The sequence below is a fragment of the Dendrobates tinctorius genome, unplaced genomic scaffold (assembly GCF_039654945.1).
Source record: "Dendrobates tinctorius isolate UK_male_01 unplaced genomic scaffold, ASM3965494v1 ptg000358l, whole genome shotgun sequence".
NCBI lineage: Eukaryota > Metazoa > Chordata > Amphibia > Anura > Dendrobatidae > Dendrobates > Dendrobates tinctorius.
In genome coordinates this window covers 393578-537756 of record NW_027362024.1, presented here as the reverse complement: position 1 = coordinate 537756, position 144179 = coordinate 393578, and the positions used below count along the sequence as shown (strand labels likewise).

The following is a 144179-nucleotide window of genomic DNA, read 5'->3' as shown; positions in this document are numbered from 1 at the left end:
CCTTCTCCCAACCGTAAAACATGGCGGAGGTTCTGTGATGATCTGGGGTGCTATTTCATGGAGATCCGCCGGGCCAATGATATCCCTTCATGGAAGAATTAACAGCCGTGATTATTTAGGCATTTTGGGCGACCAAGTGCATCCTATGGTTCAAGCACTGTTCCCGGAGGGGAACGTCATCTTTCAGGATGATAATGCACCAATTCATACAGCTAGAATCGTTAAAGCATGGGACGATGAAACATTGTAATGAAGTTGAGCATCTCATCTGGCCCCCACAATCCCCAGACCTCAACATTATTGAGCATTTATAGGCGATTTTAGAGATTCAAGTTAGACGTCGATTTCCGCCGCCATCGTCGCTCAAAGAACCAGAGTGTGTTTTAACTGAAGAATGGGCGACAATTCCTTTGGAAACAATTCACACCTTGTATGAATCCATACCTCGGAGAATTGAGGCTGTAATCGCCGCAAAAGGTGGACCAACACCATATTAAACTAACTTTTTTTGGAGGTTTCCATTATTTTGTCCAACCCCTGTATATACACACAGGGTCAGACTGGCCTGGCGGGGTATCGGGGGAATCCCCAGTGGGCCCTTGGCTGTGGGAAGGAGGAGGAGAAGTAGAAAAAAATAAAAAAAGTCTGGTTTTCAGGGGCGCAGGCCCTTTAAAGGCGCAGGCAGAGTATGTGCAGGGGTGCGCGCATGTAGCAGTCATTAACTGAAAAACTGCGGCATACGTCCCGATCAAAAATGGCCGGCCTGTGCTATGTCGGCGGCCATTTTATTATATGCACTCCGGGACCTGCAGAGGAGGACTGCGCCGCACGATGTTGGAAGCGCAGGAAGGTAAGAGGATTTTTTTTGTCTTCTCTCTCTCTGTACATGAAGCCAGGACACGGGGCCAGGATGGATATACATGGGGTGCCAGGATGGATACACATGGCGGGCCAGGATGGATACACATAGGGTGCCAGGATGGCTACACATGGGGGTCATGATGGCTACACATGGGGGTCATGATGGCTACACATGGGGGGCCAGGATGGATACACATGGGGAAGCCAGGATGGATACACATGGGGAAGCCAGGATGGATACACATGAGGGGGGGCAGGATACACAGATACACATGGGGGCCATGATGGATACACATGGGGGGAGTCTGGATGGATACACATGGGGGGGCAGAATGGATACACATAGGGGACCAGGATGAATACACTAGGGGGACCAGGATGGATACATATGGGGGGGCCAGTATGGATACACATTAAGGGACTAGGATGGATACACATGGGGGGGCCAGGATGGATACACATGGGGGGCCAGGATGGATACACATGGGGGGGCCAGGATGGATACACATGGGGGGGCCAGGATGGATACACATGGGGGGGCCAGGATGGATACACATAGGGGAGTCAGGATGGATACACATAGGGGAGTCAGGATGGATACACATAGGGGAGTCAGGATGGATACACATAGGGGAGTCAGGATGGATAAACATAGGAGAGTCAGGATGGATACACATAGGGGAGTCAGGATGGATACACATAGGGGAGTCAGGATGGATACACATAGGGGAGTCAGGATGGCTACACATAGGGGAGTCAGGATGGATACACATAGGGGAGTCAGGATGGATACACATGGGGAGAGTCTGGATGGATACACATGGGGGACCAGGATGAATACACTAGGGGGACCAGGATGGATACATATGGGGGGGCCAGTATGGATACACATTAAGGGACTAGGATGGATACACATGGGGGGCCAGGATGGATACACATGGGGGGCCAGGATGGATACACATGGGGGGGCCAGGATGGATACACATTAAGGGACTAGGATGGATACACATAGGGGAGTCAGGATGGATACACATAGGGGAGTCAGGATGGATACACATGGGGAGAGTCTGGATGGATACACATGGGGGACCAGGATGAATACACTAGGGGGACCAGGATGGATACATATGGGGGGGCCAGTATGGATACACATTAAGGGACTAGGATGGATACACATGGGGGGCCAGGATGGATACACATGGGGGGCCAGGATGGATACACATGGGGGGGCCAGGATGGATACACATGGGGGGGCCAGGATGGATACACATAGGGGAGTCAGGATGGATACACATAGGGGAGTCAGGATGGATACACATAGGGGAGTCAGGATGGATACACATAGGGGAGTCAGGATGGATAAACATAGGAGAGTCAGGATGGATACACATAGGGGAGTCAGGATGGATACACATAGGGGAGTCAAGATGGATACACATAGGGGAGTCAGGATGGCTACACATAGGGGAGTCAGGATGGATACACATAGGGAAGTCAGGATGGATACACATAGGGGAGTCAGGATGGATACACATGGGGGGCCAAGATGGATACACATAGGGGGAAAGGATGGATACACATGGGGGCCAGGATGGATATACATGGGGGGCCAGGATGGAGACACATGGGGGGCCAGGATGGATACACATAGGGGGAAAGGATGGATACATATGGAGGGCCAGGATAGAGACACATGGGGGGCCAGGACAGATACATATGCAGGTCCAGGATAGACACACATGGGGGATAGGATGGATATATATGGGGAAGGGCCAGGATGGATATATATGGGGGGGCCTGATTGCATATACAGGGAGCAGGACAAGAGACCATGAAGCATATATATATATGGGGGGCCAGGATGGAAATATGGGGGAGCCAGGGCAAGGGACCAGGAAAGATATGTGGGGGTCCAGGAAAGATATATGGAGGTCAGGATTAGAGACATATGAGGGCCAGTATGTATAGCTGGGGGTGTGGGATGGATATCTGGGGCCAGGCTGGACAAGGGACATAGGGGACCAGACTGGGGCATATTACAAAAAAAGGGGGCCAGGCTGGTGTGATGATGGTGTGATTGATGCCACCAATATGTGACGAACAATAAGAAAGAAAAAATGCCAGCTTACCCGGTTGGTTCAAAAGATAAGCTGCTATACTGTATAGGCTCTCAGCAACGGATAAATGACAGGAGCTCTTGCCAACAATAAATGCGAAAAGGAGATGAATCCAGCGAGCCAAGTTTGAAGTACTTAAAAAATCTTGTTCTTTATTTCAAACGTAGATTAAAAATATTTATCCATAGCAGCATATTATAGATGTAGGCAGAGATGGGAAAAATTACTGCTGTAAAGCGCACGGCAAGACGCGTTTCGGCTAAACCTTTATCATTGCCATAATACACATTGCTATTTTTCTGGGCTATAAGAAGGATAAGATCCTTGGATAGGTGGTGCTATAGTTGATTAAGCGTTAATAGATCACACTTGTGAGCATCCACCTATAAGATTAACTATTTAAAAACAAGTGTTAACCCTAACAAAAGCTAATACGCTAGCAGTAATTTTTCCATATATTTTACAAATATTTTACAATACATGATATAACAGAACATATATACAGAGATTTTATTCTCATGTTGTCCTCCACAATATTTCTATAATATAATTTTTGCTCAAAAAAGTATATTTACAAACTTAGGACAGAGTGGGTTGTAATTATTAACATAAGAATCATAATTTTAGGATTTTTAATAAATTCTAATTAGATCTTGTCTATTGTTTAAGCCAATTGGCATCCTAGTTTCCAAAGTAAAAATCCAAGCAGATTCTCTGTTAAGTAGTTTACGTCTTCTATCGCCCCCTCTGGTAGACCGTGTTACTAACTCTATTGCTTTAAACCTGAAACTATCAAAATTACCAGAATGATATTGTGAAAAATGTCTGGAGACCGCTGATTGATTGAAGCTGGAGGGGTTAATGGCATCAGAAATGTGTCTTCTGATTCTTTTCCTCAGTTTTCCCGTTGTACAACCTATATACTGTTTACAACATGATGTACAGTCAAATATACTACACTAGATTATGGCCCGATGCTATCGCATCGGGAGGATTCGATAGCATCACACCTCTTGCCATGTTAACCCTCAACACACACACACTCCTCAACACACACTCCTCTCACCTTTCACCATCTCCACTCACGTCCACTCACTCCTTCACTCCACATACGACCCCTTCTCTCACTCCGTCTCTCATACTCACGCCGTCATCGCCGCTGCTCCACGATCCCCGACATCTTCTTCCGCCGGCGCCATCCTGGATCCAGACGTCCTTCCACGCCGGCGACATGTTCTTGCGGCGACGCCATCTTGAGTATCGTGAAATCCCGCGATACTCAAGATGGCGTCGCCGGAAAAACATGTCGCCGGCGTGGACAACGTCGGGATCCAAAATGGCATCGGCGAAATCTCGCGAGTTTTTGCTGACGCCATTTTGGATCCCGACGTCGTCCTCGCCGGCGACATGTTCTTGCGGCAACGCCATCTTGAGTATCGCGGGATTTCGCCGATCCAAAATGGCATCGCCGCAAGAACATGTCGCCGGCGTGGATGCCGTCGGGATCCAAAATGGCGTCGGCGAAATCTCGCGAGATTTCGCCGACGCCATTTTGGATCCCGAAGGCATCCACGCTGGCGACATGCTCTTGCGGCGATGCCATCTTGAGTATCGCGGGATTTCACGATACTCAAGATGGCGTCGCCGCAAGAACATGTCGCCGGCGTGGAGGACGTCTGGATCCAGGATGGCACCGGCGGAAGAAGATGTCGGGGATCGTGGAGCAGCGATGATGACGGTGTGAGTATGAAAGACGGAGTGAGAGAAGGGGTCGTATGTGGAGTGAAAGAGTGAGTGGACGTGAGTGGAGATGGTGAAAGGTGAGAGGAGTGTGTGTTGAGGAGTGTGTGTGTTGAGGAGTGGTGTGTTGAGGGTTAACATGGAAAGAGGTGTGCGGTGACGTCACCGGTTACAACTGGACGGAAGTTGTTACAACCGGAAGCTGCTTAGCGCATTTATTATTATAGATAGGTGGAATTACAGTTCAGAAAGCTGTTAATAGGATATTCTTTGTTACTATGGAATGAGGAGAATTTGTTGATTTTATGTGCATATTGACAACAAGTACATCTCTTATTTCCACATTTATAAACCCCTTTAATTTCAGCCAGGTGTCCCTGGTCTCCAGCCAGGAATTCAGATACAGACTGGGCGATAGTTTATCCTGCAGAGTAGGAGCTTTTTTTGCTACATAAGTGATTTGGTTTTCTGCAATAATTTGTTTTAGTTTTGGATCCTGGCTTAACACTGGTATATATTTCTTTATGATAGAGACTAAGTTGTTATACTGAAGACTATATGGAGTAGAGAAAAAAATTTTGGACTTAATAATAAATAAAAAAACAACAAAAAAACCACAATTTCCAAATAATAAAAAAATGTTTTTCTCTACTCCATATAGTCTTCAGTATAGCAACATAGTCTCTATTATAAAGAAATATATTCCAGTGTTAAGCCAGGATCTAAAACTAAAACAAATTATTGCAGAAAGGGTTAACACTTGTTTTTAAATAGTTAATCTTATAGGTGGATGCTCACAAGTGTGATCTATTAACGCTTAATCAACTATAGCACCACCTTCTTAGGATCTTTTCCTTCTTATAGCCCAGAAAAATAGCAATGTGTATTATGGCAATGATAAAGGTTTAGCCGAAACGCGTCTTGCCGTGCGCTTTACAGCAGTAATTTTTCCTATTTCTGCCTACATCTATAATATGCTGCTATGGATAAATATTTTTAATCTATGTTTGAAATAAAGAAAAAGATTTTTTAAGTACTTCAAACTTGGCTCGCTGGATTCATCTCCTTTTCGCAATTATTGTTGGCAAGAGCTCCTGTCATTTATCCGCTGCGGCGAGCCTATACAGTACAGCAGCTTATCTTTTGAACCAACCGGGTAAGCTGGCATTTTTTCTTTTTTATTGTTCCATGAGAGTTTTTTTTGCCGTGCCTACCCTTATTAGGCAGAAGATCTTAATGATTGAACTTTAACATGAATACAGAACAGATACTTTTGGATGTGGATGATTATGCCAATAGACTAGACAGATCTGCACAGATCTTTAGAGCCAGTAATGTGAACAGGGTGCAACTTCCTGATGAACTGTCCACCATTATTAAAAATCTGGAACATAAAATGAGCAAGGAAATAAAAACTTGGTGGAATCATAACTCTCTAAATGTATATCTTGAAAAGGAGATGCTTCCCCGCGGACTAAGATTACGGAAAAAAGCTACAGCTCATTTCAGTGAGGAATTCCAGAGAAAATGGGAGAACATTCTCAGCACATGTTCCTTGAAGCTTATTCAACTGATTATCCAGGAGGAGGAAGCTCACCTAGCTTCCATACAGACAGATATCAAAGATCTTAAAAATGATCTGGCTAAATTTTCACAACATGTGGACTTTCAAAAATTGCAAGACAGAATGAAATCAAACTTGGTTAAATTGGAAAATTCTATTACAGATATTAAGAAAAGAAAGTTTGAAAGAGATCTGAAAGACTACAAAGAAAATAAAGTCTATAATTGGCAATCCTATCCACGCCCTACACTAAAGAAAAATCTGTGTACACAGAATAGAAACAAAGTGACTTTCTCAGATGGGAATAAAAGTTCAGATTCCGCTTCATACAATTCTACAGAGGACACTCTGGATTCTTCATCTTTATTCACTTCTATTGAAGATAATGACGGCGTATACAACCCTGGAATACAACAAAGGACTTTTTATTCTAGAAAGGTTTCAAAAAACGGAGGAAAAGAGGCGGGCGGAAACACCATAGTGCCAGCAAGAAGAAATCCGCAAAGGAACAAAAATCGGAGGTATTAGAGGTTCTTATATGGAACCTCTCTAGTTATATACTAACGGAAGATCAAATTTCCTTATTATCTAGAGGACTAGGCTACTGTCCGACGTATAACTTTGATTTATATAAAACCTTGTTAGATGTTAACAAATTGGCACGCAATTTTACCATTAAATGTCATTTTTCTGATGATAATGTTACAAAGTTATATGATGATATTCCTATTATAGATGAAGATATCATGTTATCCTATGAAGAACAAAAAACACTTTTGTCTGCAAAAAAACTACAATGCGAAAGCACAGATAGCTATATAGATGTGAACTCAACCTTTCATACAAAAAATCCTCAATTTTATCCCCTGAAGTCACGTCCACCAGTCCTCGATTCCTTCCAGGAGCTGGTGGAAAGTGAACTTATAGAGCTGGATAAGGAAATTAGAAATAATCCTATAAATAGAAATAATTTATCTACAAAAGAAAGAATGGCTTTAAAGGATTTAATACGTAATAAAGATCTGTTAGTACGTGAGGCTGACAAAGGGGGAGGAGTAGTTATTCTTAATGCAGGATTGTATGAAAGGTTGAATTTATTAGACCTCGAGAACTCTAAAGCTTATCAAGAAATATTCTATGATCCTACTATTGAATTTAATGGGGAGCTCAAAGCACTGCTAGAGGAGGGCTTATTCCATGGGGCTCTAACACAGGTTATGTGACTATTTACATGTCACCTGTCCAATTGTTCCTATTTACCATTTTTACTTTAGAAACTAGGATGCCAATTGGCTTAAACAATAGAGAAGATCTAATTAGAATTTATTAAAAATCCTAAAATTAAGATTCTTATGTTAATAATTACAACCTGCTTTGTTCTAAGTTTATAAATATACTTTTTTGAGCAAAAATTATATTATAGAAATATTGTGGAGGACAACAGGAGAATAAAATCTCTGTAAATATATTCTGTTATATCATGTATTGTAAAATATTTGTAAAATATATGGAAAAATTACTGCTAGCGTATTAGCTTTTGTTAGGGTTAACACTTGTTTTTAAATAGTTAACCTTATAGGTTGATGCCCACAAGTGTGATCTATTAACGCTTAATCAACTATAGCACCACCTTCTTAGGATCTTTTCCTTCTTACTGTATATCCCAGAAAAATAGCAATGTGTATTATGGCAATGATAAAGGTCTAGCCGAAACGCGTCTTGCCGTGCGCTTTACAGCAGTAATTTTTCCTATTTCTGCCTATATCTATAATATGCTGCTATGGATAAATATTTTTAATCTATGTTTGAAATAAAGAAGATTTTTTAAGTACTTCAAACTTGGCTCGCTGGATTCATCTCCTTTTCGCATCTTTAAAGATAACCCCTTTGGTTACAAATTTGTTTTTATTCTTTTTTTAATGCCAATAGCATGTCATCCACATATAAGAGCATCTGGCTCCTTCTGGTGACTCACATTGAGCTAGGTTAGCCGATTTTACCTGGAAACAATAGTAGGTGATTCACAGTTCCCTTGTGGGATTCTGGTGACTGTATACCTGCTCCCCTTATATGTGAGTACAAACCAAACCTGGCTATCTGGATGTACCAGGATGCTGAAGGAGACATTACTGACATCACTGTAAAGACCTTATGTCCCGGCCTCCAGTCATTCAGCAGAGTATGGGGGTCCGGCACTGTGGGGGCTCTTGTTATCACCGCCTCGCTTACAGATGGGGGCGCCCTCCCTACTGGAAACAAGGCTGTGTTACAAGGTAAGCTGGACAGGGTATAATCACCCTTATTATCGATCCCACATCTGCAGGTCCTGAGGACCACAAAGATTCTGGGTATGTGGTCAATTCTTCCTCTAATTCTAGGAGAGGATCAGCATTTCTCACTCGTTCCCCTGCCTCGCTGCAGGTGGACACTGGGTTTAGAAATGGTGTTCCACTTTAGTACTTGTGAATATACCTGCAGTCTGGCATTGTAAAATGAGCCATCACCCAAATCCTCCCATCGTTACTTTCCTTACACCCCAACAAAATCACCAAGGAATTTCCATGATCTACTTTACATCTGGAGAGGGAAACATGTGGCTCGGGGCCTCTAAAAAGCAAAAACAACAATTTAATTTGTTCTGACAGATTACAACTGGCGACACAGTTCCCTTATGATCCCAGTATAGAGTGTCCAAGAACACTCCACAGGCAGAGACACAGCGTCGGACTGGAGCACCTCGGGCCCACCAGAGAAAATCATTCTTGGGGCCCACTATGTAGCTACATAGAAATAAATACAAGACCACCAATTGTGCGGTAAAACACGCTAATATCAGGGTATAATATAAGGTAGTACACGTCTTAATTATGTAGCAGGGGTTGGGGTAGAATCATAGAGGGGTAGCCCTAGAATATAATGTAGCCTCCCTTATAAAATATAATGCAACCCCCTCATAAGGTATAACACAGTCCCCACCATAGGGCATAATGCAGCACCCTCATAGGGCATAATGCAGCCCCCCATATAGTATAATACAGCACCAACACAGAATATAATGCAGCCTCCCCATAGAGAATACTGTAGCCCCCTAAAAGGGCATAATGCTGCCCCCTCATATAGTATGATGTAGCCCCCCAGAATATAATGTAGTCCCCTGAGAGAATAATGCCGCCCCACCACAGAATATAATGCAGCCCCCCATAGAGTATACTGTAGCCCCCTCATATAGTATGATGTAGCCCCCCCAGAATATAATGTCCCCTGAGGATAATGCAATCCCCATCAGAATATAATGCAGCCCCCCCATAGAGTATAATGCAGGCCCTCTCCACCCCCATCATTGTCCTCATCACCACCTCAATCATTGCCTCCTCCCCACCATCATTGTCCATTTTATCACCTCCATGATTGCCTCCCCCACCGCCATCATTGCCCATCACCATCATTATTGCCTCTCCCCACCACCATCATTGTCCATCACCTCCATTATTGCCTCCCCACCTCAATCATTGCATCCCCACCTCCATCATTGCCCATCACCTCCATCATTGCCTCCCCACCAATCATTGTCCATCACCTCCATCATTGTCTCCCCCCACCATCATTGCCCATCACCTCCATCATTGCCTCCCCCACCACCATCATTGCCCATTACCGCCATCATTGTCCATCACCTCCATCATTACCCATCACCTCCATCATTGCCCATCACCTCCATCATTGCCTCCCCCACCGCCATCATTGTCTATCACCTCCATTATTACCTCCCCCACCACCATCATTAACCATCACCTCCATTATTGCCTCCCCCACCAATATCATTGCCCATCACCTCTATCATTGTCTCCCCCACTGCCATCATTGCCTCCCCCACCAATATCATTGCCCATCACCTCCATCATTGTCTCCCCCACTGCCATCATTGCCCATTACCTCCATCATTGCCCATCACCTCCATCATTACCCATCACCTCCATCATTACCCTTCACCTCCATCATTGGCCATTGCCTCCTCACCGCCATCATTGCCCATCACCTCCATTATTGCTTCCCCATCAATACCATTGGCCATCACCTCCATCATTGTCTCCCCCACTGCCATCATTGCCCATTACCTCCATCATTGTCCATCACCTCCATAATTGCCCATCACCTCCATTATTGCCTCCCCCCACCACCACCATTGCCCATCACCTCCATTATTGCCTCCCCAAACAATATCATTGCCCATCGCCTCCAGCATTGTCTCCCCCACTGCCATCATTGCCTCCCCCCACCAATATCACTGTCCATCACCTCCATCATTGCTTCCCCCACCAATATCATTGCCCAACACCTCCATAATTGTCTCCCCCACTGCCATCATTGCCCATCACCTCCATCATTGTCTCCCCCACTGCCATCATTGACCATCACCTCCATCATTGCTTCCCCCACCAATATCATTGCCCATCACCACCATCATTGCCTCCCACCACCCCTCACACACACACACATACACACAGCACTGGTCCGCATCACTCACTCACATAGCAACTCATCACACACACACACACAGCACCGCATCACTCTCACACACACAGCACCACATACACACACAGGCACACAGCACAACTCACCTCCCTGCAGCAGCAGCAGCACATCCCGGAAGCCTCTTTCTCTCCGGCAGCTTTCCCTCTGATACAGAACGCTGGATGATGATGTCATCCCGCTGGGCTGTCACAGACAGGAAACGCCCAGAAAGCAGGAAGCCGGGAAGTGCTGCGGCTGCGGGGAGGTGTGATGTGCTGTGTGCCTGCGTGTGTGTGTGGTGCTGTGTGTGAGAGTGATACGGTGCTGTGTGTGTGGTGCTGTGTGTGAGAGTGATACGGTGCAGTGTGTGTGGTGCTGTGTGAGAGTGATACGGTGATGTGTGTGTGGTGCTGTGTGTGAGAGTGATACGGTGCTGTGTATGTGGTGCTGTGTGTGAGAGTGATACGGTGCAGTGTGTGTGGTGCTGTGTGTGAGAGTGATACGGTGCAGTGTATGTGGTGCTGTGTGTGAGAGTGATACGGTGCTGTGTGTGTGGTGCTGTGTGTGAGAGTGATACGGTGCAGTGTGTGTGGTGCTGTGTGTGAGAGTGATACGGTGCTGTGTGTGTGGTGCTGTGTGTGAGAGTGATACGGTGCAGTGTGTGTGGTGCTGTGTGTGAGAGTGATACGGTGCAGTGTGTGTGGTGCTGTGTGTGAGAGTGATACGGTGCAGTGTGTGTGGTGCTGTGTGTGAGAGTGATACGGTGCAGTGTGTGTGGTGCTGTGTGTGAGAGTGATACGGTGCAGTGTGTGTGGTGCTGTGTGTGAGAGTGATACGGTGCAGTGTATGTGGTGCTGTGTGTGAGAGTGATACGGTGCTGTGTGTGTGGTGCTGTGTGTGAGAGTGATACGGTGCAGTGTGTGTGGTGCTGTGTGTGAGAGTGATACGGTGCAGTGTATGTGGTGCTGTGTGTGAGAGTGATACGGTGCAGTGTGTGTGGTGCTGTGTGTGAGAGTGATACGGTGCAGTGTGTGTGGTGCTGTGTGTGAGAGTGATACGGTGCTGTGTGTGTGGTGCTGTGTGTGTGAGAGTGATACGGTGCTGTGTTTGTGGTGCGGTGCTGGGGATGGGCTGCCCACTATTAAAGAGGAATGGTATTCACGCCTCTCTACGCCCATAGGGGCGTGGAGAAGCGTGAATATTCATTTCGTTTTAGCAGCGGGGACAGGAACTTGTCTCCTGCTGCTGCTAGCTGGCACAGGGTGGGCCCCCTTGACTCAGGGGCCCTATACCCACTGACTTGGGGGCCCTCGAGCAGTGGGGGCCCTTGGAGCAGTGGGGCCCTAGGCACTTGCTGGCCAGTAAGCCAGCAGGTGTCAGTGCCTGGGCCCACCGGAGAATCCTCCGGTTCTCCGGTGGGCCAGTCCGAGCCTGCGTAGACAATGGTCCTCTGTGGCTTACCACTTGCTCCTTTTACCACTATGCAGGCAGCAGACAGTCCAATAGTCGGTATCTCTTCTGGATGTACTAAGGTTCTAGTGCTGCTGCTGAATCAACAAGAGAAGTGACCTCATGGCTTCCCACAAGGACGGTTACATCTGGAAATACAGTGTTTTATAAATGTATTTCTACTTTAGCCAAATTAAATATTTCCTCTCATTACACATTTCTTGTACCAAATTTTCACATTTTATCAAAGTAGTTTACCATCAAATACAACCCATCTGTCAGGGGACACCCTCAGCTCTTCTAGTGGCCCCTTCTTATCTCAAAACCACAACCACATTCCACAACAATCCTCAGGCTCACAGCTTATCTCCCACCTCAGGACTGTTTGCTCTGGGTGGTGCCGGCTCCTAGTTTTTCAAGATTAAAAAGACATTGTCAGGGATCTACAATGTTTACTCTCTATTTGTTATAATATGTAAGAGTTGGGCCTATAAGTTACCAATAAGGACACATTGCACATCTGATCTGAAGACTGTTCTCTCTGGGTACCTGATGAGAAAGGACCATATCCGGTCTCATTCCAGGGATACCCTCTTGGTACAATCTTAATAACTTTCCAGCCATCAGATGAAATGGTCAATAACAATTCTGCCTTAAGGGCCTGTCACACTAAGCGATATCGCTAGCAATATCGCTATAACGTCCCTGGTTTTTATGACATTATAGCAATATTGCTAGCGATATCCCTGTCTGATACTTACCTCCGACCGCTCCCCCGCTGGTTATCGCTGATCGCGCGAGAACGTCCTGGACCGTTTCTCGTCGTCAGCTTCCTGCTGGGCTTCCTGCTGGCGCCGACGAGCAACGCGTGGACGCGGGCGGGAGGACATCAGGATCGCCTCGTCTGACAGGTAAGTAACGACCCCCGACCCCTGCGATGTTGCTGGTGAGATCTGCCTGTGTGGCAGCTCACTAGCGACCACTTAGCGATGCACCAGCGATCCCGACCAGCGATATGACGCGGTCAGGATCGCTGGTGCATCACTAAGTGTGACAATACCTTTACAATGAGCTAATACTTTCTCTACTCTTCTGGTCAGGACTCACAGTGGCTCCAATGATCCACCATAAATGAGGGCAACCCTGTTTTAGTGATGGAGTTCTCCCTTCATATTTACGTTGTTGTTGGGGATGTTACATAGAGTAATAAATTATGTCTTTTTTACCTGTTCATTCTGTATGATGACAGAGGTATAGTATTGAGGCGCACACAGTCTAATAGGGGAGGTGCTGGTGTAAGGACTGAGAAGTCCCAAATAAAAGAGAGTCAAGGGTTCACCGCTCACTCATTTATAATGCAGATTTTCATTTATTACAGTCCAAAAAAAGCTGCTCTTACAAATGAGCGGGTCTTACCTTTTATGTTACTTATTCTTTTGTACGTACTTACAGTTTTGTCTGTTTCGTTGTATTTACATTTTATTCTTTTCTGTTAGTGATTCAGTGAGTAAGACCCGGGAGGGGCGAAATGTCTGATGTAGCTGTTGTCCCTTTTTACATTCTTGGTTGCTATGTTTATGACTACTGCTCATTTGTAAGACCAGTATTTTGGACTGTAATAAATGAAGTTCTGCCTTATACATCTTATGAGTGTGCACTGAACCCTTGACTCTCTATTCTGTATGATATTTTGTGGCGGGATCGGCCGGCCTCACTTATGTGAGTCTGTAACTCCCTGATAGTCTTGAAAAAAATCTCTCCATTGCCACTTCCAAATGTCTGAGATCTAAATTTAAGGTGAACCTGTCAGCAGGATTGTGCTCAGTAACCTACAGACACTGTCAGGTCAGCGCCGTTATACTGATTACAGTGATACCTGGTGATGAAATCTGTCTTGTGGTTGTTGTGTAATCTGTATTTGTAACTAGCTGAAGACCCCGGTGCTGCCCGGGCACAGTAACTAACTGTGGTTAGTTATAGCAAATTATAATTATCCTCCATCCCATAGTCCCGTGCCCATATACCCATCATACATATCCACGATCCCATAGGCCCGTGCCCATATACCCATCATACATATCCTCCATCCCATAGTCGAGTGCCCATATACCCATCACACATCTTCCATCCCATAGTCCCATGCCCATATAACCATCATACATATTCTTCATCCCATAGTCCCATGCCCATATACCCATCATACATATTCGCCATCCCATAGTCGAGTGCCCATATACCCATCACACATCCTTCATCTCATAGTCCCATGCCCATATATCCATCATACATATCCTCCATCCCATAGTCCCGTGTCCATATACCCATCATACATATCCTCCATCCCATAGTCCCGTGCCCATATACATATCCACCATCCCATAGTCCCATGCCCATATACCCATCACACATCCTCCATCCCATAGTTCCGTGCCCATATACCCATCATACATATCCTCCATCCCATAGTCAAGTGCCCATATACCCATCACACATCCTCCATCCCATAGTCCCATGCCCATATACCCATCACACATCCTCCATCCCATAGTCCCATGCCCATATACCCATCATACATATTCGCCATCCCATAGTCGAGTGCCCGTATACCCATCATACATATCTGCCATCCCATAGGCCCGTGCCCATATACCCATCATACATATCCTCCATCCCATAGTCGAGTGCCCATATACCCATCACACATCCTCCATCCCATAGTCCCATGCCCATATACCCATCATACATATCCTCCATCCCATAGTCCCATGCCCATATACCCATCATACATATCCGCCATCTCATAGTCCCGTGCCCATATATCCATCATACATATCCTCCATCCCATAGTCCAGTGCCCATATACCCATCATACATCCTCCATCCCATAGTCCTGTGCCTTTATACCCATCATACATATCCTCCATCCCATAGTCCCTTGCCCATATACCCGTCATACATATCCTCCATCCCATAGTCCAGTGCCCATATACCCATCACACATCCTCCATCCCATAGTCCCTTGCCCATATACCCATCATACATATCCTCCATCCCATAGTCCAGTGCCCATATACCCATCACACATCCTCCATCCCATAGTCCCTTGCCCATATATCCATCATACATATCCTCCATCCCATAGTCCAGTGCCCATATACCCATCATAGATATCCTCCATCCCATAGTCCAGTGCCCATATACCCATCACACATCCTCCATCCCATAGTCCCTTGCCCATATATCCATCATACATATCCTCCATCCCATAGTCCCTTGCCCATATACCCGTCATACATATCCTCCATCCCATAGTCCAGTGCCCATATACCCATCACACATCCTCCATCCCATAGTCCCGTGCCCATATATCCATCATACATATCCTCCATCCCATAGTCCCTTGCCCATATACCCGTCATACATATCCTCCATCCCATAGTCCAGTGCCCATATACCCATCACACATCCTCCATCCCATAGTCCCTTGCCCATATACCGGTCATACATATCCTCCATCCCATAGTCCAGTGCCCATATACCCATCATACATATCCACCATCCCATAGTCCCGTGCCCATATACCCATCATACATATCCTCCATCCCACAGTCCAGTGCCCATATACCCATCATACATATCCTCCATCCCATAGTCCAGTGCCCATATACCCATCACACATCCTCCATCCCATAGTCAACTATTATGACATCATAATGAGCGGCGGCGGGGCTTGCAACCTATGATGACATCAGCGTCGCCATGGCAACCATTGTGACATTATAATGAGGGGCGGGGCTTGATACGCACACACTGCTTCCCCAGTATGCAAATAGGGGCATTATGACATCATAATGAGGGGCGGGGCTTGACGCACACACACTTTTTCCCCCAGTATGTAGATAGGGGCAAAATTGTTTGGTGAATTGGAACGTGCGGGGTTAAAATTTCCCCTCACAACATAGCTTAGGACGCTCTTGGGGTCCAGAAATGTGACTGTGCCAAATTTTGTGGCTGTAGCTGCGACGGTGCGGATGCCTATCCCGGACATACACACATATACACACACACATACATACACACATACATACACACTTTGAGCTTTATACATTAGATTAACAGTGAACGAGATTCTCGTGCTCTGGGGCGGGACTGTGGGCGGGGCTTTATGTGGTCTGATTACATATTCATCTGTATTGGCTTATGACAGGTCGCTGACCCCTCACTGACCTGCCCCCCATTATTACATAATGCATATAATAGCATTGATATTATTGGTGATAATGCCTATAATATTGTGGCTATTGTGAGGCTTAGAAAAAAATTACATCCAGCAAAATGACACCAGCGGTGCTTGTCCAGTAGCATCTATCTCTTACTTATTATAGGTGCTACTGCGCAGGCGCCGCCACCACTGGTGACGTTTTGCTGGCTCTAATCTTTTTCTAACCCTCACAATAGTCATCTATAGATTATCAAAAATAAGGAAGCGAGAGCGAAACGTGCGTCGGGGCCTTGGCGTGGCGCACAGGCATCTTTGAACATGGGTAAGAGGGTTTGGTTCAATCTCATGTGAGCAGTGGCTTTCATATTTTGCTACTGTTTTTTTTCTCTCCGCAATACATGTGTCTATGGTAATATAATACGGAACGATACTCTCACTTTGGCAATATGTGGTGTGCATACGTATTCCTATATTTGCCAGTGTTTATTTGCTGAATGTACATTTGCGGTTTGATTGTCTTTCTAAACGCCTCTTTTCATGTTCATGTGTGATTAAGGCATCTTTTACACATCCGGTTTTACATAACATTTGCCGGATCCGGCGCTCCGGCACGACGCCGGATTGCGCCTGACGGCGAAAAACTGATGTGTGAAAGTAGCCTAAGGGAGCTTCGCACATGTAATACTCCTCTTAGGTTACTATCACATCGTGTTGCTCTCTGTCTTAATTACCTCATGCCTGTGTGGCCGCACCATGGTTGTGTTGCTGTCCGCCTGATTTTATTAGTTTTTGTACATAAGGTGTGGAGCATTTTATATGTATATTTATATGCCCTGTTTTGGTGGATTTAAATAAAGGCTTTGTCATACTTTTTTTGATAAACAGGGATAAGATGGAATTTGTGACTTTTCTTATACACACACCTTCTTTTGACTCTATTCTAGGGATCTAAGCTCCCAAAGGTTCTTTATTGCTTTTCATGATTCATGGACAGTATCTCTAATCAAGAAATATGATTGTTATATCTACCTTTGATTCTAGCTATGTTTTCATCACTATTATATGCATTACATAAAAATGGGGGGCAGGTCAGTGAGGGATCAGCGACCTGTCATAGGCCAATACAGAGGAATATGTAATCAGAGCACCACATAAAGCCCCGCCCACAGCCCCGCCCCAGAGCACGAGAATCTCATTACTGAAAACTACAAATACAGATTAAATAACAACCACAAGACGGATTTCATCACCAGGTATCATTGTAATCAGTATAACGGCGCTGACCTGACAGTGTCTGTAGGTTACTGAGCACAATCCGGCTGACAGGTTCCCTTTAAGACATCTCAGCTCTGCACTATTATACACAGTTCTCTATAAATGTGTAATATTTCTTCTTGAATCTCATCTGACAGAAAATATTGGCCCTTACGATAGTTTAGATTGTGAGGTCACCGAGCCCCATACTCTAATTACCCCAGAGAGGTTTCACCACTAGCTGCTCATTTATTACTGATGGAGACTGTGGAGTTTGATCATTTCAGTAGATGTTATTGTCTATAGTCACAGTGTTTGATTACAGTAGTGTCCAAAATCCTCTGATTTAACCTCTTCCTGCAGCCAGTTTTGTGTTCTTAATCAGGCCCCATTATTAATATCTGACGTGTGTCACTTTATGTGGTGATAAATTATTCACAAAGGATAATAGAAAACAAATGGATCTTACAAATTATTCTCCAGCTTCGCACTATACCCTATATACGGTTGTACACTACTGTCTGGGCACATGGCAGTGTTCAGAAGGGAAGGAGCGCCATTTAGCTATTTGAATGCAGATCTAGCTGGAATAGTTTGCAGATACAATGTATTGGGAGCACTGTTCATGGTCACCTGGCAGCTCAAAGGATGTCCACCATGAACATGCTTGGCTCTATCTTCTCTGCTTTCCATATCCCAAGGATTGCCTTGCTCATCGCCCTTTAACACCCTTACATGGAATCTGGACTTACACAGGGACCCCTAGGCTTGGCCCATGGTGTTACCTGCTATTCTGTGGTGTTAGATGGCAAGAAGAATAGTCAGGTAGCTGGGTCAGAACCAGAAGGACAGAATACAGAATCAGAAGACACAAGAGTAGTCAGTAAACGGGCCACGGTCACAGCAGGAAACAAATACACAAGCCGCAAGCTGAGCACAGAGGACTGAACCAGAGGAGAACAGCGCTGTATCTGGCAGATTTCGGCCATGTGCTTTGCACTTTAGTAGGGTGTGGTACTTTCCAATTGGCTGAAGTAGGGAGCAGATTACTCCAGCTGGACAGCAGGAACAGATCCCAGATGAGATTGGACACACCATATGCAGAAGCCCTAATATAACTAAATGACAGAAAACCAGAATAGTAGAAATCCCCATAAAGTGATTCCATTTCATAAATTAATTCACTGAGGGTTATAATCCTTAGGAGGAGTGAATATTTTGACTCCACAGCCACTTTCTGGAAATTAACACGCAGTGGATGTTGGAGAGTGAAAATTACACATTTGCCATTTTCTTACCCAGCACATAGTGCCCAGATTGTGCTCCAGGAGACACCGCAAATTAAGTGGATTCTTCTCACTATAATATTGCTAAATACTGGGATCCTAAATGTTGTTTGCGCACACTGCAAGACTCCAAAGTGAGAGCGGATTTTGCCGGTTTGGGTTATAGAAAACCTGTTGCTTTTCAACAGCCTTTGAGCCACTAATAGTGCGGGAACCTCTGTTTTTCTATTGACAGATGATGGACCTGAGTGGGGACTTGTTTTTGTGAGATGAGAATTGGTATTATTTTCGCCTACATAACATTGATTGGTTTCTTTTTATTCAATATTTGGGAGGCAGAATGAACAAACAGTTGAACACCGCACACTACTGGCTCATCCAACAAGGTTTTCTATTAGGCTGTGAACTGTCATTGTCTTGGTAAATAAAGATTTTTACATAGCTTGCCATTTTTATTTACAGTTTAAGTAGAAACATTCAAAAATATAAAACTCAAGGATATTTTATTAAAATAGTTGTTTTTTATCTTAGCAGAGGACTGTATCAGGAGATCAGAGGGACAGATGACATCTTCAACTTTTAAATCTGATGATCTTGAGATCCTACAAGATACAACTGAAGTGAATGCCATTACTCCAGATATACCATCATCCATTCACAGCCAAGATCTGTCATTTGATCCTATGAAACAGGTCACATCTTCTGATTCATTACTGACTACTAAGGAAAATCAAAGTCACAAAAGAGGCAATAAAAAAAAAACTGCTCCTAAAGCAAAGAAGTCATTTTCAAGTTCAGAATGTGGGAAATATTTTACACGGAAATCATATTTTGTTAACCACCGGAGAATTCACACAGGGGAGAAGCGTTTTTCATGTTCAGAATGTGGGAAATGTTTTAATCTTAACTCAAAATTGGTTAGGCACCAGAGGAGTCACACTGGGGAGAAGCCTTTTTCCTGTTCAGAATGTGAGAAATGTTTTAATCAGAAATCAGACCTTGTTATACACCAGAGAATTCACACAGGGGAGAAGCCTTTTTCCTGTTCAGAATGTGGGAAATGTTTTAATATTAACAAACATTTGATAAGGCACTGGAGAATTCACACAGGGGAGAAGCCTTTTTCCTGTTCAGAATGTGGGAAATGTTTTAAACAAAAATCACATTTTATTACTCACCAGAGAACTCACACAGGGGAGAAGCCTTTTTCCTGTTCAGAATGTAGGAAATGTTTTAGCAAAAAATCAAATTGTGTTATGCACCAGAGAACTCACATAGGGGAGAAACCTTTTTCTTGTTCAGAATGTGGGAAATGTTTTAATCTTAACTCAAATTTGGTTAGGCACGAGAGAACTCACACAGGGGAAAAGCCTTTTTCCTGTTCAGAATGTGGGAAATGTTTTAATCTTAACTCAAGTTTGGTTAGGCACCAGAGAACTCACACAGGGGAGAAACCTTTTTCCTGTTCTGAATGTGGGAAATGTTTTAATCTTAACTCAAATTTGGTTAGGCACCAGAGAACCCACACAGAGAAGAAGCCTTTTTCTGTTCAGAATGTGGGAAATAGGGAAATATTTTATCCGGAAAGAGCATCTTGTTAGACATCAGAGCAGTCACACAGAGGAGAAGCCTTTTTCATTTTCTTAATGTGGGAAATATTTTACTTGGAAATCAACTGTTAATAAACATCAGAGACGACACATAGGGGAGAAGCCTTTTTTGCTCAGAATGTTGGAATCATTTTAACCAAAATTGGATCTTCTTAAAGGGGTTGTCTCTTGTCATTCCTCATGTTTGCTGACAAAAGGATAAAACTAAAGTTTATTACTTCCAAATGTAAATCTATACCCATAATTCACCCCCTGAAGGTTAGTCAGAAGGTGACTAATAGAAAAAACATATATCCCACATCTCAGAATATAGGGTGAGGTGACGTATACACACTCACTCTCCAAGCCTCTAATTTCTATGTGTTTCATCATCCTCACCAATGACGACTCATCAGGAGACCATTTAATATTGACTTATATTCAAGCGAGACTAGACAAAAAAAACTAAAATCATGTATCATGTTATCCGAAACAGTCAGAAAACTAGCCACATATTGGCAGATCCCAGACCTCAGACTATATACTGTGTAAGTTTATAAGCCCCTCCAGTGTCAGGAATAGATAGTATGTGAAAATACAGTTTTATTCTTGTGATTTTTCTCCTATAGGGACTGCCCTAGTTTGGTATTGTAACAGCTGTTAATTAATAGTGCAGACAAATTGGAAATTATCTCTGAAAGTTAAGTGTTCCCTGAGCAGTATATACTGTATTTTCACATACTATCTATGTGATAGATACCTGGCCGACCTCTTCGTGAGGTCTAAGGTCCATTACCATTCTATAGGCCTGCTCAAATTTTACCAAAAAAGAGAATGGATCATCGGAAATATTTGTTTGTAAATTCCCTAAAATATCAACTGTAGGCATTTCTTTGGGTCGCCCTCGCACACCCAGGGCAGCGGGGTACTCGGTACCGGGCCGGTGTCAGGCGGGAATGTGTCACAGCAGCGGTGACCTGGTCCGTGGCCCTGGGCGCCCAATATCAGTGGCGGTGATGTAGTTAATGGTAGAATAGTTTGTGACGCCACCCGTGGTGTTTGGCAAGTAAGGTGTTGAGCCAACGCTGCATACAGATCTGCTGGGACTGATGGTGTGGTGCAGCAGAGATGGTATAGCTCCCCACAGGTGGAGCTGTAGTCCCAGGGCAGTGTAGGTGCAATGGATGAGGAGAGGCGCAGAATGATATTGAGGCTGGTGCCCAGGTGTAGTGGTGCTGGAATAACTGGAGGACACCAGAGTATGCGGTTCCAAAGCTTTACTCACTGTTTGCAGTTCACACAACTGCCTGCCTCCGTACTGTGTTCTCCAGGTCAGGACTCCAGCCAACCTCCAGGCAGGATAGGATTCTCCCTTCCACACTCCGCCAATATGTACCTTCACTGAACGACTACTCCAATGCGCCTTTAGGTGCGAAGCACTCCAGTACTTAATTACCCTGGAATACCTCTCTCTAGGTGTTCCTAGTCTTTACTTGTATGACAGACAGCTGTAGCCTGCTTCGGGGACTCCTCACTGCGTCCTGGCTCTATTCAGTTGCTGTTGTGTCCCAAGTCTATGATGGGAGCAAGGCGTTAGCGGCTCACTACTCCTCCGGTGTCTGTTGCTGGACATAAAGATCCAATCAACCTTGGGGACTGGGCCCCGGCCTTTGCGTTCTCTGGACTGGAAGGGTTCTCTGTCTTTCTTCAACCAGCTTCCCACCATCCTTCTATTCTCCTTCGTTCCGATCTGTTCTATCTCTCTTATGGAAGGTTAGGTTATCAATCTTATCAGTCTCTTTCTCTGGTCTTTCTCATGCCAGCAGCCCAGATCACTGGGACCTGCTGCAGCACGTCCCTCAGACACCTATCTTCTCTCTCCTCTAACCAACTGCTCACTAACTCTCACTCTTCCCACTCTTTTGCATCATCTCACTCCACCCGCCTCCCAGCACATCTCGTGTTACGAAGCAGGGTTCCACGAGGGGTGCTCTGCTAACCCCCAGCCTGAAGCTGTTAGGTGGCCCCACTGAACTATCCTGTGTGTGGAATGCAGGTGTGGAGTGTGGTCAGGAGCTCCCACCTTACCTGGATGGTGGGGAACTACACCTTAGGAGAAGGTGCAGTACCTCTGTGGCAACTGAAGCCTCAGGGGCGCCACATACCCCCCCGTTAAGCACAGCATGTCCGCGGGCTGCAAGACAACAAAAGGTACAATACAGGAACACACAAAAATTTGTAAATGCTGTTTAACAATACTTATCTAATCTTCCTAATGTAGGAGGCACATTTCTTAAACGTTACAAACAGGCTAACTTCCTATCTTAGTATCAAAAATTTACTTAAGTGCAATTCTTAATTCAAAGTGCTATACTCAACACAATTTCTTTATTACATTTGCTATCAATTATTCTCTTTTTCTCTTTCTCTACTGGACGCAAGACACTGACCATCTACTCTTGGCCTGTCACCTGTCACTTTCAATTCTTCAGTCTTTATTCAATTCTCACATTCTATCTCAAAACTTTTCTAACTCTATAAAAGACATTTACTTTTCATAAGACACAACATTATCAAATACGTTATCATAAAACATTCAAAATTCTTGCAAAGTGCTGAACACTGCTCCCAGCCGGGATTTCTTTCAGTGTCCCTTGAGGTAGACATCATTCTTCGAAAAGTGTCCATTCAAAAACATCATCTTCGCAAAGTCTTTATATGTAAAACCAAGAGAGAGCACCCAAAGGGGTGCAAACTATTTACAAGAAAGTTTTGGATCACACAGCGTTCATGATCTCCACAGTTCCATTTGTAGAAAAACACTGCCAATCAAAAGCAGGCAACAAAAGTGCTACCGTAAAAATATGATAGCAAACAAGGCACAACTGGTGCAAAGAAAACCCTCCTGGGTAACGAGATTTTGTAAATTATTTTAACGGCTACCAGATTCCAAGTAGTCATTAGCAATCCGCAGGTACTCCTCTTCCCACGGTGTCAAGCCAAAGATCTTTGGTTTGGGCCGCCAAACTGGAGGTGATGCAATAGCAGCCTTGTTCTTGGAAACAGGTACCTGAGCAGTCTGTGGGGTACCGGTGGATGGAGCATTGACTGGTCTTGATGGCAGGTACCTCTCGATGAACTCTGCAGGGATATGTCGTACATTCAGGGTGTACCATCCCCTGAGTCATGAGGCAGGGTAAACGTCACATATTCCCCAGGCTGCAGGTCTCCATCTGGATGCCCTCTCCTCAGATGGGGCTCCACATCCCGCCGGTTGAAGAACAGGTCACCAATGCTTTGGGGTCTGTGATGAATCCAAAACCTCTCTCCTTATTCACATTAAGCACCTGCCCCTAACCAGCTGCATCCTGGGAACCATAATGCCCAGCACGGGTCCTCACTTTTCTCTTCAGATCCGGGCCCAGTACAGCCAATCTCCTCTGCTCCCTCTCCCGGTACTCATCTGCCAGCTTTTTAATGGTGGCTCGACAATAGGCCTCATTCTGCTCCTCCCGGGGCCTGCTTTGGCCTACTGTGGCATGCAGTGCCACCGTTGGGGGTTCCGGTATCTCCTCCCGGGGACTGGCTTCCCGGTCCCAGACCAGGTCTAACACAACCTGGCCGGCCGTTGCAACGGTGGGGCAACCCCGGGTCTTCTCAGGGGAAGGAACATCAGACATACCTGAGGTCTCCCGGCAGTGCGGCCTCGGCTCCGGTGCAGATGATGAAGGAGCAGTTGCGGGCTCTGGATCCGCAGGGGTCTCTGTGGGGACCGGCACAGCCGCGCCAGGTCCAGGCGGGAGCTCTGCTTCCACTCCCGGGTCCTCCGGTAACTTCTTCGGGCCGGTGGTGCTCAACCGCACGGTCAAAGTAGATGTGTAGGTCAGCACCGCCCGGGGACAGTCCAGTGCGGTAGCCACGGGTACCGATGGAGAGGGTGGTACCGCTGGTGTAGGCCCCGCCGGGGCGCGCTCCCGTCTCAGCTTCTCCAGCGCTTCTCTTCGTAGCTGCAGACGGGTAGTCAGTTCAGCGATTTCATCTTCTAATTGCTGGCGGTTCATTCCGGAGTTCGGGTTGGAGCCGTCAGCCATGGCGCCAAGGGTTTGCACTTGCCCGCGCCCCGCAGGCCTCTTTCCCTCACTCTCCAAAATGGCGTTCTGGCGTTCTTCTCCTTGCTCCACCCTTCTGCTCGCCACTGGCTTCCTCTGCCCCTCCTTCCGGGGCGGCGTCTTCTTCCAGCGCCTCCATACCAAGCCAGTATACGAACCCCTCGGGGGTGGGCCATGCATCTGTCACATAGTAATTCAGGCAGGGACGGCCCAATACTCTTCGCGGTCTTTTCTTAGGACCTCCCATCTCTTCACGCCCTTCTTCTCTGCACCAGCGGCCATTTCTAATGTCCATTTTAGAGTCTATTAAATTTGGTCTTCTGCACATTTTCAGAAGTTGTAAATCCAAGGCACACAGAACCCGATGGCATCGGGTCTCGTCATCCTGTTCGTGACACCAAAATTGGGTCGCCCTCGCACACCCAGGGCAGCGGGGTACTCGGTACCGGGCCGGTGTCAGGCAGGAATGTGTCACAGCAGCGGTGACCCGGTCCGTGGCCCTGGGCGCCCAATATCAATGGCGGTGATGTAGTTAATGGTAGAATAGTTTGTGACGCCACCCGTGGTGTTTGGCAAGTAAGGTGTTGAGCCACTGCTGCATGCAGATCCACTGGGACTGATGGTGTGGTGCAGCAGAGATGGTATAGCTCTCCACAGGTGGAGCTGTAGTCCCAGGGCAGTGTAGGTGCAATGGATGAGGAGAGGCGAAGAATGGTATAGATGTTGTTACTCAGGTGTAGCGGTGCTGGAATAACTGGAGGACACCAGAGTATGCAGTTCCAAAGCTTTACTCACTGTTTGCAGTTCACACAACTGCCTGCCTCCGTACTGTGTTCTCCAGGTCAGGACTCCAGCCAACCTCCAGGCAGGATAGGATTCTCCTTTCCACACTCCGCCAATATGTACCTTCACTGAACGACTCCTCCAATGCGCCTTTAGGTGCGAAGCACTCCAGTACTTAGTTACCCTGGAATGCCTCTCCCTAGGTGTTCCTAGTCTTTACTTGCATGACAGACAGCTGTAGCTTGCTTTGGGGACTCCTCACTGCATCCCAGCTCTCTATTCAGTTGCTGTTGTGTCCCAAGTCTATGATGGGAGCAAGGCGTTAGCGGCTCACTACTCCTCCGGTGTCTGTTGCCGGACATAAAGATCCAATCAACCTCGGGGACTGGGCCCCGGCCTTTGCGCTCTCTGGACTGGAAGGTGTTGTGAGTTCATTTTCCCCTTCATTACTGAGGCCCGAGGAACTCCCTCTTCTGGTAAAGAAAGGTAGTGAGCCTGATTATCAAACACCTGAGGCTGATGATGATGACTGGCTGAGTGGAGTTACTGACTGGATATAAGGCTGCCGACGCCCTTCTGCCCTGCGGGTGATTTCTCTGTGGGATCCTTGGAGACCAGTCTGAATTCCTGCTCTAAAGCTAAGTTTGCTGCTCAGCCTTTTGCTTTTGTGCTTAGACTTTGTTTTGCTTTGTTTTTCTGGATTTCTGCCATTCCCTGCTGGGGTGTGCTGAATTCATTTAGCTCTGTCTTCTGAAAATACCTGAGTGCTGATTTAGTTTTTGAAGCCTAGCTGCTTCAGGGCCTTTTTCATATCAGCTTGTTGGCTTATGTCTTTGATAGGGTTTTGGCAGATTGCAGACAGCAGCCTTCCTGTCCTTTCCTATCTAGGTAGTTTTGGGCCCCGTCTTTGCTCAGTCTATCTTTCTGTCTGTGTTAGTATTTTCATCTTGCTTCACTGTCATTATATGTTGGGGGCTGCCTATTGCTTTGGGGTCTGCTCTGGGGCAGTTTAGATTTCCCCTTTCTTTCTTTAGGCCTATGTATTTCTCCGGCTGTGATCGAGGGGTCTAGGGCATTGTAGGAACCCCCCACGGCTACTGCTAGTTGTGTTGATAGGTTCAGGGGTCTGCAATCTGATAGTTGCCAACTTCTCTGGTTTTCTGGACTTAGCTTGTATTTCTGCTTTTGCCTCCTACGGTGACTCATTCATAACAGAATCACCCGCCATACCGCAGATTCTAGGGAACTCAATAGCAGGAAAGAATTGTTAAAAAAAAAAAAAAAAAAGTGTATATTTTTTCCTCTATATCTCTGAGGCCGTAGGGGGAATTTTTTTTTTTTCTCTCAATGGAGATAAATCAATTGTCTGATCGTGTGGAGCAGCTCGCTGCGGAAGTGCGGGGAATTTCCGCCTACCTTGCTCATTCACATGCTGCTGAACCAAAGTTTCCTACACCTGATGTATTTTTTGGGGATCGGTCTAAATTTTTGAATTTCAAAAATAATTGTAAATTATTTTTTGCCTTGAAGCCTAACTCGTCAGGGAGCTCCATGCAGCAGGTTAAAATTGTCATCTCTTTGCTGCGTGGCGATCCCCAGGATTGGGCGTTTTCTTTGAAACCAGATGATCCTATTCTGACTAATGTGAACGCATTCTTTCAAGCTTTGAGGTTGTTGTATGACGAACCTAATGCCATTGATCAGGCTGAAAAGACCCTGCTGGCATTGAGCCAGGGTCGTGATTCTGCAGAATTGTACTGTCAAAAATTCCGAAAGTGGGCAGTACTTACTACCTGGAATGATAATGCCTTGGCTGCTCTCTTTCGGAAGGGGTTGTCAGAAGCCGTAAAAGATACTATGGTGGGATTTCCTGTTCCCTCTGGTCTTGACGATTCTATGTCATTAGCCATTCAGGTTGATCGGCGTTTGCGCGAACGCAAAGCTGCACGAGAGGTGTTGACACCTGTTGAACAAATGTCTGAACCTATGCAATGTGATAGAGTTTTTTCCAGAGAGCAGCGTCAGGAGTTCAGAAGGCGTAATAAGTTGTGTTTTTTCTGTGGAGATGCCTCGCATATTATTTCTGTCTGTCCTAAACGAGAGAAACGCTTTGCACACACGTTTTCTGTTGGGGGTGTTCAACCTAAGTTTCTTCTGGCTATTACTCTGATCTGCTCCCTGTCCACATTTTCCGCCAAGGCTTTTGTGGATTCGGGAGCAGCCCTAAACCTAATGGACTTGGATTTTGCTAAACGTTGTGGATTTCCGATGACACCTCTGCAGACGCCTATCCCTTTGAGGGGGATTGATGCTACTCCTTTGGCTAAAAATAAACCCCAGTTTTGGACCCAGGTGGTAATGCGGGTCGCCCCAGACCATCAAGAAAATTGCAGATTTTTGGTGTTGCATAATCTGCATGATACTATTGTTCTGGGGTTTCCCTGGTTACAGATTCATAATCCAGTTTTGGATTGGAAATCTGTGTCTGTGGTGAGTTGGGGTTGTCGGTGTGCCTTTAGTGAGGCTCCGGTGTTTTCCACCTCTCCTCAGTCGCATGATGTTCCTGATTATTTGGCGGACTTTTATGATGTATTTAGTGAAAATGAGTCTGCGTCTCTGCCTCCTCATAGGAGTTATGACTGTGCAATTGAACTGAGCCCGGGGTGTAAATTTCCCAAGGGTCGGCTCTTCAATTTATCTGTACCCGAGCACGAGGCTATGCGATCCTATATTAAGGAGGCGTTGGAGAAGGGTCATATTAGACCATCCTCGTCACCCTTAGGTGCCGGGTTTTTTTTTGTAGCCAAAAAGGATGGATCATTAAGACCTTGTATTGATTATCGTGCCCTCAACAAAATTACTGTTAAATATCAGTATCCGTTACCTCTGATTTCTGATCTATTCTCCAGAGTTAAAGGTGCTTGCTGGTTTACCGAGCTTGACCTCAGGGGGGCGTATAATCTTATTCGCATTAAGCATGGGGATGAATGGAAGACGGCGTTTAATACTCCGGAGGGACATTTTGAGTACCTGGTGATGCCTTTTGGGCTCACTAATGCCCCTTCTGTCTTCCAGTGCTTCATGAACGATATTTTCCGAGGTTTTGTCGATAAATTTTTGATTATCTATCTGGATGATATTTTGATCTTCTCCAAGGATTGGGATTCTCATGTGGAACATATTCGGACTGTGTTCCGGATCTTGAGGGAGAATTCCCTGTATGTCAAAGGATCTAAATGCCTTTTTGGAGTACAGAGGATTTCTTTTTTGGGATTTATTTTGTCCCCGTCAACTATTGAAATGGACCCAGCCAAGGTACATGCCATTCACGATTGGGTTCAGCCCACTTCTTTGAAGGCCCTCCAGAAGTTTTTGGGTTTTGCTAATTTTTATCGGAAATTTATAGCTAAATTTTCTAGTATTGCCAAGCCATTGACTGATTTGACTAAAAAGGGTGCTGATGTGTTGAAATGGTCTCCGGAAGCTGTTTCTTCCTTTCAGGAGCTGAAGCGAAGATTCACCTCCGCCCCGGTTTTGCGGCAACCTGATGTCTCACTTCCATTCCAGGTAGAGGTGGATGCTTCTGAGATTGGTGCAGGAGCTGTTTTGTCCCAAAAGGATCCTGTAACATCTAAAATGAATCCCTGTGCTTTCTTTTCCCGAAAGTTTTCTCCACCTGAACGTAACTATGATGTGGGGAATAGGGAACTGTTGGTCATGAAATGGGCATTTGAGGAGTGGAGACATTGGTTGGAGGGAGCTAAGCATCAAGTTGTGGTCCTCACTGACCACAATAATTTGATTTACCTAGAGTCGGCTAAGCGCTTGAACCCTAGACAGGCTAGGTGGGCCTTGTTTTTTACACGTTTTGATTTTGTGGTTTCTTTTCTTCCTGGAACAAAGAATGTCAAGGCAGACGCCCTCTCTAGGAGCTTCTTTGCTGATTCTCCTGTGGTGACCAAGCCTGCTACCATCTTAGGCGTAGGGGTAGTTCTTTCTGCCATCTCGCCCGATTTGAGACGTGCTCTGGAAGAGTTCCAGGAGGACAAACCTGAGCGTTGTCCCAGTGGAAAGTTGTATGTTCCTGACCAGTGGAAGAAGAGAGTGATGTCTGAAGTTCATTGCTCTGCTTTGGCTGGTCATCCAGGTATTTTTGGTACTAGAGATCTGGTGAGTCGGTCTTTTTGGTGGCCCTCCTTGTCTCGTGATGTCAGGAATTTTGTGCAGTCCTGTGGGACGTGCTCCCGGTCCAAATCGTGTTCTCGCTCTAGTGGGTTGTTGATGCCTTTGCCTGTCCCCAAGAGGCCATGGACCCATATTTCAATGGATTTCATCTCTGATATGCCTGTCTCTCAAAGCATGACTGTTATTTGGGTGATTTGTGATAGGTTCTCTAAGATGGTTCATCTTGTACCACTCCCTAAGTTGCCGTCTTCCTCTGAGTTGGTGCCCCTGTTTTTACAACAGGTCGTTCGCTTGCACGGGATTCCTGAGAACATTGTATCTGACAGAAGAGTTCAGTTTGTGTCTAGATTTTGGAGGACTTTCTGTTCCAAGCTGGGAATTCAGTTGTCCTTCTCCTCTGCTTTTCACCCTCAGACCAATGGGCAGACAGAGAGAACAAACCAGACCTTGGAGTCGTATTTGAGATGTTTTATTTCCGCTGATCAGGATGATTGGGTTTCATTTTTGCCCTTGGCCGAATTTGCTTTAAATAATAGAGCTAGTTCTGCCACTTTGATGTCACCTTTTTTTTGTAACTTTGGGTTTCATCCTCGATTTTCTTCAGGGCAGGTGGAGCCCTCTGCCTGCCCAGGTGTTGACACTGTGGTGGAGAGAATGCACCAGATCTGGGACCAAGTGGTGGATAAGTTATCTCTCTCCCAGGAAAAGGCCCAGCGGTTTTCCAACCGACATAGGACCATTGGTCCCCAGTTTAAGGTTGGTGATATGGTGTAGTTATCATCAAAAAATATTGCTATGAAGGTGGCTTCTCCTAAGTTTAAGCCTAGATTTATTGGACCTTACAAGATTGTGGAGATTATTAATCCGGTCTCTTTTCGTTTGGCTCTTCCTGTCACATTTAAAATCCATAATGTGTTCCATAAATCTTTGTTGAAGAGGTTTGTTGAACCTGTTGTTCCGGGGGTGGCACCTCCAGACCCTGTATTGGTTGAAGGTAACATGGAATATGAGGTAGAGAAAGTACTGGATTCCCGTCTGGCTAGACGGAGACTCCAGTATTTGGTTAAGTGGAAGGGTTATGGTCAGGAGGATAATTCCTGGGTCTCTGCCTCTGATATTCATGCCAAAAGATTGGTGCGTGCCTTTCATCGGGCTCACCCTGATCGCCCTGGTGGCGTAATTGAGGGTTCGGTGACCCCTCCTCAAGGGCGAGGTACTGTTGTGAGTTCATTTTCCCCTTCATTACTGAGGCCCGAGGAACTCCCTCTTCTGGTAAAGAAAGGTAGTGAGCCTGATTATCAAACACATCAGGCTGCTGATGACTGGCTGAGTGGAGTTACTGACTGGATATAAGGCTGCCGACGCCCTTCTGCCCTGCGGGTGTTTTCTCTGTGGGATCCTTGGAGACCAGTCTGAATTCCTGCTCCTCTAAAGCTAAGTTTGCTGCTCGGCCTTTTGCTTTTGTGCTTAGACTTTGTTTTGCTTTGTTTTTCTGGATTTCTGCCATTCCCTGCTGGGGTGTGCTGAATTCATTTAGCTCTGTCTTCTGAAAATACCTGAGTGCTGATTTAGTTTTTGAAGCCTAGCTGCTTCAGGGCCTTTTTCATATCAGCTTGTTGGCTTATGTCTTTGATAGGGTTTTGGCAGATTGCAGACAGCAGCCTTCCTGTCCTTTCCTATCTAGGTAGTTTTGGGCTCCGTCTTTGCTCAGTCTATCTTTCTGTCTGTGTTAGTATTTTCATCTTGCTTCACCGTCATTATATGTTGGGGGCTGCCTATTGCTTTGGGGTCTGCTCTGGGGCAGTTTAGATTTCCCCTTTCTTTCTTTAGGCCTATGTATTTCTCCGGCTGTGATTGAGGGGTCTAGGGCATTGTAGGAACCCCCCACGGCTACTGCTAGTTGTGTTGATAGGTTCAGGGGTCTGCAATCTGATAGTTGCCAACTTCTCTGGTTTTCTGGACTTAGCTTGTATTTCTGCTTTTGCCTCCTACGGTGACTCATTCATAACAGGAAGGGTTCTCTGTCTTTCTTCAACCAGCTTCCCACCGTCCTTCTATTCTCCTTCGTTCCGATCTGTTCTATCTCTCTTATGGAAGGTTAGGTTATCAATCTTATTAGTCTCTTTCTCTGGTCTTTCTCGTGCCAGCAGCCCAGATCACTGGAACCTGCTGCAGCACGTCCCTCAGACACCTATTTTCTCTCTCCTCTAACCAACTGCTCACTAACTCTCACTCTTCCCACTCTTTTGCATCATCTCACTCCACCCGCCTCCCAGCACATCTCGTGTTACGAAGCAGGGTTCCACGAGGGGTGCTCTGCTAACCCCCAGCCTGAAGCTGTTAGGTGGCCCCACTGAACTATCCTGTGTGTGGAATGCAGGTGTGGAGTGTGGTTGTGGAATGCAGGTGTGGAGTGTGGTCAGGAGCTCCCACCTTACCTGGATGGTGGGGCACTACACCTTAGGAGAAGGTGCAGTACCTCTGTGGCGACTGAAGCCCCACGGGCGCCACATCTTCTCCGGTTGTAAACAATACCAATTGTCTAAGTCTGTCTTCTTTTGTACTATGTGTCATTTCATGATCATCATTTAATCTGGGTGTGGTCAGTAATCTTTTTCCCATATGTGAAGGTAGCCATACTTTGAATATCTTATTTTTTTGTTCATCATTAAGATTGAATTTGTGTTTGATTCAAAAATGTCCGCATTATAAAAGGCGTCCATCTTATCGTTGTAATTTGGAATGTCTTTTACAATTTTCATTAACTGATCGTGTATTTTCAGATTAATGCGTGCTTCTCTGTCATGTAATTTTTTTCCATTGTATGTCATCTGCCCATAAATCCTCTACTGTGACATCTGGATCTTGTGTGTCTGGTACAAATGATGAGGCAGCAGCACTGTCCTCCTGTTTACCTGTTGATCTTGTATTAGCAGAAACCTTTTTTATATCTTGTCGCAATTTGGACAATAACTCTGTCCGAGTATCAATCTGATCTTCCAATTATTGTTCAATATGCTCTGACAATATCAAACAATTTGGATCATCAAAGTAATCCCCGTCAGACTCCTGTGTGTCACCGTGTTTGTCAGTGTGATCAGTTTCCTGTGTGACAGTACAAGTTTTATATGTTTCAGTTTTCTTAAAGACTAAATTATTGTACACTCGGACCATGTGCATGACATTTTGAAGCTTTCTTTGTAACTTTTTTACTGAGAAAAACCTCCTATCAATTTTAACATTTTCTGCTTCACATTGATTATACAAACTAGACCATAATTGTGCATCTGTATGGCTATGAACATACTTAAACTCTATGTTACTTTTCTTAGAATAATTATGTATAAAATCCATTTTCTCACCTATGGAGTGTCTTTTCCTCTGCTGGGTTGATCCAACCGTCTATGGATGGTCCTTTGTCTTTACTGAAATCCTTAGACCTCCGTCTGGATGGGACGCATGCAGCTCTTTATGGTTGGAGATCCTTACACGTAGTCTGTAGATTCAGTCTGATCTTTCTGACGTGAAATGGTGGAATTCCTGAGGAGACTTTGTACAAGTGTGTTTTTAGCAGAGTTTTCCCCCCCGTGTACAAACAATGAAGGAATGCCAGCCAAAATTAGCACAAAAGGTCAACCTGGCCTGAGCTCGCCAAAATGAAAAAATCTCTTTCTTACTATTCAAGTAAGAGCACGGTGAGGATAAAAAGGAAAAGCGATGCTGAATTGTGGATAAAATAAATCTTGTTTAATTGTTCATTCAAAAAATGATTACAAAAATGAAGAAAAGTGAGTACATGACAGGCAATAAAAATTGAAGGAAAAAACAAACATTCAACTGTTCTTATATATGGCCTTGAGTTGAGCAGCTGGTCCGTGTGTTCGAGAGTCTCCAGCTTATGGGAGATCTCCTGAACAAGAGTAAGGTTGGCTTTTATACTATTTTGACCCATAGACTTGCATTAGTGTCTGTCCTATAATCACATATGGTGATTTGCCGCTATATTCGTAGCCTCTTCCATATTAGAAGAACTTTAGTTATTTTAACACTTTGCATATAGTTATTATCTTAGCCTAAGAAACTTAAACCTATGGAGAACCATTCACTATCTAAATAGTCACATATTGACAGTTCTGACAAGTGACCTATAGGTTTGACAAGCAGGGAACAGATGTATCAGCCAAAATCCTCAGAATAGCTCTCTCATCCACTGACCAGAGTTTCTGCTAGCTAGTTAGACTCTGCATATGTGAATTAATCTATATTTTTTATTATAGAAATACTGATATTTTACAACATAACATTGATTGGTTTCTTTTTATTCGATATTTGGGAGGCAGAATGAACAAACAGTTGAACACCGCACACTACTGGTTCATCCAACAAGGTTTTCTATTAGACTGTGAACTGTCATTGTCTTGGTAAATTAAGTTTTTTTACATAGCTTGCCATTTTTATGCACAGTTTAAATAGAAATGTTCAAAAATATAAAACTCAAGGATATTTTATTAAAAAATAATTGTTTTTTTATCTTAGCAGATGACTGTAACAGGAGATCAGAGGGACAGCTGACATCTTCAATTGTTAAATCTGATGATCTTGAGATCCTACAAGATACAACAGAAGTGATTGCTATTACTCCAGATATACCATCATCTATTCACAGCCAAGATCTGTCATCTGATCCTATGAAACAGGTCCCATCTTCTGATTCATTACCGACTACTAAGGAAAATCAAAGTCACAAAAGAGGCATTAAAAAAACAAACTGCTCCTAAAGCAAAGAAGTCATTCTCATGTTCAGAATGTGGGAAGTATTTTACATGGAAATCACATTTTGCAAAGAACTCACACAGGGGAGAAGCCGTTTTCATGCTCAGAATGTGGGAAATGTTTAAAAAAAAAATCAGATAGGGTTAGGCACCAGAGAACTCACACAGGAGAGAAGCCTTTTTCATGTTTAGAATGTGGGAAATGTTTTAACAATAAATCAGTTTGTGTTAAGCACCAGAGAACTCACACAGGGGAGAAACCTTTTTCATGTTTAGAATGTGGGAAATGTTTTCCACAGAAATCAAATTTTGTTACCCACCAGAGAATTCACACAGGGGACAAGCCTTTTTCATGTTCGGAATGTGGGAAATATTTTAACAATAAGTTTGTGTTAAGCACCAGAGAATCCACACAGGGAAGAAACCTTTTTCCTGCTCAGAATGTGGGAAATGTTTTAACACTAAATCAGATTGTGTTAAGCACCAGAGAACTCACACAGGGGAGAAGCCTTTTTCCTGTTAATGTGGGAAATATTTTAACCAGAAAGTGCTTCTTGATCTCCATCAGAGCTGTCACACACATTTTCATTTTCTTAATGTGGGAAATTTTTTACTTGGAAATCAACTGTTAATACACATCAGAGACGTCACATAGGGGAGAATCCTTTTATATGTTCATAATGTTGAAATAGTTTTAACCAAAATTGAACCTTCTTAAATGGGTTGTCTCTTGTCATTCCTCATGTTTGCTGACGAAAGGATAAAACTAAACCTTACTAATTGCAAATATAAATCTATATCCATAATTCACCCCCTGAAGGTTAGTCGGAAAGTGACTAATAGAAAAAAACATATACCCCACGTCTCAGTATATAGGGTGAGGTGACGTATACACACTCACTCTCCAAGCCTCTCATTTCTACTGGTTTCGTGGTTGTCACCAAAGACGACTCATCAAGAGACTATATAATATTGGCATATACTCAAGCGAGACTAAACAAAAAAAAAACTAAAATCATGTATTGTTATCAGAAACAGTCAGAAAACTAGCCACATATTGGCAGATGCCAGACCTCAATCTATATACTTCGGAAGTTTATAAGCCCCTCCAGTGTCAGGAATAGATAGTATGAATTTGAATTTACCAAGTGGCTGCAATGAAACAATTTAAAAATTTAAAGGAGTCTGAATACTTTCCATACCCACTGTATCAGTAAAAATAACTCCTCTTTATTAGGTAAAGTATAAAAGAATTGCGCCATTTTCCGATACCCGTAGCGTCTCTATTTTTCATGATCTCGGGTTGGGTGAGGGCTTATTTTTTGTGTGCCGAGCTGACGTTATTAATGGAGACCATTTTGGTGCAGATACGATCTTTTGATCATCCTTTATTGCATTTTAATGCAATGTTGCGGCGACCAAAAAAAGTAATTCTGACGTTGACATTTTTTCTCGTTACGCCATTTAGTGATCGGGTTAATTCTTTTTTATATTGATTTGGCGATTCTGAACGCGGCTATAACAAATATGTGTATGTTTGTTTTTTTATTGTTTTATTGTGAAGGGGGGTGATTAGAACTTTCATTTTTTTTATATTTTTAAAAACTTTTTTTTCTACCCATGGCATTGTGAAGACTTCTAGTTGGTCATGAAAACAGACTTTTGTTTGTGTAAGTCGGTAATATTGACTTTTATTGTGTGCATATCCTTGATCACTAGTTTGCTGATATGCTAATTATGCCTTGTGTTACTGAGCCAGTTTGTTGAATTCTAAAGCTCCCATCACACTTAGTGATGCACCAGAGATCCCAACAATGATATGACCTTGTCAGGATCGCTGTTGTGTCGCTACATGATCGCTGGTGAACTGCCAAACAGGCAGATCTCACCAGCGATCAGGACCAGTGACGACGCGGGTAACAAGCACGCGCGTCGCTTAGTTACCCGCTGTCTACCTTGGATACCAGCGTGCTGGCGCTGGGAGCTGGTATCCAAAGTAAACAGCAGGTTTCTAAGCGCCGCTTAGTTACCCGCTGTTTACCTTGGATACTAGCTCAAGCTCACTGATCGATGGTCTCCTGCTGCCACACACAGCGATGCATGCTGGCCAGCAGGAGACCAACGATCGAAAAAATGTCCAGGGCATTCGAGCATGATCAGCGATACCCGGAGGGGGGGGCGGTCGCTGATACATGTCACACACAGCGAGATCGAAAACTTGTGACTCAACAGCGATCTCGCTAGCGGTCTCACTGTGTGTGACGGGGGCTTACAGTAGAAAGGGATAAACTATGCAAATAGTTTAAATAATCAATATTGCTATAATGCTATAATAATCTCATCTCCATTCTTACCCTTTTTGTAAATACTGAATGAGAGACACTTGTTAAGTCTAAAAATAGGTTAAATGCCTCTGTATAAAGAGACTGAGAGAGAAACAGCCAGAGAGATTCTGCCAAGACATCTATACATCCAAAGTAAAAGAGACAGGACAGCAGCCACAACATCATCACAAGGGACACGGATCTATCATTCTATAGGAAACAACCTAGGGGTTTTCAGCCTCGGTTGGAAGAATACAGATGTGCTCCATTGGCCATCACTGAACCATGGATATGTTTGGAGAAGTCAGGTTGTGATTACATCTTCTCTGTGTTCATGCCACAGGTGGAGTAGTCGACCCTGGAAGATGAAGCCAGGCTGTGATCCTCAGATCAACTGGCCTCGTATGGACTGTCATCTTCCAACACTTGTCATTACCTCCTCTCTGTATGTGTTCCACAGCTGGGGTAGTGACCCTGGAATGTCTGATGTCACAGCAGCTATTATCCCGGCGGGTCAGTAGAAGGGTGAGTCTGTAATGTGTGCCATCTTGGGTACTGTGCTGGGACTGTTCTATGTGTTATCTGCCTGTTTTGTAGTTCAATAAAGCATTGATCACACTGTTTAACCCTCACCCTGTGTTGTCTGAGTAGCGTTTTGAACATGTTAAAAGGAGAGGGGCAGTTTGGCAGGACGATCCCTGGTCCATGTGGTTTTGTCTAGCGGGCAGTGCTTATAGCATTCCGGCAGTGACAAGCATAGAGGTCTGCTGGAGACCTCTGGTTGTCATGCCAACCCATCGGTGACCCAAGATTATGTGACGAGTCACCGATGGGCGGGATTTCCGTCAATCTTGCTGGAAGTGCGCATTAAATGCCGCTGTCAGAGGCTGTTAGGGGCAAATGGCAGCTGTTCAAAAGAGCTGACATGTGCCGGAAAATATGTGGGCTCACCGCCGGAGCCCACATCAAAGGGAGGAAGTACATTTATGCTTGATGTCGTAAAGGGGATTGTTTTTACAGAGACAGAATTAGTAATCAATCATGTATATGTACAAAAACTTACAAAAATACACAGCTTCTGATGTTAAATAGTATAGAGGTAAGACAAGTCCTGCGATAGCACTGCTCCTACTCCAACCTCAGAGGCATCAATCTCTACAACAAAGGGGCAGTCTAGATCAGGCTGAATCAATAGCGGGTTAGAAGCAAAACATTCTTTTAAAACAGAAAATGCCTGAAGTGCCTCAGGCTTCCAATTAACCACATCCGCCCCTTTTCGGGTCAAATCCGTGAGTTGTTTAGTGATCTCCGAAAAACCTTTAATAAATTTGTGATAATAGTTGGTGAACACTAAGAATCACTGCAGCGATTTAAGAGACATGGGTTGTACCCATTCCTTAATGAGTTGGATCTTGTCAGGATCCATGCGAACCCTTTAGCTGAGACAATATACCCCAGAAACTGTACCTCCTCAGCCATAAAAACGCATTACTCTAGTTTGGCGAATAGAGAATGTTCTTTAAGTCTCTGGAGAACAGAATAGACATGTTGGACGTGCATCATAAGGTCAGCAGAGTAGATCAGGATGTCATCCAAACAAATGACTACATATACTCCACAGATGTCTCTGAAGATATCGTTCACAAAATTCTGAAACACAGCAGGTGCGTTACTGAGCCCGAACGGCATTACGAGGTACTCAAAGTGGCCAAGGGGTGTGTTAAATGCGGTCTTCCACTCATCTCCCTTTCTTATACGGACAAGATTATATGCTCTACAGAGATCAAGCTTCATAAACCAACGGGCTCCCAACAGCTGATTAAAAAGATCAGGGATGAGTGGAAGCGGATGCTGTTTTTTTACAGTGATTGCGTTTAACTCACGGTAATCAATGCAAGGTCTGAGACCACCATCTTTCTTTTCCACAAAAAAGAACCCAGCTCCAACAGGTGAGGTGGACGGTCTAATAAACCCTTTATGTAAACTGTCTGCTATGTAGTCTTTCATGGCCTGACGCTCTGGACCAGAGAGATTAAATATTCTCCCCTTTGGGAGCCGAGAATCTGGTATCAAGTTTATGGGGCAATCATACTCTCTGTGAGGGGGTAATTTCTCTGATTCCACTATGGAAAAAACATCCCCATAATCTCTAAATGCATACGGTACAAAGAGAGGTTTGATTTCAACTTGGTTCACCGATAGCGATATACAGTTGTCCTGACACTGTGGGCTCCAACGCACAATATCACCCAGGTGCCAGTCTATGACCGGATTATGTGTACGCAACCATGGCATACCCAAAATAACTGCGGCTGATAAATTATCAATCACAAAAAATGACACATGTTCAGTATGTAGTGTCCCCACTGACATTGCAATTTCTGCAGCAACAAACTATACTCCACCCTGGACAATAGATGTGCCATTAATCGCAGTGGTTTTAATAGGGGCATTAAGCCTTAGCAGTGGTACACCAAGATTCTTTACCACTAAGAAATCCACAAAGTTTCCCTCAGAACCACTATCCACATAAGCCTCCAAACACAGAGAGACTTTTTAAGGTATGACAGAGAGATGGGTAAAAAAAATTTTAGCAGCATCTGCCAGCAGTACCTGGGCCCCTGGGCAGGCATGACCAGAGCTGCCCAGGGGCTGACGTCCCGGGAGTGAAGACTTCTGACATCCAGCGTTTTCCCTGAAGTCTCCAGACTGCAGCATGCTTGTGTAGGAGAATGGGAGTGTTCCTCCAGGCTGTGGAATGAAGCAGGTAACAGGTGCTTTTAGCCAAAGAATCAGCTCAGCCAGCGAGGCAGGAGAGGGAAAAAAAAAGTTCAGGGATAATGCTTTTATATATACGCTGGATATATAAAAACGATTTTGGGCCAGATATAATGTGACAACCGTCTGGTGCGAGTCTGGACTGCAACTGAGACAGCACCCCGAGCAAACCCGAGACCCTTTACCCCTATACAGGGATCTGGAATTACAGCAGAGTCCAGGAAGTAGCTGTCTCTATAAGAGCAGTGGACCAGAGCAGGACGGTCACCAGAAAGGGATAAATTAATGGAACCGAAGTAGTAGTCAGGAGTCCAGGTCTAAACCAGGCGGGCGGCAGAGGTATAAAATCTGCAGACAGTAGCAGAGTCAAAATCCAGGCCAAGGTCAGAGTTTTAAACCAGGAGGGCAACAGAGGTACAAAATCAGCAGGCAGTATCAGAGTCAAAATCCAGGCTAAGGTCAGAGTCAGCAATAGCAAATAACACACTAGTACACTGGGGAAACCAAGACTATATCTGGCGGCCTGCAAGACAGGCCCCAAGGTATTTGAAAGATCAGGCTATCCCTTACAGGCTCACAGTCTGATGACGTCATTTGGATCGCCCCCAGGACCAGGCCAGATGGAGATGCACCAATCCTTTCATGACTGACAGGAGCAGAGCCTCCGCCCACCAGATGCCTGCGTAGGAGCCCCTTCTCTGTCACCACCACCCACGGGCGAACCACGGTGCCTCCTAGTGGCCGAGACCGGAACAGCAGTCCTCGAGTCTGACGGCAACGTGACAGTCCGGTGCCTCCCAGTGGCTGAAGCAGGAACAGCAGTCCCTGTGTCTGATGCCGACATGACAGTCCAGCGCCTCCCAGTGGCCGAGACCGGAACAGCAGTCCTCGAGTCTGACGGCAACGTGACAGTCCGGTGCCTCCCAGTGGCCGAGGCAGGAACAGCAGTCCCTATGTCTGACGGCGATGTGACACAGCCATTGGATTCCTCCAATTCTCTTTCGGAATCCCTTAAAATCTGCCTTTCTGAAATCTAACCTTGACATCTGAGTCTTCACAGGTCTTCCTCCTCTAGTTATCCAAAATTCTAAAATAGCATGGTCGCTACTTCTTAGGGTTCCAGCCACTTTTACCTCCTCAACCATTTCCTCCCTGTTTATAAGGATTAGATCCAAGGTAGCAGTTCCCCTTGTTTTCTCCCTTACCTTTTGGAAGATAAAGTTGTCAGCAAGAGAGGATAAGAATTTCCTTGACCTGTTAGTTTTGCCTGAGAGAGATTCCCAACAAATGTCAGGATAGTTGAAATCTCCCATGACAACTATGTCATATGTTTTGGAGAACTTGACCATTTGATGCATAAAGAGTTCATCCATATCTTCAGCTTGCACAGGCGGCCTGTAGTAAATGCCTACAATGGTGTCCTTTCCATTGTTCTGTCCTTGTATTCTTACCCAAACAGTTTCCACAGAACTCCCAGTCTCTGAAGCTTCAATCTCTGTGCAGATATACGCGTTTCTAACATACCATGCGACACCCCCTCCTCATTTATCAAGTCTGTTTATTGCAAATAAGTTATATCCTTCTAGCCATGTATTCCATTCCATATTCCATATGTCTTGGAGATCGCAGTCATACAGCTGAAGAGTTGTGGACAGTTCTCCAGGCTCAGTTTGATCAATGGCTGTCTCCGCTGAACCTGCATGCAGGGAAGGCCAAGCCCGATAACGGTGCAAACCTGGTGGCAGCCCTACGGCAAGGCAAGCCCACACACGTGCCTTTCATGGCTCATGTCCTCATCCGGGTGGTAAAGTGTTCTCTCAGCCACTATTTTGGCCTGGATGAGCTGCTCCAGAAAGCACGTAAGCTGTGTGCTCATTTCTGCCATTCGTATCCCTCTCCTCATCGACTTGCATTGATAAACGGTGGAATTCCACTCTGTACATGTTGCAGTGACTGTGGCAGCAGCAACAAGCCCTGATGCAGTATGTCATGTCGTATAGCCTGGGCCAGCGCAGTACGGACATGGCGCATGTCACATTTACAGGGTGCACACAGATTAAGGACCTCTGCACCCTTCTGCACTGTTTTGAAATATCTACTGAGATGGTTACCACTGATGCTGCCATCATCAGCATCACTAGTCCGGTCATCTATATGCTGGAGAAGACTTTGAATAGCCTGCGGGAAGAGGTGGTGGTCCTAGATGAAGAGGAGAAAAGGAGGAAGCAGAGGATGTAGAAGGGATAATATTGTCTCTAAGTTCAAGACTGTTGCCACACAGGTGGGTGCCAAGGGAGGGTGGATTACTGTGATCGAGGGGGGTTGGTGATAACAGACAAGCTGTTATCTAAAGTGCAAGATCTGAGGAACAAATGGAGGAGGAAGAGGTGATGGGCGAGCAACTGTCAGATGAAGAGGATAATCCTCCCCTCTCTGTTATTCGTGGTTGGTGGGATGGGACGGAGGAAACGAGCCTCATTGTTACCCAGTCACCAACACAGCATGGGCTTGGACCTCATGGTAGAGCCCGACATATGAGCGCCTTCTTGCAGTACTATCTGCAACATGATCCCCGTATAGTTATGATTAGGAATAATGCTGACTGCTGGGTTGCCACTTTATTAGATCCACGTTATAAAACCAAATTTTGCCAGATGATTCCTGCCCTAGAAAGGGAACAGTGAATGCTGGAGTATCAAAACACGCTTTTACACAACCTTAAGAGAGCTTTTCCCCAAGACACCAGTGAAGCACACCGTTCACATCGCAGCTGTAAACTTCCAACCTCCGGACCGTCAATTCTTCAACGCCAAAACATTAGCAGCAGCAGCAGTGGTGAAGTAGAAAAAGCAATTTCTGTGAGTCCTTTGACACTTTTTTAGGCCAACGCATGACGTGGGTTACTTGCTTACGTTATTTGGCCAAAATATTTACTAATACCTCTCATATTTTTTATATGTGTTGTTTGCACTTTATTTTTCAGGGTGCAGTTGGGCCCATTCGGTCTTGTAAACTGTGGTGTCTGTTCACATTGGATGCATTTGGATAGCGCTAGACAGCCCACCTGATCTAATAGTATGGGCGTAACTAATAGGCTGTTAGCCTGGATGCTGTGCATTCCCATTGTGTGAACAGCGGAGCATACAAGTCATCATTGTGCATTAATATACCAAGCAACCGCCCCTCCACACATTGGTAGGTTGTGAGCGGTTGTCTCATCGGTATTCTTGTACCTGTGTTGCCCCCATCCTAACTATATGGGCCCACTCACCCTGACAGTGCATTTGCTTGGAGGCCTGGGCAGGTAAGCATCTCTGCCTCTTTGCTGTGTTTTTGAACATTTGACATTTGCCTGAATTTTTATATCTACTAGTGTTGAGCGATACCGTTCGTTACCCAAAAATATCGTATCGGATGGTATCGCCCGATACGAAAAAAATATCGGGTATCGCCGATTCCGATACCGGAAGTCCCATTCAAGTCAATGGGACTTCCGGTATCGGAATTAAAAAAAGCCCTTTATTTCCTTGTTGGCTAATTCTACATAATTGAAAACAAATAAGAATCATGTAGAATGTATTGTGGGAGGTGGAGGAGACATTAAAAGCATAGTGGTTTATTCAAATCACATGGCATAGCATTAATTCCAATTTTTTTTTTCAAGACGTTCGGAGTTAAAAAGATATTGACTATGTTAACTTATTTATATTTTGTCAGATATGTATGTTTCATAACTTCCATGCTCTTCACCTTCTTTTGTACTTCTCCCACACTTTCTCCTTCATGATCCGCAGCAGTAGCATTTTTTTTATCAACTTTTTCTTCACCTTATTCATCTTCTTCTTCTTCACCTTCTTCCCATTATTTTTTTTTCCATTCTTCATATTCTTCTTATTCAGCTATTATTAATTTTCATATGCTATTTCTTCATCTTCTTCCTATTCTTCTTTTTCTTCATTTTCTTATGGTGACAGGCATTCCTGTAGAACTTATCTATAAAAGTTATAAGATTACACCTTACGTTCTGCCTGTCACAAAAGATTTACAACAGGATTTGTCCGCGTTCAGTTTGGCCTGCAGCAGCAGGCATTTTCCAGGGGCACCACGAGGAGGAACGGACTCACCCCCATTTACTGCTTAGTCTTCTTCTGCTTATAATTTTGATATCTTCTATGCTGATTTTTAGTCTTATGCTTAATGTTCTTCTGCTTTCTGTTCTTCTGCTTTTGCTTCTTCTGCTTCTTGTTCTTCTGTCTTTTGTTCTGTATCTTGGTGGTTGTCTTCATGTTCTTTGTCCTCTTGGTCATATTATTTAGGGTCATATTTCTGGTCTTCTTTGGTGTGGTCTTCAGGGTCGTCGTCATCAGGGTCGTCGTCATGGAGATCAATAAGGATTACCAAAGACAATTTCAAAAAGCTTGATCTTGGAAATGTAGCAGAAGGTACAAGAAGGCTGAGAAACTGGCGAGAACCAGCTGACAGTACTGGAACCCGTAGTGGCAGCAGAAGGAACAAGAGCCAGTGGCACTACCGAGAACCAACTGACGGTGCTGGACCATGGTTACTAAGCAGAAGGTACCTGTGCTAAAAAGCACTACCAAGGACCAGCTGACGGTGCTGTACCTCGGATACCGAGATGGAGGCACCTAGGCCAAAGGCTGTGGCGAGAACCAGCAGACAGTGCTGGCACCCGGATGGGTAGCAGAAGGAACAAGAGCCAATGGCACTACCGAGGACCAACTGACGGTGCTGGACCACGGTTACTAAGCAGAAGGTACCTGTGCTAAAAAGCACTACCAAGGACCAGCTGACGGTGCTGGACCTCGGATACCGAGATGGAGGCACCTAGGCCAAAGGCTGTGGCGAGAACCAGCAGACAGTGCTGGCACCCGGATGGGTAGCAGAAGGAACAAGAGCCAATGGCACTACCGAGGACCAAGTGATGGTGCTGGACCACAGTTACTAAGCAGAAAGTACCTGTGCTAAAAAGCACTACCAAGGACCAGCAGACTGTGCTGGACCTCAGATACCGAGATGGAGGCACCTAGGCCAAAGGCTCTGGCGAGAACCAGCAGACAGTGCTGGAACCCGGGTGGGTAGCAGAAGGTACCCATTCAAAGCAAAGTAGCCAGGCCGCAAGCCGGCCGCAGTTACCGAAACCCACAGTCCTACAGGGGGTCCATGTCCCATTGGCACTACGGATCCAGCCTTCAGTGGCAGTTCCCGCAGCCCACATAGGAGTCACCTAAACTGCAGGCACCGTAGAGTCGGCTAACCCGGCCGCAAGACGACAGGACAACGGATTGGTGGCATAGTGACCTTGACACTGCCCGGAAACAGCAGGCGTGCTGAAAACAGGCTGGGCAACAGGGAGTACCCGTGCCAAAAACACTGCCGAGAACCAGCTGACAGTGCTGGAACCCAGATGTGTAGCAAAAGCTACAAGAGCAAATGGCACTACCGAGGAACAGCTGACGGTGCTGGACCACGGTTACTAGGCAGGAGGTACCTGTGCTAGAAAGCACTACCAAGGACCAGCTGACGGTGCTGGACTTCGGATACCAAGATGGAGGCACCTAGGCCAAAGGCTGTGGCGAGAACCAGCAGACAGTGCTGGCACCCGGATGGGTAGCAGAAGGAACAAGAGCCAATGGCACTACCGAGGACCAACTGACAGTGCTGGACCACGGTTACTAGGCAGGAGGTACCTGTGCTAAAAAGCACTACCAAGGACCAGCTGACGGTGCTGTACCTCGGATACCGAGATGGAGGCACCTAGGCCAAAGGCTGTGGCGAGAACCAGCAGACAGTGCTGGCACCCGGATGGGTAGCAGAAGGAACAAGAGCCAATGGCACTACCGAGGACCAACTGACGGTGCTGGACCACGGTTACTAAGCAGAAGGTACCTGTGCTAAAAAGCACTACCAAGGACCAGCTGACGGTGCTGGACCTCGGATACCGAGATGGAGGCACCTAGGCCAAAGGCTGTGGCGAGAACCAGCAGACAGTGCTGGCACCCGGATGGGTAGCAGAAGGAACAAGAGCCAATGGCACTACCGAGGACCAAGTGATGGTGCTGGACCACGGTTACTAAGCAGAAAGTACCTGTGCTAAAAAGCACTACCAAGGACCAGCAGACTGTGCTGGACCTCAGATACCGAGATGGAGGCACCTAGGCCAAAGGCTCTGGCGAGAACCAGCAGACAGTGCTGGAACCCGGGTGGGTAGCAGAAGGTACCCATTCAAAGCAAAGTAGCCAGGCCGCAAGCCGGCCGCAGTTACCGAAACCCACAGTCCTACAGGGGGTCCATGTCCCATTGGCACTACGGATCCAGCCTTCAGTGCCAGTTCCCGCAGCCCACATAGGAGTCACCTAAACTGCAGGCACCGTAGAGTCGGCTAACCCGGCCGCAAGACGACAGGACAACGGATTGGTGGCATAGTGACCTTGACACTGCCCGGAAACAGCAGGCGTGCTGAAAACAGGCTGGGCAACAGGGAGTACCCGTGCCAAAAACACTGCCGAGAACCAGCTGACAGTGCTGGAACCCAGATGTGTAGCAAAAGCTACAAGAGCAAATGGCACTACCGAGGAACAGCTGACGGTGCTGGACCACGGTTACTAGGCAGGAGGTACCTGTGCTAGAAAGCACTACCAAGGACCAGCTGACGGTGCTGGACTTCGGATACCGAGATGGAGGCACCTAGGCCAAAGGCTGTGGCGAGAACCAGCAGACAGTGCTGGCACCCGGATGGGTAGCAGAAGGAACAAGAGCCAATGGCACTACCGAGGACCAACTGACAGTGCTGGACCACGGTTACTAGGCAGGAGGTACCTGTGCTAAAAAGCACTACCAAGGACCAGCTGACGGTGCTGGACTTTGGATACCGAGATGGAGGCACCTAGGCCAAAGGCTCTGGCGAGAACCAGCAGACAGTGCTGGAACCCGGGTGGGTAGCAGAAGGTACCCATTCAAAGCAAAGTAGCCAGGCCGCAAGCCGGCCGCAGTTACCAAAACCCACAGTCCTACAGGGGGTCCATGTCCCATTGGCACTACGGATCCAGCCTTCAGTGCCAGTTCCCGCAGCCCACATAGGCGTCACCTAAACTGCAGGCACTGTAGAGTCGGCTAACCCGGCCGCAAGGCGACAGGACAACGGATTGGTGGCATAGTGACCTTGACACTACTCGGAAACAGCAGGCGTGCTGAAAACAGGCTGGGCAACAGGGAGCACCCGTGCCAAAGACACTGCCGAGCACCAACTGGCGTTGTTGGAGCCCAGGGACAATCATGGTGTAGGCCGAGGCCTACTTGGTGGCAGTTTTAGCTTGTTTGTAGGCTACAACAGACTGTCAACGTGCTCCAATTAGGCATCTGTCTCCACTCTGTTTCCAGGATTTCACGTGACCACCAACACCACCAGTTTATGCGTACAGTAGCCGTCTGCCCAATCCACACGTGTTCCTGGGTTACTGGGGTTCTGTAATGTCAGCAGATCCCCTGATGAGTGTCTGCCACTGTCTCCTGCTCTGTCCACATTCCCACCGCTTGCAGTGGGAAGGTGGACAGCGCAGGAGACAGTGGCGGACACATATTGGGGGATCTGCTGACGTTACAGAACCCCAGTAACACAGGAACACGTGTGGAATGCGTGGACGGCAACTGTGAGCAGGAACTGGCGGTGTTGGAGGTCAGGGGAAATACTAGAGACAGAGTGGAGACAGAGGCCAAATCAGAGAGTGTTTAAATCTGAAGTAGTTACAATTTGGAGGCAGCAGCACTTTGCCCTCCACACAGCAGGGGATCAGCTGACGTTACTGACCCCCACTTTCACATGAACGAGTGTTTATTTCTGTGTGGACAGCACTTCCGAGCAACAACTGACGATGTTGGAGCCCAGGGATAGTCATTTTGTAGGCTGAGGCCTACTTGGAGGCAGTTTAAGATAAGACGTTGTTTAAATTTGGAGGAAGCAGCAGTTTGCCCTCCACACAGCAGGGGATCAGCTGACGTTACCGAACCCCACTTTCACATGAACGAGTGTTTATTTCTGTGTGGACAGCACTTCCGAGCAACAACTGACGATGTTGGAGCCCAGGGATAGTCATTTTGTAGGCTGAGGCCTACTTGGAGGCAGTTTAAGATAAGACGTTGTTTGAATTTGGAGGAAGCAGCAGTTTGCCCTCCACACAGCAGGGGATCAGCTGACGTTACCGAACCCCACTTTCACATGAACGAGTGTTTTTTTCTGTGTGGACATCACTTCCGAGCACCAACTGGCGTTGTTGGAGCCCAGGGACAATCATGGTGTAGGCCAAGGCCTACTTGGTGGCAGTTTTAGCTTGTTTGTAGGCTACAACAGACTGTCAACGTGCTCCAATTAGGCATCTGTCTCCACTCTGTTTCCAGGATTTCACGTGACCACCAACACCGCCAGTTTATGCGTACAGTAGCCGTCTGCCCAATCCACACGTGTTCCTGGGTTACTGGGGTTCTGTAATGTCAGCAGATCCCCTGATGAGTGCCTGCCACTGTCTCCTCCTCTGTCCACATTCCCACCGCTTGCAGTGGGAAGGTGGACAGCGCAGGAGACAGTGGCGGACACATATTGGGGGATCTGCTGACGTTACAGAACCCCAGTAACACAGGAACACGTGTGGAATGCGTGGACGGCAACTGTGAGCAGGAACTGGTGGTGTTGGAGGTCAGGGGAAATACTAGAGACAGAGTGGAGACAGAGGCCAAATCAGAGAGTGTTTAAATCTGAAGTAGTTACAATTTGGAGGCAGCAGCACTTTGCCCTCCACACAGCAGGGGATCAGCTGACGTTACTGACCCCCACTTTCACATGAACGAGTGTTTATTTCTGTGTGGACAGCACTTCCGAGCAACAACTGACGATGTTGGAGCCCAGGGATAGTCATTTTGTAGGCTGAGGCCTACTTGGAGGCAGTTTAAGATAAGACGTTGTTTGAATTTGGAGGAAGCAGCAGTTTGCCCTCCACACAGCAGGGGATCAGCTGACGTTACCGAACCCCACTTTCACATGAACAAGTGTGTTTTTCTGTGTGGACAGCACTTCCGAGCACCAACTAGCGTTGTTGGAGCCCAGGGACAATCAGGGTGCAGGCCGAGGCCTACTAGGAGCCAGGTGTAAAGCTGAGGTATTTTGACTTTGGAGGGAGCAGGACACTTTGCCCTCCACACAGCAGGGGATCAGCTGACGTTACTGACCCCCACTTTCACATGAACAAGTGTGTTTTTCTGTGTGGACAGCACTTCCGAGCACCAACTAGCGTTGTTGGAAGCCAGGGACAATCAGGGTGCAGGCCGAGGCCTACTAGGAGCCAGGTGTAAAGCTGAGGTATTTTGACTTTGGAGGGAGCAGGACACTTTGCCCTCCACACAGCAGGGGATCAACTGACGTTACTGACCCCCACTTTCACATGAACAAGTGTGTTTTTCTGTGTGGACAGCACTTCCGAGCACCAACTAGCGTTGTTGGAAGCCAGGGACAATCAGGGTGCAAGCCGAGGCCTACTTGGAGCCAGGTGTAAATCTGAGGTTGTTTGACTGTGGAGGGAGCAGGACACTTTGCCGTACACACAGCAGGGGATCAGCTGACGTTACCGAACCCCACTTACACATGAGCGAGTGTTTTGTCTGTGCGGACAGCACTTCTGAGCACCAACTGGCGGTGTCGGAGCCCAGGGAAAATCAGGTAGTAGGCCGAGGCCTACTTGGAGCCAGGTGTAAATCTGAGGTTGTTTGACTGTGGAGGGAGCAGGACACTTTGCCATACACACAGCAGGGGATCAGCTGACGTTACTGACCCCCACTTACACATGAGCGAGTGTTTTGTCTGTGCGGACAGCACTTCTGAGCACCAACTGGCGGTGTTGGAGCCGAGGGAAAATCAGGTAGTAGGCCGAGGCCTACTTGGAGCCAGGTGTAAATCTGAGGTTGTTAGACTGTGGAGGGAGCAGGACACTTTGCCATACACACAGCAGGGGATCAGCTGACGTTACCGAACCCCACTTACACATGAGCGAGTGTTTTGTCTGTGCGGACAGCACTTCTGAGCACTAACTGGCGGTGTCGGAGCCCAGGGAAAATCAGGTAGTAGGCCGAGGCCTACTTGGAGCCAGGTGTAAATCTGAGGTTGTTAGACTGTGGAGGGAGCAGGAGAGTTTGCCGAACACACAGCAGGGGATCAGCTGACGTTACCGAACCCCACTTACACATGAGCGAGTGTTTTGTCTGTGCGGACAGCACTTCTGAGCACCAACTGGCGGTGTCGAGCCCAGGGAAAATCAGGTAGTAGGCCGAGGCCTACTTGGTGGCAGTTTGCGATTGTTTCTAGACTACTACTAACTGTCAACGTACTCCAATTAGGCCTCTGTCTTCATTCTGTTTCGAGTATTTCCTCTGGCTTCCAACCACGCCAGTTGCTGCTCTGAAATGCCGTCTGCACAACCCACACTTGTTCCTGTGTTACTGGGGTTCTGTAACAGCAGCTTCTCCCTAGAGGTGAGTCAAGCAATGTCTCCTGCTCTGTCCACATTTCCACTACAAGTAGTGGGAATGTAGACAAAGCAGGAGACATTGCCGTGCTCACCTCTGGAGATGAGCAGATGTTACAGGACCCAGGTAACACAGGAACAAGTGTGGATTGTGCAGACGGCACTTGAGAGCAGAAACAGGCGGTGTTGTAGGCCGGAGGAAATACTCAAAACAGAGTGGAGACAGAGGGCAAATCAGAGAACATATTAAATCAGAGGTAGTCAGAAGTTGTAGGCAGCAGGAGAGTTTGCCGTACACACAGCAGGGGATCAGCTGACATTACCGAACCCCACTTACACATGAGCGAGTGTTTTGTCTGTGCGGACAGCACTTCTGAGCACCAACTGGTGGTGTCGGAGCCCAGGGAAAATCAGGTAGTAGGCCAAGGCCTACTTGGAGCCAGGTGTAAATCTGAGGTTGTTTGACTGTGGAGGGAGCAGGACACTTTGCCGTACACACAGCAGGGGATCAGCTGACATTACCGAACCCCACTTACACATGAGCGAGTGTTTTGTCTGTGTGGACAGCACTTCTGAGCAACAACGGGCGTTGCTGTAGCCCAGGAAATAAAGTTCAGGTCATAGAAACATGAACACAACAGGAGACCTGGATCCTGTTGCCAGCCAATTATTTATTCTGGAAGAGGACTGGCAAATTCAGGTGAGATCCAGGCCTTGTTCATTTTCAGGAAAGTAAGCCGGTCAACATTATCGGCGGATAGTCGCGTGCGACGGTCTGTTACCACACCACCTGCAGCACTAAAGACAGGTTCCGATAATACACTGGCAGCAGGGCAAGCCAGCACCTCCAATGCATACTGGCTAAGCTCTGGCCATGTATCCAGCTTAGAGACCCAATACTTGAATGGGGAAGAGCCGTCTGGGAGAACACTAACAGGGCAAGACAAGTAGTCTGTCACCATCTGACGGAAACGTTGCCTCCTGCTGACTGGAGCCGTCTGTGATGGTGTAGCCGTTTGTGGCGGTCCCACAAAACTTTTCCACATTTGGGCCATACTGGCCTTGCCTTGTCCTGCGGCACTGCCTCTGCTACCTCTTTGTGCAGAGCTTCCTCCACTGCCTCTACCCACATGGCTGCTTTGAAAAGCACTACCAGCAACACTTGCGGGGGGAATGGAGAACATGATGGCCTGCACAAGTGTTTCTTGGTACTCCCGCATTTTTCGCTCCCGGTTCAACTGTGGTATGAGGCTTTGTAAGTTGCCCCGGTAGCGAGGATCTAGGAGGGTGTACACCCAATAATCAGCCGTGTGGAGAATGTTGGCGATGCGGCGGTCATTTAACAAGCACTGCAGCATGAAATCAACCATGTGCTGCAGACTGCCAACTGGACCGGAAACGCTGTCCCCAGCTTGAGGCAGCATCTCTGCCTGCTCAGCATCACCCCACCCTCGCTGTACACACTGACTACTAGAGCCTTGTGTACCTCCCTCCTCTGGAGAGATGTGTTCCTCCTCCTCCATTGACTCCTCGTCATCCTCCTCACTAAGTGTCCCCTGCCTCGGCCTTTGTGTGGAAGCACGTTGCGCAGACTTGCCAGAAGCAGATGGCATTTCTGACTGCTCATCCTCGACCTCTTCAAAAACCTCCTCACTTAGTGCTTGTAAGGTTTTTTGAAGCAGACAGATGAGGGGGACAGTCATGCTGATTAGTGCTTCATCTGCACTGGCCATCCGCGTGGAGTCATCGAAGGCACGCAAAACTTGGCAGATGTCCCTCATAGTGGCCCACTCAGTGGTGGTGAAGTGTGTCCGGCGCACAGTGCGACTTGTTTGCGCCTGATGCAGCTGGTACTCCATTACTGCTGCCTGCTGCTCACACAACCGCTCCAACATATGTAACATTGAATTCCACCTGGTGGGGAGGTCACATATGATGCGATGTTCTGGCAGGCGGAATCGGCGTTGCAGAGATGCAATGCGCGATCTTGCCATGCTGGAACGCCGCAAGTGAGCACACTCTAGGCGAACCTTGTGCAGCAGTGCATCAAGATCCGGATAGTCCCTCAGAAAGCTCTGCACGACCAAATTGAGCACGTGTGCCAGACATGGTATGTGAGTGAGGTTGCCTAGGCCCAGAGCTGCCACTAGATTTTGGCCATTGTCACTCACTACCAAACCTGGCTGGAGATTCGCTGGCACAAACCACACATCGCTCTTGATGGCATTCCAGAGCTCCTGTGCTGTGTGGCTCCGATTCCCCAAAGAAATGAATTTAAGGACGGCCTGTTGACGTTTGGCCACACCTGTGCTCATATCTAGCCTAACAGGCTCACGCAGTGCTGAGTAGGAGGAGGACTCAATATGTACAGACTGCATTCCTGCAATCCTTGGAGTTGGCAGAATACGTACAGAGCCACTCTCCAGATCTGTACCCGGCTCCACAACATTGACCCAATGGGCAGTGAGGGAAAGGTATCGTCCCTGTCCATGGCTACTGGTCCACGCATTGGTGGTCAGGTGGACCTTGCTACTGACGGCATTTAGTAGCGCATTTTTAATTTTTCCCTCCACATGCTTTTGCAGGGCAGGGACGGCTTGCCTGCTGAAATAAAAGCGGCTGGGCACATTGTATTGTGGAACTGCCAATGTCATAAAGTTCCGGAAGGTGTCAGTCTCCACCAGCCTGAATGACAGCATCTCAAGGGCCAGTAGTTTGGCAATGCCGGCATTCAGAGCCAGTGCTCGGGGATGGTTTGCCGAGTATGGCCGCTTTTTCTCCCATGCCTGTGCTACCGATTGCTGGTGAGTGGCCTGGGAGTGTGATGATGACTGCGAACGTGGTTCAGTGGGTGGAATTTCACTGGGTCTCTGGACAACAGTGGCAGTGGTTCTTCCATGGCGTTCCAGTGAGGAAGCCGAACCAGCTGTGTGTGAGCTGGAGGAAGAGGCCCCAACACGAGCTGAAGAGGTGGTAGGTGCTGCTGAAGGTTGGCCTACATCTTCAGTGTGTGTGTGTAACTCCACCTCGTGCTTGGTACGCACATGTTTCCACATATTTGTGGTATTGAGGTTGCTCACATTTTTCCCTCGTTTCACTTTCTGATGACACAGCTTGCATTTGACAAAGCAAATGTCATCTGCAACTGTGTCAAAAAAAGACCACGCACTGCAAGTCCTGGGAGCGCCCGTTTTGTGTTTTGGAAGAGGATTGCTCCTCACGGGTGCCAAAGTGGAGGCTACAGGCAACCAAGTCTGCCCCCGCCCTCTCCCTCCTCTTTTGGCCGTTCGGGGAATCTCTTCCTCAGAGCTGCTCCCACCACCTTCCTGTGGCTGACGCCATGATGGGTCAAGGACCTCATCATCTCCACTCCCCTCTTCAAGCAGCGGCTGGTCCTGAGTTGTCTCGCCAGCACCGTACGCACCAGAAATTGGCAACTGAGTCTCATCATCATCAGATGAGCACTGAGGTGTGCTGACAATAGGCACTGGCCCACCCGCCTCTTCAGATTCAGAGGGACAAAGCAGTTGCGCATCACTGCATACTCCCTCTTCTTCACGCTCTAGAATGCTGCTTGCTGGCCACCTCTTTCCAAGCCAACAGATTCTGAGAACAGAAGTAAAGATTGAGATGGCTCCTGTCCAGGGCTCTCAGACTGCCTGGGCAATTTGGCAGGTGGTGAAGAGACAGATGGTTGCTCTTCAGTGCTCTGGCCTTGGGAGGATGCGGAAGTCATTGAAGTGGATGCGTTAGCTGCCATCCATCCGACAACGGCTTCAATTTGTTCGTCACGCAGCAGTGGGGTACGGCGAGGTCCTACAAAGCTGCGCATGAAGGACTGTTGCCTGGTAAAAGTGGGGGATGCCGGGTCACTGGTGGCCGCAGGAGACACCGAATCCCCACGTCCTCTCCCTGCTGAATCCCCCCGTCCTCTCCCTGCTGAAACTACATGGCCACGACCACGTGCCTTACTCCCTGCCTTCTTCATCTTGGTAGACTGATAGATAGGCAGAAAAGTAAAAAAGGGGTGGCTTAGTGTTCTTATTCCTGAACACCTGCTAACCAGTATAAGAAACACTAATTTGGCTAAGAGTGTGTGTACTACACTTTAATATGATCTAATGTGGCCTAGACAACTGTAAAGTGGAGTGTTTGGTGAACTTTATTTCCTTTTTTTGGGGGGGGGCGAAAGAAAAGGATGTGACCAAAGTTTGAAAGCTATAGTATCACAAAATAGGGTGATACTAGTCTGTCTGGCTGGCCCTGAAGGGCACAAGCCAGCAAAAAGGCTCCTCTATCTAATCCTATATAGTGTTTGCAACCAACCAATGACAATGGATGCGGTTGGAAGCACACTAATATAGGAGAAAAAATCTGGCTAAATTAGCTGCAAAAAAAGGACTATGTATGAGGCAGTGACGCACGCTGAGCGGACTACAGCTAGCGATGGCTGTAGAACACACTGCAACGTGAGCTGCACTCACACACAGAGAGACCTATCAACCAAAAACAGTGCAGAGAAATGGGCTATAGCACTGAAAGGCTGCTGAAAGGCTCCGCTGTCCACTCCTTTAGTGTTTGCAGCCAATGTATATGGATACGTATGGAAGCACACTATACAGGAGAAAAAAAAGCAGCAATAAAAGAAAAATGTGTATGAGGCAGAGACACACGCTGGCCGGCCTACAAGCAGACGTGCCTGCAGGACACACTACACAGCGTGGGTCTGCACTCACACAGCCCTTGCAGACAGCTATTAAAACAGCGCTGCTGGGCTACAAAAATGCTACAGTGGTGGATTATGTAGCCTGGGTAGAGCAATAGATATTTTGGATGATCGCTATTTCTAACTGTCCCTCACAGTCTTCAACAGCAGCCTGTCCCTAACTGAATTCACAGCAGAGTGACCAGAAATGGCGGCTGCAACGGTTTTTATAGTGCATCATGACATCATTTCAGCAGCCAATCACAGCCATGCCAGTAGTTAACATGCCTACATGCCTAACAGGATGTGCCCACACTTTTGAGGATCCCCATTGGCTGAATCAAATCGAGCGGGCTCCTAGCATTATGGGAACTTCCGATTCCGGTATTCGATATGAAAAAAGTATCGGAAGTCAGTATCGGAATTCCGATACAGCTAATATCGGCCGATACCCGATACTTGTGGTATCGGAATGCTCAACACTAATATCTACACTTGATTTACACAAATTATATTTTCTTGTGGTAACTCTATACTATTTAACATTAGAATGTGTGTATTTTTGTAATTATTTGTATGTACACATGATTAATTACCACTTCTGTCTCTGTATAAACAATCCCCTTTAACCCATTTCTGACATCAGGTGTAAATGTACGCTGATATCGGACTCCCTCCTTTTGATGTGGGCCCCGGCGCTGAGCCTACATCTTTTCTCACACATGATGGGCCAGAAGTCCCGCACATTGGTGACCCTGTCATGTGAGCGCGGGTCACTGATGGGTTGGCATGACAACCAGAGGTCTCCAGCAGACCTGTATGGCTGTCACTGCCGGATCCTATGAGCACTGCCCAGTGGTCGGCGCTCATAGCAAGTGAGCAACTCTGCTACATGCAGGTGAAGTGATCATTGCCTGTATGTAGCAGAGCTGATCGGGTTATAGCAGCTTCTAGCCTCCCGTTGAGACTATTGAAGCATGCCTGTGGAAACATGGGGTGGTCAGCGGGCGCCCCGGTTCTGTGGCCGAAAACACATGGAACAGGAATTGTCCCACCAAATGCCGGCTGTCCCTTTAATATGGGCATAACGCTACTCAGACAACACACAGTGAGGGTAAAACAGTGTGGCAATGCTTTATTGAACCACAAAACAGGCAGATAACACATAGAACAGTCCCAGCAAAATACCCAACAGAGTGCACATTACAGAGTCTCACCCTTCCACTGATTCGCTCCCAGGATCGCTACCCCACCTGTGGCACGCACAGAGAGGAGGTAACGACAAGTGTAGGAAGATGACAATCCATTCAGTCCATACAAGGTAAAAGGCCAGTTGATCCGAGGATCATAACCTGGCTTCTCCAAACATATCCATGGTTCAGCGATGGTCAATGGAGCAGATCTATATTCTTCCAACCGAGGCTGAAAACCCCTAGGTTGTTTCCTGTAGAATGATAGATCCGTGTCCCTCGTGATGTAAAAACTATATGAAGTATATAGTTTGAAGTCTGGGATCTGCCTATATGGGGCTAGTTTTCTGTTTTGGATAACATGATACATGAGTTTAAGTTTTTTTTGTCTAGTCTCGCTTGAATATAGATCAATATTAAATAGTCACCTGATGACGCCTTTGGTGATCACAATGAAACACGTAGAAATAAGAGGCTTGGAGAGTGAGTGTATATGTCACCTCACCCTATATACTGAGATGCGAGGTATATGTTTTTTTCTATTAGCCACCTACTGACTAACATTCAGGGGGTGAATTATGGGTATAGATTTACATTTGGAATTAATAAAGTTTAGTTTTATCCTTTTGTCAGCAAACATGAGGAATGACAAGAGACAACCCATTTAAGAAGATTCAATTTTGGTTAAAACTATTCCAACACTATGAAAATAGAAAAAGGCTTCTCCCCTATGTGACGTTTCTGATGTTTATTAACAGCTGATTTCCAAGTAAAATATTTCCCACATTAAGAAAATGAAAAAGGCTTCTTTCATGTTTGACTGCTCTGATGTCTAACAAGAAGCGCTTTCCGGTTAAAATATTTCACACATTCTAAACAGCAAAAAGGCTTCTCCCCTGTGTGAGTTCTATGATGAGATGGCTCAGTGGTTAGCACTGCAGCCTTGCAGCGCTGTAGTCCTGGGTTCAACTCCCACCAAGGACAACATCTGCAAGGAGTTTGTATGTTCTCCTCATGTTTACGTGGGTTTCCTCACACATTCCAAAGACTAGATAGGTAATTTACATTGTAAGCCCTATTGGGAACAGTGATGATAATGTGTGCAAACTGTAAAGGGCTGTGGTATATGTTAGCCCTATATAAAAATAAATATTATTAGTTAGATTCCATTTCTGGTTAAAATATTTCCCATATTATGAACAGCAAAAAGGCTTCTCCCCTGTGTGGGATCTCTGATGGTGATCAAGATTTATTTAACATTTAAGAGGTTTCTCCCCTCTGTGAGTTATTTGGTGTGGAACAAGACTCCCTTTGTGGTTAAAACACTTTCCACATTCTGAACATGAAAAAGGCTTCTCCCCTGTGTGGGTTCTCTGGTGGATTACACAATCTGATTTATATGCAAAACGTTTCCCACATTCTGAACAGGAAAAAGGCTTCTCCCCTGTGTGAGTTCTCTGGTGCCTAACACAATCTGATTTATATGCAAAACATTTCCCACATTCTGAACAGGAAAAAGGCTTCTCCCCTGTGTGAGTTCTCTGGTGGGTAACAACATTTTTTTTCAGTGCAAAACATTTCCCACATTCTGAACATGAAAAAGGCTTGTCCCCTGTGTGTGTTCTCTGGTGAGTAAGAAGCACTGATTTCTGTTTAAAACATTTCCCACATTCTGAACAGGAAAAAGGCTTCTCCCCTGTGTGAGTTCTCTGGTGATTAACAATATATGATTTCTGTGTAAAACATTTCCCACATGCTGAACAGGAAAAAGGCTTCTCCCCTGTGTGAGTTCTCTTGTGGGTAACAAAATGTGATTTATGTGCAAAACATTTCCCACATGCTGAACAGGAAAAAGGCTTTTCCCCTGTGTGAGTTCTCTTGTGGGTAACAAAATGTGATTTATGTGCAAAACATTTCCCACATTCTGAACAGGAAAAAGGCTTCTCCCCTGTGTGAGTTCTATTATGTTTAACCAAATATGATTTCTCGCTAAAACATTTCCCACATTCTGAACAAGAAAAAGGCTTCTCTCCTGTGTGAGTTCTATGGTGAGTAACAAAATGTGATTTCTGGTTAAAGCATTTCCCACATTCTGAACAGGAAAAAGGCTTCTCCCCTGTGTGAGTTCTTTGGTGGGTAACAAAATGTGATTTATGTGCAAAACATTTCCCACATTCTGAACAGGAAAAAGGCTTCTCCCCTGTGTGAGTTCTCTGATGCTTAACACAATCTGATTTATTGTTAAAACATTTTCCACATTCTGAACATGAAAAAGGCTTCTCGCCTGTGTGGATTCTCTGGTGCTTAACACAATCTGATTTATTGTTAAAACATTTCCCACATTCTGAACAGGAAAAAGGCTTCTCCCCTGTGTGAGTTCTCTGGTGAGTAGCAAATTCTGATTTCCAGTTAAAACATTTCCCACATTCTGAACAGGAAAAGGGCTTCTCACTTGTGTGAGCTCTTTGGTGTCTAACAAAATATGATTTCTCATTAAAACATTTCCCACATTCTGAACATGAAAATGACTTCTTTACTTTAGGAGCAGTTTGTTTTTTAATGCCTCTTTTGTGACATTGATTTCCACTATTAGTCAGTAATGAATCAGAAGATGGGACCTGTTTCATAGGATCAGATGACAGATCTTTGCTGTGAATGGATGATGATATATCTGGAGTAATAACAATCACTTCAGTTGTATCTTGTAGGATCTCAAGATCATCAGATTTAAAAATTGAAGATGTCAGCTGTCCCTCTGATCTCCTGGTACAGTCATCTGCTAAGATAGAAAACAATTATTATTTATTAATAAAATATCCTTGAGTTTTATATTTTTGAACATTTCTATTTAAACTGTCCATAAAAATGGCAAGCTATGTAAAAAAACTTTAATTTTTACCAAGACAATGACAGTTCACAGTCTAATAGAAAACCTTGTTGGATGAACCAGTAGTGTGCGGTGTTCAACTGTTGGTTCATTCTGCCTCCCAAATATCAAATAAAAAGAAACCAATCAATGTTATGTAGGCGAAAATAATACCAATTCTCATCTCACAAAAAACAAGTCCCCACTCAGGTCCATCATCTGTCAGTGGAAAAACAGAGGTTCCCACACTATTAGTGGCTCAAAGGCTGTTGAAAAGCAACAAGGTTTCTATAAACCAATCCAGCAAAATCCGCTCTCACTTCGGAGTCTTGCAGTGTGCGCAAACAACATTTAGGATCCCTGTATTTAGCAATATTATAGTGAGAAGAACCCACTTAATTTGTGGTGTCTCCTGGAGCACAATCTGGGCACTATGTGCTGGGTAAGAAAATGGCAAATGTGTAATTTTCACTCTCCAACATCCACTGTGTGTTAATTTCTGGAAAGTGGCTGTGGAGTCAAAACATTCACTCCTCCTACACACGTGGTCTAAATTGATGTTACCCTTCATTTGATGACAGAAAAACCCACAATGGTCACAGAAATAACTTGAATCTGACAAAAGTAACAATAAATAAAAAATCTATGAAAATTAATAAATGAAAGTCAGACATTGCTTTCAACCAGGCTTCCACACATTAAATAGGCCTGGACAGAAATGATGATACCCTGAAAATAATGTGACAAAAGGGACATGTTAAATCGCGATGTGTCCACTAATACAGCGTTGTTCTCCTCTGGTTCAGTCCTCTGTGCTCAGCTTGCGGCTTGTGTATTTATCCCCTGAAGTGACTGTGGCCCGATTACTGACTACTCTTGTGTCTTCTGATTCTGTATTCTGTCCTTCTGGTTCTGACCCAGCTACCTGACTATTCTTCTTGCCATCTAACTCCACAGAATAGCAGGTAACACCATGGTCCAAGCCTAGGGGTCCCAGTGCAAGTCCAGATCCATGTAAGGGTGTTATAGGGCGATGAGCAAGGCAATCCTTGGGATATGGAAAGCAGAGTAGAGCCAAGCATGTTCATGGTGGACATCTTTTGAGCTGCCAGGTGACCATGAACAGTGCTCCCAATACATTGTGTCTGCAAACTATTCCAGCTCGATCTGCATTCAAATAGCTAAATGGCGCTCCTTCCCTTCTGAACACTGCCGTGTGCCCAGACAGTAGTGTACAATTGTATGTAGGGTATAGTGTGAAGCTGGAAAATAATTTGTAAGATCCATTTGTTTTCTATTATCCTTTGTGAATAATTTATCACCACATAAAGTGACACACGTCAGATATTAATAATGGGGTCTGATTAAGAACACAAAACTGGCTGCAGGAAGAGGTTAAATCAGAGGATTTTGGACACTACTGTAATCAAACACTGTGACTATAGACAATAACATCTACTGAAATGATCAAACTCCACAGTCTCCATCAGTAATAAATGAGCAGCTAGTGGTGAAACCTCTCTGGGGTAATTAGAGTATGGGGCTCGGTGACGTCACAATCTAAACTATCGTGAGGGCCAATATTTTCTGTCAGATGAGTTTCATGAAGAAATATTACACATTTATAGAGAACTGTGTATAATAGTGCAGAGCTGAGATGTCTTAAAGAGAACCTGTCAGCAGGATTGTGCTCAGTAACCTACAGACACTGTCAGGTCGGCGCCGTTATACTGATTACAGTGATACCTGGTGATGAAATCCGTCTTGTGGTTGTTGTGTAATCTGTATTTGTAGTTTTCAGTTAATGAGATTCTCGTGCTCTGGGGCGGGGCTGTGGGTGGGGCTGTGGGCGGTGCTTTATGTGGTGCTCTGATTACATGTTCATCTGTATTGGCTTATGACAGGTCGCTGATCCCTCACTGACCTGCCCCCCATTATTACATAATGCATATAATAGCATTGATATTATTGTTGATAATGCCTATAATATTGTGGCTATTGTGAGGCTTAGAAAAAAATTACATCCAGCAAAATGTCACCGGCGATGGCGGCGCCTGCGCAGGAGCATCTATAAGTAAGAGATAGAGGCTACTGGACAGGGGCCGCTGGTGACATTTTGCTGGATGTAATTTTTTTTCTAACCTCACAATAGCCACAATATTATATGCCCCCCCGAGGAAGCGGTATTTTCACCGCGAAACACGTGTTGGGGTGCACAGATCAGCGCTCTCTTTGCACCAGGACATGATGGGTATGTCCATACAATGATATTTCTCTTCCCCTTCGTTTGGGCATCTGTGCAATAGATATAATACACAGTGCTGGTCGTTTTCTGCCTGGATTGTACTGCACTCGCTACTGCGGGGACGCTGGTCCGCTGGTGATGTCTTACTGCCCCCCTTATGATATGCTGCATTTTCAGATTATATTGTCCACAGCGAATTAGATATCAGTGGGGGTCATACTCATTGCCACAGCACTAGAGATTCATACTGCCAGGGTCTAGTGCCATAGACTTCTGTGGATTAACTCTTTTCAGTGCAGACTCCCCAGCACTTTTTACCTGCACTAATCCATTTCCCTTACAAAGGGCCTGAGTGCTTTTCACATGATAACAAATTTATTTGTTGCTGATTTGTCTGTCTCAGTGGGCTCCGGGCAGTCATTTATTGCCTCTTTATTATCCTATCATGATTGTTCTGTTACTCTATATGTGCCTGTTTTTTGTCAATAAAATTTTGCACTGCTTTAGATCTGGACTCCAGCATGCTCTTGTTTCTTTCCAATTTAGTGGGAGCCGTCTCTGTTGATTGAGACTACATGAGGGAAGTTTGGCCAGAAAGACTGGACCTGGTCTTGTAGGGACCATGAGACATTCAGTAGCACAGAAGGGAGAGAAGATTCATCCAATAAGATCTCAGGGATCTAGGAAGCCAACAGCATCATTACCCTCCGCTTTCTCTTACAGGCCCAGCATAATACCTTTCTTCGAGTGATTTTCTATATTCTCAGCACATTCTACGTACGCTGTCATTTGGCTTTATAGTTACAGATCTCGGCAGGTAAGGGTCAGCATCTTCTAATACCAAGTGGAACCTCCACGTTGTAAGTTCAATAGAAAAGGGCTTTCAATGCCCAAAGTAAGCTAGTAACATAGTTTTGAAGGCTGAAGGAAGACCTTATGTCCATCTAGTTCAGCCTATTTTTAGTGCAGCTGTTCTGCATTGTTGATCCTGGGGAAGGCAAAAAACCCACAGAGTAGAAGCCAATTTTCTCCATAGGGAAAAAAATTCCTTCCCCTAAGCTGGGTCAACCATCTATCTATAATATTATGTTATTCGTAACCTTCTATACTGTTACTCACAAGAAAAGCATCCAGGAAAGAGATATTCAGAAAGCCTATTTCTCCATAAGAAAGATTGTTTTGTATGGAGCGTAAGGAGAAGAGAACTAAGGACTAGGGTTAGAGCAGAGCCCTTCCTCAAGTTCTAAGCGCAAGGCCGGGGTAAGGTCCCCGAGGTTGTATGAATACTAATGGTCCTGCAGCAGACACCGGAGGAATAGAAGTTGTCACCACTTTATTCCCACACAAGACTTGGGGGCACAACAGCAACTTGAGTGAGCTGGGACTTAGTAGCAAGGAGTCCCCGGAGCAGGCTACAGCTGTCTGCCGTACAAGTTGAGTTCAAAGAACATCGAAAAGGAGGAACTCCAGTGTAACTGAGTACTGTGAGTACTTCAAATAGGTGCTAGAAGGGAGACGTTCAGGAAAGGCATATGTTGGCGGAGTGTTGGAACGGAGTGCTTCATCTTGCCTGGAAGTTGGCTGAGCTCCTGACCTGGAGGAAATGGCACGGATGCGGGCACCTGTACGCACAACAGACTGTGAATAAAGCTTTGGAACTACATGCCCTGGTGTCCTCCGCTTATTCCTGCGCCAACACACTCAGCACTGCTACATCTCTGTGCTTAACACTGCACCATCTACGTCTCTTCCCTATTTCTTCATCTACTGTGCCCTGGGACTACAGCCCTACCTGTGGAGGGCCACAACATCATTGCTGCACCACACCATCTGTCCCAGAGGATCTGTCTGCAGCGTCGGCTTAACATCTCCATTGCTGAGCACCACAGGTGGCGTCACGAATCATCCACTCATAAACTTTAAACATTATCCGAACGCACTTGCAATCTTCCATTTACAATGGACGCCCAGGGCCATGGACCGGGTCACAGCTGCCGTGACAACTCCCATTGAGATCAACGGGCCCGGTACCGAGTACCCTACGGCCCTGCCCTGCCAACAACAGGGGGCGATCCAAACAGACCTAATTTTGATAACCTTTCTGGGTATTGTAATGAACCAACTCCATTTATCATTTTAGTAGCCGCCTTTGAACCCTTTCAAGTTCAGTAATGTCTTTCTTGAGCACCGGCATCCAAAATTGCACACAATACTCCAAGTGTGGTCTGACGAGTGATTTGTACAGAGGGAGAATTACGTTTTCATCTCGTGTCCCCAGACCTCTTCTTTTTTTTTTTTAATCAGATAGTTTTTATTAAAAGTTTTAGAAATGACAGGCATGTACAACTTACAACATGTTGTCAAACATTCCCTTCCCCCATAACACCCCCCTCCCTTTGTCCGATGGCATATATACTGGTGCATAGCGAATAAACCCAATTCCATCATACAACCATATCATAGGAGAGATGACGATTAGCAACCGACAGGAGACCACCTCCAGGGCCCACCCATTAATCTAGGAGATTTGAGGCAGCCAGGCCGGGAACCTTCAACCATCCCTCCCAAATTTTCCCAAAAATATGCGGCACACCCCTCCTGAGGTACACAAATTTTTCCCTATGTAATATTTGGTTCAACCTATTAATGTATTCTTTTCTTGAGGGGATTTTGGCAGAGATCCAGTGATAAGCTATCAGCTTTCGGGCCACAAATAGCATTCTGGCCACAGCAATTTTAAGGTATTGATCCCCTCCCACCTCATCAACATAGCCCAAAACACAAACCGTGGGGTCCCTGGGAATATCCTGTCCCGTGACCAAGTGTATAAGGCTAAGGACCACGATCCAGAATATTTGCAGGCAAGAGCATGTCCACATCGTATGTAAAATGTCCGCATTATCCATCGTGCACCTGGGGCACCTCGAATCCAACCATAACCCTCTACTGAACAACCATTCGGGAGACCTGTATGTCCTATAGAGGATATATAGCTGAGACAGGCGGCCAGGCTCATTAAGAGATAATCTGGGAATCATCTGTAGAATCGAGTCCCACTGTTCCGCTGATATCGTACCCAGCTGTTGTTCCCACTTTGTCAGTGCACCAATAGGATGCCTTGACAGGACCTGTCCAAGTAAGCCACCATACACCATCGAAATCAGTCCCCTGGTGGACCCCTGCATACCAAGCCTATGGACAATGACGTCACGGTGTACGGTTAGGTCAACTTTTTTGCTCTGCACCATATACGCGTGACGCAGCTGCAAATATTGATAAAACATAGAGCGTTGGAGGGGAAATTCCCGTCCCAATTGCTCAAAAGTTTTAAAGACCCCTCCCTCCACCAGCTGCGACACCCACCATATGCCAATCCGCCTCCAGTGAGCAAAGCCTCTGAGCATTTTCATGCATGGCAAATGCTGATTGTCCCATATGGGGGAGTACTTTGTAAGACCGCGTATTCCTCTCAGCTGCCTCAGCTTATCCCATACCCTAACCATTAGAAGCACCATAGGGAACCTGAGTGCAAGGGATCGAAATCTACCCGACTCCAGACTCGACACCAGTGATCCCCGCCCCACTAGAAATTGAAGGATCTTCTGACCTCCCACCAGATCCACCAACTCGCCCTCCATTCCTCCCGCTACATGCTGGCATTGGGAAGACAGAAAATAAAGCCATGGGTTGGGCAACGCAAGTCCCCCCTCTTCTTTAGGTTTTTGCAAGTGTTCAAGTTTAATTCTCGCGCCTTGTTTCAGCCAGATGAGCTCTCTAAAAATCATATTAATTTTATGAAACCTGTTCTGGGGAAGCCAGACAGGGGAGTTATGAAGGACATATAATAGTTGCGGCATAACTACCATCTTCAACAGATTCACTCTTCCCACAACAGAGAGGTGTAACTTTGCCCAGGCCTTAACCTTCTGTTTGATCCTGTCCAACAGCGGAACAAGATTTAGGCTCTCATAGTCTGTCAGCTTATTGGATATTCTTATGCCCAAATATTGGAGGGACGTTGCAACCGGCACACCTACCACACTGCAGGAGCATGAGTCCAGTGGGAGGAGCGCAGACTTCTCCCAGTTAATAACCAGACCCGAGACCTCCCCAAACGCCCCAAGAAGTGTCATCGTGTTTTGTAATGATCTGTCCGCGTCCGCTAAAAATAACAACAGGTCATCCGCATATAATGCTACCTTCTCCTCATGCTCCCCATACCGGAATCCCTCTATGCCAGCATCCGATCTTATCCTCGAGGCCAATGGCTCCACCGCGAGAGCAAACAGCAGCGGGGATAAAGGGCATCCCTGCCTTGTTCCTCTATGAAGTGAAAAAGGGTCAGACAACTGACCATTAGCCCTCAGCCGAGCACTCGGCTCCGAGTACAAGAGCTTGACCCAGCCAATAAAGCCCGGGCCAAAGCCCATACAGTGAAGCGTCGCCCATAAATAGTCCCACTCCACACTATCAAATGCCTTAGCGGCGTCTAGGGACAGAACCACCCTCTTCCCGGCATTATCAGCCCTCACCTGCATATTCAGGTATAATCTCCTAATATTCATAGCCGTCGATTTGTTGGGCATAAACCCCGTCTGATCGGGGTGTATCAACACAGCTACTACTTTTGAGAGTCGAATGGCCAGGACCTTCGCTAAAAGTTTAATGTCTAGCGTCAAGAGGGAGATGGGCCTATACGACGCGGGCAGAGTTGGATCCTTATCCTTCTTCAACAGCACGGCAATGACAGCTTCTCGCATAGACGGTGGGAGAACACCCCGTTCCAAACTATCATTAAACACTGTCAATAGAGCAGGGAGCAACACCGTTCTATACCGTTTGTACACCTCAGCTGGCAACCCATCTACCCCAGGTGCCTTACCATTGGACATGGTTCCCAGAGCCTCCTCCAACTCGTCCAGACTTAGAGGTCTATCTAGAAAGTGTCTATCCTCAGGAGTCAGCCTTGGGAGATTGGCAGCCTCCAAAAAGGCAACAACATCCTCTGTCGGGGCTCTAGCATGTGAGGAATATAAGTCAGCATAAAAAGTCTCCAGAATTTTTAAAATCCCCGGTGCGTCAGTGAGTAGTCGCCCATTCACATCCTGAAGACCCGCTATAGTCGCAGACCCTCTCTGTGCCGATGTCACGACAGAAAGCAAATGCCCCACACTTTCCCCACTCTCAAAATATTGAGTAGACTGAAACAGCCGTTTTTGCGCCGCCGCCTCTAATGTCTGTTTGGTCACCTTTGACTGCGCCTCCCCCAACCGCTTCCGAGTGACAGGTGTGCTCTGTGTTGCAAGGGCCCTTTCCGCATCTTCCAGTTCCTTGAATACAAGTTGTGATTTTGCCCTGGAGGCGGTCTTTATTTTAGAAATCTCTCGTATGTACATTCCCCTTAAGTACGCCTTTAAGGCCTCCCAGACGATCCCACTAGAAGTCGAGCCTCTATTAAAACTAAGATATTCCTGCAACTCAGGGATAAAGCCGTTATTCTTATCGATTAGCTGCAGCCAAAACGGGTTGAGGCGCCAGAGAGGTCTATCACTGCTCCTGTTCCCGCCCCCCCCAAGCATGACTGAAACAGGCGAATGATCAGATACCGTTCGCGCCAGATATTTAACCTCTAAAGTTTTTCCCAGCATAAGATCATCACCCAGGGCCAGATCGATGCGAGACAGGGAGGAGTGAGTAGAGGAGAAGCACGAGAATTGACGGACACCAGGGTTACGGCATCTCCACAAGTCGGTCAAAGCTATCTCCCGCACGAGCACCCCAAATGGCATAAGATTACCTCCCAGCCTCAAAGGTTCATGGCTACCCCTGTCCCAGTGTGAATCCAGAATATTATTAAAATCTCCCACCACCATATGCGGAACCCCCGGAAAATCTCTCAGAATGGCAAGAACTTCATAGATAACTCTACTGCTATATGGCGGAGGTATATATATAGATATCAACACCAGTGAGGTAGAAAAGATTGTACAAGATAGAAGAACAAATTGCCCCTCTGTGTCCACCACCACCCGGTGACACTTAAATTGAGTCCTGGAGTGAATCAATATACTAACCCCCCTAGAGTATTGGGAATGAGTAGAGTGAAAGCCCGCCTGTACCCATCTCTTATCCAGGATTCCCAGCGTCTCCTGTGTGAGATGCGTCTCCTGCAAACAAACAACCACCGGCTTCTGGTCCGTTATGAAGGAGAATATGGCCTGTCGTTTTACCGGCGACTTTAACCCCCTGATATTCCAACTAAGTATCTTAAAGTCAGCCATTATCGTACCATAGCATATTGCCTACCATCTCCCCCCCGGCCGTACCATAGCCAATATTGAAATGTACAAGTATGCCAAAGGACATTTTGAACCTAATCCCTCCCCCCTCCCCCCAAAGAACACCCTCCAACAATTCCTTGGGCTGAACCAAGGGTGCAACAAGTAAGGGTGCTGTCGAACCCTTCCACCCCATTCAGCAGGCGCTTCAGTTCCTTTTCACTACCCGCATTTGACAGGATATAACCCCACAGCACTTTGCATTTTTCCTTATCCGTATTCAGACCAAGGCCCCATAAGGACCACAAATTCTTAAAAAACAGCATATAACAGAGTAATATAAGAATAAACAAAAATATAACTTCTTAGGCAGTCCATTGCCTCAGGACCGCAGACTTCAACCGCAAGGCTCCATAATAACTGAGCGAGCCAAGATACCATCAGCCACATTCCTGCTCCTTCCCCTCCTTCCTCAACTGTCACTCGTTAAGGTCCAACCAGTCTACGGCTTCCCTGGGGTCCAGAAAAAAGTGGGTTTTATTCCAGGCCTCAACACGCAGTTTAGTCGGGAAAAACATGGAGTACTTGACGCCACAGGCTCTCAGACGCTTCTTGATGTCTGTGAACTTCGCTCTCATCTTCTGAACTTCCGGCGAAAAGTCCGGGTAAAAGGAGACTCTGGATCCTTCTATTGTAAGGTCAGGGTGTTCTCTTGAGTATCTAAGGATAACGTCTCTATCTCTATAATGGAGGATTTTAGCCAGCACAGGTCTTGGTGGATGACCGGGGGGGGGCCCGAGTCGGGACTCTGTGTGCTCTTTCCACTGCATATAGGTGTGTTAGATTGTCCTCACCTACTTTTTCCTTAAGCCATGTTTCAATGAAGGCAGTAGGATTCTTTCCCTCACAGCGCTCTGGCATGCCCACAATACGAACATTATTCCTTCTGGATCTATTTTCAAGGTCGTCAGTTTTAGCCCAGACAGCTGCCATGTCCTTCTTGAGCTCTGTACAATGCTGTCCTGAGTCAGAGGCCGAATTCTCCACAGCACCCATACGTTTTTCCAGCTGGCTTGTTCTGTCTCTAACACTGTGCAGTTCATGTCGCACAGTCTGCATGGACTCCTGCAGAAAGCCCAGTTGTGTCAGGACATGTGAGATCGCAGTCCCACAGTGCACCACTGCCAGCATTACATCTTTGTTGGTGGGCTCGTCTGGAACTTGTAGTTGCAAGGCTGTGAGGTGCTGTTTATTTCTTTCCACCAGATCACTCCAGCTAGGCTCAGTTCCCTTCCCCCCCTGCACTCTGGCATGGGCAGCCTCCTCCTCCTCCCCCATTCCCGGGCTCATGTCCTCTGCCACAGTCTCCTGGTCCATATCAGAATCCTGGAGAGACTTCTGCTCTGCCTCGGCCGTGCGGGCAAAGCGCTGCAGCCTGGCCGCCACTGCCCTGTTCCTAGCTGCGCTGTCTTCTGCGGCCTCCTCTAAGGCGCGCGCTGTGGCGGCGGCGCCATCTTGGCTCCCCGCTCCGGCCTCTCCTGCCACCCTTCTCTGACCTCTTTTCCCCATATCCTGGGGTGAAGCAGCGATCTCCGGTGCCCCGCGGTGTCTACCGTCTCCGGTGCAGCCTCCAGGGGTTAAACTAGCCGTGCTGTGGGGACAGAACGGCTGAATTAAGCAGGTATATGCGGGAGCTCAGTGGGCACACGTCTTCCTCACATGCCGCTCAGGCCACGCCCCCCCCAGACCTCTTCTAATGCATCCCATGACCCTATTTTTTCCATGTCTGATTTCCCCAGCAGTTTCCCATTTAGTAAGTAATTGTAGCATCTGTTTCTCCTTCCCATGTGCATAACCTTACACTTATCTGTGTTAAACCTCATTTGCCATTTTTCAGCCCAATTCTCCAATTTACTCAAATCTGTCTGTAGTTGCAAACTGTCCTCCTTTGTGTTAACTACCTTACATAGTTTTGTATCATCTGCAAATACTGATATTTTACTGTGTAAGCCATCCACTAGATCATTAATAAATATATTAAATAGTAGGGGGCCCAATACAGACCCCTGTGGTACCCCACTAGTGACCCTGGCCCAATCTGAGGATGCCCCATTAATAACCACTCTTTGTTTTCTATCACTAAGCCAGCTACCTACCCATCTACACACATTTTCCCCTAGCCCAAGATTTCTCATCTTACTTACCAATCTTTTATGTGGGACAGTGTCAAATGCTTTAGAGAAGTCAAGATAAATGACATCCAATGATTCTGCTTGGTCCATTTGAGAGCTTACATCCTCATAGAAGCTGATCAGATTAGTCTGACAGGAGCGATCCTTCATAAATCCATGCTGATATGGAGTTAAACATTTATTAACATTGAGATATTCCATAACGGTATCCCTTAGAAACCCTTCAAAAATTTTACCCACAACAGATGTTAAGCTTACCGGCCTATAGTTTTCAGGTTCCCTTTTACACCCCTTTTTGAATATTGGTACCACATTTGCTTGCCGCCAATCAAAAGGAACAGACCCTGTTTCTATAGAGTCTTTAAATATAAGGAATAGAGGCCTGTCTATCACATTACTTAATTCCCTTAATCCCCGAGGGTGAATGCCATCAGGGCCTGGTGATTTGACAATTTTAATCTTACTAAGGCGGTTCTGCACTTCTTCCTGGGTTAGGCAGGTAATACTTAATGGGGAGTTTACATTATCACTCTGCATTTCCTCTGGCAAATCCTTTTCCTGTGTGAACACTGTTGAGAAAAAAGTATTTAAAACATTTGCTTTTCCCATATCACTCTCTATGATTTCACCCTCATTGTTCTTTAAAGGGCCGACACCATCAATTTTAATCTTTTTACTGTCTATATAATTAAAGAATAGTTTGGAGTTTGTTTTACTTTCCTTAGCAATGAGTCTCTCAGTTTCCACTTTTGCTAAATGTATTTGTTTTTTACACATTTTATTTTTTTCTCTATAACTTTTTAATGCTTCTTCATGGCCTTCTTGTTTTAGCTTCCTAAATGCCTTGTTCTTGTTATTTATTGCCCTTTTTACATCCTTATTTAGCCACATTGGTGTTCTCCTGTTCCTAGCCCTTTTATTTCTGTACGGTATGGCTAGCTCGCAGTGGGGGTGTAAAACTGATTTAAATATTTCCCATTTATTTTCTGTGCTCCTATTTTTGAGGACATTGTCCCAATCAATTCGGCGAAGGTCCTATCTAAGCTCATCAAACCTTGCTTTCCTGAAATCCAGCGTTTTTGCAACCCCCTTCCAGGGCACCTTACTGAAGGACAAGTGGAATTGTATTATATTGTGCTCACTGTTCCCTAGGTGCCCATTGTGATGTACAATGTCTACAAGATATGATGTTTTCGGTTGGAACTTTCCAGAAAAATCCGGCATTCTATGACATTGAAAACTGCCAGCCTGGCAGTGGGGCTGCAGCCCCCTCTCTTCCCCTTCTGAGTTACATGGTACACTGTAGTAGTTTCCCTTCCCCCCAAGTGCTATAAACCAGGACACTTCCTGTCACACCATTTGGCTTCTCTCAGCCTCAACTGAAAGAAAAAAAAAAGTTTGGGAAAAGGGTCTTTGTCTGAAATCAAGGTTAGAAGTAAACCTTTAAGAGCCTGCCCTGCGAAAACCGTACAAAGTAGAGATATGAAAATCATCTTTTGGTAATCTGAGCGGTCCCAGCTCCGCTACAGTGTCACTTCCGCAGTTCTAACATGTCCAGACCCTGAGATATGATTTGCTCCCAAATGGACGGTCATATCGCATAGATGTTTGATGTTTTCTTGATGGGCTCATTATGCTGGGAAACATGATACCACTGATGAGTCCATACCAGCTTCTCCCATAAAGTTATAGCTAATCTAAGTTTTGTAGCCAAATTATAACTTGGATGAGAGAGGTGGGATTAACCCAGAATGCACCTCTCCGTGATGTCACATCGCAGAGTCTATAAGACATTCCCTTGGCAAAACCAGCAGAGGAGGGCTCCAATCCTCGTGCTGACAAGAACTCCAGATGAGTGGAGATGTGTGGCTCCGCCTTCTTTCTCCGCCGCATGGTTTTGCCTAAAGAGCCATGAACAACCGTGAGTGTACTTTCTATGTTCATCCATCTTTTATTTTATATTTGTAACTGTACATAATTAATGTCTCAACTTTATAGCAACTTATCTGTAATCACTGTCCTCTTTCGGAAAATAAATGATTTGATATTTAGTCTGCCTCCATGCTCTAAGAATCGAACTATACGCCTTTGATAGATAATCGCTACTAATTCAAGGGGTTTGCCACGGACCCTCTTAATTTAACACTGTGAATTAAGTAACTGTGACTGGTGGCAGCGCGTTGTGTATGGCTATTGCGGCTTGCTGGCAGTACAGAAGGGTCTTATATTGCTGAATGAGGGGCTGCTGCCACAGCATTGATAATTCCCTTACTGCAGAAGCCTAATTGCCGGTTCACAACAGGCAGCCCGTCCGGCAACCAAATATCCTAGGTGCAGTTCCCTGACTGACCTGAGGGTAAGGGGGGCGCCGGAGAGCTGCGAGTTCCGAAGTGGAACTGAGGAAGTGGGATGTACATAAATCCCCGCAGTACTTAGAAGATTGATAGCAGTGGTGGGGCACCCAAAATACTCCCCTGCGGCAAATTGTAGAGCGAGATTAGCTTGCTGGATATTTTTGGTCACATGGTGCCAGTGGTGGGATAACTAAGATAAGACCCCCCACTGTGCCTGTGATAGCCGTGTGCCGGCAGTGTGTCTCGTCCCTCCGTCCGCTGATACACCCGTGTCAGTGGTGGGACTGTGACATAGTGGAGACACAGGGTCCGCTGTCCGTCGCGTTTTGGTGGCAGCGGGACCCCCGTCAGTCGCCGTATCGGACGAGCAGCGGTGGGCTGTTTGTCACATATTGGTGGCAGCGGTGGGATAACTACCGCTGTTCATCACATATTGGTGGCAGAGCGGTGGGATAATCCTAGAGCATTAGTGATTTGGTTTGAGCAATCATTCCTCTCACTAAAAACCTACACGTTCCTGCGGGAATCCTGCTTCATAGGTTTTGGAGAACAGACTCAGTGGTTACTAGTCCTGAGACATTAGTGTGTACTTGCAAGTATCCCCTCCCGTTTCTTCGTTTTTCTTTTCTATCTTTTATTTGGCAACCATGGCGCAGATGAGAGTGGAGTGGTATCAGCAGCAGAAAAAGGACACCCTTACTGGGTTATGCACGTACTGAGGCATAGACGCCGCAGGCGGAACCAAAGATCAAATGATCGCGGGTCTAGTGCAGCTGGACAACGACCAGAATCCAGCGGGCGCAGACGTTGGCCCAAGTGGCAATGGGGCTGCAGCAGAGGCTCCACTCATGAACGCTGGCCCCACATTCAATCAGAGCACGCTGGACCCCTACCTGCAAGAGGCCTTGGACGCACTCCCTGCTGAAGACAGTGAGGCACGGGGGAGGCAGATCCAGCAATATCGGCAGGAGGCCCAAGCCGAGCGCCAGGCCCAGGCTGAGAGAGCCGAGCGAGAGGCGGAGAGAGCTGAGCGCCAAGCTGAGGCTCAGAGAGCCCATGAGCTGGAGATGCTCCGACAAGGGGGGCATACCCCCACAGCCCGAAGCGGTGAGCCCAGCAGCGTCCAGACTCCTAAACCCCAGCCAGAGCATTTTCCCGTGATGGAAAAGGACGGGGACTTGGACACGTTTCTGCGAGCCTTTGAGAAAGCCTGCAGACAGTACCGACTGCCCGAAGACCAATGGGCCAAGTACTTGACCCCAGGGCTAAAAGGCAAAGCTCTGGAGGCGTTTGCTTCTCTTCCGCAAGCGCATGATGATGACTATCGCGCCATAAAGGAGGCGCTGATCGCCAAATATCGGCTGACACCTGAGGTATACCGAAAGAAGTTCCGACACCTCCAACGTGGCCCACATGATAGCTACAGTGATGTAGTGCAAGGACTCAGGACCCACTTTGACCAGTGGATCCACGGACTGTCGGTTTGAATCCTTTGAGCAGCTACGGGACCTGATGATCAAAGACCAGTTCCTGCATCTCTGCCCAACGGTGGGCTGTTCGTCACATATTGGTGGCAGCGGTGGGATAACTACCGCTGTTCATCACATCCATCGACTCGTACTTCTGTTATTCTATCTGGCCTGTTGCTTAAAATTAAGTCCAGAAGGGCCGTCCCTCTAGTTGGGCCCTGCACAAGTTGTGACAGATAATTATCCTTGGACACTGACAGAAATTGGTTTCCTTTCTGAGATACGCAGGTTTCAGTTTCCCAGTTTATTTCATTTGAACAGTTTTGGATGGCGGAGAATGTTGTGGTCTAGAGGCAAAATGGTGATCATGGTAATACGGCCGGACTACACCACCGATAAAGCAGCCACAGCCGGTGACTGAGAGGAATCTGTGACTTCTCTGCATTCAGTGGTTACTACTCACCTGGGTAGTCATATGTGGGAATTTCCTCTTTACACCACTCATCATCTCTCACATAGGTCTCTGTAGTATTAATATGGGTCAGATCTTCACCCTGAAACAAATATTGTAAAAGTCACCGACAGATGGAGAAGTCCCATCTATGATCAGCTCTAATCCTGCCATCTCCACCGTTCTCATTACACAAGTATAAAACATATAATACTGGTGGATAAAACAAGACTGAGCATAAGACCTTCACAGCCGTCTACACATCATAGGGGAGATCTCCTGACACCTTCTCTCCATCTACCTGATGTTCCTGAGGAGCACTGGGATCTTCTTGCTTACAGTCCTGTGGAAGAAGAGGACGGGGACATCTCTCTGGTGTTGTCCTCTTACTGGATAGATCTGGAGGAAACACATACAGGGACTGAATTCATTCTCTACATACAGAAAATTATAGGCCGTGTGTATTTAGTCCTGTCTATTACCTGGTGATGTGAGGGGCTGGCGAACCTCCATTATGACATTCTTGTACAGATCTCTGTGTCCTTCTAAATACTCCCACTCCTCCATGGAGAAATAGACAGCGACATCCTGACACCTTATAGGAACCTGACACATACAATGATACCGTCATCCCCCCGATCCCTTCATAGTGTTACTGTGTAATGTCCCAGCATTCCCAGCAGTGTCACCTCTCCAGTCAGCAGCTCAATCATCTTGTAGAGGAGTTCTAGGATCTTCTGGTCATTGATGTCCTCATGGGTCAGGGGGTGAGGTGGAGGCCCCGTGATTGGGCTCAGTGGTCTTCCCCATCCCTCAGACACAGGGTCCTGACAGCGATCACTAAAGGTCTTCCTCACCACTGTGTAATCCTGGTTATGGAGAGACACATTAATAAATCTCACTACAGACATTTCCAGAGTCCTCACCTCTCCAGTTCTGTCCATCTGTTATTCCCATAGATAAGAATGATGTAATGTGACGTCATCAGAATCTCTCACCTCTCCAGTGAGACGGAAGAGGATCTCTAGGGTGAGGTGTAACATCCTCTCCATCATCTTGTCTCTGTCCATATGCATCCTTGATGGGTAAATCAGGAAAATTTTCTTCTGTAGAAGATCTTCACTGAGAGGATCCAATATTGTAGAGACCTGAATGAGAAGAAGATGATCCAATGTAACATGATAAGAATCCTGCGTAATAATACAATTACTGGAGATAATAAGGGAAACATATGAGGAGATTTATTATCTTACAGGGTTTAGTTTTCTTCCCTGACATCTACTAATAAAACCTATATATTTAGGCCACAGACAACAAGCAGTTTCCTCCTCGGAGTCGGCAGCTGAACACGTTCCTCATAGACTCATCTTCCATAACGCTAATTCTCGTCTCATTACCGACACTGGAATCGGCATCAGCAATACTGCAGGAGAGATTCATTACACGCGACATGAGAAATAACTCCTTCATGATGAGGACGACATCTTCATCTTCTAGTGCGGCTCTAGAAATAGATTTGTCCAGAGTCGGTCACTGCCTCCATCCCCACCGGCCGTCTATATGAAGGTTTCCCGTCTTCCCCGCACTGGAATCTTCTATCACGTTAGATCTTAGCTCTGAGTCACACACAGAAGTTTGAGGCTTTTAGAGAAGATTTTTAGTTTCCACAATCAACGCGGACAGAAATGATCTGATCCCAAAGTCTCCATGTACAGTGATTTATGGGGTTTATTTCTGGCCTTAGGCTTTCCCATATTACAGGAAAAACTCCAGAAAAAGCCGATATTAACACCTTTCCTACATTAGATGTACTATTCCGTCCATGTGACCTGGGACCTAAGTCCCAAGGACGGAATAGTACGTCTAGCACGATCAGCTGCGCTCACGGGGGGAATGCAGCTGATCGTGGCCGGGTGTCAGCTGATTATCACAGCTGACACCCGACACTATGTGTCAGGGGCGGTCACGGACCGCCCCCGACACGTTAACTCCTGGCACACTGCGATCAAACACGATCGCAGTGTACCGGGGGTTTAGGGAAGCATCGGCAAGGAGGCTCCCTCCGTGCTTCCCTGAGACCCCCACAGCAGCGCGATGTGCAGCACTGCTGCGGGGGTCTCCTTCCCTGCAGGTCCCCGAATCCAAATTGGTGGCGGGGACCTTCGGGGGCCTGCAGGGAGGCGGCTTCCTCTTGGCTGCAAAGCGCCAGCATGAGGAAGCCTGCAGCACTGCCTGTGACAGATCGCTGATCTTTCACAGCGATCTGTGATGTGACAGATCAGCGATCTGTCACATGACAGTTATGTCCCCCCTGGGACAATGTAATAAAGTTTAAAAAAAGTGTAAAAATAATTTATAAAAAAAAAAAAAAAATCGCTAAATAAATTTAAAAAATATATATATATATTCCCTAATAAATTCATTTTTAAAAAAAAATAAATAAATAAAAGTACACATATTTGGTATCGCTGCATCCGTAACGATCCGCCCTATAAAACTGTCCCACTAATTAACCCCTTTATTGAACCTCTTAAAAAATAAAAAACGAAGCAAAAAATAATGCTTTATCATCATACTGCCGAACAAAAAGTGAAATAACGCGCGATCAAAAAGACAGATATAAATAACCATGGTACCGCTGAAAACGTCATCTTGTCCCGCAAAAAACGAGCCACCATACAGCATCATCAGCGAAAAAATAAAAAAGTCATAGCTCACAGAATAATTATTTTTAATATAAAATTGTTTTCAGTGCATAAAAGCGCCAAAACATAAAAAAAGACATACAGTAAATGAGGAATCGCTGTAACCGTACTGACACGAAGAATAAAACTGCTTTATCAATTTTACCGCACGCAGAACAGTGTAAACGCACCCCCCAAAAGAAATTCATGAAATGCTGGTTTTTGTTCATTCTGCGTCCCACAAATCGGAATAAAAAGCGATCAAAAAATGTCACAAGCCCGAAAATGGTACCAATAAAAACGTCAACTCGTCCCGCAAAAAATAAGATCTCACATGACTCTGTGGGTCAAAATATGGAAAAATTATAGCTCTCAATATGTGGTGATGCAAAAACTATTTTTACAATAAAAAGCATCTTTTAGCATGCGACAGTCGCCAAACATAAAAACCTGCCATAAATAGTAAATCAAACCCCCCGTTATCACCCCCTTAGTTAGGGAAAAATAATAAAATAAAAAATAAAAATATTTCCATTTTCCCATTAGGGCTAGGGTTAGAGTTAGAATTGGGGGGTTTCCACTGTTTTGGCACATCAGGGGCTTTCCAAACGCGACATGGCGTCCGATCTCAATTCCAGCCAAAAAGGTCAAATGGCGCTGCTTCCCTTCCGAGCTCTGCCATGCGCCCAAATAGTGGTTTACCCCCACGTATCGTACTCAAGACGAATTGCACAATAACTATTGGGGTCCTGTTGCTCTTGTGAAAATAACAATTGGGGGTAAAAAGATCATTTTTGTCGAAAAAAAACAGGATTTTTGGGTTGCTTACCGTAAAATCTGTTTCTCGGAGCCTTCATTGGGGGACACAGAGACCATGGGTGTATGCTGCTGCCACTAGGAGGCTGACACTATGCAAAAAAAGATTAGCTCCTCCTCCGCAGTGTACACCCCACCGACCGGCAGGGAATTTCCTCAGTTAGTGAGAAAGCAGTAGGAGAAGTAACAGAACAGATTGAGAACAGAACAAACAACTCAACTGTAACCAATCAACCAAAGTAAGAACAGGAGTTGTAGAACATGGGAGGGTGCTGTGTCCCCCAATAAAGGCTCCGAGAAACAGATTTTACGGTAAGCAACCCAAAAATCAAGTTTTCTCGTTCGCCTTATTGGGGGACACAGAGACCATGGGACGTCCCAAAGCAGTCCCTGGGGTGGGAAGCAAACTTCCATCAGGCCAGTGGACTCACCACCGCTGCCTGCAGAATCCTCCTACCTAGGCTGGCAACCACCGAAGCGTAGGTGTGGACCTTGTAGAATTTCACAAACGTGTGAACCGATGACCAGGTTGCAGCTTTGCAAAGCTGCAGCGTGGAGGCTCTGTGTCGTACCGCCCAGGAAGCACCAACTGCCCGGGTAGAGTGCGCTCTGATCCCCGGAGGGGCCACTCGATGCTTAACCCGGTAGGCCTCCAAAATTGCCGATCTGATCCAGCGAGCAATAGTAGCCTTGGAGGCCGGGTGACCTTTCTGCGCCCCATCTGGAATGATGAAAAGAGAGTCTGTCTTCCGCAAGGAAGTCGTCCTAGACAGATAGATTCTCATCGCCCTGACCAGATCCAGCTTGTTCAGGGACCGCTCCCGAGGGTGAGTAGGACTTGGACAGAAGGACGGCAGAACAATATCCTCATTGAGGTGAAAGGAGGACACCACCTTCGGAAGAAAAGAGGGCGGAGGCCGTAGAACTACCTTGTCCTGGTGAAGTACCAAGAAAGGAGAGCGGCAAGAAAGAGCCGCTAATTCCGACACGCGCCGGATGGAAGTGATGGCCACCCGGAAAGCTACCTTCCAAGAAAAGAGAGAAAGGGAAACATCCCTGAGAGGTTCAAAAGGAGAACCTTGCAGAACCTCAAGAACCAAATTAAGATCCCATGGATCCACGGGCGCTTGGTACGGAGGAGCCGTGTGAGCCACGCCCTGAAGAAAGGTTTTGACCTGAGGGCGGGAGGCCAACGTCTTCTGAAATAAAATGGACAGCGCCGAAACTTGACCCTTCAAGGAACTGAGAGCAAGCCCCGCATCCAGCCCTGCCTGAAGAAACGCCAGAACGGAAGGGAGCGAAAAGCACATGGGCGCGATGTTATTGGCCTCACACCAAGTGAAATAGGCCTCCCAAGTACGGTAGTAAATCTTGGAAGACGATGGCTTCCTGGCTCGGATCATGGTATGAATTACTCGACCGGAGAATCCTGCTCGTTTCAAAACCTCGGTCTCAACAGCCACGCCGTTAAATTGAGCGGCCGAGAATTGGGGTGGCAAAACGGGCCTTGAGACAGCAGATCTGCCCTGTCTGGAAGCTTCCAGGGGGCGTCCGCGAGAAGATTGACAATGTCCGCGAACCAAGACCTTCTGGGCCAATTCGGGGCGATGAGAATGACTGGAATTCCTTCTGCTTTGATCTTCTTCAACAGCTTGGGAAGAAGGGGCAGGGGAGGGAACAGGTAGGGGAGCTCGAACTGCGACCAATGAATGGCCAGAGCGTCGGCGCCCACTGCGAGAGGATCTCGAGCCCTGGATACAAACTGTGGGACTTTCCTGCTGAGGTGAGAGGCTAGCAGATCTACATCCGGGGTCCCCCAACGACGGCAAAGCTGAAGAAACACCTCCGGATGTAGGGACCACTCTCCTGCCGCGAGACCCTCGTGGCTGAGAAAATCGGCGGCCCAGTTGTCCACGCCGGGAATGTGTACCGCGGAGATTGTCGGTACCGAAATCTCTGCCCACTGAAGGATCTTGGACACTTCTGCCAGGGCTGAGGCACTCCGTGTTCCTCCTTGGCGGTTGACATAGCCACCGCTGTGGCATTGTCTGTCTGAATGCGGATAGGCAGGCCCCTGAGGAGCCTCTCCCAGTGGACGAGAGCCAGATAAATTGCTCGTATCTCTAGGACGTTGATCGGCAGGGCTGATTCCCGAGTCGACCAACGACCCTGAACAGTGTGATTGCGGAACACTGCCCCCCATCCGAGGAGGCTGGCATCCGTTGTTACAATCTGCCAGTGAATGGGAAGAAAAGACCGCCCCAAGAGGATGAGAGATGACGTCAACCACCAGTTGAGAGACCACTTGATCCGGCATGAATGACGAACAGGGTGATCCAGGGACAGAGCAGACTGTTCCTCCTTGACAGAATGGCGTGTTGGAGAGGTCTGGCGTGAAATTGGGCAAAGGGAACTGCCTCTATCGCCGCCACCATCTTTCCCAGGACCCTCATGGTTGTTCGGAGGGACGGATATCGTGTGGTCTGCAGCGATCGTACATCCTGCTGCAGGGAGAGAATCTTCTCTCGTGGGAGAAAGACCCTTGACCGACGAGTGTCGAACAGTAGGCCCAGAAACACAAGGCGTTGAGAAGGAACCAGACAGGACTTTTTCCTGTTGACGATCCACCCGAAATTGGAAAGAGTGTCTAGGACGATCTTCAAACTTAGGCGTGCCTGGTGAAAAGAGGGAGCTTTGATCAGAATATCGTCGAGGTACGGAAAAAGAACGAGACCTCTGATCCTCAACAAGGCCATCAACGCAGCCATGATCTTCGTGAAGACTCTGGGAGCGGTGGCGAGACCGAAGGGCAGCGCAACGAACTGGTAATGTTCCTGGCGAACCGCAAAACGCAGGAACTTCTGATGTCCGGAGAATATGGAAACATGTAGATAGGCATCTTGGATGTCTATTGAACACATGAATTCCTGCTCCTCCATGGAAGCGATTACCGAACGAACCGACTCCATCCAGAAGCGGCGAAGACGGACTCTCTTGTTGAGCCGCTTGAGATCCAAGATGGGTCGAACCGTCCCGTCTTTTTTCGGCACCACGAATAGGTTTGAATAAAACCCTGTGAACCGCTCCGATTCGGGAACGGGCACAATCACCCCGGAACTGAGGAGAGAGGCGATGGCCGTGAAGAACCCCGGGATCAAGGCTGGATCTTTTGGAGGACGGGATTTGAAAACACGATCCCGTGGAAGAGAGACGAACTCTATCTTGTATCCTGACGATACGACCTCCCTGACCGAGGTGTCCTCTACTGAGGCCAGCCAGACGTCCTTGAAGAACAAGAGTCGACCTCCCAATTGGAAGGGACCCTCGGGAGTCAGAGGATAGTCATGCTGAAGTGGACCGTCCAGATCTGGATCTGGATGGTCTGCCCTGTGAAGAGTGGGATCGCCAGGAGGGAGTGGGTCTGAATGAAACTTTCTTCCTATCTTGGCGTGCCTGCGGCCTTTGTTGGTTGGAGGATGTCTCCGCCGTATTGAAACGGCGGAAAGCCCGAAATGGTCGAAACTGACGCCTTAGTGGAGGTCATGCGAGGCTTTGTTGAGGGAGGAGGGAACTCGTGCCTCCGGTGGCATCCTTAATAATCTGGTCCAATTGGGATCCAAAGAGGCGTACTCCCTGAAAAGGCAGGTTAGTAAGAGACTTTTTAGATGACAAGTCCGCCTGCCAAGCTTTGAGCCAAATTGTACGTCGGATTGCCACGACATTGCTTGACGCCTGAACTGTGCAGGATGCGGCATCCAAAGAAGCAGAAAGCAGATAATCCCCCGCATGGGAAATCTGATTGGCGGGATCGGCCAATCGATCTGGTTGTGCTTTCTCTAGGATGCCCTGACGAAGATCCTCTGCCCAAGTAGCTATGGCCTTTGCTGCCCAAGATGAAGCAAAGATTGGGCATACCGCCGTCGAAGCCGCTTCGAAGGCAGACTTCGCCAGGGATTCTATAATTCTATCATTAGAATCCTTTAAAGACGCCACACCTGAAAGCGGGAGAACCGTGCTATTAGACAGTCTGGACACGGGCGGGTCCACCGAGGGAGAGGCAGACCAGTTATCCATGAGCTCTTTAGCAAACGGGTACAGTACGCCGAGACGCTTTCCTCTTTGAAAGCGTCTGGTCGGATCTTCCCTTTCTCTTGTAAAAATCTTTCCAAACTCGGAATGAAAAGGAAATACCCTGGAGGGTGTTTCCTCCCGTCTGAACGAAACCTCCTGATCTGAAGATTTCGCAGGGGAGTCAGAGATTTTGAAGGTGTGGTTAATTGCCGCGATGAGGTTCTGTACTGTAACTTTCATGTCCGCGTCCTAGCCAGATTCCAGCTCTACAATCCCTTCAGAAGACATATCCGAGAACGCTTCACCTGACTCGGGTGAGGAGGCACGGGAGGGCGACTGCTGTGAAGGACTAGGTGCAGATGATGGGCCAGGAGAGGATTCCGGCCGGAGATCCTGCCTGGGCCTTTTGCGGCTTCTGCTAGCTGGCTCAGATGAAGCGTCTTGTGACCTGCTGGACCCTGCAAAAGTGTCCAGGGGCAACTTGTCAAGAACGGCCACTAGGGACTGAGACACCCTGGTGAGGTCGGCCACAGATTGTGAAAGAGACGAGGCCCAGCCAGGAATGGGTGGTTCGCTTTCCCGTGGCGCAATAGGTGGTTCCTGGACGGGGTCATGCTGAACGGGATTGCTGCAGTCCAGGCAGATGGGAGTAGGCTGACCTGAGGGAAGTTTGCGATTGCAAGAGGAGCATGCAAAGAACTGGACTAGGGTGCCCGTGGGGACTGGCGGACAGCCACGATCAGGCTTAGAAGTAGACATGGTGAAGGAAGAGAAGATGAAAACCTACGGAACTGCCGGAAGGTTGGGGGACAGAAAGGCAGAGTAGGGTGTCAGTCTGCAGATGCAGAAGTACTCACGGTCTGGTGACCCCGAAAGAGATGAATTAGGCTCCTGCAACTGGCCAGGGACCGACAGGAAGCGCTGGTCTCTGATTTGGTCTCCGGCTGTCAGGCTGCAAAGATGGCGACAGCCCGACATGAGGAAGTAAAAGCGCGGTTTCTGTGCAAGAAGAAGGGCGGAGCTAGTCGCCTCCACCAGAGGGAAAACCCGCCCCCCCTTCCCAGCCACAAGCCTGAAGAGGTGGTGGGAGGGCTTAGGAAGGCAACGGCCTAGGAGAGCGGATGGGGGCGTGGCAGCGACGGGAGCGAAGGCCCAAATTGAAGCTGGAGGCTAAATTAGACACGGCGGCCGCCTGTCAGCACGGGGCGGCGCGGAAGAACTGCGGCGCAGCCGCGCCCGCCCCTAAGAAGAATGCCGCCCTAGCCCTGCTCCCAGACGCCACCCTACGCAAAAATACCGGCAGTGGGGTGAAGAAAGCCGGCACCGCAGCTGGGGCCAAAAGGGATGCGGCGACTGGGAAGCGCCGGCCGCTGATAACCTGCGGCGCTACTTTGGCGTCCTTGTGGAGACTCTGGGAGCGGTGGTGTCTTCTTCCGGTCCAATAAAGGTACCTTCCATATCCCACGCTGTCTGTCCATTCCGTCTTTGCGCCTTGTCCAACCGACAGGCTCTGGTGGGCGAGTGGGTGGGAGGCAGGGGGCAAGGACCATCCGTCTTCGCTGGCACGTCCTGTGCTGAGCCCGTGGTCCGCCCGGAGAACTATGAGGATACGGGGTGACAGTACACGCCGTACTCATAGTCTCTTGTGGGAGTACAGTTGTGACCGTTCACACTGTATCCCGCCTAAGACCTGAAACAACGCACATCGAGGTAGATATGGGTCCAATGAAGGACCCGTGTCCACCTCCTACTGACACTAAGCTAAACTGAGGAAATTCCTGCCGGTCGGTGGGGTGTACACTGCGGAGGAGGAGCTAACCTTTTTTTGCATAGTGTCAGCCTCCTAGTGGCAGCAGCATACACCCATGGTCTCTGTGTCCCTCAATAAGGCGAACGAGAAAAATGATTTTTTAATTGTACGGCTGTACTTTATAAACATCTGTGAAGCCCTTGGGGGTTCAAAGTGCTCACCACATATCTAGATAAGTTCCTTGGGGGGTCTAGTTTCCAAAATGGGGTCACTTGTGGGAGGTTTCCACTGTTTAGGTACATCAGGGGCTCTCCAAACGTGACATGGCGTCTGATCTGAATTCCAGCCAATTTTGCATTGAAAAAGTCAAACGGCGGTTCTTCCTTTCTGAGGTCTGCCATGCGCCGAAACAGTGGTTCCTCCCCACATATCAGGTATCAGTGTGCTCAGGACAAATTGCACAATAACTTTTGCAGTCCAATTTCTCCTGTTACCATTGGTAAAATAAAAAAATTGGACCTGAAGTAGTTTTTTTGTGAAAAAAAGTTAAATGTTCATTTTTTTTTAAATATTCAATAAATTCCTGTGAAGCATCTGAAGGGTTAATAAACATCTTGAATGTGGTTTTGAGCACCTTGAGGGGTGCAGTTTTTAGAATGGTGTCACTTTTGGGTATTTTCTATCATATAGACCCATCAAAGTGACTTCAAATGTGATGTGGCCCGTAAAAATAAAATGGTGTTGTAAAAATGAGAAATGGCTGGTCAGCTTTTAACCCTTATAACTTCCTAACAAAAAAAAATTTTGATTCCCAAATAGTGCTGATGTAAAGTAAACATGTGGGAAATGTTACTCATTAAGTATTTTGTGTGCCGTATTTCTGTGATTTAAGGGCATAAAAATTCAAAGTTGGAAAATTGCGAAATTTTCAAAATTTTCGCCAAATTTCCATTTTTTTCACAAATAAACACAAGTTATATGAATTAAATTTTACCACAAACATGAAGTACAATATGTCACAAGAAAACAGTGTCAGAATCACCGGGATCCATGGAAGCGTTCCAGAGTTATTACCTCATAAAGGGACAGTGGTCAGAATTGTAAAAATTGGTCTGGTCATGAATGTGCAAACCACCCTTGGGGGTTAAGGGGTTAAAAAGTTTCTAAAGAAAAATTGTCTCCAACAATTCTTGTAAGAAGAAAAAAATAAGCAAAAAGCAGAAGACACATTTTATAATTGTTAACATGTTAAACATTTATTAAAAAGAAATGAATCTTTTTGGGCCCCAGAACATAGATGTACACCGCAGGGACGGCACAGATGAGGCTTCAACAAAAACCCTGAAAAGCAAACATGACATCTAAGAAGGTGTGACTGAGTTTGGCTGAATGCCCCCCGCCCCCAAGTACTCGATAGTATGGGGCGGCTTAGTTACTCCGATACTTACATGCCTAATAATGGGGTCTGGGCTGCAATGTATGAAGGTCTATTAGGCCGGGCCAGAGGCAGCGTCCAATAAGTCACCTTATAATGCCCCCATACACATTAGACTAAAGCTCCATGAAAGCACTGATTTCGGGGGGTTTGGCCAACCATATAATGTATTTGGGGGCCTCCCGACAGATGATGTCAGGGCAGAGAAGGATCTGGCATCCTGAATTTCAGAGGATAATCCGTTTGTTCTTCCTGTAGATAATCCTCCTCTAGAGGAGTCTGGAGGCGACTCTCTCATACAGACCACAGGAAAGCTGGAATATTTGTGTGTATGGGGGAGTCGGGAGAGATCGCCGTCTGCCAAATGACCGTTCAGCCAACTCTGGTCTCATGTGTATGGGGCCGTTAGTATTACACTGACAGGCAGTGATGATACACGGCACTACAGTAGTACAGGGCATCACCGGAGCCATCAGAGGCTTGTATGTTGTATGATCGCACTGATCAGAGGAGTTTAAAAAAGGTTTAAAGTGGAAAAAAATCACAGTTTCAGCAACAAGAAATATCCATCACTATATGGAAAGCAGAGTCACTGCACAATGTTAGTTACGTCTCGTCCATAACTACTTTATTATACTCTATTGTCCTGTACACAGTGGAGTAGATAGAAATCACAGATCCCACAGCAATAGCTGGAATTGGACCCTCCAACGCAAAGAAAAAAAATCTCTCTATCTATATACACTGCTCAAAAAAATAAAGGGAACACTTAAACAACAGAATATAACTCCAAGTAAATCAAACTTCTGTGAAATCAAACTGTCCACTTAGGAAGCAACACTGATTGACAATCAATTTCACATGCTGTTGTGCAAATGGAATAGACAACAGATGGAAATTATTGGCAATTATCAAGACACCCTCAATAAAGGAGTGGTTCAGCAGGTGGGGACCACAGACCACATCTCAGTACCAATGCTTCTGGCTGATGTTTTGGTCACTTTTGAATGTTGGTTGTGCTTTCACAGTTGTGGTAGCATGAGACGGACTCTACAACCCACACAAGTGGCTCAGGTAGTGCAGCTCATCCAGGATGGCACATCAATGTGAGCTGTGGCAAGAAGGTTTGCTGTGTCTGTCAGCGTAGTGTCCAGAGGCTGGAGGTGCTACCAGGAGACAGGCCTGTACAACAGGAGATGTGGAGGGGGCCGTATGAGGGCAACAACCCAGCAGCAGGACCGCTACCTCCACCTTTGTGCAAGGAGGAACAGGAGGAGCACTGCCAGAGCCCTGCAAAATGATCTTTAGCAGGCCACAAATGTTCATGTGTCTACACAAACAGTTAGAAACTGACTCCATGAGGATGGTCTGAGGTCCCGACGTCCACAGATGGGGGTTGTGCTCACAGCCCAACACCGTACACGACGCTTGGCATTTGCCACAGAACACCAGGATTGGCAAATTCATCACTGGCGCCCTGTGCTCTTCACAGATGGAAGCAGGTTCACACTGAGCACATGTGACAGACGTGACAGAGTCTGGAGACGCCGTGGAGAGCGATCTGCTGCCTGCCACATCCTTCAGCATGACCGGTTTGGCAGTGGTCAGTAATGGTGCGGGGTGGCATTTCTTTGGAGGCCGCACGATGGTGGGCTGTGAGCACAACCCCCATGGAGACACAATTGTGCCTTTACCTGGAGATAAATTCCCAGTGGGGGCAATTTCCAAAATGCAATAACTTAAGTGGGGAATTCAGCTCTTTTCACACTTAAGGGATCTGTATATGGAGTCTACAAACTACAGTGGGGAAATAAGGATTTGTTACGCTGACAATTTTGGGGCTAAAGTCACATTTTCATGAGGAAAAAAGTAAAATTGTCATTTTTTCCTTCCACATTGCTAAAATTCCTCTCACACTGTCCGAATTCAGATATTGTCCTGTCAGAAAGGAGAATACAGGGAGCGAAAGGGTTAATAGGACTCACAGGAGGAACCGGCCCAGAAAGCAGAAGATCCAGGAGTGTCCACCACATATATGACTGCTCTGTGCAGTGCACAGGACCTGTGATGAGGTCACAGGAGGGGAGGAGTCAGGGGTCACATGATCAGGGGCCTCAGTGTGTGCAGGACTCAGTGTGCTGGAGGACTCCCGATAATCAGCTGCATGTGTCGCGCTGTGTGATAGTCACAGCACCTGCATGGAGGGCGACACATGCAGCTGATTATCAGGAGCGATCCAGGGATCCGGGGTCCCGATGCAGCTATTCGGTAAGCGATATTAGCCAATAACAACTTTTCCGACGATATTCGCTCATCTCTAGTAATAACAGCTCAAAGAAATTCACCGAACTTTTCATTACGTTTAATAGTAAGACCCTATTAAATATTGAGCACCAGCGGGACGAAGCATTGACAGCGGCATGTAAAAGTGTGGGCGCCCCTGGTCAAAATGACCGTTATTGTGAGCAGTAGTAAGAAGAAGATGAAATGATCTCTAAAAGGCCGAACCTCTAAGATGACACATGGCCTTTGTATTTTAGGCAAAAATAATAATAAAAAAAAAAATATATATATATATATGGACTTTTTAAAATTTCATAATTGCAAAAAGGAAAAAGGGGCGAAGCAAAACTTTGGGCACCCTTGGAGATTTGTGTACTGAGATAATTTTGATCAAAGTTTCACACCTTAATTAGCTTGTTAGGGTTATGGTGAGATCACATGGTGACCAGGAGCTACAGTCTGAGGAAAGGGCTAAAAAGCCTTCACTATACCCCTGTACAGCTGTATAATGAGGCCCAGGCTTTATAGTGAGGGGACAGGAGTGAGGGCCTGTTCCCAGGAGCTACAGTCTGAGGAAAGGGCTAAAAAGCCTTCACTACACCCCTGTACAGCTGTATAATGAGGCCCAGGCTTTATAGTGAAGGGACAGGAGTGAGGGCCTGTTCCCAGGAGCTACAGTCTGAGGAAAGGGCTAAAAAGCCTTCACTACACCCCTGTACAGCTGTATAATGAGGCCCAGGCTTTATAGTGAAGGGACAGGAGTGAGGGCCTGTTCCCAGGAGCTACAGTCTGAGGAAAGGGCTAAAAAGCCTTCACTACACCCCTGTACAGCTGTATAATGAGGCCCAGGCTTTATAGTGAAGGGACAGGAGTGAGGGCCTGTTCCCAGGAGCTACAGTCTGAGGAAAGGGCTAAAAAGCCTTCACTACACCCCTGTACAGCTGTATAATGAGGCCCAGGCTTTATAGTGAAGGGACAGGAGTGAGGGCCTGTTCCCAGGAGCTACAGTCTGAGGAAAGGGCTAAAAAGCCTTCACTACACCCCTGTACAGCTGTATAATGAGGCCCAGGCTTTATAGTGAAGGGACAGGAGTGAGGGCCTGTTCCCAGGAGCTACAGTCTGAGGAAAGGACTAAAAAGCCTTCACTAGACCCCTGTACAGCAGTATAATGAGGCCAGGCTTTATAGTGAAGGGACAGGAGTGAGGGCCTGTTCCCAGGAGGTACAGTCTGAGGAAAGGACTAAAAAGCCTTCACTAGACCCCTGTACAGCTGTATAATGAGGCCAAGCTTTATAGTGAAGGGACAGGAGTGAGGGCCTGTTCCCAGGAGCTACAGTCTGAGGAAAGGGCTAAAAAGCCTTCACTAGACCCCTGTACAGCTGTATAATGAGGCCCAGGCTTTATAGTGAAGGGTCAGGAGTGAGGGCCTGTTCCCAGGAGCTACAGTCTGAGGAAAGGGCTAAAAAGCCTTCACTTGACCCCTGTACAGCTGTATAATGAGGCCCAGGCTTTATAGTGAAGGGACAGGAGTGAGGGCCTGATCCCAGGAGCTACAGTCTGAGGAAAGGGCTAAAAAGCCTTCACTAGAGCCCTGTACAGCTGTATAATGAGGCTCAGGCTTTATAGTGAAGGGACAGGAGTGAGGGCCTGATCCCAGGAGCTTCAGTCTGAGGAAAGGGCTAAAAAGCCCTCACTAGACCCCTGTACAGCTGTATAATGAGGCCCAGGCTTTATAGTGAAGGGACAGGAGTGAGGGCCTGTTCCCAGGAGCTACAGTCTGAGGAAAGGGCTAAAAAGCCTTCACTAGACCCCTGTACAGCTGTATAATGAGGCCCAGGCTTTATAGTGAAGGGACAGGAGTGAGGGCCTGTTCCCAGGAGCTACAGTCTGAGGAAAGGACTAAAAAGCCTTCACTAGACCCTTGTACTTCTGTATAATGAGGCCAGGCTTTATAGTGAAGGGACAGGAGTGAGGGCCTGTTCCCAGGAGCTACAGTCTGAGGAAAGGACTAAAAAGCCTTCACTAGACCCCTGTACAGCTGTATAATGAGGCCAGGCTTTATAGTGAAGGGACAGGAATGAGGGCCTGTTCCCAGGAGCTACAGTCTGAGGAAAGGGCTAAAAAGCCTTAACTAGACCCCTGTACAGCTGTATAATGAGGCCCAGGCTTTATAGTGAAGGGTCAGGAGTGAGGGCCTGTGCCCAGGAGCTACAGTAGGAGGAAAGGGCTAAAAAGCCTTCACTAGACCCCTGTACAGCTGTATAATGAGGCCCAGGCTTTATAGTGAAGGGACAGGAGTGAGGGCCTGTTCCCAGGAGCTACAGTCTGAGGAAAGGGCTAAAAAGCCTTCACTAGAGCCCTGTACAGCTGTATAATGAGGCTCAGGCTTTATAGTGAAGGGACAGGAGTGAGGGCCTGATCCCAGGAGCTTCAGTCTGAGGAAAGGGCTAAAAAGTCCTCACTAGACCCCTGTACAGCTGTATAATGAGGCCCAGGCTTTTTAGTGAAGGGACAGGAGTGAGGGCCTGATCCCAGGAGCTACAGTCTGAGGAAAGGAGTAAAGAGCCTTCACTAGACCCCTGTACAGCTGTATAATGAGGCCCAGGCTTTATAGTGAAGGGACAGGAGTGAGGGCCTGTTCCCAGGAGCTACAATCTGAGGAAAGGGCTAAAAAGCCTTCACTAGTCCCCTGTACAGCTGTATAATGAGGCTCAGGCTTTATAGTGGAGGGACAGGAGTGAGGGCCTGATCCAAGGAGCTTCAGTCTGAGGAAAGGGCTAAAAAGCCTTCACTAGACCCTGTACAGCTGTATAATGAGGCCCAGGCTTTATAGTGAAGGGACAGGAGTGAGGGCCTGTTCCCAGGAGCTACAGTCTGAGGAAAGGGCTAAAAAGCCTTCACTAGACCCCTGTACAGCTGTATAATGAGGCCCAGGCTTTATAGTGAAGGGACAGGAGTGAGGGCCTGATCCCAGGAGCTACAGTCTGAGGAAAGGAGTAAAGAACCTTCACTAGACACCTGTACAGCTGTACAATGAGGCCCAGGCTTTATAGTGAAGGGACAGGAGTGAGGGCCTGTTCCCAGGAGCTACAGTCTGAGGAAAGTGCTAAAAAGCCTTCACTAGACCACTGTACAGCTGTATAATGAGGCCCAGGCTTTAAAGTGAAGTGACAGGAGTGAGGGCCTGTTCCCAGGAGCTACAGACTGAGGAAAGGGCTAAAAAGCCTTCACTAGACCCCTGTACAGCTGTGTAATGAGGCCCAGGCTTTATAGTGAAGGGACAGGAGTGAGGGCCTGTGCCCAGGAGCTACAGTCTGAGGGAAGGGCTAAAAAGCCTTCACTAGACCCCTGTACAGCTGTATAACGAGGCCAAGGCTTTATAGTGAAGAGACAGGAGTGAGGGCCTGTTCCTCGGAACTACAGTCTGAGGAAAGTACTAAAAAGCCTTCACTAGACCCCTGTACAGCTGTATAATGAGGCCAGGCTTTATAGTGAAGGGACAGGAGTGAGGGCCTGTTCCCAGGAGGTACAGTCTGAGGAAAGGACTAAAAAGCCTTCACTAGACCCCTGTACAGCTGTATAATGAGGCCAAGCTTTATAGTGAAGGGACAGGAGTGAGGGCCTGTTCCTCGGAACTACAGTCTGAGGAAAGTACTAAAAAGCCTTCACTAGACCCCTGTACAGCAGTATAATGAGGCCAGGCTTTATAGTGAAGGGACAGGAGTGAGGGCCTGTTCCCAGGAGGTACAGTCTGAGGAAAGGACTAAAAAGCCTTCACTAGACCCCTGTACAGCTGTATAATGAGGCCAAGCTTTATAGTGAAGGGACAGGAGTGAGGGCCTGTTCCCAGGAGCTACAGTCTGAGGAAAGGGCTAAAAAGCCTTCACTAGACCCCTGTACAGCTGTATAATGAGGCCCAGGCTTTATAGTGAAGGGTCAGGAGTGAGGGCCTGTTCCCAGGAGCTACAGTCTGAGGAAAGGGCTAAAAAGCCTTCACTTGACCCCTGTACAGCTGTATAATGAGGCCCAGGCTTTATAGTGAAGGGACAGGAGTGAGGGCCTGATCCCAGGAGCTACAGTCTGAGGAAAGGGCTAAAAAGCCTTCACTAGAGCCCTGTACAGCTGTATAATGAGGCTCAGGCTTTATAGTGAAGGGACAGGAGTGAGGGCCTGATCCCAGGAGCTTCAGTCTGAGGAAAGGGCTAAAAAGCCCTCACTAGACCCCTGTACAGCTGTATAATGAGGCCCAGGCTTTATAGTGAAGGGACAGGAGTGAGGGCCTGTTCCCAGGAGCTACAGTCTGAGGAAAGGGCTAAAAAGCCTTCACTAGACCCCTGTACAGCTGTATAATGAGGCCCAGGCTTTATAGTGAAGGGACAGGAGTGAGGGCCTGTTCCCAGGAGCTACAGTCTGAGGAAAGGACTAAAAAGCCTTCACTAGACCCTTGTACTTCTGTATAATGAGGCCAGGCTTTATAGTGAAGGGACAGGAGTGAGGGCCTGTTCCCAGGAGCTACAGTCTGAGGAAAGGACTAAAAAGCCTTCACTAGACCCCTGTACAGCTGTATAATGAGGCCAGGCTTTATAGTGAAGGGACAGGAATGAGGGCCTGTTCCCAGGAGCTACAGTCTGAGGAAAGGGCTAAAAAGCCTTAACTAGACCCCTGTACAGCTGTATAATGAGGCCCAGGCTTTATAGTGAAGGGTCAGGAGTGAGGGCCTGTGCCCAGGAGCTACAGTAGGAGGAAAGGGCTAAAAAGCCTTCACTAGACCCCTGTACAGCTGTATAATGAGGCCCAGGCTTTATAGTGAAGGGACAGGAGTGAGGGCCTGTTCCCAGGAGCTACAGTCTGAGGAAAGGGCTAAAAAGCCTTCACTAGAGCCCTGTACAGCTGTATAATGAGGCTCAGGCTTTATAGTGAAGGGACAGGAGTGAGGGCCTGATCCCAGGAGCTTCAGTCTGAGGAAAGGGCTAAAAAGTCCTCACTAGACCCCTGTACAGCTGTATAATGAGGCCCAGGCTTTTTAGTGAAGGGACAGGAGTGAGGGCCTGATCCCAGGAGCTACAGTCTGAGGAAAGGAGTAAAGAGCCTTCACTAGACCCCTGTACAGCTGTATAATGAGGCCCAGGCTTTATAGTGAAGGGACAGGAGTGAGGGCCTGTTCCCAGGAGCTACAATCTGAGGAAAGGGCTAAAAAGCCTTCACTAGTCCCCTGTACAGCTGTATAATGAGGCTCAGGCTTTATAGTGGAGGGACAGGAGTGAGGGCCTGATCCAAGGAGCTTCAGTCTGAGGAAAGGGCTAAAAAGCCTTCACTAGACCCTGTACAGCTGTATAATGAGGCCCAGGCTTTATAGTGAAGGGACAGGAGTGAGGGCCTGTTCCCAGGAGCTACAGTCTGAGGAAAGGGCTAAAAAGCCTTCACTAGACCCCTGTACAGCTGTATAATGAGGCCCAGGCTTTATAGTGAAGGGACAGGAGTGAGGGCCTGATCCCAGGAGCTACAGTCTGAGGAAAGGAGTAAAGAACCTTCACTAGACACCTGTACAGCTGTACAATGAGGCCCAGGCTTTATAGTGAAGGGACAGGAGTGAGGGCCTGTTCCCAGGAGCTACAGTCTGAGGAAAGTGCTAAAAAGCCTTCACTAGACCACTGTACAGCTGTATAATGAGGCCCAGGCTTTAAAGTGAAGTGACAGGAGTGAGGGCCTGTTCCCAGGAGCTACAGACTGAGGAAAGGGCTAAAAAGCCTTCACTAGACCCCTGTACAGCTGTGTAATGAGGCCCAGGCTTTATAGTGAAGGGACAGGAGTGAGGGCCTGTGCCCAGGAGCTACAGTCTGAGGGAAGGGCTAAAAAGCCTTCACTAGACCCCTGTACAGCTGTATAACGAGGCCAAGGCTTTATAGTGAAGAGACAGGAGTGAGGGCCTGTTCCTCGGAACTACAGTCTGAGGAAAGTACTAAAAAGCCTTCACTAGACCCCTGTACAGCTGTATAATGAGGCCAGGCTTTATAGTGAAGGGACAGGAGTGAGGGCCTGTTCCCAGGAGCTACAGTCTGAGGAAAGGGCTAAAAAGCCTTCATTAGACCCCTGTACAGCTGTATAATGAGGCCCAGGCTTTATAGTGAAGGGTCAGGAGTGAGGACCTGTGCCCAGGAGCTACAGTCTGAGGAAAGGGCTAAAAAGCCTTCACTAGACCCCTGTACAGCTGTATAATGAGGCCCAGGCTTTATAGTGAAGGGACAGGAGTGAGGGCCTGTGCCCAGGAGCTACAGTCTGAGGAAAGGGCTAAAAAGCCTTCACTAGTCCCCTGTACAGCTGTATAATTAGACTCAGGCTTTATAGTGAAGGGACAGGAGTGAGGGCCTGTTCCCAGGAGCTACAGTCTGAGGAAAGGGCTAAAAAGCCTTCACTAGACCCCTGTACAGCTGTATAATGAGGCCCAGGCTTTATAGTGAAGAGACAGGAGTGAGGGCCTGATCCCAGGAGCTACAGTCTGAGGAAAGGGATAAAAAGCCTTCACTAGACCCCTGTACAGCTGTATAATGAGGCCCAGGCTTTGTAGTGAAGGGACAGGAGGGCCTGTTCCCAGGAGCTACAGTCTGAGGAAAGGGCTAAAAAGCCTTCACTAGTCCCCTGTACAGCTGTATAATGAGGCTCAGGCTTTATAGTGAAGGGACAGGAGTGAGGGCCTGATCCCAGGAGCTTCAGTCTGAGGAAAGGGCTAAAAAGCCTGCACTAGACCCCTGTACAGCTGTATATTGAGGCCCAGGCTTTATAGTGAAGGGACAGGAGTGAGGACCTGTGCCCAGGAGCTACAGTCTGAGGAAAGGGCTAAAAAGCCTTCACTAGACCCCTGTACAGCTGTATAATGAGGTCCAGGCTTTATAGTGAAGGGACAGGAGTGAGGACCTGTGCCTAGGAGCTACAGTCTGAGGAAAGGGCTAAAAAGCCTTCACTAGTCCCCTGTACAGCTGTATAATGAGACTCAGGCTTTATAGTGAAGGGACAGGAGTGAGGACCTGTGCCCAGGAGCTACAGTCTGAGGAAAGGGCTAAAAAGCCTTCACTAGTCCACTGTACAGCTGTATAATGAGGCCCAGGCTTTATAGTGAAGGGACAGGAGTGAGGGTCTGTTCCTAGGAGCTACAGTCTGAGGAAAGGGCTAAAAAGCCTTCACTAGACCCCTGTACAGCTGTATAATGAGGCCCAGGCTTTATAGTGAAGGGACAGGAGTGAGGGTCTGTTCCCAGGAGCTACAGTCTGAGGAAAGGGCTAAAAAGCCTTCACTAGACCCCTGTACAGCTGTATAATGAGGCCCAGGCTTTATAGTGAAGGGACAGGAGGGAGAAAAGTGGGGAAAGGAGCCAGAAGAGCCGGACTGCCCATCACTAACCTGCAGAGCCGCACTCCACATATATGGCTGCTCTGTGCACAGGACCTGTGATGAGGTCACAGGAGGGGAGGAGTCAGGGGTCACATGATCTCCGGAGTGCAGACCTCCATGGAGCCTTCTCCTCAGTCAGTGACATTCCCGCCATTATTTGCCCCTCACTACTGGCACAATTACCCCGCGCCGCCTTCTCTACACAGTGTTATGTGTGGAATGTAACGTGTGATTTCTCTGGAGGGAAATAGACCCCACACAGGAGGGAATTATCACCAGTTACCGGCCGTCTACTATATGGCGGCATATGATTGTGCTATCGACTCCACACCAGGAGCTAAAATGCCCAAATCTCTAATGTAACCGCTATAAGAGAAGATATAACAAATTTCCCCTAAACTCACACAGCGGAGGAGGCCTCACTTGGAGCAATGTGACTCGCGCACAGAAAATCTATTCCCGGTTCTGTGATAAGTTATCGGCCGACAGGAAGAAGAAAGGTCTGAATTACAGCCCAGACTGGAGGAGAAACTGCAGAAGTCAGAATTGGCCAATCAGCGCTCTTCACCCCTATACTTATCTACACAAATACAAGATATGAAATGACAATTAGACGCCATTCTCACCACCAGAACGGAGAGGCGCTAACTTGGAGTAAAGCCGCGTTTTATCACCATGCCAATAAGCCTAATAAGATGCCGCTCGTAAGCTCAGAATGAGAGAGTCACTGCATATAATCTCCTCTATAAAAGACCCTAAGGGTCAGACCTCAGCCCACCCCGATGTCATGTATAGCACTTATAATGAATACCCCCAGAGTTTGTATTCGCCCCCACAATCACCCCCCCTCACTACTGGAGTCATTCCTTCACACACTACATCTACCTAACCTGACTGAGTCCGCGGCACAACAACTCCATTTACACATCTCTGAGGAGGAAATAGTTTCAACAATCAAAAAACTAAAAAGAGGAAAGGCCCCGGGGCCGGATGGTCTTACAGCAATATATGATAAAAAATGCAGCGATGTGCTGACACCACATATAAAAACCTCTGTAATTCACTACTAAATGGCGCACAGCTGCCCCCTGAGCTCTACGTGGTGCATGTAACCGTAATCCCTAATCCTAAGAGAGATCATCTCACAACAAATTATAGACCTATATCCCTCTTATACATTGACTTCAAAATCTTTACATCCATTGTGACAGGATCAATAAAATCCTCCCTCACCTCATCCATCGGGATCAGGTTGGTTTTATACCAGCGCGACAGGCCCCAGATAATATTAGGAGAGCGTTAAATATTATTCATACAACTAACCTACAGCGAAAGCGACTTCTCCTGCTTGCATTAGATATTGAGAGGGCTTTCGATTCGGCGTCCTGGACGTATCTCTTTACGGTTCTATCGGAAGTCGGATTCTCCCCTAAACTTATAAAGTGCCTCCAATTGTTATATGATAGCCCTATCGCTTATGTAAAACTCCCGTCACCACATCACCCTCCAATTAATATTCAGAGGGTACCAGGCAGGGCTGTCCTCTATCTCCAGATCTTTTTGCACTTACAATGGAACCCATTGCGGAAGCAATAAGGAGAGATCAGAATATCCTGGGCCCTGAGAATATGGGAGACCAATATAAAGTCAGCCTCTTTGCAGATGATCTCCTGCTAACATTAATAAGTCCCCACACTACACTCCCTCACTTGTTTTCTCTCCTTCACAAATTTGAGAAGATCTCAGGGTTAAAGATGAACATTGATAAATCCGAAGCATTGTTTGTAAATTTTCCTAAGAGCAAACTAATATAGCCTCCCATTTTGGGTTTATACACAAAGAACATTATCTAACATATCTGGGTATCAACTTAACAGCCAACAGGTCACCTCTGTTTAGGTGGAATTACACTCCACTGATCCAAAACTTCCAGAGGGACCTGGATAGATGGGCTTCCTCAAAGTTACCCTGGCCCGGCAGAATACATGCATTAAAAATGGTGTCACTGCCTCGCTTCTTACATCTATTTAGGTCCCTCCCAATTATGGTACCAGCCAGAACGATCACTCATTTACACTCTGTGATGTCTAAGTTTCTTTGGCTCGGAAAACAACCCAGAATTGTGCAAAAACGTATGTTCCGTCACAGAAAAGAAGGGGGTTTATCCCTCCCTAATTTTACACTTTATTACAAGTCGGCACAGATTGCTCCATTAATAAGTGCGTGTTCATATCCCAATAGTCCGAGATGGGTTATTCTGGAATCATTTCTCTCCAAACCATTCTCTTTATCAGGCCTAATGTGGACCACAGACCGACTTCTACAGGGGTTAATGAATGTGGCTCCTTTTACAGTCCACTCGTTGCTTCTTTGGAGGAAAGTCCGGTTTCAATATAACTTACAATCAATCCCTTCTCCCCTGACAGCTATATTACAAAACCCCATGTTCCTGCCTGGCCTTGAACCACAAATGTTTTCTTGGTGGAAGCTGAAAGGTATTCATATACTTCAACATTTGTGTTCCCCATTTAATATCTTACTTGATAGACAGGAATTTGTTCAAAAATGTGACCCTCCAGTTAGGGAGGTAATGCGCTTGAACCAGATCTTCCACTTTGCAAAGCAGATCCTCCCGAGCGGTACTACTCTCAGGGCAACCAGTTTTGAAAATTAATGTCTAAATGACCCTTTGGGCAGGGGAACGATCTCATTGATCTACTATGCTATAAATTCTCGACAAAATGATAAAAAATTGAAGTATACAGTATGTTACAGTGGGAGGAGGATCTGGGGTTTGAATAGACAATTGATGAATGGTATCGTAGCTGTGACACCCTATCAGAAGGTAGTCACCAGACTTCCCTTGTTGAGACCTCCTTAAAACTATTGCACAGAGTCTATTATGTACTGGAAAAAATTCACAGCATTTTTCCTAAAATCTCGGGAGACTGTTTTAGGGGCTGTTGGATATCTGGTGACATGAGACATATTTGGTGGTCTTGCATGGAGGTTTCTGGTCTTTGGGAGAAGGTGAAGCGTCTGATAGCACAGATGTATGGTGGACCAGTTGATCTGGAACCTTCTACCCTTTTACTGAGAACCAGGACTTCCCGGCTTCCAGAAAGCTTTCAGAAGCTAGTAAACTACTTATGTATGGCCACTAAAATCCATATTGCGGCAAAGTGGAAGTCGCCCTCATTGCCAATATCTATGGTGAAAGAGAAGATGAACGACATTATGTTATTCTCATTTGTGGCCCCAGCGTTTCTTGTAGAATAAATCCCTTTCTCACACAGTCCTGTAGTAATGACTTTGTTCTCACGTTTTGTAGGAGGGTTCGTCTGACTCCATCTTATGTTATCAGTATAAGTGCGAGAGATGAGAGACCGACGACCGCAGTTTTACCGTGTGTGTCCGGCGTCTGTTCTACAGTGTGAGAGATGCAGGGTCTGTGACCGAAGCTGGGGGTAAAGGGGTGTATACAGCGTATACAGGGGTCTACGACCGAAGCTGGGGATATACGGGTGTATACAGCATACACAGGGGGGTCTGTGACTGAAGCTGGGGGTATACGGGTGTATACAGCATACACGGAGGGGTCTATGACCGAAGCTGGGGCTATACGGGTGCATACAGCGTACATAGGGGGATCTGTGACCAAAGCTGGGGGTATACGGGTGTATACAGAGTACACAGAGGGGTCTGCGACTGAAGCTGGGGGTATACGGGTGTATACAGCGCACACAGGGGGGTCTGTGACCAAAGCTGGGGGTATACAGGTGTATACAGCGTACACAGGAGTCTGCGACCCAAGCTGGGGATTTACAGGTGTATACAGTGAACACAGGGGTCTGTGACCGAAGCTGGGGGTATACAGGTGTATACAGCGTACAGAGTGGTCTGCGACCGAAGTTGGTGGCATACGGGTGTATACAGAGTTCGCAGAGGGGTCTGTGACAGAAGCTGGGGGTATACAGTTGTATGCAGCATACACACAGGGTTCTGAGACTGAAGCTGGGGGTATACGGGTGTATACAGTGTGAGAGACATGGGGTCTGTGACCGAAGCTGGGGGTATACGGGTGTATACAGTGTGCACAGAGGCGTCTGCGACCGAAGCTAGAGGTATACGGGTGTATAAAGAGCACACTTAGGGGTCTGCGACCGAAGCTGGGGAATACAGGTGTATACAGCATACAGAGGGGTCTGCAACTGAAGTTGGGGTTATACGGGTGTATACAGCATACAGAGGGGTCTGTAACCGAAGCTGGGGGTATATGGGTGTATACAGTGTACACACGGGTCTGAGACCGAAGCTGGGGTATACGGGTGTATACAGCATACACAGAGGCGTCTGCGACCGAAGCTGGGAGTACACCTCGTACACACACAGCTCTGCTCGGTACATCTCGTACACACACGGCTCCACTCCGTACACCTCGTACACACACGGCTCCGCTCCGTACACCTCGTACACACACGGCTCCGCTCCGTACACCTCATACACACACGGCTCCGCTCCGTACACCTCATACACACGCGGCTCAGCTCCGTACACCTCGTACACACACGGCTCCGCTCCGTACACCTTGCACACACACGGCTCCGCTCCGTACACCTCATACATACGCGGCTCCACTCCGTACACCTTGTGCACACGCGGCTCCACTCCGTACACCTTGTGCACACGCAGCTTCGCTCCGCACACCCCGTACACACGCGGCTCCGTTCCGTACACACACGGCTCCGCTCCGTACACCTCGTACACACACGGCTCCGCTCCGTACACCTCGTACACACACGGCTCCACTCCGTACACCTCATACACACACGGCTCCGCTCCGTACACGTCGTACACACACGGCTCCGCTCCGTACACCTCGTACACACACGGCTCTGCTCCTTACACCTCATACACACACGGCTCCGCTCCGTACACATCGTACACACGCGGCTCCGCTCCGTACACCTCGTACACACGCGGCTCCGCTCCGTACACCTCGTGCACACGCGGCTCCGCTCCGTACACCTCGTATACACCCGGCTCCTCTCCGTACACCTCGTACACACACGGCTCCGCTCCGTACACCTCGTACACACACGGCTCCGCTCCGTACACCTCGTACACACACGGCTCCGCTCCTTACACCTCTTACACACACGGCTCTGCTCCGTACACCTCGTACACACACGGCTCCGCTCCGTACACCTCATACACACACGGCTCCGCTCCTTACACCTCATACACACACGGCTCTGCTCCGTACACCTCGTACACACAGGGCTCCGCTCCGTACACCTCGTACACACACGGCTCCGCTCCGTACACCTCGTACACACACGGCTCCGCTCTGTACACCTCGTACACACACGGCTCCGCTCCGTACACCTCATACACACACGGCTCCGCTCCGTACACCTCATACACACACGGCTCCGCTCCGTACACCTCATACACACGCGGCTCAGCTCCGTACACCTCGTACACACACGGCTCCGCTCCGTACACACACGGCTCCGCTCCGTACACCTCATACACACGCGGCTCCACTCCGTACACCTTGTGCACACGCGGCTCCACTCCGTACACCTTGTGCACACGCGGCTTCGCTCCGCACACCCCGTACACACGCGGCTCCGTTCCGTACACACACGGCTCCGCTCCGTACACCTCGTACACACACGGCTCCGCTCCGTACACCTCGTACACACAGGGCTCCGCTCTGTACACCTCGTACACACAGGGCTCCGCTCCGTACACCTCGTACACACACGGCTCCGCTCCGTACACCTCGTACACACACGGCTCCGCTCCATACACCTCGTACACACACGGCTCCGCTCCGTACACCTCATACACACAGGGCTCCGCTCCGTACACCTCGTACACACATGGCTCCGCTCCGTACACCTCGTACACACAGGGCTCCGCTCCGTACACCTCGTACACACACGGCTCCGCTCCGTACACCTCGTACACACACGGCTCCGCTCCGTACACCTCGTACACACACGGCTCCGCTCCGTACACCTCGTACACACAGGGCTCCGCTCCGTACACCTCGTACACACACGGCTCCGCTCCGTACACCTCGTACACACACGGCTCCGCTCCGTACACCTCGTACACACGCGGCTCCGCTCCGTACACCTCGTACACACACGGCTCCGCTCCGTACACCTCGTACACACACGGCTCCGCTCCATACACCTCGTACACACAGGGCTCTGCTCCATACACCTCATACACACAGGGCTCCGCTCCGTACACCCCGTACACACGGCTCCGCTCCATACACCTCGTACACACACGGCTCCGCGCCGTACACCTCTTACACACACGGCTCCGCTCCGTACACCTCGTACACACACGGCTCCGCTCCGTACACCTCGTACACACATGGCTCCGCTCCGTACACCTCGTACACACAGGGCTCCGCTCCGTACACCTCGTACACACACGGCTCCGCTCCGTACACCTCGTACACATGCGGCTCCGCTCCGTACACCTCGTACACACAGGGCTCCGCTCCGTACACCTCGTACACATGCGGCTCCGCTCCGTACACCTCGTACACACATGGCTCCGCTCCGTACACCTCGTACACACAGGGCTCCGCTCCGTACACCTCGTACACACACGGCTCCGCTCCGTACACCTCGTACACATGCGGCTCCGCTCCGTACACCTCGTACACACACGGCTCCGCTCCGTACACCTCGTACACACAGGGCTCCGCTCCGTACACCTCGTACACACACGGCTCCGCTCCGTACACCTCGTACACACACGGCTCCGCTCCGTACACCTCGTACACACAGGGCTCCGCTCCGTACACCTCGTACACACACGGCTCCGCTCCGTACACCTCGTACACACACGGCTCCGCGCCGTACACCTCTTACACACACGGCTCCGCTCCGTACACCTCGTACACACACGGCTCCGCTCCGTACACCTCGTACACACACGGCTCCGCTCCGTACACCTCGTACACATGCGGCTCCGCTCCGTACACCTCGTACACACACGGCTCCGCTCCGTACACCTCGTACACACAGGGCTCCGCTCCGTACACCTCGTACACACACGGCTCCGCTCCGTACACCTCGTACACACACGGCTCCGCTCCGTACACCTCGTACACACAGGGCTCCGCTCCGTACACCTCGTACACACACGGCTCCGCTCCGTACACCTCGTACACACACGGCTCCGCGCCGTACACCTCTTACACACACGGCTCCGCTCCGTACACCTCGTACACACACGGCTCCGCTCCGTACACCTCATACACACACGGCTCCGCTCCGTACACCTCGTACACACACGGCTCCGCTCCGTACACCTCGTACACCTCGTACACACACAGCTCTGCTACATCCACCCTGTAAACCCCTCCTGACCCCACACATAAACTTCCCCTCATCCAGCACCATGACAACCAGCACAGCAGAGTCCTGCCCACACTGAGGCCCCTGATCATGTGACCCCTGACTCCTCCCCTCCTGTGACCTCATCACAGGTCCTGTGCGCACAGAGCAGCTGTAGAAATCTCCGGACTCGGGGGTCTCACCAGACTTCGCTCTTTTCTTGCAGGGGCCGCAGTGGATTTCATCCTGGATCCATAGAGCTGAATAGAGGAGCGATGTTCCTTCACTCTGATGGGAATTGATGGTGACGTTTGTCCAACGTCCACGTTACTGAGTAAATCCCCCCCAGGGCTGCAGCCGGTAAAGACCCCGATATCCACAGGTGTCCCCTCTAATTGGGGGAAAGGGATAGAGAAGCCTCTTATCCCGAGGGGAAACCCTGTACATGGAGACATCGGCCTCAGATCTCTCCTGTCCTGTTCTTCCAGAAAAGCCTCAAACTTCTGTGTGTGACTCAGAGCTGAGATCTAACGGGAGAGAAGATTCCAGTGCGGGGAAGACGGGAAACCTTCATATAGACGGCCGGTGGGGATGGAGGCAGTGACCGACTCTGGCCAAATCTGTCTCTAGAGCCGCAGTAGAAGATGAAGATGTCGTCCTCATCATGAAGGAGTTATTTCTCATGTCGCGTGTAATGAATATCTCCTGCAGTATTGCTAATGCCAATTCCAGTGTCGGTAATGAGACGAGAATTAGCGTTATGGAAGATGAGTCTATGAAGAACGTGTTCAGCTGCCGACTCCGAGGAGGAAACTGCTTGTTGTCTGTGGCCTAAATATATAGGTTTTATTAGTAGATGTCAGGGAAGAAAACTAAACCCTGTAAGATAATAAATCTCATATGTTTCCCTTATTATCTCCAGTAATTGTATTATTACACAGGATTCTTATGATGTTACATCGGATCATCTTCTCATTCAGGTCTCTACAATATCGGATCCTCTCAGTGAAGATCTTCTACAGAAGAGAATTTTCCTGATTTCCCCATCAAGGATGGATATGGACAGAGACAAGATGGCGGAGAGGATGTTACACCTCACCCTAGAGATCCTCTTCCGTCTCACTGGAGAGGTGAGAGATTCTGATGACGTCACATTACATCATTCTTATCTATGGGAATAACAGATGGACAGAACTGGAGAGGTGAGGACTCTGGAAATGTCTGTAGTGAGATTTATTAATGTGTCTCTCCATAACCAGGATTACACAGTGGTGAAGAAGACCTCTAGTGATCGCTGTCAGGACCCTGTGTCTGAGGGATGGGGAAGACCCCTGAGCCCAATCACGGGGCCTCCACCTCACCCCCTGATCCATGAGGACATCAATGACCAGAAGATCCTAGAACTCATCTACAAGATGATTGAGCTGCTGACTGGAGAGGTGACACTGCTGGGAATGCTGGGACATTATACAGTAACACTATGAAGGGATCGGGGGATGACGGTATCATTGTATGTGTCAGGTTCCTATAAGGTGTCAGGATGTCGCTGTCTATTTCTCCATGGAGGAGTGGGAGTATTTAGAAGGACACAGAGATCTGTACAAGGACGTCATAATGGAGGTTCCTCAGCCCCTCACATCTCCAGGTAATAGACAGGACTAAATACACACGGCCTATAATTATCTGTATGTAGAGAATGAGTTCAGTCCCTGTATGTGTTTCCTCCAGATCTATCCAGTAAGAGGACAACACCAGAGAGATGTCCCCGTCCTCTTCTTCCACAGGACTGTATCCAAGAAGATCCCACTGTTCCTCAGGATCATCAGGTAGATGGAGAGAAGGTGTCAGGAGATCTCCCCTATGATGTGTAGACGGCTGTGAAGGTCTTGTGCTCAGTCTTGTTTTATCCACCAGTATTATATGTTTTATACTTGTGTAATGAGAACGGTGGAGATGGCAGGATTAGAGCTGATCATAGATGGGACTTCTCCATCTGTCTGTGACTTTTACAATATTTGTTTCAGGGTGAAGATCTGACCCATATTAATACTACAGAGACATATGTGAGGGGTGATGAGTGGTGTAAAGAGGAGATTCCCACATATGACTACCCAGGTGAGTAGTAACCACTGAATGCAGAGAAGTCACAGATTCCTCTCAGTCACCGGCTGTGGCTGCTTTATCGGTGGTGTAGTCCGGCCGTATTACCATGATCACCATTTTGCCTCTAGACCACAACATTCTCCTCCACCCAAAACTGTTCACATGACTTTGGGCAGTGAAAGCCCTTTTCTATAGAACTTACAACCAATTACATTGTTTCTGATCCTAAGGAATTCAGATTACTGCACAATCTCTCCTGAAATGGGGAGCAATATTATTTTCTCTAATCTTCTGCTCAGGATCCATAGTAGCTCCAATGGTCCACCATAAATGAGGGCAACTCTGGTTTACTGTTTAATCTGTATTTGTAGTTTTCAGTTAATGAGATTCTCGTGCTCTAGGGCGGGGCTGTGGGTGGGGCTGTGGGTGGGGCTTTATGTGGTGCTCTGATTACATATTCATCTGTATCGGCTTATGACAGGTCGCTGACCCCTCACTGACCTGCCCCCATTATTACATAATGCATATAATAGCATTGATATTATTGGTGATAATGCCTATAATATTGTGGCTATTGTGAGGCTTAGAAAAAAATTACATCCAGCACAATGTCACCGGTGATGGTGGCGCCTGCGCAGTAGCCTCTATATCAACTATATCAATTTTTTTTCATTAGGAAGTTATAAGGGTTAAAAGTTTACCAGCGATTTCTCATTTTTACATCAAAATTTACAAAACCATTTTTTTAGGGAGCACCTAATATTTGAAGTGAGTTTGAGGGGTCAATATGACTGAAAATACCCAAAAGTGACACCATTGTAAAAACTGCACCCCTCAAGGAGCTCAAAACCACATTCAAGAAGTTTATTAACCCTTCAGGGGCTTCACAGGAATGAATGGAATGTGGAAGGAAAAAATAAATATTTACTTTTCTTTCACAAAATTTTCCTTTATACCTAATTTTTTTTACTTTCACAAGGGTAGCAGGAGAAAATGGACTATACATTTTGTTTTGCAATTTCTCCTGAGCGTTCCGATACCCCATATGTGGGGGAAATCTACTGTTTGGGTGCACGGCAGGGCTCGGAAGGGAAGGCGCAGCATTTGACTTTTTGAATGTAAAATATGTTGGAATAATTAGCGGTTGCCATGTCGCGTTTGGAGAGCCCCTGATGTGCCTAAACAGTGAAAACCCCCAACAAGTGTCACCATTTTGGGAACTAGATCCCTTAGGGAACTTATCCAGATGTGTATTGAGCACCTTGGACCCACAGGTGCTTCACAGAAGTTTATAACGTAGAGCCGTGGAAATAAAAAAATAACATTTTTCTCAAATCTTTTTAGCTCCATATTTTGCATTTTCATAAGGGGAACAGGAGAAATTGATCCATAACAGTTTGTTGTGCAATTTCTCCTGAGCTCGCCGATACCCCACATGTGGGAGAATACTACTGTTTGGACGCATGGCAGAGCTTGGAAGGGAAGGCGCGCCATATTGGAGAGCAGATTTTGCTGGAATTGTTTGCGGGTGACATGTCACATTGTCAGAGCCCCTGAGGTGCCAGAACAGCATAAGCCCCAAAAGTGACTGCATTTTACCAAATACTTCCCTGAATGAATTCTTCTAGTGGTGCAGTGAGCATACTGACCCCACAGCTGTTCCATAGAAAATTATACCATTGGGCAGTGAAGAAAAAATAATTACTGTATTTTTCAGACTATAAGACGCACCCGAAATTTTTAAAAGGAAAATAGGGGAAAAATTATACCAAATGGGGGTCCGACTTACAGTCCGAATTCATCTTATCGGGGGGGATCACCACAGGTGCAAGAGTGGTCACAGACATTGTTTGGTGGTCCAGGCTGGTGCGGTGGCCTCGGGAAAATCCCATCCCAAGCTGGTGTGGCAGTGGTGCTCTGTGCTGGGGCGGCAGCACTCTACCTGGGGCAGCGGCAGCGCTCTGTGCTGAGGTGGCGGCAACACTCCGTGCTGGGGCGGCGGCAGCGCTCTGTGCTTGGGGCGGCGGCAGCACTCTGCTGCGTGGGGGTGTCCACCGCCATTTTGTCAAAGCCAGAGGCCCCTACAACTCTACTGCTGCGATGCGGTGGCCTCCTGGAAAACGGCAGCTGGGAGCGGCGCATGCTCAGATTGAGATAGCAGCAACGAGATCTCGGGACGAAATCTGAATCTGAGCATGCGCCGCCCACAGCGGCCATTTTTCCAGAGACCACCGAATCACAGTAATGGAACTGCGGGGGTCTCCGGGTTTTGACAAAATGCCGGCGGAGCCCTCCACGCAGCACAGAGCGCCACCACCACAGCATTTGTAAGTATATTCTGACTATAAGACTCACCCCTATTTCCCACAAATATTTTTTGGGAAAAAGTGGGTCTTATAGTGAGAAAAATATGGTACATTTTTACCACTAAGATGTTGTATAAGCCCCAGATTTTACATTGGAAAATAGGTAGATAGATAAATGGTCCATACACCCATAGATGAATTCCCAGAGGGGTGTCATTTCCCAAATGGGGTCACTTCAGGGGGGATTCTGCTGTTGTGGCACTTTGTAGAGACGCTAAGTGCCAGAGCAATACAATCCCCCCTGAAGTGACCCCATTTGGGAAATGACACCCCTCTGGGAATTCATCTATGGGTGTATGGACCATTTATCTATCTACCTATTTTCCAATGTAAAATAGGTAGATAGATAAAAACGGGCTTACGCGTGCAACAGATTAAGTGCAACAGGATAAAGTGTTTTGCAGTTAGACAATGCATTGAAGCTGATGTTCCTCTCTTCTCTTCTTCACACAGGTATTTCATTCCATCATCCATGTATGCTGTCTGACAAGTGTGAACTGCATCATATAGTGCCAGATATTTTTATGGTATTTCATTCCATCATCCATGTATGCTGTCTGACAAGTGTGAACTGCATCATATAGTGCCAGATATTTTTATGGTATTTCATTCCATCACTCCTGTGGTGGGTCTTTATTTTTTATCTATTTGGTTTCTGCTTTGAAGTGTAGAAAGGTGTTTTTTTTTTTTTGTTTTTTTTTCTCCCTTTCTCAGTTTGATGGCCTTGTCCAGCGTTAGTTATTTACCCTGCATAGTAATGCCTGCTCTGGCCTTGTGCTAATTGGTTAATTACTGATTGTGGCCTTTTGGTGGCTGAAGCTAGCAGACATTTCATTTCATATATATTTAGCTCTGGCTGGGATAGCACGCGTGCGGGCTTACGCGTGCAACAGATTAAGTGCAACAGGATAAAGTGTTTTGCAGTTAGACAATGCAGTTGGGCAGGAGACAGGTAAGGTGCATAAGTTTTTCATGCACGCTTGCTTCTTGGTCAGTCGTACTACGTATGCATTGATCATATTAACCTGCTGCTTATTTGTCTTCACTTCTGCTTTTTAACAACTCGCCTGCCCTTTTACACATTCTGTGCACTCTCTGCATATCCACCCCTCCCTTTTCCCCTCTCCCATGTTTAACTCTGAGGCTCTATTGACATTTCTTACCCACACCAAACCATCCAAAACCTCCATGCAGCACTCAAAACGTTCATACAAATCATCCCACCACCTGCTTTTTCTGTTTTTTCTCCTTTTAATAGTTGCAGGTGACATCTCCCCCAACCCTGGGCCTCCCTCCACCAGCATACATTACTCTCCTCCAGCTGCATATAGAAACCCTGCTAATCTTATTAACATTCAGTGCATGCCTTCTCCTCTCACTTTCCAATGTGCTCTCTGGAATGCACGGTCTGTGTGTAACAAACTGACTTACATTCACGATCTTTTTCTCTCTAATTCCCTTAACCTTCTGGCTATTACAGAAACCTGGATCCAGCATTCAGACACCACCGCTGCTGCCTCTCTCTCGTTTGGTGGGCTGAAATTTTCACATACCCCCAGACCTGAGAACAGACAGGGTGGAGGTGTTGGTTTGCTCCTTTCATCACAATGTGCTTTCCAGGTCATCCCCCCGGTTCCATCACTTACATTTCCTTCCTTTGAAGTCCACGCCATCAGACTCTTTAAGCCCTTCTCCTTACGAGTGGCGGTCGTTTATCGCCCTCCAGGCTCCTCCCGCCAGTTTCTAGACCACTTCACCACCTGGCTTACTCACTTTCTGTCCTGTGACATCCCCACCCTCATCATGGGAGACTTTAACATCCCCATCAATGATCCGCTCTCCCAGTCTGCCTCTCATCTTCTTTCTCTAACTTCTTCATTCGGCCTCTCACAGTTTACTTATTCTCCTACACATGAGGACGGGAATACTTTGGACCTGGTTTTCTCCCGCCCCGGCTCGCTGCACGACTTTACTAATTCACCTCTCCCGCTCTCGGACCACAACCTTCTTTCCTTCTCTGTCAAGAATTGTCTCCTCACCCGGGACACCCCCACTTACCACACTTATCGGAATACACGTACCATTAATACCCAACAGCTTAGGGACAATCTCCACACATCTTTAGCCCCCATCTCCACCCTCTCCTGTCCAGACATAGCATTGTCACACTTCAATAATACACTGAAGAATGCCCTAGATGAAGCAGCACCTTCTATACGCAGAAAGACCCGACACAGACAACGGCAGCCCTGGCACACAACGCAAACACGCTTTCTTCAGCGCTGCTCGAGGTGTGCAGAGCGGCAGTGGAGAAAATCTCTCTTAGCAGAAGACTTCATCCACTATAAGTTCATGCTCAAAACCTATAACTCTGCCCTTCATCTGGCCAAACAATCCTACTTCACCACCCTCATCACCTCACTATCCAACAACCCAAGACGACTTTTTGAAACCTTAAACTCCCTCCTGAAACCTAAAGTACAGGCCCCCATCACCAACCTCAGCGGTGAGGATCTGGCCACTTATTTCCTAGAAAAAATCAACCACATCCATCAGGATATCTCAGCCCTATCTCCTCAGTGCCTGGATCCCCTTCTCTGCCGCACCTCAAGCTCACTAGACATCTTTGAGCCTGTTTCAGAAGAAGAAGTTTCCAAGCTCCTCACTTCTGCTCGGCCTACAACCTGCAACAGTGACCCTATTCCTTCACAGCTCCTGCAGTCTCTCTCACCAGTGGTCACCACTCACCTGACTAAAATATTTAACCTCTCTCTTTCTTCAGGTATATTTCCCTCCTCATTTAAACATGCCATCATAACCCCTTTACTTAAAAAGCCATCCCTGGACCAGAACTGCACTGCTAACTACAGACCTGTCTCTAACCTTCCCTTCATCTCTAAACTCCTGGAACGCCTGGTCCACTCCCGTCTAATCCGCTATCTCTCAGATAACTCTCTTCTCGACCCCTTACAATCTGGTTTCCGCTCTTTACACTCTACTGAAACTGCCCTCACTAAAGTCTCTAATGATTTAATAACAGCTAAATCGAAAGGTCATTGCTCCCTGCTGATTCTCCTGGATCTCTCTGCCGCATTTGACACTGTGGATCACCAGCTCCTCCTCACTATGCTCCGCTCTATAGGCCTCAAGGACACAGCCCTCTCCTGGTTCTCCTCCTACCTCTCTGACCGCTCCTTCACTGTATCTTTTTCCGGCTCCTCTTCCTCTTCTCGTCCCCTTACTATCGGGGTCCCGCAGGGCTCAGTCCTAGGCCCTCTCCTCTTCTCTTTATACACTGCCCCTATTGGACAAACAATCAGCAGATTTGGGTTCCAGTATCATCTCTATGCTGATGACACCCAATTATACACTTCTTCCCCTGACATCACCCCTACCCTAATTCAAAATACCAAGGATTGTCTGTCTGCTGTCTCTAGCATCATGTCCTCCCTCTATCTGAAACTAAATCTCTCTAAAACTGAACTTCTTGTGTTTCTCCCCTCTACTAACCTCACTCTACCTAACATCGAAATAACCCTGGAGGGTTCAACCATAACTCCCAAGCAGCATGCCCGCTGTCTTGGGGTCATATTCGACACTGAACTTTCCTTTACTCCGTACATCCGATCACTCAGTCGCTCTTGTCACCTGCATCTTAAAAACATCTCCAGAATCCGACCTTTTCTCACCTTTGAAACTGCTAAGACTCTTACTGTCGCTCTTATTCATTCTCGTCTGGACTACTGCAACTCTCTTCTGATCGGTCTCCCTCTTACCAAACTTTCTCCTCTCCAATCCATCTTGAATGCGGCAGCCAGGGTCATATTTCTGTCCAGCCGCTTCACCGATGCCTCCATCTTATGCCAGTCATTACACTGGCTACCTATTCGCTACAGGGTCCAGTATAAACTCATCTCTCTCACCCATAAAGCTCTCCACTGTTCTGCACCGCCTTATATCTCCTCTCTCATCTCTGTCTATCGCCCTACACGTGCCCTCCGTTCTACAAATGACCTAAGACTAACATCCCCCGTAATCCGAACCTCGCACCTCCGTCTCCAAGACTTCTCTCGTGCTGCTCCAGCTCTCTGGAATGCACTTCCCCAGACGATCAGACTGATACCTAGCCCTGACCTATTCAAGCGCGCTTTGAAAACCCATCTCTTCAAAGAAGCCTATCACATCAACTACTCAGCAAGCTAACTTTGCCCTGTTCCCTCCTTCCAAATATTATTCTGAATCTGCACCCTACTATTCATCTGTCTCCACACCCTTCATGCACATAACTGCACTTGATACTTGTCTATTGCACTTAAACACACGGGCTGATGACCGGATCATGCAGCTTTATATGAAAATCCCTATTATAATTGCCAGACCTGAATTAACAAGCATTTCTCACCTACTGTGTCCCCCCATTTCCTTGTAGATTGTAAGCTTGCGAGCAGGGACCTCACTCCTAATGTCATTGTTTGAATTGTCTTAACTTGTATTGAATTTATTGTCTGTACATGTCCCCGCTTAATTGTAAAGTGCTGCGGAATATGTTGGCGCTATATAAATAAAAATTATTATTATTATTATTATTATTATTAATCCCCCCTGAAGTGACCCCATTTTGGAAATGACACCCCTCTGGGAATTCATCTATGGATATAGTGACCATTTTCACTACATGGATGATTTCCAGAAACTCGTAGTAGAAGTTTCAGAGCAAAAATTGCAAAAGTATCATTGTAGTGCCCAATATATTGTGCCCTGCTTGTGTCTCTGGAGACCTCCCCCCACCTACCCCCGGAAATTGTTACGTCAGCTCTACTCAAATGTGTCTGTCACTAAATAATCCAAATGCTTGAATGTCAAAACAGTTCAAAAACGTGGTTCTGTGTGGAAGATTGTAAAGCCGTCATGGAGGCATAAGGCTGGCAGTGATGGGCATTGTGGGTAATAATAGCGGGGATCATGCCTCATTCCTCTCTAGGAACATACACGACATCTTCTCTGGGGGTTCTTTCTTGTTTCAGTTACTGGGATGAGTGCAATAAAATGTCGCTCAGTGAGTCTTCTGACATCTTCACATTCTAAAGGATTGGTGGGGACAAAATTTTCAAAAACAAGATATTCAGTGACCTTTTCCTGATAATCAAGTAAAGTATCTGCATTTCCGGCTTTTTTGTATAACACAAAAGAATTCTATGTGGCCACCTGAAACAAATACATGACTAACTTTTTATACCAGAGATATGATTTTCTTGATACCTGGTATGGTTGTACAACCTGATCTGCAAGGTCCACACCCCATATATTTGTTGTAGTCACTGACAGACACAGGTTTTGGAGTAGTGGATCCCTGTTGCTCTGCAGTGGCCCTTGTGGCATCTGTGGGGATCGAGCTCAGGGTAAAAATATCTTTTTTTTTCTTATACTTAAGGGCAAGCAGCTCTCCATTGTGTAAAGCCCCTGACTGCCCCTTTGGGAACTTTTTGCTGACCAATGATTGTGGAAACCCCTGACGGTTTTTGCGAATGGTCTCACAAGCCCCTATGTTATGTTCAACCAGACTTTTAAATAGAGGTATGCTGGTGTAGTATTGAAAACAAATTCAAAACCTTCATAACTATAAAACGTGGTCAGGAACCAGTTCGAAAACAATCATAGTTCCCCCACCAAAAATAAGGACTAATAAAGTAATAGTGGAGTACTCCCAATTGCATACAAATAAAGAAAAAGATAGAGTAGCCATAAACCACAATAGAAATATAAGAAAAATGATAAATCTTTATTAACACATCTTAAAACAAAATCAGACATTTATAAACACATAATAGAGGTAGATATACAAGGAATAATCCCAGTGTAGCGCACGGTAGGCATCCCTATATATAAAGTGACAGCAGGCCAGAGCACCATATGTTACAAGTATGAAGCTTAGTCTAAGCACCTAAACGTATTGTGCAACTTATCCAGAGACAATGTCTCTATATACCTAAAAAAGGACCGGGTGCTGTATATAGCAAGATGCTAAAATTCATATAAACAATTGCTGGCTCAGAGGAATATATCGATCAATTCTGGGATCATACCAAATATCCATATTGCTCATGCCACTTACCCATAGGGGAATATGAATGCAGGGAGGATACCGCGCTCAACCCCGACGCGCGTTTCGCCTCGGCTTTCTCAAGGGGAAGTGCCTATCTATCCTCAAGCACCCATATATAAATGCAGCGTTCCAGGTGTAGCTAATCAATAACGGCGCATGCCCAGTGTAGCCGCATAGTAACCGCGCGATGGCCCGCCACCATCAGTGAGCAGCGCGTGTGCGCGGTGAGAAAAACACCGCTAGACGTCATCAACGCGCGCGCGGCCCACAATATGATGGCCGGAGCATCGCGACCAATGTCGGGCACACCGCGCATGCGCTCAGGATCAGCGCCATGTTCTCGGAGACACTGCAAGCGGCCATGATGGTGGGGTCTGAACAGGTCGTTAAGCTGCTCACAGGCAAAATACAAAAGGGAGGGAGAGGGACATCACAATAAGAAAAGAATCCATGATTGCTAGTAAAAGGAGTCCAAAGAGAATCCCCATTACGTAGTTGTAATAATATACAGCCAATCAAAGACATGAGCAGGGCATGTAATATAAAACCATACAGAAAGGAAGACAATAATGCAAATATGCAAAAAAGGCAATATTAAGTATAAATCATAAGGAAATCCCGCCATCATAAAATACCATCTACTGGAGGAAAAAACGTTCTAAAAAAGGAACAAGCTATGCCCCAGATCATACATATAAATGGCACTTATGGTACATACAATTAAATATTATATAAGAATACAATAGATCTCATACCCTCATCATGGGAGATTTCAACATCCCCATTGCTCTTCCCCTCTCCCCATCTGCTACTCACCTTTTATCTCTAACCTCCTCATTTGGCCTTTTGCAGCTTACTAATTCTCCAACGCATGAAGACGGAAACTCCCTCGACTTGGTCTTCTCTCTGCTTTGTGCAGTGGATGATTTTGCAAACTCCCCTCTCCCGCTCTCTGACCACAATCTTCTTTCATTCTCTATAAAGAACTGCCAGGCTGCTCAGGTCACCCCCACTGTCCAGACTTATAGAAACATACAGGCCATTAACACCCAGAAACTTCTGAAGAACTTGCAGTCTTCATTGGGCCCTATTTCCTTCCTCTCATGTCCTGATTCTGCATTGAAGCATTACAATGAAACACTTCAAAGTGCCCTGGATGAATTTGCACCCCCTATAAATAGAACACCACAACGCAGACGGCGACAACCCTGGCACACGGTGCAAACACGTTTCCTGCAGCGGTGCTCCAGGTGCGCCGAACGTCTGTGGAGAAAATCCTCCTATCTCTCCGACCGCTCCTTTACTGTATCTTTTGCCAGTTCCTCCTCCTCTCATCTTCCCCTTACTGTTGGGGTCCCCCAAGGATCGGTTCTAGGTCCCCTCCTCTTCTCCTTGTACACTGCCCCTATTGGTCAAAAAATCAGTAGATTTGATTTCCAGTACCATCTCTATGCTGATGACACCCAATTATACGCTTCTTCTCCTGACATCACGCCAGCCTTTCTAGAAAACACCGGCGATTGTCTAAACGCTGTGTCTAATATCATGTCCTCACTATATCTGAAACTGAACCTGTCAAAGACTGAACTCCTGGTGTTTCCTCCCTCTACTAATGTACCTATACCCGACATTGCCATTTCTGTGTGTGGTTCCACTATTACTCCCCAGCAACAGGCCCGCTGTCTTGGGGTCATACTTGATTCCGAGCTTTCCTTTGCCCCCCACATTCGATCACTGGCTCGCTCTTGTCATCTGCACCTCAAAAACATTTCTAGAATTCGACCTTTTCTTACCTTTGACTCTGCAAAAACTCTTACTGTTTCTCTTATTCATTCTCGTCTCGACTATTGTAACTCTCTTCTAATCGGTCTCCCTCTTACCAAACTCTCCCCCCTCCAATCTGTCTTGAATGCTGCAGCCAGGATCATATTCCTCACCAATCGTTACACCGATGCCTCTACCTTGTGCCAGTCATTACACTGGCTACCCATCCACTCCAGAATTCAGTATAAACTTATTACCCTCACTCACAAAGCCCTCCATGGCTCAGCACCACCCTACATCTCCTCCGTTGGAGAATTAGTAAGCTGCGAAAGGCCAAATGAGGAGGTTAGAGATAAAAGGTGAGTAGCAGATGGTGAGAGGGGAAGAGCAATGGGGATGTTGAAATCACCCATGATGAGGGTAGGGATGTCACAGGAGAGAAAATGTGGAAGCCAAGTGGCAAAATGATCCAGGAACTGATGGGAGGGGCCGGGAGGACGATACACCACCGCCACTCGCATGGAGAAGGGGGTGTAGAGTCTGACGGCATGGACCTCAAAAGAAGGGAAGACAAGTGAGGGTACTTGAGGGATAAACTGTAAGGTATATTTTGGTGATAGGAGCAGACCAACGCCTCCACCAGCTCTATTGTCTGATCTTGGGGTATGAGAGAAGTGAAGCCCCCCGTATGAAAGAGCAGCAGCAGCGGTAGTGTCTGACCGCTGGATCCAGGTTTCAGTAAGAGCCAGGAGGTTAAGAGAATTAGAAAGGAAGAAGTCATGAATGAAGGAGAGTTTGTTACACACTGAGCGAGAATTCCAAAGTGCACAATTAAGAGAGACAGATGGCAAGCAGGGAATAATAATAAGATTAGAGGGGTTTCTGAGTGTAGCAGTCGGGAGGTTTGACTTTCTATAACATGGGGGACCAGGGTTGGGAGCAATGTCTCCTGCGACTAGGAGAAGGAGGATAGAAAGAGTGAGCAGATGGTTAAGTGATTTGTGAGAGCGTCTCTGATGTTGAATGGTGGGACTGACTGGATCTGTGCAGTTTAACAACGTGAAAAGAGCATGAGTGCTATACATAGGAGAGGAAAGAAGCGAGGGGCCAATGTGGATGGAGTGTAGAGAGTTAATGCCAGGGCGGTGGATGTATGTGAATGCAGCGGCCAGGATTAAAATTACACAAATGCATATGGTATATATTTGTTGTACTCCAAATGTACAGGGAGTAGATGTATATAAATGTCTTACCTGTCTCCTGCCCTGTCTAACTGCCATGTTATAACTGCCAGTACTTTGATAAACTGTACTTGGATAAAGTGTGCATAAATGCTATCCCCAAGCTATGTCTGATGAGGAGGATAAGACTTAGAACTTTTTTTTTTTTTTGGGCTCTCTCTCTTCTCGTTAATCAATTACACTAAATTGAGACACCAGGACCCAATAAAATGTTGTGGTCAAATAAACACATGTCCAGCACTACATGGATCATAAAGTACTTTGAAAAGTTTCTTGACCTCACAACATAAGGGGACAAGCAGAGTAAGTTGAAAAAAACTATATACCATATAGAAGCTTGCAGAGTTGAAAACACAGAGATAGCATTCAGGATTAACTGCTTGCTGACATTGAATGGAGACACAGGAGTGGATTCAGAGCAGAGATTGGAAAAGCTGGTTACCATATAGAAGCTTGCAGAGTTGAAAACACAGAGATAGCATTCAGGATTAACTGCTTGCTGACATTGAATGGAGACACAGGAGTGGATTCAGAGCAGAGATTGGAAAAGCTGGTTACCTGTATGAAGAGAATAGAGATGCGTAAGATTGTAAAGCCGTCATGGAGGCATAAGGCTGGCAATGATGGGCATTGTGGGTAATAATAGCGGGGATCATGCCTCATTCCTCTCCTGGAACATACACGACATCTTCTCTGGGGGTTCTTTCTTGTTTCAGTTACTGGGGTGAGTGCAATAAAATGTCGCTCAGTGAGTCTTCTGACATCTTCAGATTCTAAAGGATTGGTGGGGACAAAATTTTCAAAAACAAGATTTTCAGTGACCTTTTCCTGATAATCAAGGAAAGTATCTGCATTTCCGGCTTTTTTGTATAACACAAAAGAATTATATGTGGCCACCTGAAACAAATACATGACTAACTTTTTATACCAGATCTATGATTTTCTTGATACCTGGTATGGCTGTAGAACCTGATCTGCAAGGTCCACACCCCCATATATTTGTTGTAGTCAATGACAGACCCAGGTTTTGGAGTAGTGGATCCCTGTTGGTCTGCAGTGGCCCTTGTGGCATCTGTGTGGATCGAGCTCAGGATAAAAATATCTTTTTTATCCTTATACTTAAGGGCAAGCAGCTTTCCATTGTGTAAAGCCCCTGACTGCCCCTTTTGGAAATTTTCTTTGACCAATGACTGTGGAAACCCCTGACGGTTTTAGTGAATGGTCCCACAAGCCCCTATGTTATGTTCAACTAGATTTTTAAATAGAGGTATGTTGGTGTAGTAGTTGTCAACATACAGATTGTAGCCTTTATGTAAAAAAAAAAAGGCTCAAAACCATTTTTCCAGATGTCCCCAGATAAGTAGGGCATCCTGGTGGGTTTAGTTGCCTGTCTTTCCCCTCATAAATGCGAAAAGCTGATGTGTATCCGGTTGAACTCTCGCACATTTTATAGAGCTTTATTCCGAACCTTGCCCTCTTAGAAGGAATAAATTGCTTGAGGTGCAGTCTTCCTTTGAATTTTACAAGGGACTCATCAATGGAAATAACATAGGGGTGGCTTGAACAGGGCAGTTGGACCAATGGGACTGAATGCTCATTTTTTTTAACAAGCCCCATAGCGAATGTAAGTCCTAAAAATGTTTTCATTTCTAGGATATTGGTTGGTCCCATAAATGTGACCTAGCATAATAGGATGGTGGATTCTGGCTGATGAATTGGGACACACATAAATTTGTCGGATAATATGCTCTAGCAAGCTATCTGTCAGAAACAAATTAATAAATATAATTAGTCCAAAATTTTCCACCTCCACATTTATACCAGGAATGGCATTAAAATTAGGGATGAATGGAGTAGCCGAATCCGAAGCCTCCCATCTGAGAAATGCTACATCAAGAGGCAAAGCCCGTTGGACATTGGTGTGCGCCAATTCACGAGCACTAGGGACAGCGCTAGTACTGGGCATTGTTCTCTGAGTTGGAGACATTTCTCCAGAAGCGCTATTTGTCCTTCTTGTTGTACTGGTCCTTGTGTGTGTCAGGAACACCGCACTGCACTTGCTCACTGAACCAGTGCACGTGTCCTGAGTAAGACAAACTGTGCTCAGCGATACCTGTGGAGCGGGCAGCAGCAGAGAAGGTGCGTGCTTCAGACCAGCAGGACCTAAAGCATGTGACTGCTGGGGGCGTTGCCTAAACCTCAGAGAGCTAGGAGCTGCAGGAAAACTCCTAGCAGGGTAACTACGGGACAAAGTTACCAAGGGGCATAGACAGGCTGGGGTCAAAGCACGAGATAGCACTACAAAACCAGAGGATAGGCAGAACGGTGAGTCAGGATGTATCCAATGAGTCATACACAGAGATAGCTGCAAAGTACAAGAGAGGCGAGCAAAGAATAGTCAGGTCACAGGCAAGGAGTCATACACAGAGGGTAGCGCAGTACAGAATCAACAGGCAAATGCACAACGGGGGACAGAACCGGGTCAGAACCATATAAGCAAGCTAGAAGACAACGAACAGGCACACAGGGGTCAACACACTCGGCCAAAGGCAAAAGTATAACTGATTGTAGTTTCTCAGGGCTATAAGAAGCTCTCCCTGAACCAAAGAGAGTCCACAATAATTAACCCCAGGCGTGCAGGTCAAAGCTTGCACTGGGCTCAAGACATTAACCCCTAACTGTGCAGGTCAAAACTTGCACTGGGATCATGACAGTGTGTGAGGATGGACCGGAATCACTGCTCATTTCTGAGCTATCACTTCGCTGCTACTAAAGCCCTCGAAATCCACATCGCCATCTGGCACTGCACTTTCTTCACTGTCAGAACATAAAAGTGCATAAGCCTCCTCTGCACTATAATACTGATGGGCCATTTTATTCGTTTTATTTTTTTTCTGTAAATAGAAATCTCTGACATGACCAAATTATTGGGGAGACAATTGAGAAAAGCCTAATTCTTTACCCTACCCCTTACTTTAGAATAAACCCTAACCCTAACTTTAGCCTAACAGTAACCCTAACCCTAACCTGCCTTATCTGTTTTTTTTACTTTCTAGCACAATCGCTGACTGACACAGCTGTTCCCAGCAGCACTTGTAACACTGTTTCTCCTCTAATCTTTCACTGACAGGAGATCTGAGGAGAAACAGTGTTTTTATGAGGCAGATCGTCCGGGAAAGTTCGCTGCTACAACAAACTTTCCTAGTGATTTGTCTCATTGGCTGGTGTGATGCTGACGTCATGAGGACCTGAACCAATCAGGTCTCAGTGAGGTCAAGGGTCACAGGATGCATTGTGCGGTGGAATCTCCTTGTTATAGGATACATGGGGGCCCGATGAGCATAAAACCGCCCACCATAGACAAATGTCGGTACTGCACAAAGCCCTGCTAGCGCCAGCTTTTATCTACCTTTGACAGTCTGGAAGCGCATAAGTTAAGGGTACCATCATTTCTGTCCAGGCCTATTTCATGAGGTTTAATTTTCAAAAAATACTATGGAATCATGGTTGAAAAGCAATGTCTGACTTTCATTTGTTCATTTTCATAGAGTTTTGATTTATTATTACTTTTGTCAGATTCAAGTTATTTCTGTGACCATTGTGGGTTTATCTGTCATTAAACGAGGGGCACCAACAATTTTGACCATGTGTGTAGGAGGAGTGAATATTGTGACTCCACAGCCACTTTCCAGAAATTAACACGCAGTGGATGTTGGAGACTGAAAATTACACATTTGCTATTTTCTTACCCAGCACATAGTGCCCAGATTGTGCTCCAGGAGACACCGCAAATTAAGTGGATTCTTCTCACTATAATATTGCTAAATACAGGGATCCTAAATGTTGTTTGCACACACTGCAAGACTCCGAAGTGAGAGCGGATTTTGCTGGATTGGTTTATAGAAACCTTGTTGGTTTTCAATTGAGCCACTAATAGTGCGGGAACCTCTGTTTTCCATTGACAGATAATGGACCTGAGTGGGGACTTGTTTTTTGAGAGATGAGAATTGGTATTATTTTCGCCTACATAACATTGATTGGTTTCTTTATATGCAATATTTGGGAGGCAGAATGAACAAACAGTTGAACACCGCACACTACTGGTTCATCCAACAAGGTTTTCTATTAGACTGTGAACTGTCATTGTCTTGGCAAATAATTAATTTTTTTTTTTACATAGCTTGCCATTTTTATGGACAGTTTAAGTAGAAACGTTCAAAAATATAAAACTCAATGATATTTTATAAAAATAATTGTTTTTTATCTTAGCAGATGACTGTACCAGGAGATCAGAGGGACAGCTGACATCTTCAGTTTTTAAATCTGATGATCTTGAGATCCTACAAGTTACAACTGAAGTGATTGCTATTACTCCAGATATACCATCATCCATTCACAGCAAAGATCTGTCATCTGATCCTATGAAACAGGTCCCATCTTCTAATTCATTATTGACTACTAAGGAAAATCAAAGTCACAAAAGAGGCATTAAAAAACAAACTGCTCCTAAAGCAAAGAAGCCATTTTCATGTTCGGAATGTGGGAAATGTTTTAACAAGAAATCACATCTTGTTAATCACCATAGAACTCACACAGGGGAGAAGCCTTTTGCCTGTTCAGAATGTGGGACATGTTTTACCCATAAAGGGAATCTTGTTACACACCAGAGAACTCACACAGGGGTGAAGCCTTTTTCCTGTTCAGAATGTGGAAAATATTTTGCAAATAAATCACATTTTGTTAGACACCAGAGAACTCACACAGGGGAGAAGCCTTTTTCTTGTTCAGAATGTGGGAAATGCTTTAGCCATAATTCACATTTGGTTAATCACCAGAGAACTCACACAGGGGAGAAGCATTTTTCATGTTCAGAATGTGGGAAATGTTTTAGCCATAAATCACATTTGGTTAATCACCATAGAACTCACACAGGGGAGAAGCCTTTTTCATGTTCAGCATGTGGGAAATGTTTTAAATGGAAAATAGATCTTTGCAGCCATCAAAGAACCCACACAGGGGAGCTTCTTAACTGTTCAGAATGTGGGAAATATTTTAACCATAAAGGGAATTTTGTTAGTCACCAGAGAACACACACAGGGGAGAAGCCATTTTCCTGTTCACAATGTGGGGAATGTTTTAACCTGAAAGCGCTTCTTGTTAGACATCAGAGCAGTCACACAGGGAAGAAGCCTTTTTCATTTTCTTAATGTGGGAAATATTTTACTTGGAAATCAACTGTTAATAAATATCAGAGACGTCACATAGGGGAGAAGTCTTTTTTATGTTCATAATGTTGGAATAATTTTAGCCAAAACTGAATTTTCTTAAATGGGTTGTCTGTTGTCATTCCTCATGTTTGCTGACAAAATGATAAAACTAAACTTTATTAATTCCAGATATAAAACTATACCCATAATTCACCCCCTGAAGGTTAGTCAGTAGGTGACTAATAGAAAAAAAATGTACACCACATCTCAGTATATAGAGTGAGGTGACGTTTACACACTCACTCTCCAAGCCTCTCATTTCTATGGGTTTCATCGTCCTCACCGAAGGCGACTCATCAGGAGACTAGTTAATATTGTCCTATATTCAAGCGAAACTAGACAAAAAAAAACTAAAATCATGTATCATGTTATCCGAAAGAGAAAACTATCCACATATTGGCAGACCCATCCAGTCCAGAATTCAGTATAAACTTATTACCCTCACCCACAAAGCCCTCCATGGCTCAGCACCACCCTACATCTCCTCCCTTGCTTCAGTATACCACCCATCCCGCGCCCTCCGTTCTGCTGATGACCTGAGGTTAGCATCCTCAATAATCAGAACCTCCCACTCCCGTCTCCAAGTCTATACACGTGCTGCGCCAATTTTTGGAATGCACTTCCCAGGTCAATACGATTAGTCCCCAATCCCTACAATTTTAAGTGTGCTGTGAAAAAGCATTTATTCAGACTGGACTACCGCCTCAATGCATTAACCTAATCTATCCCTGTGTGGCCCAGTCAAAAGTTTTTACCATGGCCAGGTTCCTCGCATCATGTTCCCACATGCTTTATGCATCCATTAGCCCTCTGTGTCTGTACTGTTACACACTTAACATTATGGCTGGTCCAAACAATCAGGGCAACTGTTACCACCCACCTTTCGTATCTCCCTCTTTCCTCATAGACTGTAAGATTGCGAGCAGGACCCTCACTCCTCTTGGTATGTTATGATCTATGTGATTATTGTTATGCTGTAATGTCTATTGTCTATACAAGTCCCCTCTGAAATGTAAAGTGCTGCAGAATATGTTGGCGCTATAGAAATAAAATTTATTATTATATTATTATCACCTGTAAAAAAAATTAAAATAATAAAGTAACCTACTGTATACTGACCTTTCTGCTGTAATCCCTCAGGGTCCAATTTTGTGGGTGGGGCCCCTCAGGGTCCGATTTTGTGGCCGGGGACCGTCAGGGTCCGATTTTGTGGGTGGGGCCCTCAGGGTCCGATTTGGTGGGTGGGGCCCCTCAGGGTCCAATTTGGTGGGCGGGGCCCCTCAGGGTCCAATTTGGTGGGCAGGGCCCCTCAGGGTCCGATTTTGTGGCCGGGGCCCCTCAGGGTCCGATTTTGTGTCAGGGGCCCCTCAGGGTCCGATTTTGTGGTTGGGGCCCCTCAGGGTCCGATTTTGTGGCCGCGGCCCCTCAGGGTCTGATTTTGTGGCCGCGGCCCCTCAGGGTCTGATTTTGTGGCAGGGGCCCCTTTGGGTCCGATTTTGTGGGTGGGGCCCCTCTGGGTCCAATTTGGTGGGCGGGACCACTCTGGGTCCAATTTGGTGGGCGGGGCCTCTCAGGGTCCGATTTTGTGGTTGGGTCCCCACAGGGTCCGATTTTGTGGTTGGGGCCTCTCAGAGTCCGATTTTGTGGCCGGGGCCTATCAGGGTCCAATTTTGTGACTGGGGCCCATCATCCGATTTTGTGGCCGCGGCCCCTCAGGGTCTGATTTTGTGGCAGGGGCCCCTCTGGGTCTGATTTTGTGGGCGGAGCCCCTCTGGGTCCAATTTGGTGGGCGGGACCACTCTGGGTCCAATTTGGTGGGCGGGACCACTCTGGGTCCAATTTAGTGGGCGGGGCCTCTCAGGGTCCGATTTGGTGGGCGGGGCCCCACAGGGTCCGATTTGGTTGGCGGGGCCCCTCAGGGTCCGATTTGGTGGGCAGGGCCTCTCTGGGTCTTATTTGGTGGGTGGGGCCACTCTGGGTAAGATTTGGAGGCTGGGGTTGCTCAGCCTCCAATTTGGAGACCGGGGTCGTTGAGCTTCCTTTTTGGAGGCCGAGGTCAAAGAGCCTCCGATTTGGAGGCCGGGGTCGATGAGCTTCCGATTTGGAGGCCGGGGTCGATGAGCCTCCGATTTGGAGGCCAGGGTGGCTCAGCCTCCGATTTGGAGGCCGGGGTGGCTCAGCCTCCGATTTGGAGGCCGGGGTGGCTCAGCCTCCGATTTGGAGGCCGGGGTGGCTCAGCCTCCGATTTGGTGGCCGGGGTGGCTCAGCCTCCGATTTGGAGGCCAGGGTGGCTCAGCCTCCGATTTGGAGGCCAGGGTGGCTCAGCCTCCGATTTGGAGGCCGGGGTGGCTCAGCCTCCGATTTGGAGGCCGGGGTGGCTCAGCCTCCGATTTGGAGGCCGGGGTGGCTCAGCCTCCGATTTGGAGGCCGGGGTGGCTCAGCCTCCGATTTGGAGGCCGGGGTGGCTCAGCCTCCGATTTGGAAGCCGGGGTGGCTCAGCGTCCGATTTGGAGGCCGGGGTGGCTCAGCCTCCGATTTGGAGGCCGGGGTGGCTCAGCCTCCGATTTGGAGGCCGGGGTGGCTCAGCCTCCGATTTGGAAGCCGGGGTGGCTCAGCCTCCGATTTGGAGGCCGGGGTGGCTCAGCGTCCGATTTGGAGGCCGGGGTGGCTCAGCCTCCGATTTGGAGGCCGGGGTGGCTCAGCCTCTGATTTGGAGGCCGGGGTGGCTCAGTCTCCGATTTGGTGTGTCGGCCCTTTAAGACTCATTTGGGTGCGCTGGCCCTTTAACAATCACTTTGGCGCGTTGACCCTTTAAGAGCTAGTTTGGCTGACTGGGCTTCTTTTAAATCCACTTTGGCGCACACATTCTCTCTCAGGGGCATGTGTCATGTGATGAAGCTAGATTTGCATTTGTGCTGTGGGTTTCGCTTTAAGAGCTGATATTATGTGGCAGAGGCTCTGTGCTGGGGTTCAAGTGAAGTTCGTAGGCGTTGGCATAGTAACTGGGTCTGCCTGCGCATATCAATGAGCTCAACTGTCATTTCAATCGCCTCAGGGCACGTTTTGCCACTTCCTATTGAAAAGCATTGGAGACAGTGCATTCCAATGACGGGAAAAAAAATTTTCAAACGCAAATTGCGCAAAAACTACAAATCCGATCGACACGAAAAATACTTAGCACACCTCGCAAGGACGCTGGCTTCGAAATGACACCTCAACGGAGTCTGTGCGTGTAGCGGTTCGGGCCGCATTAATTGCGGAAATCAACTTAATAACTAGATGTGTATTTCCTGAAGGAAGTACAGATAGTGGTTTGAAATGGTGCCCGGGCTGCCCCTTTAAGAGAGACTTGCCTGCTGCCCCTGCAAGACTTTCAACTCAGGATACGATTTAACTGTGGGTGCCTCTCAGGGGCCACTTTGGCCTCATGGTCTGATTTTGTGGGTGGGGCCCCTCAGGGCCTGATTTTGTGGGTGGGGCCCCTCAGGGTCCGATTTTTTTGGGTGGGGCCTCTCAGGGTCCGATTTTGTGGCCGGGGCCACTCAGGGTCCGATTTGGTGGCCGGGGCCCCTCAGGGTCCGATTTGGTGGCCGGGGCCCCTCAGGGTCTGATTTGGTGGGTGGGGCCCCTCAAGGTCCGATTTTGTGGCTGGGGCCCCTCAGGGTCCGATTTTGTGGCCGGGGCCAATCAGGATCCGATTTTTGTGGCCGGAACCCCTCAGGGTCCAATTTTGCAGGTGGGGCCCCTCAGGGTCCGATTTTGTGGCCGGGGCCCGTCAGGGTCCGATTTTGTGGGTGGGACCTCTCAGGGTCCGATTTGGTGGGCGGGGCCCCTCAGGGTCCAATTTGGTGGGCAGGTCCCCTCAGGGTCCGATTTTGTGGGTTGGGCCCCTCAGGGTCCGATTTTGTGGCCGGGGGCCCCTCAGGGTCCGATTTTGTGTCAGGGGCCCCTCAGGGTCCGATTTTGTGGTTGGGTCACATCAGGGTCCGATTTTGTGGCCGCGGCCCCTCAGGGTCTGATTTTGTGGCCACGGCCCCTCAGGGTCCGATTTTGTGGCAGGGGCCCCTCTGGGTCCGATTTTGTGGGTGGGGCCCCTCTGGGTCCAATTTGGTGGGCGGGACCACTCTGGGTCCAATTTGGTGGGCGGGGCCTCTCAGGGTCCGATTTTGTGGTTGGGTCCCCTCAGGGTCCGATTTTGTGGTTGGGGCCCCTCAGGGTCGGATTTTGTGGCCGGGGCCTATCAGGGTCCAATTTTGTGACTGGGGCCCATCAGGGTCCGATTTTGTGGCCGCGGCCCCTCAGGGTCTGATTTTGTGGCAGGGGCCCCTCTGGGTCTGATTTTGTGGGCGGAGCCCCTCTGGGTCCAATTTGGTGGGCGGGACCACTCTGGGTCCAATTTGGTGGGCGGGACCACTCTGGGTCCGATTTGGTGGGCGGGGCCCCACAGGGTCCGATTTGGTGGGCGGGGCCACTCTGGGTAAGATTTGGAGGCTGGGGTCGCTCAGCCTCCAATTTGGAGGCCGGGGTCGTTGAGTTTCCGATTTCGAGGCCGAGGTCAAAAAGCCTCTGATTTGGAGGCCGGGGTGGCTCAGCCTCCGATTTGGAGGCCGGGGTGGCTCAGCCTCCGATTTGGAGGCCGGGGTGGCTCAGCCTCCGATTTGGAGGCCGGGGTGGATCAGCCTCCGATTTGGAGGCCGGGGTGGCTCAGCCTCCGATTTGGAGGCCGGGGTGGCTCAGCCTCCGATTTGGAGGCCGGGGTGGATCAGCCTCCGATTTGGAGGCCGGGGTGGCTCAGCCTCCGATTTGGAGGCCGGGGTGGATCAGCCTCCGATTTGGAGGCCGGGGTGGCTCAGCTTCCTATTTGGAGGCCGGGGTGGATCAGCCTCCGATTTGGAGGCCGGGGTCGATCAGCCTCTTATTTGGAGGCCGGGGTCGATCAGCCTCCTATTTGGAGGCCGGGGTCGATCAGCCTCCTATTTGGAGGCCGGGTTGGCTCATTGTCCGATTTGGAGGCCGGGGTCGATCAGCCTCCTATTTGGAGGCCGGGGTCGATCAGCCTCCTATTTGGAGGCCGGGGTGGCTCAGCCTCCGATTTGGAGGCCGGGGTGGCTCAGCCTCGGATTTGGAGGCCGGGGTGGCTCATTGTCCGATTTGGAGGCCGGGGTGGCTCATTGTCCGATTTGGAGGCCGGGGTGGCTCAGCCTCCGATTTGGAGGCCGGGGTGGCTCAGCCTCCGATTTGGAGGCCGGGGTGGCTCAGCCTCCGATTTGGAGGCCGGGGTGGATCAGCCTCCGATTTGGAGGCCGGGGTGGCTCAGCCTCCTATTTGGAGGCCGGGGTGGCTCAGCCTCCTATTTGGAGGCCGGGGTGGCTCAGCCTCCGATTTGGAGGCCGGGGTGGCTCAGCCTCCGATTTGGAGGCCGGGGTGGATCAGCCTCCGATTTGGAGGCCGGGGTGGCTCAGCCTCCTATTTGGAGGCCGGGGTGGCTCAGCCTCCGATTTGGAGGCCAGGGTGGCTCAGCCTCCGATTTGGAGGCCGGGGTGGCTCAGCCTCCGATTTGGAGGCCGGGGTGGCTCATTGTCCGATTTGGAGGCCGGGGTGGCTCAGCCTCCGATTTGGAGGCCGGGGTGGCTCAGCCTCCGATTTGGAGGCCGGGGTGGATCAGCCTCCGATTTGGAGGCCGGGGTGGATCAGCCTCCGATTTGGAGGCCGGGGTGGCTCAGCCTCCGATTTGGAGGCCGGGGTGGATCAGCCTCCTATTTGGAGGCCGGGGTGGCTCAGCCTCCGATTTGGAGGCCGGGGTCGATCAGCCTCCGATTTGGAGGCCGGGGTGTCTCAGCCTCCGATTTGGAGGCCGGGGTGGCTCAGCCTCCTATTTGGAGGCTGGGGTGGATCAGCCTCTGATTTGGAGGCCTGGGTCGATCAGCCTCCGATTTGGAGGCCGGTGTGGATCAGGCTCCGATTTGAAGGCCGGGGTGGATCAGGCTCCGATTTGGAGGCCGGGGTGGCTCATTGTCTGATTTGGAGGCCGGGGTGGCTCAGCCTCTGATTTGGAGGCCGGGGTGGCTCAGCCTCTGATTTGGAGGCCGGGGTGGCTCAGTCTCCGATTTGGTGTGTCGGCCCTTTAAGACTCATTTGGGTGCGCTGGCCCTTTAACAATCACTTTGGCGCGTTGGCCCTTTAAGAGCTAGTTTGGCTGACTGGGCTTCTTTTAAATCCACTTTGGCGCACACATTCTCTCTCAGGGGCATGTGTCATGTGATGAAGCTAGATTTGCATTTGTGCTGTGGGTTTCGCTTTAAGAGCTGATATTATGTGGCAGAGGCTCTGTGCTGGGGTTCAAGTGACGTTCGTAGGCGTTGGCATAGTAACTGGGTCTGCCTGCGCATATCAATGAGCTCAACTGTCATTTCAATCGCCTCAGGGCACGTTTTGCCATTTCCTATTGAAAAGCATTGGAGACAGTGCATTCCAATGACGGGAAAAAAAATTTTCAAACGCAAATTGCGCAAAAACTACAAATCCGATCGACACGAAAAATACTTAGCACACCTCTCATGGACACTGGCTTCGAAACGACACCTCAACGGCGTCTGTGCGTGTAGCGGTTCGGGCCGCATTAATTGCGGAAATCAACTTAATAATAATAAGAAGAAGAATAAGTTAGCAGCGTTCGGATTACAATATAGTGGTTTTTTCAAACCACTATAACTAGATGTGTATTTCCTGAAGGAAGTACAGATAGTGGTTTGAAATGGTGCCCGGGCTGCCCCTTTAAGAGAGACTTGCCTGCTGCCCCTGCAAGACTTTCAACTCAGGATACGATTTAACTGTGGGTGCCTCTCAGGGGCCACTTTGGCCTCAGGGTCTGATTTTGTGGGTGGGGCCCCTCAGGGCCTGATTTTGTTGCCGGGGCCCGTCAGGGTCCGATTTTGTGGGTGGGGCCTCTCAGGGTCCGATTTGGTGGGCGGGGCCCCTCAGGGTCCAATTTGGTGGGCAGGGCCCCTCAGGGTCCGATTTTGTGGGTTGGGCCCCTCAGGGTCCGATTTTGTGGCCGGGGCCCCTCAGGGTCCGATTTTGTGTCAGGGGCCCTCAGGGTCTGATTTTGTGGTTGGGTCCCCTCAGGGTCCGATTTTGTGGTTGGGGCCCCTCAGGGTCCGATTTTGTGGCCGCGGCCCCTCAGGGTCTGATTTTGTGGCCACGGCCCCTCAGGGTCCGATTTTGTGGCAGGGGCCCCTCTGGGTCCGATTTTGTGGGTGGGGCCCCTCTGGGTCCAATTTGGTGGGCGGGACCACTCTGGGTCCAATTTGGTGGGCGGGCCTCTCAGGGTCCGATTTTGTGGTTGGGGCCCCTCAGGGTCCGATTTTGTGGCCGAGGCCCATCAGGGTCCAATTTTGTGACTGGGGCCCATCAGGGTCCGATTTTGTGGCCGTGGCCCCTCAGGGTCTGATTTTGTGGCAGGGGCCCCTCAGGGTCTGATTTTGTGGCAGGGGCCCCTCTGGGTCTGATTTTGTGGGCGGAGCCCCTCTGGGTCCAATTTGGTGGGCGGGGCCCCACAGGGTCCGATATGGTGGGCGGGGCCCCTCAGGGTCCGATTTGGTGGGCAGGGCCTCTCTGGGTCTGATTTGGTGGGTGGGGCCACTCTGGGTAAGATTTGGAGGCTGGGGTCGCTCAGCCTCCAATTTGGAGGCCGGGGTCGTTGAGCTTCCGATTTGGAGGCCGAGGTCAAAGAGCCTCCGATTTGGAGGCCGGGGTCGATGAGCTTCCGATTTGTAGGCCGGGGTCAATGAGCCTCCGATTTGGAGGCCGGGGTGGCTCAGCCTCCGATTTGGAGGCCGAGGTGGCTCAGCCTCCGATTTGGAGGCCGGGGTGGCTCAGCCTCCGATTTGGAGGCCGGGGTGGCTCAGCCTCCGATTTGGAGGCCGGGGTGGCTCAGCCTCCGATTTGGAGGCCGGGGTGCCTCAGCCTCCGATTTGGAGGCCGGGGTGGCTCAGCCTCCGATTTGGAGGCTGGGGTGGCTCAGCCTCCGATTTGGAGAACGGGGTCGATCAGCCTCCGATTTGGAGGCCGGGGTGGCTCAGCCTCCGATTTGGAGGCCAGGGTGGCTCAGCCTCCGATTTGGAGGCCGGGGTGGCTCAGCCTCCGATTTGGAGGCCGGGGTGGCTCAGCCTCCTATTTGGAGGCCGGGGTGGCTCAGCCTCTGATTTGGAGGCCGGGGTGGCTCAGCCTCTGATTTGGAGGCCGGGGTCGATCAGCCTCCGATTTGGAGGCCGGGGTGGATCAGCCTCCGATTTGGAGGCCGGGGTGGATCAGCCTCCGATTTGGAGGCCGGGGTGGATCAGCCTCCGATTTGGAGGCCGGGGTGGATCAGTCTCTGATTTGGTGTGTCGGCCCTTTAAGACTCATTTGGGTGCGCTGGCCCTTTAACAATCACTTTGGCGTGTTGGCCCTTTAAGAGCTAGTTTGGCTCACTGGGCTTCTTTTAAATCCACTTTGGCGCACACATTCTCTCTCAGGGGCATGTGTCATGTGATGAAGCTAGATTTGCATTTGTGCTGTGAGTTTCGCTTTAAGAGCTGATATTATGTGGCAGAGGCTCTGTGCTGGGGTTCAAGTGAAGTTCGTAGGCGTTGGCATAGTAACTGGGTCTGCCTGCGCATATCAATGAGCTCAACTGTCATTTCAATCGCCTCAGGGCACGTTTTGCCATTACCCAGTGAAAAGCATTGGAGACAGTGCATTCCAATGATGGGAAAAAAAAATTTCAAACGCAAATTGCGCAAAAACTACAAATCCGATCGACACGAAAAATACTTAGCACACCTCTCGTGGACGCTGGCTTCGAAACAACACCTCAACGGCGTCTGTGCGTGTAGCGGTTCGGGCTGTATTAATTGCGGAAATCAACTTAATAATAATAAGAAGAATAAGTTAGCAGCGTTCGGATTACAATATAGTGGTTTTTTCAAACCACTATAACTAGATGTGTATTTCCTGAAGGAAGTACAGATAGTGGTTTGAAATGGTGCCTGGGCTGCCCCTTTAAGAGAGACTTGCCTGCTGCCCCTGCAAGATTTTCAACTCAGGATCCGTTTTAACTGTGCGTGCTTCTCAGGGGCCACTTTGGCCTCGGGGTCTGATTTGGTGGGTGGGGCGCCTCAGGATCCGATTCGGTGGCCTGGGCTCCTCAGGATTTGAATTAGTGGCTGGGATTCCTCAGGGTCTGATTTTGTGGGTGTGGCCCCTCAGGGTCCGATTTTATGGGTGGGGCCCCTCAGGGTCCGATTTTGTGGGTGGGGCCCCTCATGGTCTGATTTTGTGGGTGGGGCCCCTCAGGGTACGATTTTGTGGCCGGGGCCCCTCAGGGACCGATTTCGTGGCCGTGGCCCCTCAGGGTCTGATTTTATGGCCGGGGCCCCTCAGGGACTGATTTTGTGGGTGGGGCCCCTCAGGGTCCGATTTTGTGGCCGAGTCCCCTCAGGGTCCGATTTTGTGGCCAGGGCCCCTCAGGGTCCGATTTTGAGGGCGGGGCCCCTCAGGGTCCGATTTGGTGGGCGGGGCCCCTCAGGGTCCGATTTGATGGGCGGGGCCCCTCAGGGTCCGATTTGGTGGGCGGGGCCCCTCAGGGTCCAATTTTGTGGGTGGGGCCCCTCTGGGTTCGATTTTGTGGCCAGGGTCTCTCAGGGTCCGATTTTGAGGCCGGGGCCCCTCAGGGTCCGATTTTGTGGCCGGGGCCCCTCAGGGTCCGATTTTGTGGTTGGGGCCCCTCAGGGTCTGATTTTGTGGTTTGGGCCCCTCAGGGTCCGATTTTGTGGCCGGGGCCCCTCAGGGTCCGATTTTGTGGTTGGGGCCCCTCAGGGTCCGATTTTGTGGCCGGGGCCCCTCAGGGTCCGATTTTGTGGCCGGGGCCCCTCAGGGTCCGATTTTGTGGCCGGGGCCCCTCAGGTTCCGATTTTGTGGCCGGGTCCACTCAGGGTCCGATTTTGTGGGTGGGGCCCCTTAGGGTCTGATTTTGTGGGTGGAGCCCCCTGGGTCCATTTTGGTGGGTGGGGCCACTCTGGGTCCGATTTGGTGGGCGGGGACCCTCAGGGTCTGATTTGGTGAGCGGGGCCCCTCGGGGTCTGATTTGGTGGGCGGGGCTCCTCGGGGTCCGATTTGGTGGGCGTGGCCTCTCGGTCCGATTTAGTGGGCAGTGCCCCTCAGGGTCCGATTTGGTGGGTGGGGCCCCTCAGGGTCCGATTTGGTGGGCGGGGCCGCTCAGGGTCCGATTTGGTGGGCAGGGGCCACTCTGAGTCTGATTTGGTGGGCGGGGCCCCTCAGTGTCCGATTTGGTGGGCTGTGCCACTCTGGGTCCGTTTTTGGTGGGCGGGGCCACTCTGGGTCCGATTTGGAGGCCAGGGTGGCTCAGCCTCCGATTTGGAGGCCGGGGTGGCTCAGCCTCCGATTTGGAGCCTGGGGTCACTCAGCTTTCGATTTGGCGCGTCGGCCCTTTAAGACTCATTTCGGTGCGCCGGCCCTTTAAGAATCACTTTGGCGCTTCGGCCCTTTAAGAGCCAGTTTGGCTCTCTGGGCTTCTAAATACACTTTGGCGTACATTCTCTCTCAGGGGCATGCGTCATATGATGAAGCTAGATTTGCATTTGTGCTGTGGGTTTCGCTTTAAGAGCTGATATTATGTGGCAGAAGCTGTGTCCTTGGGGCGTCATGTGACGTTCGTAGGCGTTGGCATAGTAACTGGGTCTGCCTGTGCATATCAATGAGCTCAACTGCCATTTCAATCGCCTCAGGGCACGTTTTGCCATTTCCCATTCAAATGCATTGGAGACAGTGCATTCCAATGACGGGAAAAAAAATTTTCAAACGCAAATTGCGCAAAAACTACAAATCCGATCGACACGAAAAATACTTAGCACACCTCTCGTGGACGCTGGCTTCGAAACGACACCTCAACGGAGTCTGTGCGTGTAGCGGTTCGGGCCGCATTAATTGCGGAAATCAACTGGAAAATAAGAAGAATAAGAAGAAGATGAAGAATAAGTTAGCAGCGTTCGGATTACAATATAGTGGTTTTTTCAAACCACTATAACTAGATGTGTATTTCCTGAAGGAAGTACAGATAGTGGTTTGAAATGGTGCCCGGGCTGCCCCTTTAAGAGAGACTTGCCTGCTGCCCCTGCAAGACTTTCAACTCAGGATCCATTTTAACTGTGAGTGCCTCTCAGGGGCCACTTTGGCCTCAGGGTCTGATTTGGTGGGTGGGGCCCCTCAGGATCTGATTCCTTGGACTGGGCTCCTCAGGGCTTGAATTGTTGGCCGGGATCCCTTAGGCTCCTCTTTTGAGGGTGTGGCCCCTCAGGGTCCGATTTTGAGGGTGTGGCCCCTCAGTGTCCGATTTTGTGGGTGGGGCCCCTCAGGGTCCGATTTTGTGGCCTGGGCCCCTCAGGGTCCGATTTTGTGGCCGGGGCCCCTCAGGGTCCGATTTTGTGGGCGGGGCCCTTCAGGGCCCGATTTTGTAGCCGGGGCTCATCAGGGTCCGATTTTGTGGTTGAGGCCCCTCAGGGTCCGATTTTGTGGGTGGGGCCACTCTGGGTCCGATTTGGTGGGTGGGGCCACTCTGGGTCCGTTTTGGTGGGTGGGGCTCCTCAGGGTCCGATTTGGTGGGCGGGGCCCCTCAGGGTTCAATTTGGTGGGTGGGGCCCCTCAGGGTCTGATTTGGTGGGCGGGGCCACTCTGGGTCCAATTTGGTGGGTGGGGTCACTCTGGGTCTGTTTTGGTGGGCGGGGCCCCTCAGGGTCCGATTTGGTGGGCGGGGCCCCTCAGGGTTCAATTTGGTGGGCGGGGCCCCTCAGGGTCTGATTTGGTGGGCGGGGCCCCTCAGGGTCCGATTTTTTGGCCGGGGCCCCTCAGGGTCCGATTTTGTGGGTTGGGCCCCTCAGGGTCCAATTTTGTGGCCGGGGCCCCTCAGGGTCCGATTTTGTGTCAGGGGCCCCTCAGGGTCCGATTTTGTGGTTGGGACCCCTCAGGGTCCGATTTTGTGGTTGGGGCCCCCCAGGGTCCGATTTTGTGGCCAGGGCCCATCAGGGTCCGATTTTGTGACTGAGGCCCATCAGGGTCTGATTTTGTGGCTGAGGCCCCTCAGGGTCCGATTTTGTTGGGGCCCCTCAGGGTCTGATTTTGTGGCAGGGGCCCCTCAGGGTCCGATTTTGTGGGTGGGGCACCTTAGGGTCTGATTTTGTGGGCGGAGCTCCTCTGGGTCCAATTTGGTGGGCAGGACCACTCTGGGTCCGATTTGGTGGGCGGGACCACTCTCGGTCCAATTTGGTGGGCGGGGCCTCTCAGGGTCTGATTTGGTGGGCGGGGCCACTCTGGGTCCGATTTTGTGGGCGTGGCCCCACAGGGTACGATTTGGTGGGCGGGGCCCCTCAGGGTCCAGTTTGGTGGGCAGGGCCTCTCTGGCTCCGATTTGGTGGGTGGGGCCACTCTGGGTAAGATTTGGAGGCTGGGGTCGCTCAGCCTCCTATTTGGAGGCCGGGGTCATTGAGCTTCTGATTTGGAGGCCGGGGTCGTTGAGCTTCCGATTTGGAGGCCGAGGTCAAAGAGCCTCCGATTTGGAGGCCGGGGTCGATGAGCTTCCGATTTGGAGGCCGGGGTCGATGAGCCTCCGATATAGAGGCCGGGGTCATTGAGCCTCCGATTTGGAGGCCGGGGTCGTTGAGCCTCCGATTTGGAGGACGGGGTAGTTAAGCCTCCGATTTGGAGGCCGGGATAGTTAAGCCTCCGATTTGGAGGCCGGGGTCGATGAGCCTCCGATTTGGAGGCCGGGGTCGCTCAGCCTCCGATTTGGACCCCAGGGTCGATCAGCCTCCGATTTGAAGGCTGGGGTCGCTCAGCCTCTGATTCGGAGGCTGGGGTCGCTCAGCCTCCGATTTGGAGGCCCTGGTGGCTCAGCCTCCGATTTGCAAGCCGGGGTGGCTCAGCCTCCGATTTGGAGGCTGGGTGGCTCAGCCTCCGACTTGGAGGCAGGGGTGGCTCAGCCTTCGATTTGGAGGCCGGGGTGGCTCAGCCTCCGATTTGGAGGCCGGGGTGGCTCAGCCTCCGAATTGGAGGCCGGGGTGGCTCAGCCTTTGATCTGGAGGCCGGGGTGGCTCAGCCTCCTATTTGGAGGCCGGAGTGGCTCAGCCTCCTATTTGGAGGCAGGGGTGGCTCAGCCTCCATTTTAGAGGCCGGGGTCGATCAGCCTCCGATTTGGAGGCCGGAGTGACTCAGCCTCCGATTTGGAGGCCGGGGTGGCTCAGCCTCCGATTTGGAGACCGCGGTGGCTCAGCCTCCGATTTGGAGGCCGTGGTGGATCTGCCTCCGATTTGGAGGCCGGGGTGGATCAGCCTCCGATTTGGAGGTCGGGGACGATCAGCCTCCGATTTGGAGGCCGGGGTGGCTCAGCCTCCGATTTGGAGCCTGGGGTCACTCAGCTTTCGATTTGATGTGTCGGCCCTTTAAGACTCATTTCCGTGCGCCGGCCCTTTAACAATCACATTGGCGCGTTGGCCCTTTAAGAGCTATTTTGGCTCACTGGGCTTCTTCTAAATCAACTTTGGCGCACATTCTCTCTCAGGGGCATGTGTCATGTGATGAAGCTAGATTTGCATTTGTGCTGTGGGTTTCGCTTTAAGAGCTGATATTAATCATAGAATCATAGAATCATAGAATCATAGAATCGTAGAGTTGGAAGGGACCTCCTGGGCCATCTGGTCCAACCCACTGCTCAAAGCAGGATTCGCTAAATCATCCCAGTCAGATGTCTGTCCAGCCTCTGTTTGAAGACTTCCATTGAAGGAGAACTCACCACTTCTCGTGGCAGCCTGTTCCACTCATTGATCACTCTAACTGTCAAAAAGTTTTTTCTAATATCTAATCTGTGTCTCCTCCCATTCAGTTTCATCCCATTGCTTCTAGTCTTTCCTTGTGCAAATGAGAATAAAGTTGATCCTTCTACAATGTGACAGCCCTTTAGATATTTGTAGACAGCTATTAAGTCTCCTCTCAGTCTTCTCTTTTGCAAACTAAACATTCCCAAATCCTGCAACCTTTCCTCATAAGACAGGGTTTGCAGACCGGTCACCATTCTGGTCGCTCTTTTCTGAACTTGCTCCAGTTTGTTGATGTCTTTTTTAAAATGTGGTGCCCAAAACTGGACACAATATTCCAGATGAGGTCTGACCAAAGAGGAGTAGAGGGAAATAATGACTTCACGTGATCTAGACTGTATGCTTCTGTTAATACATCCTAGAATTGCATTTGCCTTTTTTGCTGCTGCATCACACTGTTGACTCATATTCAGTCTGTGATCTATTAGTATACCCAAGTCTTTTTCACATGTGCTGTCACTTAGCCCTATTCCTCCCATTCTATATATGCTTTTTCCATTTTTATTGCCCAGATGTAGTACTTTGCATTTCTCCCTGTTAAAAACCATTCTGTTTGTTGCTGCCCACTTCTCCAGTTTATTTAAATCTTTTTGAATCCTCTCTCTCTCTTCTCTAGTATTAGCTATCCCTCCTAGCTTTGTGTCATCAGCAAATTTAATCAGTTTACCCTCAATTCCTTCATCTAAATCGTTGATAAAGATGTTGAACAATACAGGGCCCAGGACAGAGCCCTGTGGTACCCCACTTGAGACATTCTTCCAACTGGATGTGCAGCCATTTACGACCACTCTTTGCGTCCGATCACTAAGCCAGTTATGAATCCACCTAACAGTTGCCTTGTCCATTCCATACTTAGTCATTTTTTCAATAAGGATTGTATGAGAGACTTTGTCAAATGCTTTGCTGAAGTCAAGATATACTATATCTACAGCATTTCCTTGATCCACCCAATCAGTGATACCGTCATAGAAGGAAATTAAGTTAGTCTGACATGACTTATTAGTTACAAACCCATGCTGACTCTGTTTAATCACTTCATTCTTATCCAGGTATTGACATACATGTTGTTTAATAATTTGTTCAAAGATCTTTCCTGGTATAGAAGTCAGACTCACCGGCCTATAGTTACCTGGGTCCACCTTCTTCCCCTTTTTGAAGATAGGAACAACATTTGCTCTTCTCCAGTCTTCTGGCACTTCTCCTGTTCTCCAAGAATTTTCAAAGATTATAGAGAGGGGTTCAAAAATTTCTTCTGCTATCTCCTTCAGTACTCTGGGGTGTAATTCATCTGGACCTGGAGACTTGAATTCATTTAGGCTAGCTAAGTGTTTCCTCACTATCTTTCTGTTTATAGATATCCTGGATTCTTCTATTCCCTTAATAGGACAGTGAATAACAGTTGATGTTACATTTCCTTTCTGAGAGAAATGTGGCAGAAGCTCTGTCCTGGGGGCGTCATGTGATGTTCGTAGGCGTTGGCATAGTAACTGGGTCTGCCTGCGCATATCAATGAAAAAATGAGGATGAGTGACCTCATGGAGATCAACATCCAACACTGCGGAGACACCATCACATGTTTCTCAATGCAAGCAATGACTAGCCAGGTCTTTCATCGGGAAGGAACAACCACGGGAAGGGCAGTCTCCAATGAAGGAAACCACCTATGCCAAAACATAGTATCCATCCACAGACAGCTGTTTCGGGGTATCGTTGGCATAGTAACTGGGTGTGCCTGCGCATATCAATAAGCTTAACTGCCATTTCAATCGCCTCAGGGCACGTTTTGCCATTTCCCATTGAAAAGCATTGGAGACAGTGCATTCCAATGACAGGAAAAAAAATTTTCAAACGCAAATTGCGCAAAAACTACAAATCCGATCAACACGAAAAATACTTAGCACACCTCTCGTGGACGCTGGCTTCGAAACGACACCTCAACGGAGTCTGTGCGTGTAGCGGTTCGAGCCGCATTAATTGCGGAAATCAACTGGAAAATAATAATAATAAGAAGAAGAAGTTAGCAGCGTTCGGATTACAGTATAGTGGTTTTTTCAAACCACTATAATAAGTCAAATTCTGAGTAGAAACAAAAATGTCATTGTCTTGAACAGAACATGGATTGCATTTTGGATCCTGAAGAGATGATAATGTACAAATGGCTTTCTGTTCCTCAAGTGAAAATAATGCGGTAGTCAAAGGTGATGAAGCGGGTTCAAATGTTGGTCAATTACATTGCCGATCCACAGAGAAAAAGTGTCTTTTGACGGTTAACAACCTCGTAAGTTTATTAACATCTTTGATGGTCTGGAATAAGTTGAACTTTTTGCTCGGTACAGAATTCAGTCCTTTTGATAAAACTTCCATTTGTGCTTGAGATAAAACCACAGGGGCCAGAATCAGGACATAAGAAAAACTATCAATGGCTTTTACTAAGTTGTTTTCCTGTGCCTCGTAGGATAGCGTCTCCATGGACGGTTTTCTCTGTCTCCGTCCTCCTCTCCTACGCAAATTGCGTTTTTTGTTGCAACAGTGGAAAAATTACGAGGGTCACGTGTATCCACAGCCCTCCTACGTGAGGAATGGCCAGTGTCCTAATCCGAGCTATTGTATTCAGATGAAGAAAAATAGACCGTTTTATTGTGTTTATAACCAGGTTTGGAAGCGTTCACATTATTTCTCAAGATGGATTTTTTAGAGGAACCATGAAAAGAAGATTTATTCCAACTATATACTTTGTTGTTTTTATAGTTCATAGTGTCTCTGGAAAACGTAGATTTTTTATGTCAGGATCCTGACAGCGCCGGCATGCAGCCTCCGCTGAGCAGGGACTCACCCACACTGTAGGGGGCCCGGTGTCAGGTACAGCTGGAAAGTACAGATGCACAGGACCTGTGGATGCTGAAGTTTGCAAGCATTCACAGGACCTATGGTCATGTGACTGCAAGGGGGCGGGGCTTAGCATCCTGATTTCAGAGATGGCAGGACATTATCCAAAAACTCAGAGTCAGTCAAAACGAAGGTCATACACAGTACGGGCAAGCGAGGTACAGGAGGGATATTCAGGAGGGAGGTCAGACAAAGCCAAGGGTCATACACAGCACAGGCAAAGCAGGTACAGAGTCAGCAAACCAGAGACATAAACCATAACAGAGCAGGGTCAGAATACCAGGCAGACGGACAATGATTGACAATGAGTGACGCACGGACAAAGCAGGGTCGGGCACACTCACATAGGAGTATAAGTGACAGGGGATGGCTCTCCCCTGAAGCTATAAAAACCCTCCCCAGATCCACAGAGAGGCTCTCAGAGTTAACTCCTTCACCACCTACCCAAAACACACCATGACATTTTAGTCTTGATTATATTGTCTTCCAATGAATTTATATTATCAGTGATTTTTTTCATGAAAATGTCAAATCAGGTCGTGAGTTAAATTTCTTTACCGTATATACTCGTGTATAAGCTGAGATTTTCAACCCATTTTTTAGGCTGAAAGTGCTCCTCTCGGCTTATTCTCGAGTCATTGTCTCAGGGGGTAGGCGTTGGAGGGGGAGCACAGGAGTCGGCGGCTGTCAGATCATACTCACCCCTTCCTGGCACGGTCTCTGCACTTCCCTGCTTCTCAGATGGTTTCCGGTGCCGCAGATCTTCCTGTGTTCAGCTGTCACGTGGTACAGCAAGATTAAGTGGCGCGTGGAGGTGAAACAGGGACAGGTGAATATCACAGGTGTCGGGGCCCTGAGCAAGCGGCGACACTGGCACCTGGCCCCCATAGCGTGTCAGTATCCGCACCTGCTCATGACACCGTCACCTGGCCAACAGCGGCGAGAGGTGAGTATGTCATTTTTTTTTAAATCACAGCAGCATATGGTGCATATATATATATCTATGGAGCATCTTATGGGGCCATCAACATTTATGCAGCATTATATGGGGCATATATATCTATAGAGCATCTTATGGGGCCATCAACCTTTATGGAGCAGCATATGGAGCAGCATATGGGGCATAATATTCTATGGAGCATCTATTGGGGCCATCAACCTTTATGGAGCAGCATATGGGGCATATTATTCTATGGAGCATCTTATGGGGCCATCAGCCTTTATGGAGCAGCTCTCCTCAACCACGACTATAAACTCTTGGTGAGGATCCTGGCGAACTGACTGCAGATGCTGCTACATGGCCTCCTATGTGAGGCTAAGACAGGATTTAATCAGGGATGCAGCAGCGTGGCAAATATTCGCATTTCAAACCTTTCAAACCTTTGCGGGCATTAAGGTTCCCGTGTCAATTTACTAATGGCTCACTGAAATGCTTGGGAATACAGGTGACAAAACACCCAGCTAAATTATAGAAAACTAATATTGATACATATCTTAAAAACTTAGAATCTACCTTAGTGAAATGGAAAGATTTTAACTTGTCATATCTAGGCAGAGCCAACTTAATTTAGATGACGGAATTCCCACGTCTCCTCTACCTCTTCCATACTATCCCAATTAACTATCTGTATCGCTCATTCATCTGGGAGGGAAAAATGCCCCGTATAGCCTTCAAAATACTCCAATGATTGCGGGGAAACGGGGGGATAAATTTCCCTGACATTTGACACTATACCTTAGCATCCCTGTACCGGGTGGTGGTGGACTGGCTGAGAGGAATGTCTTATTATGCCCAATATGACCTGGAGCGGTCTTACCCCGGCACTGGCTCTCCCTACCCTTCTACATCTCCCTTATACGGAATTGCTGACTGAAGTATAAGGGAGGGACAGGACTGTAGTCGTGACCTGTATTCCGGTGACAGCTGTGTCCAGTCCTTTCCCTACATGAAACAATACTATTCTCGGCATACCTGCATCTCCAGATTCAGGTTCACCCAGGCACTTCCCAGGCCATAGCAGTCTCTCTTCTAGGCGACCCCCATCAATGGAGACACAGTCCGAGACAACTTTAACACTTTCTCTACTTAGAATTTTGCACGTTACATTCACAGTTGGTACATCATAACATTTTCTTGCTTCCTGATCTTTCCTTTGCTTGTTGTCACTTCTGTGCAGTAAACGCCCGGACTGGACCGTACTAGACTGCTTCCCAGTTCCTTCCAGGCCTGACCTCACTATAATGACATTTCCTTCAGCCTGTTTCACCCCAGACATGAATTCATCAATCACTATGTTTGGTGGCCCCTAGTGAAGCATCCGGCCCGTCTGTACTGATCTTGTCGAAGCTCCAACTCCTTTCATCTCCTTAGTCCAGCCAACTTATGCCCTAAAAGCATTGGCCCAGGCGGTAAAATGCCACATCTTCCTTTTCCGATTCTGACCCACTGCTTAGGCATGCAGTGGCCGTGGGTAACGTGGACAATAACGACTTAATTTTATGTGACTGCCGAGCTGTCCGGCCCTATAGCCCATGTGGACACTTGGGCACCCTGGCCCCATCTGACTAAACCACTCTTCATCACTAACCTTAACTCTCAGCAGCCCCTCCTACAAATAACCCTCTAAGAACCTCCTATCAGGCCCCACTAGTATACCCCCTCTAGTGGTCCGCAACATAATTACAACTACCTGGTCTATAGGGGAAACTATATAGTAAGAGTGTCCTTCTCTAATATCCCAAGAAGGATACACTACCTATCCCTGACTGTACATATACAAAGAACACATAATATGTAAGCATTATAATACAGGAATGCAAGTCAATATATACAGTTTTCTATACAATGGTAACACATTCAAGTGGCAATACCATAAGCAATGAGCAGTAATACATAGTTATACATGTAGCAGTATCGCAGGCAATTATCATAAAACACGTCTGTAAACATTTAGAACTGGAAGACAATCAGAGGGAAGGGGAGCATGAAAGACATCATATCTTACCCCCTTACACTCGTGAGAGCTAACCCACTTTTAATGTCCACATGGAGGGTATGGCGGAAACTACGTTGACATTTCCAGCTCTCTCCCTGAATGTCTCTTCTTCCACTTATTGGTAACCCCCACTTTCAGGACGGGCACTCTCACCCTGTCTTCTACCAGTGGTACTCCCAAGGTATAACATCTATTAAGCACTTAGTCCACCCCGAGGAACGACGGATTTACTCAATAGAGGAGTTGAAATGTAAATATCCCACTGCCATATTCCCTCCCTTCCAATACTTGCAAGGTAAAAGCTATGGAACAAAAGTATTAGCACATCTTTCTGAATATGAATGGAGACCATCCGTGCTTAGATGGCTCACGAAATATAATTCTCCATCTGTCCAAATAGCCACTAATTACAAATTCATCCATATAGCTCTGGATTATGCACAATTCCAATTTCCAGTAACAAAATGGCAGACTGAAGACCCCAGCATGTCCTGTGACACTATTCTGAAAGCTCTAGACCCAGCCTACAAATTCCTCCCCTCAGCCCGTTTCCTAGAAATGAGATTGAAAATCTGTCACGGCTCTTACCTGACTCTGCGAAAAGGTCATAGAATGGGGTTGTACACAACTTCTAAATGTTTTACATGCCATTCCCTAGAAGCCAACCTGTTTCATTGCTTGTGGGCATGCCCGGTCATTAGACTATTTTGGGAAAGAGTACGGCAATACACTGCCACACATCTGACAAACTTTGTTCCTGATTAACCCTTATGGGCCATATTTGGATACCTAAAACCAGATAATTACACCTGTTCTCCAGGGGCCCATAAACTACTGCATTTGGTGGCGGCTGCCAGGACTAAGGCCATTTTACAGACATGGATCCACGACCATGCCCCTCCTTTCAATATCTTTCTAGAGAAGCTGTCACTCTTGCTTCAAATGGACTGGGTTGAGGCCTCTTTACATAAAGAGGGAAGGGTGCAGGCCTTTTTCAAAACTTGGGAAAGCTTCATCTCTCTGCTCCCACAGCACATCCAGAGCGATATTAAGACCTGTTTTCAGCCAACAGTCTGGTACCAGGAGCAACTACTACTGGGGGAGACACCTGTCCATTGATGTCTCTGGGTGAACCGCTGCAGAGAGACACTTCGGGGTGTTTGGGGTGTACTTTAGTGTCAGTGGGTCCTGAACTTAAGATTGGACACATGTGCTGGATGTCTGATGGGTAAACATTATGCTTGTTTTTGACATGCCCCCCGCTTCCTTCTCCCTTTTTTCCCTTCCCCGGTTTTTCAGGTTTGTCTTGATCTATTGTTCTGTGTACCGATGCGATCTCTAATGAGGTTTCATTACATATGCCTCAAACATTATCTGCATGGATATATGTAGGAAAGATTTTTTTTCAATAAAAACAAAGTTAAAAAGACACAGCTGGATCCCAATGAAGGAGTAGAACCATCTCAAGGAGGATCACAGGGAAATGGACAGCATGAAACTTACATATGAGTGTCTGAGCAAAGGGTCTGAATACTTATGACCATGTGATAGTTCAGTTTTTCTTTTTTAATACATTAATAAAAATTTCTACATTTCAGTCAAGATGAGGTGCAGAGTGTACATTAATGAGAAAATTATGAAATTTTTTGAAATTGCCAAATGGCTGCAATGAAACAAAGAGTGAAAAATGTAAAGGGGTCTGAATACTTTCCGTACCACTATATATGTAGGGTGTATTTAGGTCATTGAGTGTAAACCGGCAGTGAGTGGGGCCGCCATATCGCAATCTTAGGGTGCCAACCTCGGCGGCAAGGCGGGCTGAGTGATAGGCCGTAATATGGCTAGATAACTTCTCCTCACTGTACCTCTGATATGATAAGCCCCCCTTTTTAAAGTATTAAAATTGTTGTAAGTAGTAGGAGGGTCTCTTTTTAGCTATTTTTTCATCTTCCCACTCTTCCATTATCATGGCTCTTATGTGTTTGTTAGCTGGAAAGACTCTGTTTCTCTGGGTTCACAGCCCCTAAACATTTCATCCTGTATTGAGTGAGCCATTTGTGCTTCCTCAGCTTTCATTGTACTCGTTCTGTATCGTTGGATGAAAAATAATTTTTATTCCTTTCCTCTGGAAGAACCTGAGGCATTTCCTCTCCACCCTCCAGATATTGGTACCGATCATAAGAACCTTCATCTTTCTCTGATGATACTTCCATTTCCCACCTTTCTCTCTTATGATGGGACATGACCTGTACTGTCTGAGGGGGAACTGGACTGGAAACTGTGCTTAGCGCGTCTTCCCTAATTATAGACCTCATGTCAGCCATGAATGAGGTCTGCTCCTTCTTTAGGATCTTTGTAATACATTCAGCACACAGCTGGTTCTTATGTGTCACAAGTAACTTAGCCAAGACACCTAACTACTTTGGCACGAAGGGTAATAAATGGTGATTTTTTTCTCCTTGTCGTTAATGTATAGCTTGCCCAAATATGGAGGTGAGATTGACATTTAGCTTGAGAAATGGAAGTGTCAAGTACAACATTATCCATCACAGAACATGTGACACAGAGTTTGTCATTTACTTTGCCACTTGTCCTTGCAAGCTAATATATAGGACTCACGTGTCATGACTCTGGACAGGATGGTTCCGCCTCCATCCTGGTCAGGTCAGGGTTAATTTTAGTCTGCCTCTCTTTGGTTTTGGGGCGGCTATTTAATCTTGGCAGTTCCTGGATTTAGTGTCGGTGATACTTCTGTATACCTTGTTTGTGGTCGCTGACCCAGGTGACTCATCGTAAAGGTATGCCTTTGTCCCCTGACTTTTGCCTCTGTATTCTGCTTTGTACTTCTCTGTCTCTCCTGTTTATCTGATCCCCTTGGCTTGTCTCCGTTTACTCTTTGTCTTGTCGCTAGGTACTGCGCGCTCGTCTGGCTTTTGACCCTCGGCTCTCTTTGACCAGGTTTACTGTCTTTGTCCTGTGCTCTGCATGCTCAGTTTCTTTCCCTGCACTCACGTGTGGTGTCTCTGCCCCCTGGTCACGTGATCGCTTAGTGCTGGGTCCTGTGCTTGCTGCCCTAGCCTCAGGTCCTTGTGTGCTGCATGCCTTCTGCCTGCACTCCCCGCGCTCATTCATGTGCCCTGATAGCGCTCCCTAGGCAGTGCCTGTGACACCTTAGAAAACCTAGAGACCGAATAAGGTCAGCTTCTTACTGCGCTAAAGCAGTCCGTTCAACGCATAGCGTTGATGGGCTGCGTTAACACTATAGCATAACGCGATCGCGTTATGCTATACCGCTAGTGCAGATGCTTCATATGCGCTAACGGTGACGGAAGCTCAGATGCTGCAGCACGTGTCCGAGGGTCCATCACAGAATAATGGCACATCGCTAGCGCATGCTGATTATGGCATGAGTTGGCGATGCGCCCAATAATGGGGGTTAATGGCAGCGTTAACAGATTGCGTTACACTGTGTTATGCCTCGGTGTAACGCAATACGTTAAACGGATTGCCATAACGCAGTGTGACCCAGCCTAAGTGAACATGTCTTGAGCATCAACAATTCTAAAAAGATTGAAGACATGACTCAAATAAAACCCTTGCCGAGACATTTCAAGACAAAACATAACTGTGATTCCAGCTTACTACGTGTCTCTGGCATCAATAGGGTCCTGGTTACCAAAAGGGGCGGCGAATGGAAAAAGATCTGGTCACTAGGGATGGGCGAACCCAAACTGTAAAGTTCTGGACCCGTACCGAACACATAGTGCTCGGTCACAAAGTTCTGAACATGGGTTTCCATGGGATACCTGTGTTACAGTTGGGGTCCAAAGCCTGTAATAGCATAAAATTAATAATAAATATTATACTTACCTGTCCTGGGTCGCATCCTCCAATCCTGCTGTCTCCTGG

At 47.8% G+C, this 144179-nt stretch overlaps 3 protein-coding genes and 1 pseudogene across 3 annotated transcripts; 3 read left to right on the top strand and 1 right to left on the bottom strand.

Moving 5' to 3' along the window:
* Positions 1 to 19523: 19523 nt before the first annotated feature.
* Positions 19524 to 20707, top strand: LOC141075505 (uncharacterized). Its single transcript, XM_073562589.1, has one exon. The coding sequence runs from the start codon at positions 19569 to 19571 to the stop codon at positions 20604 to 20606; it is 1038 nt and encodes a 345-aa protein (XP_073418690.1). The 5' UTR covers positions 19524 to 19568; the 3' UTR covers positions 20607 to 20707.
* Positions 20708 to 34363: 13656 nt separating this feature from the next.
* LOC141075494 (uncharacterized) lies at positions 34364 to 37119 on the top strand (annotated as a pseudogene).
* An 18779-nt stretch (positions 37120 to 55898) lies between these two features.
* LOC141075492 (uncharacterized) lies at positions 55899 to 81632 on the bottom strand. The gene is made up of 8 exons (XM_073562580.1): positions 81621 to 81632; positions 74820 to 74969; positions 74511 to 74690; positions 74304 to 74427; positions 74123 to 74220; positions 73834 to 73924; positions 67642 to 67666; positions 55899 to 58615 (listed from the first exon to the last, which is right to left on the bottom strand). Exons 1-8 carry the CDS (start codon positions 81630 to 81632, stop codon positions 57220 to 57222), a joined length of 2076 nt encoding a protein of 691 aa, XP_073418681.1. The 3' UTR covers positions 55899 to 57219.
* A 517-nt stretch (positions 81633 to 82149) lies between these two features.
* Positions 82150 to 121581, top strand: LOC141075491 (uncharacterized). Its single transcript, XM_073562579.1, has 7 exons — positions 82150 to 82193; positions 102542 to 102749; positions 102879 to 103058; positions 103141 to 103264; positions 103348 to 103445; positions 116850 to 116856; positions 119469 to 121581. The coding sequence occupies exons 1-7, from the start codon at positions 82150 to 82152 to the stop codon at positions 120401 to 120403; spliced, it is 1596 nt and encodes a 531-aa protein (XP_073418680.1). The 3' UTR covers positions 120404 to 121581.
* The last annotated feature ends 22598 nt before the right edge of the window (positions 121582 to 144179 follow it).

Coding starts and splice junctions, on each gene's coding strand:
- LOC141075505 (XM_073562589.1), top strand. CDS start 19,569: ATGACATCTTCAACTTTTAAATCTGATGATCTTGAGATCCTACAAGAT.
- LOC141075492 (XM_073562580.1), bottom strand. Junction 74,221..74,303: donor CCAGCCCCTCACATCACCAG/GTAATAGACAGG, acceptor TGTTTCCTCCAG/ATCTATCCAGTAAGAGGACA. Junction 58,616..67,641: donor GTGGTCCTTATGGGGCCTTG/GTCTGAATACGG, acceptor ATCCATTCACAG/CAAAGATCTGTCATCTGATC.
- LOC141075491 (XM_073562579.1), top strand. CDS start 82,150: ATGGTGAAGGAAGAGAAGATGAAAACCTACGGAACTGCCGGAAG. Junction 102,750..102,878: donor TCTTCCGTCTCACTGGAGAG/GTGAGAGATTCT, acceptor CTCCATAACCAG/GATTACACAGTGGTGAAGAA. Junction 103,059..103,140: donor TTGAGCTGCTGACTGGAGAG/GTGACACTGCTG, acceptor TGTATGTGTCAG/GTTCCTATAAGGTGTCAGGA.